We start from the raw sequence: 144,179 nt of genomic DNA on the forward strand, positions 1-144,179 counted from the left end.
TAACTGCACATGCTCTTCTTTTGTATATTGTAGACTAATTTGAGTAGTCCTGGCATTAACTCTTCTTTGAAAGTCTGACAGAATTTTATGCAGAAAACCGTCTGGCCCTGAGCATTGTTATTTTTGGTTGGGAGATTTTAACGATTGTTTCTGTTTCACTAGGGATGATAGCTTTGTTGAAAGTGCTTATCTTGGCTTACCTTTGGTTAGTGTGTGCATCTACAAAATCATACTTTTCTTTTTGATTTTCCAATTCATTGGAGCACAGATTGTTAACGTATGTCCTCTTGATTTCCCCAGTGTCTATTGCTATGTCCCCCTTATTCATCTTTAATTTTGTTAATTTGGACATAGTCTCTCCCTCTACCTATTAGTTAATTTGGATTAAGGTTTATCAGTCTTACTGGTTTTCTCAAAAAATAAATAATTAAAACAAAACAAAAAACAAAAATCAAAAATAAAACCAACTCATTTCATTGACTCCTTACATTGTTTTCTTGGTTTCAGTTTATTGATATTCATCCTGGGTATGGTTTCTTTTTCCTGCTTTTTACTCCTTTGAGTATGATTTAATTTTCTTCTAGAGATTTCAGATGCTGTAAGTTTTTAGTATCACATCTCTCCAAGTTTTTAACGTAGGCACTTAATGCTATGATCTTGCCTCTTATAACCAATATGAATGTGTCCCATAAGTTTGGGTATGTACTGTATTAATTTTCATTCAATTTTAGAAAGTCTTTAACTTCCTTATTGGACCATTTTCATTGAGTAGTGAGTTGTTTTTTGTTTTTTGTTTTTTTTTTTTTTTTTTTTTTTGGTTTTTCGAGACAGAGTTTCTCTGTGGCTTTGGAGCCTGTCCTGGAACTAGCTCTTGTAGACCAGGCTGGCCTCGAACTCACAGAGATCTGTCTGCCTCTGCCTCCCGAGTGCTGGGATTAAAGGCATGCACCACCACCGTCCGGCGTGAGTTGTTTTTTAATAAGTTTTTACACACTCTGGATTTTTTTGGTTGTTTATGGAGGTCAGACAGAATACAGAATGTGATTTAAATTATCTTGAATGTGTTGAGACCGCCTTCATATCTGAGTATGTACTTATGTGTTCAATTTTGGAGAAAATTCTGTGAAGTGAATTGAACATATATTCTTTTTCATTTGTGTAAAGTCTCTATAAATATCTGTTAGGTTCATTTGGTCTATAATGTTTGTTAACTCCAGCATTTCTCTGTTAGTTTTTTGTCTGGATGACCTGTCTATTGGTAAGAGTGGAGTACTGAACTATCATGTCTGAGTATGAATGTGTAATTTAAACTGTAGTAGTAATTCTCTTTTGACTTGGGTGCTCTTATGTTTGGTATATAGATGTTAAGAATTGCAATGGACTCTTGGTAAATTTTTCTTTGATGTGTATATATTGTCCTTGCCTATTTCTTCAGGTTAGTTTTGGTTTGAAGCCTATTTTGCCAAATAATAAAATGCTGTCTTAGTTAGGGTTTCTGTTGCTAGGAAGAGACACCATGACCACAGCAACTCTTTTAAAGAAAATATTTGAGGTTGTAGTAGTTTAAAATTTCAGATATTCAGTCCATTATCTTCATGGTGGGTCAAGGCAACATAAATGCAGACATGGTGCTAGAGCTGCTACATGTTGCAGGCAACAGGAAGTGGTCTGAGGCACTGGGCACTTAGACATACATGAAACCTCAAATCCTGCCATGATAGTGATATTCTTCCTCCAACAAGGCCATATCTACTCCAACAAAGCCACAATGCCTAATAGTACCAACCCCTAGGAGTCTATGGGAGCCAATTACATTCAAACTACCACCAGCACGCTTCTTAGATTTATTTGCTTAGAATAACTTTTTTCTTCATTTTACCCTGAGCAAATACCTAACTTTGATGTTAAGATATGTATTTTAGATGCAACATAAGAACAGGTCTTGTTTTCTTATACAGTCTGCTAGTCTGTGCCTTTTTATTGGGGAATTAAGATCACTGATATTGAGTTACCAGCGAGGACCAATTGTTTATTCCCGTTATTTGTTGTTGCTGTATATAGTGGTGGTGGTATGTGTGTACTTGTGTACATATGAGTTTGGTTGTGTTTCCCCTCTCTTGATTTGCTGCTCAGGGGCTATTATTGTGTTTTTTTGGGTATGATTGAGCTCTCTGTATTGGAGGTTTCCTTCTAGCACCTTTTGTAAGGCTGGCTTTATAGAAAGATATTGTTTAAATTTGGTTTTATCATAGAATGTATTAATGTCTCTATCAGTTGTGATTGAAACTGTTGCTGAGTAGAGTAGTCTAGGTGGGCATCTTTGTTCTCTGAATTTGTAGAACCTGGCCTTTTAGAGACTCCACTCAGATGTCAGATTATTATTCTAAGAGGTCTAATTTTATATGTTCCTTGATCATTTTTCCTTGAAGCTTATGATATTCTTTATTTAGTCTATATATTTACTGGTTTGATTATTAATTGACAAGGGGAATTTCTTTTCTGATTCATTTTATTTGGTTTTTGGTATGCTTCTTGGACATTGATAGGCATCTTCATCTTTATATCAGGTGAATTTCCTCCTATGATGTTCTTGAAAGTATCTTCTGTGACTTTGGACTGGTTCTCTTCTCCTTCCTCAATTCATATTATTCTTGGACTTCTTTTCTCATAGTGTAGAGACTTCTTTAATGTTTTATGCAAGGATACTTTTAGATTTAAGATTTTCTTTGACCAAGGCATCCACTTCTTCCATCGTGTCTCCAATATCATCTCATGTTTTCTGCTGGTGAGGCTTGCCTCTGGGGTTTCTGTCAAGTTCCTACATTTTTCATTTTCATAATTCTTTAATTTTGGGTCTCCTTTATTCATCCTATTTCCACTTTTAGGCCCTAAACTGTTTGTTTCATTTCCATCCACTGTTTGGTTTTTTCATAGATTTCTTCAAGGGATGTATTAATTTCTTCTTTAAATGTCTCTAACATGTTCATAAAAGATATTTTAAAGTCTTTGTCTTGTGTTTCCACCATGTTGTGATATTCAGTGCCTGCTATGATAAAGTTGCTAGACTCTAGCAGAGACATGTTGTCCTATTTGTTGTTGATGGTGTTTTTTAAAGGTTTAGGAAGACGTAATTCTAGTTGCTGATATCTGGTCTTGTCTTCATTTGGTAGATATCTTGTTCCTTGATTTTTGTTGCTTTCTCTGGTTCTTAGGAGTGTTTTAGCTGGTAGAGAATTGTTTTGAGATTCTGCCAGATGTGGCCACTGGGGATTCCATGTAAAAACAGCTTCTAGGTATTGGAAGCTGAAAATTAGGAATTGGTTTGGGCCAGGATAGTGGGGGAAAATGCCAACAGTGACCTTAGAAGATGGGGGAATGAGGGTGTTCCATACAGATCTGCTTAGTCACCTGGTAACTGGGAAAGAGAATATGGAGAGACACCATGGATAGTCTGCTACAGAGAAGGAAACAAAACTGGGTATTAGATTTGGAGGAGAGAAGGAAGAGTGAAGATATCAAGCCAGCATACATGCTTCACTGGCCTACTTACTTCTTTGACATATGTGCTGTCAGGTTACCAGGGAATATTTCTGGAGTTGGAAACTGGGATAAAGAGATAAAAAGTGGGAAGAAGGAAGATCTGCATAATCCACTGGAGATAGGGGTGGGGAGGGAGGTGAGGCTGCTCAGGTAGTCTGTTACAGAGCTGGGGCTGAGACTCAGGGATTAGATTTGGAGGAGAAGAGGATGAGGTTATGATCTGGAGTTAGTCTACCTCCTTCCCTGGCCTGAAGTCTCCATATTATTTTTGAGATAAATTTCTCAAAGTAGAATTTACCACTTTGGCTAGATGCCTGAAGTCTCCATATTATTTTTGAGATAAATTTCTCAAAGTAGAATTTGCCACTTTGGCTAGACTGGCTGACCAGCAAGTTTCAGGTATTTTCTTGTCTGTATTTTCTAGAATCAGATTAATATACACAGCCTCAGTCCCAAGCATGCATGAGGGCTGGATATACAAATTCAGATTTTCATGTTTTATCAGAAAGCACTTTACCCACAAAGCAATTTCCCCTGCCCTACACCTAATTGTAACACAGACATTTTAGTTGCTATGATCAAGGAAACACTAAAGTCCCTTTGTCCAATAGAAATCTAGTGCAATCTTAACTTTAATTTTAAACTTCTTGTAGTGTGAAGCGGCAGGGCTGTGTCCCGCCACCCGGCCACCGGCTAGCTTTACACCCGAAATAATTACATGGAAACTGTATTCTTTTAAACACTGCCTGGCCCATTATCTGTAGCCTCTTATTGGCTAATTCTCACATCTTTCTTTAACCCATATTTAGTAATCTGGGTAGCACCACGAGGTGTGGCTTACCAGGAGAGATCTTAACCTGCGTCCATCTCGGAGAGGAGCAGCATGGAGACTCCTATGGCGACTGCCTGAAGCGTCTCCCCCACTCTACTTCCTTGTTCCCACAATTCTGTTCTGTCTACTCCACCTACCTAATTTTCTGTCTCTTAAAGGGCCAAGGCAGTTTTCTTTATTAATTAACCAATGAAAGAAACATAGACAGATAACTCTCCTCCATCAACTTCTAAACAGGCACATTTTAAATAGCAATGAAAAACTGGAAATTATGTTTTAAAATATATTCTAATGATTCTATGTCTATGGTTCGGAGGGTAAAGCATTTATTATATTAGGGGAAAGACCAGAGTTCAAATCATAGAGTCCATGTAAGTGATGACTGTGTGTGCTTCCTGTCCACAAGTTCAGCTTCAACAGGCAGAGACAGAATCCTAAAGTATTCTTGCTAGCAAAGACAACTCTGTCATCCAGTTCTGAGTTTGATTGTGAGACCAAGTTTCAAAGAATAAATCATAAGAGTGATTAAAGAAGATTCTCAGCATTGGCCTTACACCTCAACAGGCACAGACACAAGTGCATACTCACATGTGTACACATCCACAGGCATACCTACACATGTGAACACATACATGCCCCTCACACAAGCACATACACATGAACGAAAACAAACAAGGATATATTTGTTTAACCCAAAATGTATACTAAATATTACCTTTGCCTCTTGTAATCCATATAAAAGATATTAAGGAGATACCACTGATCACATACCTATCTTACTACATCAATGACACTTTAAATAAGTAAAATGAAAGACAGTCACAGGAAAATTACATTTATTAATGAAATATACTAGGCAAGCTTCTGTTTTTAAAACTTAAATTAAAATCAAGTTAAAATTTATTCCTTTTTGTACAACTCATATGTTACTTGTATAGCTGCTCTTGTGGTTAATGCTATTTTTCCTGAACATTATGCAGATATATTCTTCCTTGACAGTGACACTTAACCTCCTTAAGGGCCACTCCATCCCTCTAAATATGTTAGTCAAAAAAAAAAATCTTCCTTTGTAAGGAAGGCACTGCTGAGTCATTGGAATCTTCAGTTACAGTTCGGTCTGTATTTTTTATTTTCAAAAGAATACATCAGCTCATTCTAATGATTGTGAGCCAGGTTGTTGATTGTATAATCATCCTTCTTGCCATCGTATCAATAATAAACATTTTCTTATAGAAAACATTCACTCTTTAAACAGTTTTATCTTGTCACTGTAAACGTTACCAAGTTTATTCAAGAACCTAGCTTGTTGTATTCTCTATGTTCAGAGTTATTGGCCTCTCACATATTGAAACATCTCTGTAAGTCAGATTATGAGGTCCATCCTTCTCAGGCTTGGCTTGAGCAACCCATGATCACTTGGGAACCTCGTCCTTCTATCATTAAATTGACTCAAAGCATTTGTGCTCCCTGATTTTTATGCACATACTGCTAAGCACCAAAAGAAAAGAGCAATAATTATGCAAAAATAATTATACCATGTCAAAGGTGAATCAACAGTCCCTCTACCTGTCCCCACCCACAGTCCACCTTGCGATATAGCAATGCCTGAAAATCTTCAACACTTTCTTCAAACTCTTTTCTATTCATACCCCATACACACCTTCATTGTCTACCTGGAAAAAAGGAAAATTTATCTTCATAGCTAACAACAAATGCATTAACCAAATACCAGACCATCCAACTTCCTACCTCTACCACACATGAAATTGCCTTCATATACTATATCACCTTTTATGTGTCTGTGCATAAGGTGCCTAGACTGCCTTAGGTATTCAAACCACACTGCTAATGAAATCTTCTAATCCTTTCAAATACTTTTCTCTTTAATGTCTTAATTTCTCCCCTTTGCTTCAGATATATACTATACAACTGTTCCTATTGAATTGTAAACTAAAACCTCCCCCATAAAAGATAAATACAGAATTCTTAATGAAATGACCAGTGTAATTTATCATTAAATTGCTTCTCTTGACTAGAAATTCAATAAAATGTCTTCTGCAAAAAAATAAAACCTCACAACATTTTATTTCCCTCTCTACATTATTTCTTCTTTCACTTCTTCTATATCCTTTGAAAAAGTAGTCTTCCAAAATGTGTGTTCTCTGTATTTTTCCTGGATCCAGTTGCTTCATGTCTACATTCTCCCTGAATTTTTCCCAATGAGGATATCAGCTTTAAGTCTACATACAAAAAGCAGTTCTAAAAATACTGTTCTCAGGCTGCACACATTAGGGACTGGATCAAGCACATTGACCTGGTCTGCAGACACAGAAGTCAGCAGCAATTTATGACATTTATATAGAATATTTGCATGTATACTTAAGTCACCTCTGGATTACTTTCAATATCTAATAAATGCAGTATCAACACAATGTAAATAATTGTGAAGCCATTGTTCAGAGAACAATGAAAAAACCAACTCTATACGTGTTCAACACAAAAGTTTTCTAAAATCATTTTGATATGTGTTTGGTGGAGTCATTAGGAAGACAGGCTGTAACTATGCTACTTGACTTCTGTTCATGATCTGAGTCACCCTGTCCTTACCTTGACATTCCCAGAATATTCTTGAATATTCTGTCATTTCCTTCATTCTCTGTTCACAGACTTTGTTCTCTGATTGCAGGTTAAAAAGTTAAAGAATTTAGTAATATATGTTTGAAAAATATATTTTCTTAGCATTATAATGTGAATAATGGAACCTGTAGTTTTCTTCGGATAAGACATTCAATCTGCTGGCTCAATCAAAAGACATTTGAGAAAGCCAGAAAGGAAATCCTTTGCACAAAAGCTTATCATCTGGTAAATAAAGGTTCTATTCTTCAGATGCATTGGGAGAAAGTTAGGGGAAAATTTTAATAACTATATAATCAAACTATTGCCACCCAATTGTACCATAAAAAATACCAGTCACAAATATAATCATAGAAAATTACCAGATGATTGCAACATTAAGATGCATCAATCATAGATACAATCACAGGAAGGACTACAATCAGTAGCAAAACTTAAAGCAATTACAGCTTTTTAAGGAATTATTATGTAAGGAATTATTTAAGTAGAAATACCATGTTTCTAACTTTTAAATAAATTTAAAAGAATGCATTAGATGAACAAGTGGCTGCCCAGTAACAGCCCATTTCTGTGGTTGTGATGACCTCCTTTCAAATGTCTCTGCCACGTGACCATTAAGCTATCCAAAAGTCAAATCCCAATTTCAAAGAAAATTCATCTTCCATATCTAAAAAATAGTTTATAGTGTTACTAGAGAAATATAATCCTATTAAAATATAGTTCTGAATTCTACAAGGAAATGCTCTCAAAAGCTAAGCCATTTAAATACTGCAATCAGCATTAAAAAGAGGCCATATATCTATTCCAAACTAATATGAGAGATTAATAACATCATACAGAGAAAACAAAAATGTAAATTAAGGGAAAAATTAAATTGTTAGAACTTTAAAAACAAAACATGGAAATCTCACTGCAAATCTATGCTTGAGATGAGCTTTCTTTTTTATTTCTTGCTTTTTATCTTATTCATGGATATAGGTCAATAACAAACTTGAATATGTTTAACTCAAGACACCGTGCACTAACTCCATTTCTACTCAGAATGAAAATTCAACTTTGTGGCAATAACCTAATGCCTCTGGTACATTCTGAACTAGTGACTCAGTGTCAGATATAGTTGCTTTCCTAAAACTCCCAACCCCAATCTTGCACTTGTGGAAAGATGTTCTACCCTGAAAGGGCTTCTATTCTTCCTTTTCCAAGATTTTTCATGAGCCCTGTGCATACACATGTCAATAATAAGTGTTTTCTCCAAACCAGAGAAAATAAAGAAGATATGAAGAGTCTTATTAGGAGTTCCTTCTGTTTGAGTGTTGCTTTCATTGGTTAATGAATAAAGAACTGCCTTGGCCTAGTTGATAAGGCAAAACTTCATTAGGCAGAGAAAACAGAACTGAATGCTGGGAAGAAAGGCAGAGAGAGGGAAGCCATGGATCCTCCACTGGAGATGGACACAGGTTAGAATCTCTGGTAAGCCACTTCCATGTGGCAATACACAGATTAATGGAGATGGGTTAAACTAATATGTAAAAGTTAGCCAATAAGAAGCTAGAGCTAGTGGCCAAGCAGAGTTTTAATTAATACAGCTTCTGTGTTGTTATTTTGGGTGTAAGCTAGCTGGACAGCTGGGAAAAGCAAGGTGTCTCTCTCCTTGTAATAGGTTGAGCTCCAACATGGTCAACTAACTTCATGTACAACCTAATAAGGCTTAAAAAGGAATTCTAGACAAAAAAATAGAGAGTTTAAAACAGCTTTCTTATTGTCTGATGGTGGCCTGCCACAGCTCCTTTAGGAAAGATTTTCCTAACTCAGCAGCCATAGCAGAAAAAAAAGCCACATGGTTTTAAAATGCAGCTTCCTGGGCTGTGCCACCAGTGCAAACTCCAGGTATAAAGCATTTCAATGGCATTTGTGAGCCCAGGTGTTTCTGTGCCCACTAGGGTTGGGAGGAAAGTGGCTGAGATAGTGCCTATGGCTTGGTACTTCCTGTCTGGGCAGGTAGTGGGATCAGATCTACTAGGTATGCACAAGCAGAAGAGCATGGTGGATTTCTGCTGCCATACACAGAGATGTTTCCAGGCTGTTCGGTGTTCTGCATGGCAGAATTGGATGTAACTCAGATAAAAAAGGGTTTATGTGCTGCATGTTCATTCTGAGGGTATAACTGCAGACAACAAATGGCACCCACATGGACACTTGCATTCACATTAGCCTGAGAAAGCTTGAGAAGCAATTCTAGACTTAATAGAGTTAAGAATGGTTTATTGATAGCAGCGTTTTCTCAGGTGGGCTCTGCTTGGAGAGGCAAGCACTCTCATTTAAGAGAGGCTTCTTTGCTGTAGATTTCATGCTCATCGCCGTTGTCCTTGAGCATGAAATCTACAGCATGGATGGGCTCACTGTGAGCCTTTTCAGTTTGGTTGCTCACCTTCCTGGACTTAGGGGGAGCTGGGAGGACCTTGGACTTAACATAGTGAAGGGAACCCTTATGGCTCTTTGGCTTGGAGAGGGGCGGAGTGGGGGTATGGGTGGAAGGGAGGGGAGGGAAGAGGGAGGAGGAGGGGAGGGAAGAGGGAGGAGGAGGGGAGGAGATGGAAATTTAAAAAAAAAATGAGAAAAAAATGTCCAAGATCAAAAAAAAAGAGACAGTAAAAGTAATATATGAGAATATAGACAGACACAGATTAAAGGAGTAAAACTAATAAAAATAAGCCAAATAAACATGGAAAAAAACACACACAAAAAAGAGAGGCTTCCTGGCTCAGCTTTAGCTGTAAAACCTAGCAGCTCTTTTAAGAGGCCCTGCCACAAAACACTTAAATGGTGTTGATGAAAAGCAGACCACATGATTTTTGGTTTTCAGTCATAGAGGAAAAAAGCCACACTTTTTTAAAATGCCAGCTTTCTGGGCTGTCCTGCCAGTGCAAACTCTGATTCTTTCAGGCAGTGGCTCCAGCTACAGAGCATTTGAGTGTGGTTTGTGAGAAGACTGCTGCAGTTTGCTTGCTGGCAGAGACCTTGAAATACCATAGAATTGTGGTGATAAACAGGGCTATAGCCAGTACCTCTGCCATGAGGCTGGAATCTCAGAAAGCTAAGGAATGGGCTGGATCTAGCTATCGAGGCTTTAATCCTACCATATTGCTTAGCAAATTAAAGACTCATGAGGTCAGAAAAAGAGAGAGAGATACAGTAAAGAGAGATTCAAAAACAAAGAAAACCTCTAAATGGTTTACAGAGTGTTAAAACTATTTGCAAGCTTGGGACAGTAAAGAAAAAGGTTAATGTCCTTAAAATAAAAAAGAAAGAGAGTAGTTGGGTGTGGTTTTGCACTTTTAATTCCAACACTTGACAGACAGAGGCAGGCAGACTTCTGTGAGTTCAAGGCATGGTGGCACACACCTTTAATCCCAATGCTTGGGAGGCAGAGGCAGACAGATATCTGTGAATTCAAGATATGATGACACACACCTTTAATCCCAGCACTTGGCAGGCAGAGGCAGATGGATCTCTGAGTTCAAGGACAGCCTGGTCTACAGAGGGAGTTCTAGGACAGCCAAAGATACACAGAGAACCTGTCGCAAAAAGCCAAAAATTAAAAGTAAACATAAAAGAAATAAAGGTTAAAATAAAGCCACGAAAAGATGAAAAATACACAGAGTCTGGATACTGTATGTTATTATGTTCTCTTTGAATTATATGAATGCTGAGGAAGGTGCACAGCTGCTAAAAGATATTTGTTCATAAATGCTGCTGAATTAATCCAAGATAGGCATTTTGAAAATACCTTGACTTTAAAATTGAAAGCAAAAGATATGTTACTTTAGAGAAGATGATTTCCTTTTGCTTCCACAGAAAATGAGAGGCTATAGATTTATTATGAGTTACAAAAAAATCAGTTTTAATCAAGGAAGACCACCTGAAAAATCTCCAGTAGGAACAAATGGCCCAGATGTCAGTGTTCTACATTCATAACAGATTCAAGATGCTGCCTGAGATGATCAAGCCTCACAGGATACTCCAGTCAGGACTTGATCACAACTCTAAATTTTATTTAGATCCCCATAAGATTATCAGTGCCCCCGTACAGCAGGAAGTATCCTGGGAAACTATGCCCACATTCCCCCCCACCCCAAAATGGACTATGGATATTTTCCTTTAAAAAAGGGGGGTGGGGAAGTTGTATGGGATAGTGATCTGTATTCTGTCAATTATATTTTAAATAAACTCTGTTGGCCAGTAACCAGGAAGGAAGTATAAACAGGACAACCAGACAGGAAGTAGAGGAGGGACAATGAGAATAGGACTATTCTGGGAAGAAGGAAGCCCATTCCTCCACAGTTGTGAGCCCACCACAGAAGAAGCAAGATGTGACTGCCTTGCTTAAAAAGGTACCAAGCCATTTGGCTAGCATAGACAAGAATAATAGGCTAATAGAAGTTATAAGAGTTAATAAGAAGCCTGAGCTAATGAGCCAATCCATTTATAGTTAATGTAGACCTCTGTGCGATTTCTTTGGGATTTAATGATTGTGGGAACCGGGCAGGACAGGAAACCTCGGTCAACAGTCTCATCAGTTCAGAAACAATAGGAACTCAAGTTAGATCAGTCTTCCCTGAAACTGTTTGTCACACACACACACACACACACACACACACACACACACACAATACGGAAAATGACATCTTATGCACTTACTTTGGCCATAAATTTCTTGGTAAAGTTAGAACCCTGTGGAAACTTTTAAGGAATTCTAACCTATCAAGATACTTGGTATTGAAAGACTCTACTAAGGAAGAAATATACCCTCCAAGAACCTAGGTCCTAGGCTCTTCACACAAGGGAAAAGGAGAATTGTTTGTGAAAATTTCAAGGCAGAGGAAGCTTTCACAAAACTCTTCCATGTTATACACTTATGACCACTGAAACTGAGGATCACTAGAAAGAAGAATAGACGACAAGAAGAAGTCATGAAAGATTATAAAATCTAGTCATACCTCATGGGTATATATGGAAATATGTGATCAATCTTAAATGAGCAAATTACAATTTTACTTCAATTTTAAATTCTACACTATGGTAAAGAATTCTTTTGTTTCCAAAGGAAATACATGGGAGACATGAAAGACTATTTTTAAGTAGTTTGCTTTGAAAATAAAATATAAAATCCTATGCATTGAAGAAATGAGTTATTAAATGACATGACGCCTGAAACTTGCTAGCTTTGTAGGTCATAGACTTCTAAATGAAAGGGAAAATTCTGCACATTTTCTTCTTTTCCTTGATACAGGCACTATCACTTACTAATGTACTAAAGAAGATTGTTGAATTTTTATGTTAGCATTCATTTTACACCCAACCTTTTGTGAAACCTTGAGTACACCAGGTTTCTCCTGAGATCATTGGTGTACATTATTTCAATCCTCCAACAGTCTCTTGAGAATCAGTGAATTTTTCCTATTTTACAGATTTTGAATCTTAAATTCAGAGAGAAGTTGAACTAATTATTAGAAAAGGTGAAATGCAAATCTAAATCAGTCTTACTCTGTAGCCTGTGGGCTATTTCTGTGCAGTGACTAACTTTAATAAATGATGGAGCTTAAACTTCTTAGCTCTTCACAAAAATGACTCAGCTTTCCAGAGTATATTGCAATATAGTTAAATTTAAGACTGTCAAAGAATCTGAAGCAATTCATCAGTTCTCATAGCTCAGACTGAGCAAAATGAAAGTCTAAGGGATAACTCTATCTTGTGAAAAGCAGAGAACGATGGTGAGTGAATACAGGTGTGAGTTAGGGTTTTTTATGGACTGAAGAAAAGTAGAAAGAGCATGACTGGGACAATGGAAGAAACTGAGCCTAAGATCTGTGAATTAAAAATAGTTTTGTATTGTTAGTAATTTTTTTGTTGTGATTTGTGTACACAATCTTCTTTTCCTCTTGGTGGAGGTTGTTTGTTCATTTCCAGCTGCCCAGACATGAAATGATCACACAGAAACTATATTATTTGCAATACTGTTTGACCAATAGCTTACATGTATTTCTAGCTAAAAGAGCTGAACTAACACATCTCCATTAATCTGTGCATCAGTACAAGGTCATGGCCTACAAGCAAAGTTCTAGCAGGCTCCAGAGGGGCATCTGTCTCCTGTGATGCCTACATGGCTTCTCCCTGACTCTGCCTACTCTCTCTATATATCTTTTCCAACTTGGATATATTTTTTAAGGTTTTGGCCAAAGCAACTTTATTCGTTAACCAATAAAAGTAACACATAGACAGAAGGACTTCCCACACCACTGTCCCAGTACTGAGTGCAGGAATTTCAGGAAAGTGGCAACTTCTTTTTTATTTTAGTTTTTTTTTTAGATTTATTTATATATTTATTTATTTATACAGTACTCTGCCTGTAGGCCAGAAGAGGGCACCAGATTTCATTATAGGTGGTTGTGAGCCACCATGTGATTGCTGGGAATTGAACTCAAGACCTCTGGAAGAGCAGTCAGTGCTCTTAACCACTGAGCCATCTCTCCAGCCCCTTATTTTAGTTTTGAAAAACTATCTTTTTTTCATTTTACATACCAAATCCATTTCTCACTCCCTCCTCTCCTCCTTCTTCCTCTACCTTCCCCACCCCACCCTCCATCGCACCTCCATCCACTCCTCAGAGGGAGTAAGGCTTCCCTTGTGGAGCCAACAAAGTCTATCATATTACCTTCAGGCACAACCAAGGCCCTTCCCACAATATCTAGGTTGAGTAAGGTATACATCCAGACAGAATGGTTTCCAAATGCCAGAACAAGCTGTAGGGATAAATCCTAGACACACAGCCAGTGGCCCCACAGTCTGCCCCAGCCATATAACTGTCACCCACTTTCAGAGTGCCTAATTTGGTACTATTCTGGTTCCCTGGCTGTCAGGCCAGAGTTTAAAAGCTTCCATTAGCTCAGGTAGGCTGTTTCAGTGGATATCCCCACTATGGTATTGACCTATTTGCTCTTAGTCTCACTCCTCCCTCTCTTTAAGTGGACAATGGGAGCTCAGCCCAACACTCTGCTGTGGTTTTCTACATCTTCTTCCATCAGCTGCTGGATGTAGGTTCTATGATAACATTTAAAATAGCCTTCAGTCTAACTACAGGACAAGGCCAATTAGGCAATAACACCTCTATTGCTTAGTGTCTTAGTTGGAATCATCCTTGTGGATTCCTGGAAGTTTCTCTAGTGCTAGTTTCTTGCTTGCCCCATAATGACTCTTTTAGTCAAGATAACTCTTTTCTTGTTCTCCATCTCTTTCCTTCCCCCATCTTAACCATTCCATTCTCCTCCCCACTTTTCCCTTCCTCTTCTCATGCTCTTCCTTCTCCTTCCCCCTTGCTCCCAATTTTGTGAGGCAGTCTTGTCTATTTTCCCTTCCCAGGGGGATCTAATATATTTCTCTTAGGGCTCTCCTTGTTACTTAGTTTCTCTGGGTCATGGACTATAGGCTCTGTATCTTTTGCTTTACAGCTAGTATTCATTCACCTATGAGCGGGTTCATATCATCCTCATCTTTCTGGGTCTGGGTTACCTCACTCAGGATTTTTTTTCTAGTTCCATCAATTTACATGCAAATTTCAAGATGTCATTGTTTTTTACTTTTGAGTAGTACTCCACTATGTAAATGTAACACATTTTTCTTATCCAATCTTCGCAGAGGGGCATCTAAGTTCTTTCAGGGTTGTGTTTATTACAATTAATGCTGCTATGAATGTAGTTGAATTAATGTCCTTGTAGTGTGGTTGTGCATCATTTGGGTATATGCTCAAGAGAGGTATTGATGGGTCCTGCTGTAGGTTGAGTCCCAATTTTCTGAGAAACTGCCCTACTGATTCCCAGAGTGATTCTACAAGTTTACATTCCCACCAGCAATGGAGGAGTGTTCCCCCTACTCCACATCTTCTCCAACATAAGCTATTATTAATGTTTTTGATCTTAGCCATTCTTACTGGTATAAGAAAGCATATCAGAGTTGTATAGATTTGCATTTCCCTGATGGCTAAGGATGTTGAACATTTCCTAAATGTCTTTTGGCCATTTGAAATTCTTCTTTTAAAAATTCTCTGCTTAGATCTATACCCCATTTTTAATTGGATTCTTTAGTATTTTGATGTCTGATTTCTTGAGTTTTTATATATTTTGGAGATCAGTCTTCTGTCTGATGTGGGGTTAGTGAAGATCTTCTCCCATTCAGTAGGCTGCCTTTTATCTTATTCATTGTGTCCTTTGTTTTACAGAAGCTTTTCAGTTTCAGTTTCCCATTTTTATTGTTGTTCTCAGTGTCTGGGCTACTGATGTTATATTTAGGAAGTGGTTTCCTGTGCCTATGCATTGAAGACTACTTCCCACTTTCTCTTCTATCAGGTTCAGTGTGGTCAGATTTATATTCAGGTATTTATTCCTTGTAAACTTGAGTTTTGTGCATAGGGATATATATGTATAGATCTATTTTCATTGTTCTACATGTTGACATCCAGTTAAGCAAGCAACATTTGTTGAAGATGCTTTCTTTATTTCCACTGTATAATTTTAGCTTTTTGTCAAAAATTGGTGTTCATGGGTGTGTGAATTAATATCTAGGTCTTTAATTAGATTCCATTGGTGAATCTGTCTGTTTTTGCCAGTACTGAGATTTTTTTTTTCTGTAGCTCAATAATACAGCTTGATGTCAGGAATAGTGATGCCTCCAAAATTTCCTTTATTATACATGATTGTTTTGGTTATCCTGGGTTTTTTGTTTTTCCATACGAAGTTGAGTATTGTTCTTTCGAGGCTTGTGAAGAATTGTATTAAGATTTTGGTGAGGATTGCATTGAATCTGTAAATTGCTGTTGATAGGATTGCCATTTTTATTATGTTGGTCCTACCTATCCAAGAGCATGGGAAATCTTTTCATTTCCTGACATCTTCTTCAATTTTCTTCTTCAAAGACTTAAAATTCTTGTCGAATAGATCTTTGACATTTTGGCTAGTATTACTCCTAGATATTTTATGTTATTTGTGGCTATTGTGAATGGTTGTTTTTCTGATACCTTTCTCTTCTTTACCATTTGTATATAGGAGGGATATTATTTTTTTTTCAGTTGATCCTGTATCCTGTCACATTACTGAAGGTGTTTATCTGCTTTAGGAGTTTACTGGTAGAGTTTTGGGGATCAATATGTATACTGTCATATCATCTTTGAATAGTGAAAGTTTGACTTTTTCCTTTCCAATTTGTATCCCCTTGATCTCATTTTGGTGTCATTTTGCTCTACCAGAAGTTCAAGAACTATTTTGAATAGATATGGAGACAGTGGACAGCCTTGTGTTGTTCTTGATTTTAGTGGGTTCACTGTAAGCTTCTCTCCATTTAGTTTGGTGTTGGCTGTCGGCTTCTATATGTTGGTTTTATTATGTTTAAATATAGTCCTTGTATCTCTGATCTCCAAGACCTTTATCATGAATGTGTGTTGGATTTTGTCAAATGCTTTTTCAGCACCTAATGAGATGATCATATAGATTTTCTTTCAGTTTATATATATATATATATATATATATATATATATGTTTATTTATATATATATAAAGTGTATTACATTGATAGATTTTTGTATGCTGAATTTTTATATGATGAAACCAACTTGATCATAGTAGATGATTTTTATGTGTTCTTGGATTTGATTTGCCAGTATTTTATTGAGTATTTTTTCATGGTGTTCATGAGATTGTTTTGTACTTCTCTTTCTTGTTTGAGTGCTTTTATGGTTTGAGGCTACAGTTACTCCATAGGTTTGATTATGTTGCTCCTTCATTTTTGTTGAATTCTAGAAAGTCTTTAATTTCTTTCTTTATTTCTTCTTGACCCAGTGGTGATTTAATTGAGCAATGTTACATTTTTATGAGTTTGTAGTCTTTTTGCAATTAGTGTTATTGAATTCTAATTTTAAAACATGGTGATATGATAAGATACAAGAGACTATTCTAATCTTTTGTATTTGTTGAGGTTTGCTTTATTACTGAGAATTTGGTCAATTTTAGGGAAGGTTCCATGAGGTGCTGAGAAGATATATTCTTTGTGTTTGGGTGAAATGTTCTATAGATGTCTGTTAAGTTCATTAGAGTCATGATATCTGTTAGTTCTCTTATTTCTCTCTTATGTTTCTGCCTGGTTGACTTGTCCATTTGAAGAATGTGATGTTGAAGTCTCCCACTATTAGTGTGTGAGATTTTATGTGCAATTTAAGCTTTATTAATGTTTCTTTTACATATGTGGGTGCACTTGTATTTGGAGCATAAATGTTCAAGATTGAGACTTTTTCTTGATGGATTTTTCTTGTAATGAATATGAAGTGTCCTTCTCCATCTCTTCTGATTGATTTTAGTTTGAAGTCTGTTTTCTTATATAATAGGATAATTACACCTGCTTGTTTCTTGGGTTCATTTGATTGGAAAATCCTTTCCCAACCCTTTACTCTGAGGTAATCTGCCTTTGAAGTTGGTTGTGTTTCTTATATAATGCAGAAGAATGAATCCTTCTTTTGTATCTATTCTGTGTCTTTTTATAAGTGAATTGATTCCATTGATATTAAGAGATTTTAATGAAGAGTGATTATTAATTTTTGTTATTTTTGGTGATAGTGTTTTATGTTTCCCTTTGCAGTTTGCTGATGTGAGGTTATCTCTTGCCTGTGGTTTTTGTGGGTGCAATTAACTTTTCTTTCTAGTACTTTCTGTAAAGCTGGATCTGTGAATAGGTATTGTCTAAATTTGGTTTTTATCAAGGAATATAACATTTTCTCCATCGGTGCTGATTGAAAGCTTTGTTGGGTATGGTAGTCTGGGTTTGCATCTGTGGTCTCTTACTGTCCATAGAATCTGCCAAGGACCTTTGTAGTGAGGAGCTTCAGGCAGGCCTGTTTTTCATCCTGCCTGGATCCCACACTGCTAGCTTTACACATGAAATAACAACACACCAATTGTATTCTTTTAAACACTGCCTGGTCCATTAGTTTCTAGCCTCCTTACTCACATCTTGATTAACACATATCTAATAATCTGTGTAGCACCATGAAGTGGTGCCTTACCAGGAAGATTCTAGCATATGTCCATCTTGGGCCAGAGCTTCATCGTGTCTGGCTCAGAGAGGAGAGGCATGGCAATTTATTAACTTCCCTTCTGTTCTGTCTACTCTGCCCACCTAAGGGCTGGCCAATCAAATGGGCCAAGGCAGTTTCTTTATTAACCAATGAAATCAACTCAAACAGAAGACCCTCCCACATCAGACCTTCTCACTTTCATGGTTTCCATTGAGAAGTTGGGTATAATTCTGTTAAGTATGCCTTTATACGTTGCTTTGCATTTTTCCTTTGCAGCTCTTAATATTGTTTCCTTATTCTGTATGTTCTATGTTTTGATTATTATATGGTGTGAGGACTTTTATCTTTGGTCCAATCTATTTGTTATTCTATAAGTTTCTTGTACCTTCATAGGCATATCCTTCTTTAGGCTAGTAAATTTTTCTAATGTGAATTTGTTGAATATATTTTCTGTGTTATTGAGTTAGAGTTCTTCTCCTTCTTTTATCCCTATTAATCTTAGATTTAATTTTTTCATGGTGTTCTAGATTTCCCAGATGTTATGTGTTAAGAATTTGTTGGATTTATCAATTTCTTTGACCAATTAAATTATTTTTTTCTATAGTATCTTCAACATTTGAAACTCTCTCTTCCATCTCTTGTATTCTGTTGTTTATGCTTGCATTGGCAGTTCCTGCTTGCTTACCCAGATTTTTCATTTCCAGAATTCCATTGGTTTGTGTTTTCTTTATTGCCTGTATTTCAGTTTTCAAGACTTACATTGTTTCTTTCACCTGTTTGACTGCCTTTTTTTATTTTCTTGAGTTTGTTAAGAAATTTATTAATTTCTTCCATTTTTTCTTTTCCTCCATTTTTAATGAAAGTTTTCATCTCCTCTTTAAGGATTTCTATTATCATCACAAATGTCATATATTTCTTCTGCTTCTTCTGGGTTAGGATGATCAGGTCTTCCTGTTGTATGACCACTGGGTTCTGGTGTTGCCATGTTGCTTTTTAGGTTGTTGATTGAATTTTTGCATGGCACCTACCTATCTCTTCCTTCAACTGGTGCCAGAGGTGCTTTGCCTCTTGGGTCAATCCTTGTAGTAGCTCTCTGTCTCAGAGAGCTACTGAGATCTCTCTTGTACCACTCTCTTGGTTTTCTCTGGGCAGTTGCACCCAATGCTTCAGAGTTCCTCTGAGGTCACAGGGGATGAGTGGATTTGAGGCAGAGTAGGCCTTGTAGCTTACAGGGTCCAATCGATGGGGATTTGACCCCACCCACAGGAACCTTGCCACCTGGCTGGCAAGTGAAGCTGAAGCAGGTAGGGGAGGATCTCAGAATTTTGCCCTGGTAGGGAGGACCTAAAAAGTAGGGTACCCAGCTGGCTGGCTGATCACTTGCATCTTGGCCCATTGTGTGAAATTGCAGCCTGTTGGCATTTCTTACATATTTTAATTTAAATCTCCAAGAAACTAACAAAAATAAAAATTTCATTGATACTTTAAAAGTTGATCATTTAACACCCTCATTTGAACTCTGGGCATCTGTTCACATGCAATGCCCATAACCTCTACTTCACACACACACACACACACACACACACACACACACACACACCTTCTTGTTTGCTTCGAGAGAATCTAGTTCTTACTTTGTAATTTTGCAGAAATAGAAGAATCAAGCCTAATAGGTGATTGACAGTGGGTACTTCAAGTTCTTAAATCCCAAATTCAAAAGTTAGGTGGAAATTTTTTATTTTAATGAAGATATAATTACATCATTTTCCCCTTCCTTTTCCTCTTTCCAATTGTTCCATGTCCCCTTTCTGATCCATCCCATGTGCCCCACTCACTCCTCCTCAAATTGTTGTTCTCTTTTCTTTATATATTCTTACAGATATAGGCATGAGCATATAAATATAGCCTTGAGGAACTGATATTAGATAACCAACTGTGGGATCATCTCTGAGAGAGATTGATTCTTCCTCTCAGCAATTATAAGTTGCCTAGAGTTCTTTGTCTCAGGTTGGCAATCCTTAAGAATTTCCTCTTCCTAATTAGGATATTGATATCATTATCATTCAGGTCTTATTTAGGCAACCATATTGTTGAGGCATCATAGATGAAGCTTCCCTGTCATTCTAGAAGAAACAATCTCACAGCAGACTTCTTCATCTGTTGGATCTTAAAATTTTTCTGTCCCATCTTCTTCATTATTCACTGAGCCGCAGGTATAGGCGTTGCATTATAGATGTATAAATTGGTTCAGGACATCTCAATATTACCAATCTCAACATGTTAACCAATTCTCTTTTTATATCTGCTACAAAGGGAAGCTTTTTTGATGAGAGGTAAGAGAAACACTTAATGGTGTTGATAAGAATACCTTTTCAAATGTAGTTAGAAATTATGCTTGTCTGCTAAACTGGTTCTCCTCTAAGATCCACAGCTTCACTATCTCCACATAATTAGCTAGTGTTCTAGTATAGAACACAATTTTCCTCTTACTTACTATGCATTAAGTCCAATAGGAGCTGTTGGTTACTGACAAGGTATTTGTGCCATCATTGTATCTTTGGGGTTATTTTGCGTTGCTGTTCATTGCTGTAGTGCATAGGAATCACAGCTGGGTAGGAATATTGATTACTCCTTTTTTTACAACTTGCATTGAATATTCTGTTACTATGAGCACTATACTGCAAGGAGGAGACATTTAGATAAAGTATTATGAGCCCTATATCTGAAGCATGTGGTGTATTCAGCAGTGGAGATATACCTTCAACTTCTGGGATGCAGAAAAAGAGAACAGAAAAGGGAAATAGTTTATTTTGTTTTGAGAGTCTCTTAAATGACTCTGACATCAACTCAAAAATAAGTTTTCTCATGTCTGGTATTAGGATTTTTGTCCGATAACCTATGACTTTTGTGGGGAGCATTTTTAGTCCAAATAGAATAGCTTAGCTTCATTTAAACTATATACATGCATGTATATATATGTATATAAAATACATATATACATATGTATTTTAATTTAAGTAAATATAAAATATGTTGTCTTGAAGCTTTTTCAAAATCCCTAGTATTATTTGTCCCTCCCTCTTCTTCTGTAATCACCTCCCTGACCCTAAAATTGTAAACCTTTATTTTTCCATTCCTTCCTTAATATAAACTTTATGCTGCTATCCCTCTCCTCCCCATAATCTCTTTCATTTTCCTGGTATCTGTGGTTGAAACATGTTTAATATCCACATCTGAAGATTCAGAGCTATATACTGCAGATGAGGAAGAATATGAAGTGTTTGTCTTTCTAGTTCGGGGTTATTGTTGGCAGAGTTTTCTGTCCTGTCCAGTCCCACAGTTTTTCAGTCCCAAAGAAACACACAAAGGGTTACATTAACTATAAGCTGGTTGGCCTATTCTCTCAGGCTTTCTTATTAACTGACTCTTACATCATACATTAACCCATTATTCTTGTCTGTGTTAGCCATGTGGATTGGTACCTTTTATCAGTGAGGTGTTCTCATCTTGTTTCCTCTTGGTCTGGGTGATGATGGCAGACTGAGCATTTCCTCTTCCCATAATTTTCCTGTTCCAGTCATTCCACCTATACTTCCTGACTGGCTACTGGCCAATCAGCATTTCATTAAACCAGTACAACTGACAAATCTTTACAGGGTATAAGACCTCCTCTTTCTTTTCAAAACAAGAACTCTAAATCAAATCTTCTTTATTTAGCTTTTTTCCTGCCATTATCTATAGAAATTTGTAACCAACATTCTAAATAAAAACAAATATCCATCATCCATTTTTTGAGACTGTGGGCATAGTTTTCTATCCTACTTCCTTCTAATTAAGGGAGCTTATAATCTTATTGGGACCTAAAAAAAATAAGATTTCTGTGAGGCTTGATCATCTCAGCCAACAGTCTTAATGCTGGTCTGGATGTAGAACTCAGAAAAAAAAAGCCAACAGAGGTCCTCTGAAATGCTGGATCATCTGGGACATCTGCTTTTTTCAAAAATATTTCAGGGGGTCTTCCTTGGTTAAACTTAATTTTTTTTAACCCAGAAGGAATCCACAGCCTCTCATTTCCATGGAAACAATGCAAAATCTTTTCTCCAAAGTGACATATCTTTTGACTTAAATTTTGAAGTCAAGGCATTTTCAAAATATCATGTTGGATTAGTCCAGCAGCATTTATAATCAAATGTCTTTTAGCAGCTGCTGTTCCTTCCTCAGCATTCAAATAATTCAAAGACAACAAAGTAACATACAGTATCCAGATTCTCTGCTTATTCCTCATTTTTACATGGTTTTATTTAAAACTCTACTTTTATTTTTATTTTTACTTTTTGGTTTTTGAAATAGGGATTCTCTGTGTATCTTTGGCTATCCTGGAACTCATTCTGTTGACTAGGCTGTCTTTGAACTCACAGAGCTCTATAGCATGAGGGCCTGATGGTTGGGGTTTTTGTGCTACCCAATTCTCACAGCCAGCAAGTCCCAAAGAAAATCACACAGAGGTCTCCATAAATTATAAACTGATTGGCCCATTAGCTCAGGCTTCATATTATCTCTTATAACTTATATTAACCCATTATTCTTATCTATATTAGCTACATGCCTCAATACCTTTTTGAGCGGGGCAGGTCACATCCTGCTTCTTCAGTGTCAACAGGACTTCCTCCTTTCCAGAATTCTTCTGTTCTCCTTGCCCCACATCTACTTTCTGTCTGGTTGTCCTGCCTATATTTCCTGCCTGGCTACTGGCCAAACAGCATTTATTTAAAACATAATTGACAGATACAGAATTGTTTCACACCAGAGATCCACCTGCCTCTGCCTCCCAAGTGCTGGGATTAAAGGCATGTGCCACCATACCCAAACATTCTCTTTCTTTTTTTTAAAAAAAGGATTTCATCCTTTTTCTTTTATCTCCCAAACCTACATATATTTTTAAACACACTCTAAACAGTTTAGAGGTTTTTTGCATCTGAATCTATCTTTACTGTATATCTCTCTTTGTCTAACCATATGAGTCTTTAATTTGCTAAGTGATATGGCTAAGATTAAAGCTATGGCTTTGATGGCTGGATCCATTCCTTAGCTTTCTGAGAGTCTAGCTTCATGGTGTAGGTACTGGTGGAAACCTTATTTATTGCCACAACTCTATGGACTGTCAAGGTTCCTGCCACCACCAAGAAGGATGATGTCAGATGATGGAGGAAAGTCATCTATGTGTTACTTTTATTGGTTAATAAAGAAACTGCCTTGGCCCTTTGATAGGACAGAAAATTAGGTAGACAGGGAAGATAGAACAGGATGCTGTAGAAGGCACTGAGTCAGTCGCCATGACTCTCTTCTCTGAGACAGACGCAGGTTAGGATCTTTCCCGGTAAGCCACCACCTCATGGTTCTATACAGATTACTAAATATGGGTTAAAGCAAGATATGAGAATTAGCCAATAAGAGGCTGAAACTAATGGTCCAGGCATTGTTTAAATGAATACAATTTGTGTGTTGTTATTTTGGGTGTAAAGCTAGCCATGCGGGAGCTGGGCGGAAATGCAGCCTGCAGTTCCTTCTACAGTCAGGTATTCCTGAACACCTTTTAAGTGTTTGGTAGTAGGGTCTCTTAAAAGAGCTGTAAGGTTTTTGTAGCTAAAGCTGAGTCAGTAAACCTATCTTAAATGAAATGTACTTGCCTCTGACAAACAGAGCCCACCCAAGAAAATGCTGCTACCAAGAAGCCATGCTTAACTCTGTTCTTTTGTGTCTATAATTGCTTTGCAAGCTCTATTGTGTTATATGTGGTTGAAGTTGTTCACATTGGTGCTGTTTATTGGAGAAGGCTACTTGCTCTTTCGTAGCTACCGAGAACTGAAATAATCACACAGAAATTATATTTATTGCAATACTGTTTGGCCTGTTAGCTTATACCTATTTCTAGCTCACTTTTATATCTTCAATTAACCCATTTCTATTATTTTATATTTTACCATGAGCCTCATGGCCTACCAGCAACATTTTAGCTGCAAGCTTACATCTTTCCCCTCTAGTGGCTACATGATGTCTCCCTGAACCCATTTACTTTCTCCCAGTATTAAGTTTAGTTTTTCCTTCTAGCTCTATTCTGTTAAGCCATTGGTTGAAAGCAGTTTCTATATTTACTAATGGCAATAAAACATACTCACAGCATACAGAGGGGAATCCCACAACACCTCTCCTTTTCTGTCTAAATGAAAAAGAAAGTTTTAATATTAACATAGTAAAATTACATGTACCAAAGCAGGTATCAAGCAAGAATTACAATATTTATAACTACTTTATCTCTTATCATAACTAAGGAAAACTATAAGTATAACTATCTATTCCATCAAAGACTCCAGAAGGATATAATATTACCTATAAACAGGAAGTACATTGCAAGCAATTTCCAAAACTCTAGAATTGACAGAGACATCTTGCTACCTAGACAGTCACCCAAAGTTCTTCTGTAACATTGTGGTGTAACATTGTGGGCACCCATATTCAGCTTACAGGCCCATATCTGGCAGACTTTTTCATGAAACAGGAAATTTCAAAGACAGTTATACCTATATTGGCAGTTTATCAGTCACTTTCTTCTATGTTCTGAGAATGTCTGGCAGCCTTTTTTATGAAACAGGAACCCCAAATGACAGACTCACCTTTAGCCCAATTCAGCAGTCATTTTTCTGTGGGTCCTGCAATACAGCATAACATCAAGCAGTCCAGGCAAGAGCAGTTTCTTGCCCAAATGGCTAACTTCATAAGGAGCATCTTCAGTTCCCATTTTCCTTTAATAAGTTATTGGTGCTTCCAGGAGCAGATGTGTCTCATTATCATAAAAAGTCTAATTGTAAAACATTTTAAATGCCATATCCCATAGGTCTTTGAAAGGTCTGAAGATTACCTATCTAACCAAAATATATCTCTATATATCAATAAAATGTAAGCTAATAGACAGAGCAGTATTGCAAATAATATGGTTTCTGTGTAATTATTTCAAGTCGGGAAATAAATGAGCAACCTCCACCTACAAGTTATCTCATATAATATGATCCTTTCGGGTACATTTATTTAAGTGGAAAGTTTATAATTTTATTTTTCTCTAAATACGAACATTGTTCCATTGTGTATACATGCTGTATTTTCATTATCAATTCATCATCTTTCGAAGGACATTGAGGTTGGTTCCATCTCCTAGCTATTGTGCATAGAGAGTTAATGAACATTGCTAAGCAATTAACAATGGAGTAGCATGTCTAGTCATCTTCAGGATATATGCTGAGGAGTGACATAGCTGTGTCAGATGGTAGAGTTATTTTTAGCTTTCTGATGATTGTTTATACTGCTTTACAAAGTGGCTGCACAAGTTTTACAATCCCACAAACAATGAATATAGGTTCTCTGTCCTCCAAATCCTCACCAGCCTTTGCTGACAGTTGTTTTGTTAATTTTCACCATTCTGACTGCAATAAGATGACATTTCAAAGTTATTTTTAAATTGGATTTCCCTCACTGCTACAGAAGAGAAATACTTTTCAACATATTTCTTAGTCATCTTTATTTCTTCTTTTTAGAACACCCTGTTCAGATCCACAGTCCATTTTTTAACTGGATTATTTGTATTCTTGAAACTTTGTTGTTTTGATTTTTTTATATATTGTGGATTTAATACAATGGAAGATGTAAAGATTGGCTCTCACCGTGTGGGTGTCTTATTCACTTCTTTAATTATTTCATTAGTGAAACACATGTTTTCAGTTTTATGATGTCCCTCTTGTCAATCCTTGTTCTTAATTTATAGCCAATGACATTCTATTTGAAAGACCCTTCACAAACCTATATGTTGTAGGGCATGGACTATTTGTTTTTCTACCTGTTTTAGCATTTCTGGTTGGAAGCTGAGATTTTAGAAATAAGTAAAATGTATTCTCTCTCTGGTGACATTCTTCCCAATGACTACAACATAGATAGAAATTGTGATGAATCATACTGAATATGCCAATATTACTATAAGTTTTACATCCTTTTCTAAGTGTTAAGTTTTGAGTTCTAAAACTTAATTTTTGTTATTTAATATTTATATCAAGTGATTTGTGTTTTGATTGAATTTGCATTTAATATTCATGTCAGCTATAATAAAAATTAATTGAAGTTTTCAAGTAGTAAGGTGTGATGGTACATACCTTTGATCTCAGCATTTCTAAGATGGTAGAATAGAATGATGAGTCTGAAATTATACAGAGGGATAAAGTGAGTTTAAGATATACATAAAACATAAAAAGAAACTCTGTCTCAAAAGAAACAAACCAACAAGTCTCACATATCACTTTTTCCCTTAAAAGCTAAAATATTTAATGATGTAAGAAAAAATTTTGATTTATCTAAAAATAAATCTTGATAGCACTACATATGACTTTATGAAATTTCAAAGAATGGTACATCAAGGGGAAAGTCTCATATGGTAGTATTTTGTTTGTGCTTTAATAAATAAAGTTTACCTGGAGATCAGAGTGTGGACCTAGCCACTATTTAACCATTAATCCCAGCACTCACTTGACAGAGGCAGATGGATCTCTACAAGTTCAACTGACTTGTGAGATTGATTCAGTCTATAAGAGAAGCAGAGCCAAGTGGTGGTGGCTCACACCTTTAATTTCAGTACTTGGGAGTCATATGCCTTTAATCCCTACACTATGGAGGTAGAAACATTAAGGGATATGGCTAGGCAGAGAGGCGTATATAAGGCAGGAGGAGAAAGGAGCTCAGAGCATTCAGTCTGAGGAGTCAATACGGGTAAGAACTACTACCTGGCTTCTCTGCATCTCTGATTTTTTGAACATTAACCCCTATGTCTGACTCTTGGATTTTATTAAGACCACTTAGAATTCATGCGACAGTCCCATGTTGGAAGCAGAAGAAAATTCCTCTCAGTATAGAAAGGGGACAAATAGGAAGTCAGACACCTGTATTTGTCACTTCCTTCCTAAGAAAAATCTGTTATAATTATGAGATAGTAGGAACACAAATTTGAAAATTATATAAAAAAATAACAGGTTGGACTTTAATGTGATAAGGTATGCTACAAACAGTAAGTCACAGATGTTATCCACCCTTGTTAAGGAGAAATGACAAAGCAGTCTATACGTTAACTGCTGTAAACTCTGTCTCTTGTCATTTAGAGCTCCTGATTTGGTTACTTATGCAAAAGTGCTACTTGACCTCTCTGTTTAGCTTTTGGTTTTATTCTGGCTTTAATTATGGGAGGAAGATGTCAGAGGTCTCTGCCCAATGTGTGTCTTCCTCAACCACTCTCCACAATTATTATTTATAACAGCATCTCTTACCAGACTGAACGTCATGAATATGGCTAGCCTAGTTGACCAATGAGCTTTTTAGATCTGCTTATCACTGCCCCCTTCAAGACTGTAAAGTGTAAAATGTTCAGTACTCATTTGTACTTTTTATTGTAGTTTTAGTATAATATTAAAGAGAAAGATTTTAGACTTTTTTTCTTTTTCTTTTTTTTTGATTTTAACTTTATAATTTGTGATGAAGGATTCCCCTCTATGCTATGAATATTTTGGTAAATAAAGGAACTGCTTTGGGCCTATAGCAGAGCTATAGGGGAGCAGAGCTAGGTGGGGAAAACTAAACTAAATGCTAGTAGAAAGTATGTGGAAATAAAGAGAAGCCATGGAGCCACCATCAGAGACAGATGTGCTGAAACTTTGCTGGTAGGCCACAACCTTGTAATGATGCACAGATTAATGGAGATGGGTTAAATTAAGATGTAAGAGTTAGCCAATAAGAATCTAGAGCTAATGGGCCAAACAGTGATTTAAATAGAATAGTTTATATGTGATTATGTTGGGGCTGAGCAGCTGGGAACCAACAAATGGTCTCCTTACAACAAATTGGCACCCATGTGGCCAACTAAAATCCACTTCAAAACCTGAGAGAGCTTGAAATGGAATGCTAGACACAAAAATACAGATTTTAACACAGTTTCTTGTTTGCTGGTGGCATACCACAGCTCCTTTAAGAGCAGTTTTCCTGATTCAGCAGTAGCAGAAAAAAACACTGTGCCATTTTGAAATGTCAGCTTTCGGGGCCATACTGCCAGCATGACTTCTGGCTCTTTTAGGAGACCAAACATTTGAATGGGGTTTGTAGCAATGTGCTATAGCTGTGTGCCTAGAGATGGGGAACTATGCATGTTTCTCAGAGGTGGTGAGCAGCTTCATTATGCTGGACTGTGTGGAGCAAGCAGGCAGGGCCACATATACCCTAGTAATGCTACAGCTTAAATTTTTAATAAATACTTAGTGTTTTAAGAAGCACTCCTTGATAGTAAAGTATTACAGATACACAATAGGACAGATTCAGTCATAAAAGGCCTCTAAATGGGTCACAGTGTTGGATATATGTACATAGGCTTGGAAGAGAGAAGAAAAAGAATATAGACAGGTATTATAAAAGTGTATTTTTTTAAAAAAAGGTAAAGTCTTTAAAGAGACAGAGTACAGACAGTAATATATTAAAATAAGTAAAAAAAAAGCCATGGAAAAATGGAAAATTCACAGAGATCTGGATTGTGTATATTATTGTGCTTTCTTTAAATTTTTTGACTGCAGAGAAACATTTGATTCTAGGGACTGCTAAGCTAAACATAAACACACACACACACATACACACACACACACACACACATACACACACACACACACACACACACACATATATATATATATATATATATATATATATATATATATATATATATATATATAAAATACTTTAAAGGTATCTTGATTTCAAAATATGTTACTTTCGAAAAGAGGTTCTTTTTTTGTTTCCACAGAGGATGAGAACGTGTGGATTGCTTCCAGAATAATATGGTTTGATGGATTAGACCCCTAAAAGGTTGCTTTGGACAGCCCTCAAAAATTACTTTGCCCAATAAACAGTAGAAAGCAGTTTGGAGAAGAACTATGCCCATATTCCCAAATATTATTTGTAAATGTTTCTTAATTTAAGGGTAGATATGCTGTGGAGATTTGCATTGGTATGGATTTTAGTTTATTGATAAAAATTTAAGGACGATTTTGTTATACCATGAATTTGTATTTCTGCTTTTGATTAAGGTATTGTGTTTGTCCAGCTCATTTAAAAATGTAATGTATAATTAAGAAATATAAGTTAGTTGATAATCATCTATAATAGCCAAGCTTGTAGTCATGTTTGTTATGTTTTCTAGATATACAGAGATGTATTTCAGATGGATAGATATTCTGCAAACCTTTCAAAGACTACAGGGTCCCTGATACATGATAGAGTCTGCCAGATATTCTGCAGGATACAGAAGAAAGTGACTGACAAACTGCCAATATAGACAGAACTGTCTTTGAAATTTTCTGCATTGTGGAAAAGTCTGCTGGATGCTATGGGCCTGTAGGCTAAATGTGGATGTCCCAAGGATACAAAAAAACTTTGGGTGACTGGTCTAGATAGCAAGATGTCTCTTTCAATTCTAGAGAAAGCCTGCATGGCACCTTCTGTTAACATAAAAGCTAGTTCTCAGAGTGGGGTCATTCAGAATGCTTACCTTTTTTTTTACTACTTTTTTATTATATTCATTTTATCTCATAATTTTAGACAAAAATAAAACTGAATTATCTATTTTGGGACACATTATTTAAAAGTTAAAGACTGCATTGTAGACCAAACTGGCCTTGACCTCACAGAGATACATCTGCCTGGTTCACCAAATCAGCTAAACTAGGTCCTCTGTGAAAATGCTATGACTGTTATCTTGGTGTTTTGTGGGACTCTTAACAGTGGAAGCAAGCTAAGCAAGTTAATCTCTGACTCTTTCGCCTGCTCTTCAGACTCTACCTCTTATAATGTTGCCTTGTTTGCCTCCATTTTCAGGCATTTACCTTGTCTTGTTATATCTTTCCCTGTCCTGTTTGACTATAGTCTCTTGGAAGCCTACTCATTTCTGAAGAGGAAACAAAGGGGATGTGGATGTAGGAGAGAGGGGAAGTGTGGGGAAGATAGGAAGAGTAGAGGGAAGGACAACTGGTTGAAATATATTGTATGAGAGAATAATTTATTTTCAATAAAAAGAAAATTAAAAAGTAAAAATAAAGTGGAAAACCAATGGAAAAAGTGAAGTCTTTTTTCCCTAGAGAATGCACAAAAAGGATGTAATACATCTGCTGACATAGCCATCATCTGAATAAAATGAGCTTCAAACTACTATGAGAAAAAGAGCTCTTTTGCAGAAAGTAATGTTCAGTTCTCTCTGTTCAAACCCATCGAGTTTGTTGATTCAGAGCAGATTATAAACACTAAGCCAACAAAGCATACTAAGTATTGTCATGGAAAACTAGCATAAAAGGAAAATCATCACAAATAATAAAGATTATTTCTTATTAAATAGTCAAAAGATAATTAATTACATTTAAAATTTTAAAAGAACTCTCCATAGTGAATTAAAGAGACTTAAGCAAAGCATTTTAAAACCTTTGAATTACAACTTCCCAAAATTCAGAACAAAATGAACATGCAATCTAATCATTTAAAAATTATTTTTATACTATGATAAATACTGATATCTTTGAATATACAATAAAAGTTTAAAAATTGTCTTGAAAACTAAATAAAATAGTACCACCAAAAGTAGGGATTAAATTTCAAAGTTAAGGAGACATTTATGAAATAACTGACAAATAATAAAGAATACAGAAAAAAATTCATAGACTCTGACCAAAACAGAAAAGAGAAAAATAAGAGATACATTTACTTAGAGAGATGAAAAGTTGATACTTACTAACACTACATATTTAAAACAACCACATTAAAAATAGGTGAAGGAAAGATGTCTCAATGAATTAAAGCACTGTTCGCTCTTCCAGATGAACAGGTTTAATTCCTAGCACCCATTCAGCAACTCACAACCATCACTGAAGTCCCAAAACCCAACAATCTATTCTAACCTCCAGTTACATCAGTCACTCAAGTGGTATACATAAACAGGAAAAAATGCTCATACACACAAAATAAAAATATTTTTAAGAAAACTTATTCAATACTAACTGGTCAGCAGTTACATACCATACAAATAACATTATACAGACTGAGTACATTTTATTTATATATTTAGAAATATATATACGATGTATATAAACAATAAAAGATGCAAAGGCCAAAAATTTTAGGGAGAACAAGGCAGGAAACATGAACAAGTTTGGAGGATAGAAAGGGAAGGAGAAAAATGAAGTAATTGTATTTTAATTTTAAAAATAAAAATAATAAAAGATTAGCAAATAAAATCTATAAATTACATCATTAAAGTTGTCACCACAATACCTTTAAAATGTGGGTTTATTGTTTTTTGTAGGAAAATTAAAATTGTGTTTTATTGAAAAAGCAACTTGCCCAAAACATATCTTCATAACTAATCAAAGAGAATTCACTTTTATTACATACGTGCTCCTTGTAAAATCTTGATCAGAATTCACAAAACTTCATCAAATATCTAGCTCAATATGATTATGAGCAATGTATGCTTTTGATACCTTTCTGGCTTTCAAAAGAAGAGAATCACAGTAAGTTTGCACCTTCATATAAAGTTTAAGGTAATTTAAAATACCTAGCATAATTAAAAAAAAACATTTTTATTAAATGAAAATCCCAGAGTTAGGCCTGGTACACATTTTTTTCTCTCTGCCTTCCTTCCACAAACATAATAAAACACTATTTGTGAAGACTCTACACACTCTTTTATTTCAAGGACATAGAAAATTAAAGCTGGAACTGAGCTGAAGGTTCCCTCCCTGTTGGTTAGCTTTATTATTATTATTATTATTATTATTATTATTAATTATTAAAAATTTCCATCTCCTCTGCTCCTCCCACTTCCCTCTCCTCCCCTCCACCCATATCCCCATTCTCTCCTTCTCCAGGCCAAAGAGCAGTCAGGGTTCCCTACACTATGGGAAGTCCAAGGTCCTCCCAATTCCCCCCAGGTCCAGGAAGGTGAGCATTCATACTGACAAGGCTCCCACAGAGCCGGTCCATGCAGTAGAATCAAAGCCCAGCTCCATTGTCCTTGGCTTCTCAGTCAGCCTCCACCATCAGCCACATTCAAAGAGTCCGGTTTGATCACATGCTCCATCAGTCCCATTCCAACTGGCCTTGGTGATCTCCCATTAGATTTGTCCCACTGTCTCAGTGGGTGAACGCACCCCTCGCGGTCCTGACTTCCTGGCTCATGTTCTCCCTCCTTCTGCTCCTCATAAGGACCTTGGGACCTCAGTCCAGTGCTCCAATGTGGGTCTCTGTCTCTATCTCCATCCATCATCAGATAAAGGTTCTATGGTGTTATGCAAGATGTGGTTTTTAATGTTTGACTCTAGTCATTGATGCACTAAGCTAATATTGATGTTAGAAAAGCTAATAGTATTAAATATTCTATGCAACCATTATACTACAACAAAGGTAGAACAATTTAAGAACTAATAACAATAAAATGAATTATGAGTTAAGCATTTTCAATCCAAATTATTATGTGAATTTCATATTTTTTAAAGATTAAGCTAAAAGATGTTAAGGAACAGAGACAAGAACCAGGACAAAAGAGCAACTACAAAGAAAGATCTAAAGATACAGCAAGATGAAGTTGGGAGCCACCTTATAGGGGTGATTTCTACAGTGATCCTAGCCACATAAGGTTTGTATGTTCGAGGATAGGAGTGTGAGGATTAGAAAATGTTAAGTAGACGGAACAGAGATAAGAAAGAAACACAAAGATATATGATAGAATTTGGAGGGCAACTCAGAGAATACTGAATGCTGAATTCTGTCTTCTGAGTTCTGAATTCTCAGGTGTTTATTTTCCATACACTTTTATACCCCAATATAAATGGGGGAGAGAAGGCAAAAGACTACTTTAACATGATACAAAGTACATTCAGACAGTTACTGGCCCCAATACTTGAGACATCAAGTCATTATTTCTTGAGAAAAACATTCCGTTTTTTAGGCAGTGAACCTACCCCAGACCAAGTATCCTGAAGGCAGCCACTCCCCAGGTCAAACTTCCTATTTTAAAAGGAGCAGAAATATGCTTGGATTCTCTGACATTTTGTCAGGGTGTAGTTGATCTACCTCTATATACCACCTTAATGTCTAAAACATCAAGTGACTACACCCTAGGTCGCAGTGTGTAGACACAATTGTTGTCAACAAATCTGAGCAAAGCTGAAACTCTCTGACCTTCAGACAATTTGGGATAGGCTCACATTTTTGGGCTTCCACAAGAAAGCTATGCACTTCTAAAATATGTGTCAAAACTTAAATGAAGTTGGATACAGTATCCTAAAAAATGTCTTGGAACTATTACAATAGAAAGCTTACATTCATGATTTCAGTGAAACAGATAGACACAGAGAAACTAATACCCCGATACTAAAGGACTAAGAAGGTTATTTCAAAACCTACTCACCAAAAATCCACCAGTCCAAAGAATTTCATGGTACTTCTTGGATGACTTAAATTACAAGATGATTACAAAACTGCACAAATTGTTCTACAGCACAAAAACTAAGCAATAATTTTTATCATACATGGGTCCTGAACTGAAATACATGTCATAAAAGACCAAGAACAATTTTACTTACTAATATTAGTAGAAAAATTCTAAATTAAAGATTATAGTACTACAAAGATACTTATTCTTGAGTGTTATCTTGATTGCACATGGAGATACCTGGGAAATTAGTGAAGAATCCCTTTGGGAATACCTGTGGGGGATTTTCAAAGACGGTTAGCTTATGACAGCTCTGCTCTGATAAACAACCCAATCTATTGATGAATTCAAAAGGTGAGCAGAATAGGAGGTGGAATAAATGTGGAAGCAGGACCTACTTGAAGAAACTGGATCACTTAGGCCCTACCTTCCAATGGTGTATTTTGTCATCGACTGGGTAGCAACTACCTCCTGTACAGACTTCCCATTGTGGTGTGTCTGTCTTATCATGGGCCTAGAAGAAACTGAGCAAGGAAGCCATTGACTTCCATCTCTGAAACAGACTGCCAATATAAATCTTTCTTCCTATAAGTTAATTTTATCAGGCATTTGAGACAATAAGAAAAAAACCTATTGAACACAATAACTATTTGAAACATTTCCAATAAGCATAAAGATTAAAAAGCCATCTGTAAAATTAATTACAATGATTGATATAAAATGCATGGTAATCTCCATAGGCAATTAAAAGAAAAAAGCCTGTAGTAAAATCTAGTACAAACTTTAATTAAAATATATTTAACAATAAAGCATATACATAAATACATACATGCAATACTACATGCTTAGTCCTAAGTCAGACTTTTAAAGTGAAATAAAGTAAATTCAGAAACAACAGCAGCAAATGTATCATCTTCTCTACTATTTAATGTTGAAAATTTTGCCTATATACTATATATATATATATATGTAATATATATATTACAGTGAAAACTATCACAGGACTATGAATTGGGTAGGGCAAATAGTGTACGTATGTGTGTGTATTAAAAGTGGAACCTTGATATAAATATAAAAAGCAATTCCATACAAAGAACTAGAGAAAATGCAGTTTTATTTCTTTACAATCTACATGGAGAAGCTATAAATCAAAAGGCAGATGTAATTAAACAGAATTTTGAAAACTACTCTTCACCAGTAAAATAAGACAGATGGAACAGAAGTAAAAACACAAAATTATACAGCTAAAATGCTGTTATTGCTAATACTTAAAACACTTTTGAGCAGGAGTATCAAAGTCTAATAAATATGAGCACAAAATTTACATAGACTTCAAAGACAGACAGGTTAAACATAAGATGATGTATAACTTTACTCACGGTTTTACAAAGCAAATCTCATCTGCACTGAGAATCCATGTGTCACTGACTAAATTGGAACAATCTGAAAGCTTAAAAACATTCTGTTGAAGATCGTGGGAAATAAGCTCTCTCCCCAATTACTGTCATGAAAGAAAAATCAACCTAGTTCTGTGGAAAGAAGTTGGCAATACCTAACAAAATTACATATGTGTTTATACTTTACCCTGACCAACCCATATTTAAGTTTTCACAACCACTTCAAAAGAGAATTTTTTAAATCCTTATACCAGAAAAAGAACAAATTTGTATTCCTCAAATATAGGGTACTGTGTAGCTTTAAACAAAATTATGAAGAAAATATATATGAACATATATTGGCTGTTTTCCAGGATATGCTATTACATGAAAATGAAAAGTAAATTCAGTAAAGTATATAAAATGCCTTTTTGAAGGGTTAAAATCATCATACATATACATATATATTTTTCCATACACATATATGCATGATATATTATAGATATAGATTCTTAATTATGAAAAATAGATAAATGCAATAATGAAATAAACTAAAAAGAGGGAGTATATGACAATATAAAAATAGACACAGGATTCCTGTCCAATCATTTGATATAGAAACGCTAATCTTTGTCTAAGCCAATTAAAACAGAAAGTTAACTTAAAAGACACTTTATTAAATAATATAATGATGACATTTCATTACAAAAATGCTAGCCAAATTGTCACAAGCATTCAGGGGTAAGTTTGAGCCCCCCTTTGCTAACCAAATGAGGAACAAGGTGAATAAGAATATATTAATAAAAAAACTAAAGTCCATGTTATTTTTGAATAATAGTAACAATAAAGAAATGGAGAAACTTATCTGCTTGAAATATCAGCTGACAAATGTTGACAACTGAAATAAAAATTATGGCATTTTGTAGTTATTATAATAAAAAATGAGCAACTGTTGCTAAAATACTTGTGGATTTAGGTAAAAGTGAATATTTTTATCCTCACCAGACTGACCAATGGAATCAAACTGAAGACACAAATAGTAATCCATTCACCTATGAATACCTGATTTTTGACAAAGAAGTGGAAATTATACAAATGGTACTGGCATAACTGGATGTCAACCTGTAGAAGAATGCAAATAGATCCATATCTATCCTCATGCATAAAACTCAAGTCCAAATAGATTAAAGATCTCAATATAAATCTGATCACACTGAACCTGATAGAAAAGAAAGTGAGAAGTAGTCTTCAATGCATAGGCACAGGAGACCACTTCCTAAACATAACACCAATAGCACAGTTACTGAGAGCAACAGAAATAAATAGGACCTCCTGAAACTGAGAAGCTTCTGTAAAGCAAAGGAAACAGTCAATAAGACAAAAAGGCAGCCCACTGAATGGGAAAAGATCTTCATCATCCCCACATCAGACAGAGGCCTGATCTCCAGAATATATAAAGAACTCAAGACATCAAAATTCCAAAACATTGAATTAAAAAAATAGGGTACAGAACTAAACAGAGAATTCTCAACAGAAGAAGTTCAAATGGCCAAAAGACACTTAAGGAAATGTTAACATCCTTAGCCATCAGGGAAATTAAAATCAAAAACGACTCTGGGATAACATCTTACACCAGTTAGAATGACTAAGATCAAAACACCAATGATAGCTTATACTGGAGAGGATGCAGAGCAGAGGATGCAGAACACTCCTCCATTGCTGGTGGGAATACAAACTTGTACAACCACTCTGGAAATTGGTATGGTAGTATCTTGGAAAACTGAAAATCAACCTAACTCAGGAACCAGCAATGCAGCTCCTGGACATATACCCAAAAGATGCTCAATCAAATTACCAGGACATTTGTTCAACTATGTTCATAGTAGCATCATTTCTAATAGCCAGAACCTGGAAACAACCTAGATTCCTCTCAACCAAAAAAAAAAAAAATGGATAAAGAAAATGTGGTACATTTACACACTGGAGTACTACTTAGTGGTAAAAAAATGACATCTTGAAAAAATGCATGTAAATGGACAGCACTAGATAAAAACATCCTGAGTGAAGTAACCCAGACCCAGAAAGATGAACATGGTGTGTACTCACACATAAGTGGATACTAGCTGTAAAGCAAAGGATAACAAACCTATAATCCACAACCCTAGGAAGCTAGGCAAAAAGGTGAACCCTAAGAAAAACATATATATTCACCTTGAAAGGGGAAATAGACAAGCTCACCTCACAAAAGTAGGAGCAGGGGGATGGGAGAAGGGAGGAAAAAGGGGGGGAAAGAGGAGGTAGAAGAACTTGAGAGAATGGGATAGTCAAAATGGAGGAAGGACAGAGATGAAGTGCAAGGAAAGAGATATTTTGATTGAGGAAGCCAGTATGGGGCTAGGAAGAAAGCTGGTTCTAGAGAAATTCCCAGGAATCACAATGATGGCCCCAGCTAAGACCCTAAGCAATGGATGAGAGGGTGCCCAAACTGGCCTTGCCCTGGTGTCAGATTGATGAATATCTTAAATGTCACCACAGAACCTTCATCAAGCAACTGACAGAAACAGGCAGAGGCCCACAGCGGAGCACTTGGCTGAGCTCCCAAAATCCAGTTGAAGAGTGGGAAGAGTGAGAATATGAGCAGAGAGGTCAAGACCGTGATGGTGACACACACTGAAACAGTTTACCTGATCCAATGGGAGCCTACCAACTCCAGCCAGACAGGGAAGGAAAAGGACCAATAGCATGGGACCAAGATGGTCCATCTGAATGTGGGTGACAGTTGACAGTTGTGGAGCCATTGGCAGTGTCACCTTGATTTATTCTACTACTTGTACTGACTTTTCAGGAATGCATTCTCTTTGAATGGACACCTTGTTCAGCCTAGATATAGTGGGGAGGGCATTGGACCTTCCCCCAAAGCTGTGTGCCCAGCCCTCTGTGAAGAGTGCATGGAGGTAGGGTGAGGAGGGGAAAGTGAAGTGAATGGGAGAAAAGGAGAGAGTGGGAACTGGAATTGGTATGTAAAATGAAAAATGATAGTTTGTTTTCTTTTTTAAAAAAATAAAATAAGAAAAAAGAATTTAAACAAAAGACAGCCTATGTCAAAAGCTGTATGTCTTAGACCAAAACATAAAAATATTATCTTTAGGCATTAGCAATCCCCTCACCTCTTTCTTGCTTCCCTTACATGACTGATTTGATAGATAAATTGCTCATACCATCTACTGCCTGCTCATCAGAAGTTACTATTAGTACAAAGCATGTGAGAAACAAAACAGAATTGCTTCTGGGGAACTCACAGCAGCACTTTTCCAGCTTTAGAGAGCATTGTTAACACAGTGACACCTGGAACACATAGCAGGGCACAGGACTGGGGTGAGGTGGGAGTGGGGGTGGGGTTAAATAAAAATCACTTTAGTTGTTTACTTCATCATGATAAACTCTCTACTTCCAAGGCGACTCCTAGCTCAAAAAACTATCCAGAAAACATGTGAACCTTTTATTGAGGAACTTTTTGTAAAAGTTATGACTGTTCTGCAAAGACCATGGTTGAGAAGGTAAGAAGAAATGCCTATAGAGTTTTAGCCATAATCTACTCCAGCAGTCGCAGTCGTTTGTCCCACAGGACTCTGACAGAGAGAAGTAAAATGCCCACTAAAAATAGAAAAAGCAGTAGAAACATCATCCATAGATCATCTGACACCCAAGTAGCACACAGGAGCTAGGGATCCTACCTGAGAAAGTGTGTCTGTTTATTCTGGGTTCCTCAGAATCCATACCTTATGGCCTCTAGATATAAGCCCAGTAGACAGAGACACAAAGTTTTAAAATGTCACATATGGTTAGTTTTGTATTACATCTGTGTGTTTCACAATTTCTATTAACTTTGTCATGAAATAATTTGTCTAAGTAGCCTCTACATTTGCAAGAGTATGACCATGAACTTGATCTAAGAAATCTCTGAACTGTCTAATTCTTGCTGCCAAATAATTTTATATGACACAAAGACTTCCCCATTCCTCATCCTGAAATTATTGATTTGCTTGCCAATTTGGCTCCCACAGTTCCCTATATTACTCAACTAGATCATTAGCATATTGTGTAAGTCACTGGTGGATAGTTAAGTAAAGGACTTCACATCAAGTGTCTGTCCATAGTTACCTGATTGTAAGGCCTAGAGAATTCTGTCATTGGCAACAGAAAATAATACAGTATAACATATATGGACAATGGCATCCTCATAGCGTTCTCGGAACAAGTCATGGTCTTCCTTTCTCTTCTTTCTCTTGTGTGGACTCTCAAAGTTTATTTGTTTTATTTCTCTTGCCTGAAAAGAGGTTGTAACAAAGTAGCTATTTCACATAGTTTTGTTAAAATATCCACTTTTCTATAATCTGAAAATATCTCGGAAAAAGAAGGTGTAAATATGTAAAAAATGAACAAAAATAGAAAATGTCATTGTCATACTTCTTTAACCTAGGTTGGTCAGTCTCTCATTCTCTGCACTTTTATCTCTCTCTCTCTCTCTCTCTCTCTCTCTCTCTCTCTCTCTCTCTCTCTCTCTCAATACATATTCACAAATATATATATATATGCTCGTGCTTTTAAGTTTAAGCATCAACACAGAAGGTTGCCTGCATCTCAGGCCAGTAAATTAAGAATTCTACAACCATAATAATAGTGTTGAATAGTTCTGTTATCTTCTCACTAATATAATATGGTTGTTATTTGATTTTTACTTATACTTCTCATTTTATGACAAGATATTTTTTTGTAAAAACAGTCAGAAATATTTTCTTGAAATTGGAAGGAGACAAGGCTTTCTTGCCAAGGAAACATCTTGACCTCAGTTAGTGACTTGTTTGAAACCAAAGAAGTTCTAGTGACCTCTCCACTCTATCAGTATGCACACTGGCTCCATTTCAGCCTTGGAAGGCTGAGTAAAAACAACTCTTTCTTTGTGGATATTAGGTTTTGATCCTGGGTCTCCAAGCAGTCTAGGCAAGCTCTTTAGCACTGAGTTATATATCCCCAGCACTTTTAACATTTTATTTTGAGATGAGGTCTTACTCTGAATTACAGTCAGGATCTTGAACTTGCCATCATCTATTCTCAGACTCCTACGCAGGGAGTATTGGAGTCCTACTCTACGAGGCATAGCAGATTTTGTTTTCCTTGAAGCAGATTCAAGATCATTCAAATTTCTCACAGGATTTGGGATAAAATGTAACCATATGTGTTCTCAAACCAGAAATAATTGAAATATATGATAATTATCTGCTGTAGAAGCATATTCCTCCCCTTCAGCCAATAGCCTTTAAGATACCAGCCCACTTGGGTGTGGTCTCTCATACTGTCAAAGCAGCTGTAAAGTGTGTGCCCGCTCTCTTTCTTCAGGCTCTGCTTCCAGCTGCTAGACTCTGTTCCTGTTCATGCAGAGGACTGTTATCTAGGACAGTGATCTGTGAGTTTCCCCCTAAATAAATAACCTTTTATTGTTCATAATTCTCAATTGGTGTGGGATTATTTTGTGATTTCCATCATCAACTATCCACTACAAGAAATGTTTGTAAACTAAACATTAACCCTTTCTCCAAATGAAATGTTGTCAACGTAACCTTGATTGTGTTGAAAATTCTTGACATCTTGTTTTAGCCCTTCCAAACCCTAAAATTCTAGAACTTGTAGAAATCTGTGTCATTTTCTCACATTTATACAAGGTTCTACAGTGACTCTTCTCTCCCTCTACTTCTTTGATGCCTTTCTAGGGACCTGCTTCTCCTCACAATGCCAAATAGTTTCTGTGACTTCTTAGTAATAGAAGTATCACACAATTGAGTAAGTATGCTATATAAAAGAGAATCAAAGAGGTCTTACATTACAGAAATACCCTAGCATCTCATGGAAGAATCAAGACCATCATTGGGCTGTACCATCAGACAAAGACTTGGACCTATCCACCTAATCTCAGCTTCTCTCCGACTCTGCCGTCCCTCCATTTTCTGCCACCTTGTCTCCCATTATTAATTTATTGCTCTATACAGAGTTCTTGTTCAAAGATCTTGCTTTTTTTGTAGAAAATAATTATCATGCCCTTCTCTTACTGCTGAACACACCCAAATACACATTGATTAAAATGTTTCTTCAGTTACCAGTTCCATTCTGCATTAAAAATAGCTGTGTTTGAAAACAGCCAAAATGACAGGGAGGAAATCTTTCTTTATAGCAGAATCAAAGTCAATCTTTGAAGCTGGATCTTTTTCAAAGAACAATACACAATTATATTTTAAGTTTCTAAGTTGAGAATTATGGCTTTATTAAGGAAATTAAACTGGGCCTGAATCAGGAACCTCCTTTCTGTTCCTTTCCAGTCTTGCAATAACAGTTTGGTCATAACCAAAGGTCTCAATATCAGTTTATATTTTCTTCAGGTTGCTTTCTTTTTTAATCCTTATTCAGCCCCACCATGAGTTTATTGCATATGTTCCTGTTTTGGCTTATGCACAGATCAAGTGAACAAGCTTTCTGCAGCTCTGTTCTATACTAAGGTTTCCCTTAATATGGTTTGCCATAGTGTGGACAATGAAAATCTCTTAAAGGTTTCTGCCACAGTTCAAGCTTTGCTACAGTGACAGCATATAAACATAGAGCCTCTCAAAGGACACTAGGCCATGAGGACTCCTTTGCTAATGGTGAAAGACCCTAAGAGAGAGTGTCTATCGAGGAGTCCTCCACCCAAGAACCAGAACCAATCCACTGGATGCAAAAGCACGAGGCTGTTTATTGGATACACAGGCACCTGTGGATGTTTCAGCAACCAAGTTCTGAGCATGCCAGGCTGAGGGCACATCATGTATTTATAGGGATTTCGGAGTTACATAAGAGGCTGCATAGCAACAAGCATTTCATTGGTTCTCAAATTGGTGGGCTTAGCTCACACTGGGAATGGCCCCATGTCTATTCTCGAATTTCCCTGAAAAACCATAAAGACAGATAAAACACCCTGCAGCAAGTTGACAGTTTAGATAGAATGCCTTGGGGGTGGAGTATTCCCTCTCCTTAGCCAGTGAGTCTGCAACCCATAGATATCCTGTTTTAGCATCAGCTGAGCTGGGAGGCCCAGCTAAATTTCAGCAGAGTTTAACATAATATGTGGGCACGGGGGTCTTTCAAGTATGGGGGGTCTTTCAATGGGAATAATGAACATATCAAAGAGGTTTCACACTGTGTTCAGACTGCTTTCATTCCATCCTGACAACATGAAAACACAGCCAGAAAGTTTCATCAGAACTGGCGTCTTGGGGACTTGGTTTTTGGAATTCCCACCCTGGAGAACTGGGTGAAAGAAATAGATCTCTGATCTTTAGGAACTACTAAGATTGGGGCATTCTGTTATAGCAGCACAGAATAAACAGGGAGTCCTCTATATTCAAACTGTCATATTATTAATGCTATCATGTTTTCCTTTTCTAAAAGGAAAAAAAAATCTTACAATGAGAACCATGAGATTATGGCTAATATATGTCTAACCTCTTATCATATGGGTGTCATAAGTCCTATTGTAAAGTTAAAATAAAATTTTCAATTTGTATATTTAGACATTATTTTATATTAAAATGTAAAAAAATTCTAGACTTTTTTAAGTATTCCAAAGTGGTCAAGTAATGTTTTAAATAGCAAAAGGAAATGGCTTACTTATGTTACTGTCAAGCAAAGGCATGGTCAACCAAAAGACAGTGCTCACTATAAGCACCTGTTTACCTCTGTATAAACTACCTTATGTTTTTAAGCATATATACACATATATACATGTGTGTGTGTGCATACAAGGGCAAAATATATTCATTATAACACTCTGTGAAGGACATTTACTATATGTTTGAGGAGACAAAATACTCAGTGATCTCTGCATTTTCTGGGTTTACTTTGATCACTTGTTGTCATGATAGTGAACATAATCCCAGGTACATAATGTTATTTATTTAATCATCACTAGAGAAATATTCTAAAAGTGTTCATATTCAAGAAATACTGAATAAATCATTAGGGCATGTAGGAAAGCATATTTATGCCAGCATAAATCTAGAATGCCTTTTGCTTTTTTATAAGTGATATTTCAAACTCTCTGGAATGTCTTCTTTGCTGGCAGGAATAAATAAATGTACCTAGGCACTGGAGAAATTGTTATTCTTTTTCTAAAGTTATAAGGAGGAAGGGAAGGCTGGTCCCAGGAGGGACAGTAGTTCCACAAGGGAAAGCCAGTCCCACAAGGGGTAACAGTGGGTGACCTGAGCCTCGGGGGTTCCCCGAACCTTAGCAAGTCCCCTGAGGCTTTGGCTGGTCACCTTGGTGGGTGGAAGACTGCTGCAGGTAAGAAACAGACAGATACAGCAGGCAGAGAGAGAGTTTTATTTAGTGGGCTATGGAGGGAAAAGAAAACAGAAAGAAGTGAAGGGGGAGAAGGGAAAGAGGCAGAGAGAGAGCTAGAGGGTGGGAGAGAGAGAGAACAGAAATTACCCCTTCAGGAAAGAGAAGAGAGAGAGAAAGAGAGAGAGAGAGAGAGAGAGAGAGAGAGAGAGAGAGAGAGAGAGAGACAGAGAGAGAGAGAGAGAGAGAGAGAGAGAGGGAGGGAGGGAGGGAGGGAGGGAGGGAGGGAGGGAGGGAGGGAGAGAGTGCAAGTTAGAGGAGGCAGGATATCTGCTTCCCTCAGCAGAAGGGTAGGGGTTGGGAGAGGGCAGGGCAAGTCTCTTAAAGGAACAGGGTACACTGGTGACAGGCCAGGCAAGCAGATCATAACAGAAAGGAATTAAGAAATTCTATAAAAATATGTGCAACAAATAGGTGACTTTCATATCATGAAAAATTCTCCTGATTAAAGAAAGTACTTATCACATCTATGAATAAATAAAAATTATAAATCAGTATTTTTGTCTTTTTGGGTCTGGGTTACCTTACTCAGGATGTGCCATCCATTTGCATGCCAATTTCAAGATGTCATCATTTTTTACCACTGAGTAGTACTCCACTGTGTAAATGTACCACATTTTCTTTTTCCATTTTTTGGCTGAGGGTCATCTACATTGTTTCCAGATTCTGGCTATTATAAATAATGCTGCTATAAACACAGCTGAGCAAATGTCCTTGTGGTATGAGTGTGCATCCTTTGGGTATATTTTGAAGATACCCAAAGGAATTATTATTATTGTTATTGTTGGGTCTTGAGGTACGTTGAATCCCAATTTTCTGAGATCCTACCATACCAATTTCCAGAGTGACTGTACAAGTTTACACTCCACCATGGAGGTATGTTCCTTTTACTCCACCTCCTCCTCAACATAAGCTATCATCTGTGTTTTTGAACTAAGCCATTCTGACTGGTATAAAATGGTATCTCGGAGTCGTTTTGATTTGCTTTTCCCTATTGGCTAAGGATGTTGAACATTTCCTTAAGTGTCTTTTTGGCCATTTGAAATTCTTCTGTTGAGAATTCTGTTTAGTTTTGAAATTATGATGTCCAGTTTCTTTTCTTTCTTTCTTTCTTTATTTTCTTTTTTCTTTTTTTTTTTTTTTTTTTGATGTCCATTTCTTGAATTCTTTATATGTTTTGGAGATTAGCCCTCTGTTGATGTGGGGTTGGTGAAGATCTTTTCCCATTCAGTAAGCTCCCATTGTGTCTTATTGACTGTGCCCTTTGCCTCACAAAGCTTCTCAGTTTCAGGAGGTCCCATTTATTTATTGTTATACTCATTGTCTGTGCTACTGGTGTTATGTACTCACTCATAATTAGCTATTACATGTAAAGCAAAGTACAACCAGCCTATAGTCCATACCCCAGAGAAGGTAGGTAATGAGAAGAACCCTAAGAGAGACATATGTGGATCTCCTGGGTAAAGGAAAAATAGACAAGCTCTCCTGGAGTGTGGGTGGGAAAAGGGAGGACAGAAGGGAAGAAAGGGTTGGGGGAGATCATAAGGGAATTGGATGGTTGAGATGGAGGGAAGACAGAGAGCAAGAACAAGAAAAGAGATGTCTTGATTAAGGGAGTCATTATAGGGATAGTGAGAAACCTAGAAGTAGGGAAATTTCCAGAAATCCACAAGGATGACTCCAGCTAAGTCCCCAAGCAATAGTGGAGAGGGTACTTGAACTGACCTTCCCCTGTAATCAGACTGATGACTACCTTAATTGTTATCATAGAGCCTTCATATAGTCACTGATGGAAGCAGATGCAGAGATCTGAGGGAGATTCAATAATATGGACAAAGGGGATCAAGACCATGATGGGGATATCCACTGAAACAGCTTACCTGTACTAATGGGAGCTCAGTGACTCTAGACTGACAGCAGGGGAGCCAGCAAGGAACAAAACTAGGCCCTCTAAATGTGGATAACTGTTGTATGGCTAGGACAGTCTGTGGGGCCATTGGCAGTTTGACCATGATTTATCCCTGGTGTTTGAACTGTCCTTTGGGAGTCCATTCTCTTTGGAGGGATATCTTGCTCAGCCTAGATATATTGGGGAGGCCTTTGGTCCTGCCTTAAATAGGTTTGTTAGACTTTATTGACTCTCCACAGGAAGACTTACCCTATTTGAAGAGTGGATGGGGTGTGGGATGGGGCAAAGATGGGAGAGCAGAAGAAGGGGAGAGAGTGGGAATTGGGTTTAGAATGTAAAATGAGAAAAGATTGCTTTTAAAAGTAAATAAATTTAAATAAAAAATCATCATCTTTAATTTCAAATACAATTGAACTATAATAAATGTAGAGATAGAACAGATAATTTGGGTGCAAGAAATATACTAAATGAACAATAAGAATGTGAATAAAATTTATAAGAAAGAGATGACTTAGATACCAAATGATTAAAATCTCAAGAGAAAAAGTAGATGCTGAATGAACTGAGATTACAAAAGAGCAACATCAATATTGCCAACTATAATTATAAAAGAGCGAATGGAAAAACATTTACACATTTTATCATAATTTGTTTTACTAGAAAATGAAGAAAATGTTTAAGTAGAATTGTGGGGGAAAATGAAATGGAAGGAGAGATGCTGGGCCAGGAATGCAGAAAATGGACATTGGTCAAGGTAACTCCTAAGCATGTTACCAGTCAGGTTTCTAGCAGGATACATTGAATAAAGATAACTTTCTATTTTCTAGAAATAAATCCCAATATTACTAAGTAAAATTATTTCATCTGTGGCTGAGGATAATGACTCAACACATTCAAAGTTCTTGTCTAACATTTCAGAGACTCGGGGTTGAAAACCCAGCACAGGAGAAAGAAGAGGAGTAATGGGTGACAGGGAGAGTAAGGGGGGAGCAAGGGAGGCTGGCAGGGGGAGGGAGGGAAAGGGAGGAAAGAAGAAAGGAAGAACAAAGGAAAATAAAAGGCTTTGCAGCTTCATTTGAATTGAATGGGCTAATGTCAATTACTGAATAATTCTTGGACAAGTGAGATAGAAGTATACATAGTTTAACTATATACCAAGCTATATACTAAGCTAAGGTAAGCAGAACCTTAAAAAAATGCCAAAACCCCCCACAATCCTAAACCAGACTGTGGTACACAAAGGACATTGTAAGAAATATATGCTAATAGATGATCAATTCACCAAATTAATAAGAGACTGTTTAGAACGAAGGAGGAGTCCAGCAGAAGAAAAGCTAATATCATTTGTACTTAATGGCTAACGATGGCTAGAATGCATGGCAGGAAGAATAAATCTTATTTGAAACTTTTAAACAAAGGATCAAAGTTATCAGAAAAGTTTGAAAAAAGATTGACAACAAATATGAATTCTACTAAAGACTATGACTTGTAGAGACAAAGGTTGTAGAGAGAAGTGAATGTATACATGTTTATGATTTTAAAATAAAATATCTAGTTGGTATTATTTTATAGAAGATGTACATTGAAGCCAAAATGAAAGCAAATGGAATACACAAAGTGTAGAGAGATATCGACATCCATGTACCTTCTCTTTTCTCATTCTGTGAACTTGATACTCTCTTGATCATCCTGAGGCACCTTCTACATATAAGAAGAACAGCAGTTCTCACAGGAGAAATGCAAGGAGTAAGAATGTATTCATATTTTATCTCTAGAAGGCTGACTTTCTTGGCAAGATTTTGAGTCTTGGAAGTCAGTCCCCCTCCCTTACTTATTATCCTGTGGCTCCTTGTCTTGTTTACCACATGAATGTGCAGGGCTGAAATTTCAAGCTGTGGTTTAGATCTATTCTTAAAAGAATTGCCTTGTTCATTCTTTGGTCGAAGGACTTTTAGGTTTTTTCCAGACTCTGGCTATCACAAACAATGGTGCTAGGAACATAGTTGAGCATGTCTTTGTGGCACGATTGAGCATTCTTTGGATATATACCCAAAAGTGGTATTGCTTGGTCTTGAAGAAGATTGTTTCCGAATTTTCTGAGAAATCGCCACACTGACATCCAAAGGGGGCTGTACCAGCTTGCACTCCCACCAGCAATGGTGGTACATTTACACAATGGAGTACCACATAGCAGAAAAAAAATAACGACATCTTGAAATTTGCAGGCAAATGGATGAAGATAGAAAACATCATATTGAGTGAGGTAACCCAGACCCAGAAAGACAATTATCAGATGTACTCACTCATAAGTGGTTTTTAAACATAAACCAAAGAAAACCAGCCCACAAATCATAATCCCAGAGAACCTAGATTACAATGAGGACCCTAAGAGAGACATACATAGATCTAATCTACATGGGAAGTAGAAAAAGACAAGATCTCCTGAGTAAATTGGGAGCATGGGGACCTTGGGAGAGGGTTAAAGGGGAGGGGAGAGGCACGGAAGGGAGCAAAGAAAAATGTATAGCTCAATAAAATCAATTTTAAAAATTAAGCAAAAAACAAAAGGATTGTCAACTCTTCCACCTAGAACCTAGAATACACAGACAGATGCTTCATGGAGGAAGGGAAACTGCACAAAGGAACCAAAGGCATAAGTGTGTCCCTGCTCACATCACAAAACTTGTAACCAGCCCAGTCCAGTGAGTGCCCCAGACCTCAGCCTGCACTACCCGTGACACATCCAGACTCAGATCAGCCATGTCTGCATACGCAAGCTCTCTCGAGTTGCCCTAGATCTTTGTCCATGCTGCTTCCTCACAACTATGTTCTCCAAGATGCCAACCTTTGTGCTTGCTCACTGAGTGTGGGAAAGGGCATTCTGAATTGGACTCTGATAACTCAGGAATTAAGTCCAGCAGTTGACAAATGACATCTCATAAAGTTAAAACTTGTGCACAAAGAAAGGAAGGAAGGGAGGAAGGAAGGAAGGAAGGAAGGAAGGAAAGAAAGAAAGAAAGAAAGAAAGAAAGAAAGAAAGAAAGAAAGAAAGAAAAGATCAAAGAAAACAATTAGAGGCAGCCCAAAAGGTAGGAGAGAATCTTTGCTGGCTATATATCTAATAGAAGACTAATAACTAAAATATACAAAAAGCTAAAGTAAACAAATGAAGCAATTAAAGAAATGGGCAATGGATTGAACAGCATAGAAATTGTGTAAATGCAATGGACTCACTTGTGAAATTTTAAAAATAAAATTTCAGCTGTGTATAGTGGTGCAGGCCTTTAACCCCAACACTTGGGAGACAGAGGCAGGTGGATAACTGAGTTCAAGGCCAATCTGAACTACAAAGTGAGTTTTAAAACATTCAGAGCTACACAATGAGACCCTGTCTCAAAACAAAACAGGAAATTATTTGAAATTATAAATAATTTCAAATTAATAATTAATAATTTGGGGTTGTCCCTCTGGCCTCCACAGGCACATACATGCAGGTTCACATTTGCAGAGATACACCTACCCATGAACTCATACATACACAAGAAAAAAATGTGTTTATAATTCTCCAAGGAAAGATGTAGTCTTTTGAAATCTCCCTTTTAAAAATGGATCTCTGTGTCTCTGCATCAGAATGAGAATACATAAATAGAGTATGGGGGAGCTAATCCTAGAATGGTTTGCAGTTGCTAGCTCAGCTTCCTTTCAAGTTAGGGAATGCAAGTGAGAAATATTCCCAAGAACAAGCAAGTACCCCAGAGCACTGCTGGGGCAAAAGGGTGGTTTAGCATGCAAGTGAAAGAGGAGAGAATATTCATGATTAAAGGGCAATATTGTCCTAGAGACAAACATATTACTATTTTTCTATCAAATTGAAACAGTCTTATACCAACTTCTAATGACATCTTGCTAGACCTATAGTTTGGTGTATCTTTCAATCCTTTGAGAAGTAGAACATAATTGTAGTAGATGATGATTAGCACATAGACAGTGGCCTGCCTAGTACTAAGCAGGAAAGAAATGTCATACATTTCCTACCGAAGCTCAGGGATCATGAAAAGGAGATTTGAAAGATGGTAAGAAGCAGAGGTGTAGAGTAAAAGAAAACAATGCCTTTCAAACACAACACGGCAGTTGCACATTTGAACTCAAGTAGTTGTAAATACATACTCAAGACCTGCACATAGTAATGTCAGACAAAATAATAGCACATAGGGGTAGATGACCAAAAAGTCACATCACTAACTGAGGGAATACAAATAATTGATAGCTGCTGGGATAAGGAAACTCAGATTTCTTTAATTATGTGATCCCTGGTTGGCCCATTACACTCTTGTGGATGACCAAATACCCAAGAGGATATATGGGCAGTGTAATTTGGAAGAAATGTTCCTCAAATACACAATGGGATTTGATATTAGGTATATGTGTGGTAGGGGATGTGATCAAAGTATAGCATAGCAAATTTTAAAAGAAAACCAAACCAAAAAGAGAGGGAAAAAGTAAAATGCATGGAACAAGAAACATTTTCACTGGGCCTTCTACTGGTAGCCATAGATTTTATGGTCCAGATGGACCATAAATGTCATTGATGTACTAGAACTAAAGTACCTGAGATTTAACTGATAAATATTGATGAACATTTCTACTTTCATTTAAACAGCACTATAAACATATGGTTTTAGCTCTTCTGATAAATACCTCGGTCTTTACTAACCTGTCCTCTATATTAAATATGAAAATTGTTTCCACATAGAATATTTATGAAAATATTATTAAGCTGAATATAATATTCAGTAAGGATATAGAGGTTCATATCCTTATCTTTGTCTGGCTGTTCATTAGCAGTCTGAACCTTAACACAAGAAATGGTCTATACAAGGGTTCTTTATTTTCAAGTGTCTTGTGACACTATTCCTGATTCTACATTGTATGGTGAAGATCGTAAGAAGATAGATTTTCTAGTAATTAATAATAAAACTATGAGTTTCTATGACAATGACATCATAGGAATTCACAATAACAAATACAATATTTTGTTTACATGAGAAAAAAATCTTTATTGAAAGAAATGTGATTTTCTCCCAACTTATACCATTATGGCTCATGACAGTTTGTGGTCAAATTCTTGAGGAGTCTTATTCATTGACAAAAGCCTTGAGTAATTTTAGACCTGTCCATAAACAAATCTGATACCTTGACCTAGAATGTCTCATGGAGGGAACTCTCATTGTCACAGAAGACATGAAGTTCATTACTTCCCGATTGGAAATGTGGTCCAGAGCTCAGAATGCCTTTTTTCTGCATTTCTAAATAAGACCTTCTGGGATGTCTGTCTCAGACACTTCTACTAAGACCTTACAATGGGCAAAAAGAGGTCCTTGCAGTCTTACTTAGCACTATCTCTTAGTATTTCTCTTCTTCTAGCCTTTGCTTCCTGTCTTCATGTTCATAAACTACATGATTCTTTTGTGTAATGTCTCTAAGCAGTGATGTGATTTACTGTCTATGTGTCAATTAATTTGATCCTTAACAAGTGCAATTTTTTCTTGGAAATAAACAATGAAGGTCTTAGCATGTTCTGTAATTTAGTCTCTTGATTATATTTCACATTAAGTAATTAGTGTTGTATTCGTATCAGCTTGATTCTATCAATCAGCTACTATTTAGCACTTTTTTTTATATAAACCTGACCATGCATACTTACATATTCACCTAGTTGCCATATTCTGACTAGTCTTCTACAGATAGAACTTAGAAATTCTATCCTTTGAAATTATGTTAAAAATATATTTCTAAATTATTAAGACTCATGTATAAAGAAACACTTTCTTAACTAATATTTTTCATTTTGAATAAAAGAATGAAATCTAATACATTTCTGTGAAATAGTCTATTCTGTTTATCTAGAGTTTTCTAAATAATGAATTAGATGATATTCAGTTCTTTTATTAATAAAAAATTCAGTCACAATTTTTTTAAAAAAAGGGGGGCAATATTGTTGTCAGTTCTGAGGACTGGGTTTTCAGGGCCTCATGCAAATAGGCAAGCACCCTGGTGCTGAGCTACATCTCTAACCTTGAAGGTTATCTAAGTTTGACAGATTTCTCAAGTGAATTTCCCCTTGGTTTATCTATCTCTATTGAATATTCTATCAAAGCCTTAAGAAATTTCTACAAACTTATTAAAAACTCCTAAATTTTAATACTGTCTCATTCTCGCATAGCTTTAAATCTGATCATTTCTGGCAGGCAAGGATGTTACATCAACGGTTTGATTTTTTTGAGAATGTTTCCTAATCCATTCTCTATTATGTCAGTCTTTATTTAATTTTTAGACTTGGGATTCTCTAGTCTGAAAACAGTCAGATTGGGAACAAATGAGAGAAAGAAGGTGAGGTCTATGGATTCCTAATTCGGGTTCTTCATGATTTGGTCCCAAGAGGTCATTAGCCACTAACTAGACAAGAAAAGTGCATCAAAGAACACCATGGAAACCAGGATTGACAGCTCTTTCCAGAATCACAATTGGCTCCTGCAATCCCATGCTAACTAACAAGCTGAGGGAGGGAAAGAGAGACTGATGATATTAGTGTCTGTGAAATGTTCAGCTACTTGAGGTTCTAAGTTTTATTTCTGCTCATCACTTAGTCTAAGTTACTTTAAGCAGAAAGTAAATACATGACACTTGGCTTTGCACATAAGGAACAGTGTGAGTTAAGGTTTATGAACCAGGCATAATTAATATTAAACCCACGAAAAGATGTCATCCAATTCAAGATGTATGATTTTAAAAGGAGACATCTGAGAGTGCTTTTTATCCAAACAATAACTTTCTAACGATTTTCTTATAGTGCTAATCATTATCTCTTCAGCATTAATTTACGCTGTACTTTCTTTTTTTTTTTCTTTTTTTTCTTTCTCTTTTTGGTTTTTCGAGACAGGGTTTCTCTGTAGCTTTTTTAGAGCCTTTCCTGGAACTAGCTCTTGTAGACCAGGCTGGCCTCGAACTCACAGAGATCCGCCTGCCTCTGCCTCCCGAGTGCTGGGATTAAAGGCGTGCGCCACCACCACCCGGCTGCACTTTCAACCTGTCATCTCAACAGCTTTAACTCATTACTGCCTCAATGTTAAATGGAAAAATACCTGTCGAAAAGTTAGACAGAAAAATATCTTATTTTTGCTACCAAATAATAATTTTATTATGAAAAAATACTACTGATTTGGTTAGCAGTATTTAAGTTTTTGTCAACTTCACTTTTTCATACATTTAGATACATTTTAACAAATAATTTCTGAATAAGGGAATGCAATAAAATTAAATATAAAAACATTTCTCTGGGGTGGTAATATGGATATATATTAGTGTAAACTATTCCAAACCTGTTTATCCGTATTGATATATTCTACTATTTTCTTTCTACATTTTGTAGGAAAATAGAAAGCATGATTTAAATTCAGTTCTACACTTAAGTATAGCCAAGTCTTTATGAAAGTTTAGACCAGAGCTTATCACTGGCTCACACTGTCAAGTATATGCAAGCAAGGAAACAACTTTATAGTGTGCCAAATCCATTCTCAGTAAGCTGCCCTTTTCCCCAGAATTCTTGCTTCCCAGAAGCATAAGAGATTTTCAACCTTTTCTAGGGAAGAAAGACAGTTTAGAAAAGAAAAAGCCTCCTCAACTGAAGACAAGAATGAAAGGTAATTAAAAACAAAACAAAACAAAATTCAACATTAAGAAAGAGTAGGGGCAGTGAGCTTCTGCATATGCATGAAGCTGAACGGCATGTTGTATACTTTGAGAGACAGGGCGTGGCTCCCAGTTGACTGCCATCTAACTCCTGTGACTTCTCACTTTGAGTCCTATTTTCCTACTGTGCTGTCCTCGCTACAAGGACTAGGGCTCCTTGTTTTCCTTTAAAAACTCACCTCTAGGCTTAGTGTTGGTACGTATAAATTAATATCTATTTTATGGCCATGTCTTCATTCTTAGAAATTCATAACGAAGCAAAGCATTTGTAGCCCCTCAGTGTCATTGGTCTATACTATTTCTATTTAATTATTTTTGTCCACTCATAATGGATAAAAGACAAACTTAGGAATACTTTGACAGATGCAATGAGTATTTTATAGGTGATATAAAATAGTTTCTTACAAATCACCAGGACAGAAAATATTTGATTTATCACATATCAAAAGGTCATCATGACCTCTATCTAAATTTTAAAATTAAATATCTGCGTCCAGTGGCAAAGCCCTACTGTCATGACAGTACACAAAAAGACAAAAGCTGATATAGAAACAGACATGCCACTAGGCTCATGACATCCTAATCGTAATATAAGTGATTTGAAAATTAACGAAATATAAGAATATTTTCATTATATAACTTTTGGGCTTATGATTGCCCAAAATTAAAATTGCAATGCCACCATAGTGAACACAAATGCTAGTGGCTTCCTTAAAATGTTTGTATGAACAGGAGGAATAGGAATGAATTACTAAATGAAAAAAATAATTGCTTTCCTCAGAAGTTGCTTTAATTGTTATACTGGAAATTTAAAAGGTCAGACATAAATATTTTCCTCTCTCTAGTACTCCATATATGTCATGTCATAAATTAAACTAAAACTCAGATAATTTTGCTGCAAAAATTTGAAAATGAGCATAGAACTTTCTTGTCTAACTGATAATTTTCTTGTCTACCTAATTATACTGCATTTGGCCTTATGAGAAATGAAGGAGAGAAAATAGATTATTGCTTAATTATTCATAATAAAATCTGCTGCAATTAAATAAGTTATTAATGCAACAATATTCCATTATTGAGAAGTGAATGATTTAATTCACTAGTAGAGTACTTGCTAATATGCACAAGATTCTGGGTTGCTTAATGCCCAGAACACAAAATAAAACTTAATTATTACTAATGTCATGTGTCATGTCATGTATCCCCAAAATGCACAGTCTTCAAGCTTACATTGCACATAAATTCAAAGCCATACCATATGTTTCAGGATTTTGAAAATAGAGTAGTATTTTTATAAAAGATATAAACAAGATAAGATTGAAATACCATAGAGTAACATACTTTTACTAAGTTAAATTTATTTTACTCTACAAATGATTACAATACTTATGCAGAAATATTTGTTATAACTCTTTAGGTAGAAAATGCCACAGAAATGTAAAATAATGTTTTTTGACTAAAGAAGTTATGAAAATAAAGTGAATGTTTTAGTTAAGAATATTGATTTTGCCATGAATTGATCCTTCTCAAATTTGCCTCCCTGTTCCCTCAGCACAAATCATAACTACTCTTCTTGCCTCTAGGCATATCACAATATTTCTACAGTTAGAACATTGTAAGCATTTACAGTTGTATAGTTCCAGACCTTAGACCAGGGACTCTGCCTGTAGATTATGATGTTCACCATATGTGTGCTGAATAAAACATTATTCAAGGCCATTAGGTTTTGTGAAAAATAATGTGATTTTCTTTCCCGGGTACACCAATGTCAGTACATGTCAAGGTTTGCCTTCATTTGACTGGATAGATTTTTAAACTAAACATGAGGTAAACAATGATACTGTCATTGTCAATGTCACTGTTAGGATTTGGCTCTGAGTGGCTACCAAAATTCTCAATGGACAGCTGGTAATTGTTATGGAGAGGTAAGAAGAAATTGAAAATATTGTATGAGCACAGCTGGTTTTATAATTTGATGGCTTTATTTTAAGATGGTGTCAATTAAGAGGCAAGGCTGGTTTGAAGGAAGCAGGTACATTGGTCTGTGTTCTAGAGGTGTTTCTTCTCCTGGTTACTTGCACTTTCTCTCTCTATTATCTCTAAGTCTCTGTCTCTCTCTCTGTCTCTCTCTCGGTCTCTCTCTCTGTCTCTGTCTCTCTGTCTGTCTCTGTCTCTCTCTCTCTCTGTCTCTCTGTCTCTCTCTCTGTCTCTCTGTCTGTCTCTGTCTCTCTGTCTCTCTCTGTGTGTCTGTCTCTGTCTGTCTCTGTCTGTCTCTGTCTGTCTCTGTCTGTCTCTGTCTCTCTCTCTGTCTCTCTCTCTTTCTCTCTGTCTCTCTGTCTCTCTCTCTGTCTCTCTCTCTCTGTCTCTCTCTCTCTCTGTCTCTCTCTCTCTCTCTCTCTCTCTCTCTCTCTCTCTCTCACTCTCTCTCTCTCCTGCCTGCCTGGCATAACTTGTTCAACTTTCTTTTGCCATGTGTTTCTGCAAGGATAATAGGATGATTTTGCCTTACCACAGGTCTAAAACCACTAGAGCTTGTGAAACATGAACTGAAGGTTCTGAGGCAGTGAGCCAGTTCAGTTCTCCATTCCTCAAGCACTTCATTGAGAATTTTGCTGTGAAGATAAGAAGTTAATACAGCGATAATGGTCACCATCATCACCAGAATAAATATTGTGAAAATGTAATTTACTGTACATTTGCCCACTTATTTATCATTTTCCAGCATTCTCTTTATCATTTGCTTCTATGCTGATATGATACAACAATGACCAAAAGGATTTAATTGAGTTGCAGTATATCATCAAAGAAAGTCAAGTTGTGGGAGCATGGAGGCAGGAACTGAAGCAATGAACATGGAGTGAGTGCTCACAGGTTTGTTCTCCATGCTTGCTCATCTTGCTGTCTTATACAGCCCAAGACCATTTGCCCAGAAGTGCATTTCCCCAGTAGTCTGAGCCCTCCAACACCAAACATCAACAAGATGCTTCTACAGGCATGCTTATTAGCCAATCTGATGATAATTTTTCAATTGAACCTTCTTCTTCCCTGATGAATTTACCTTGCCAACTTAACAGAAACTAACCAGTGCACTGTCCCAGACTTGGAGGAAAAACAGATTATATTTATTTTAGATAATCCTGGAAAATTCATAAGTTTATGCATGATCACTTCTCTTGCAAACAAGAAAAACATGAGCATCTAGATATGTATTTAAACTTTTGCTTTATCTCTGATATTGTTTCCCAGTCTTGTAGCATTATTTTATCTTTATGGATCTGGGTTTCCTCGTGCAAGGATTTTTTTTTCTAGTTCCATCCATTTACCTGAAAATTTCATGATGTCATTTTCTTAATAGCTGAGTAGTATTCCAGTGGATAAGTGCACCACATCTTCTTTATCCATTGTTTGGCTCAGGGACATCTAAATTGTTTTCAGTTTCTGGCTGTGATTAATGAAGCCAGTATGAACATAGCTAAGCAAGCACTTGTCTTTGTGTTAGGAAATTGTGTCCTTTGTGTACATGTGTAACAGTGGTATACCTGCATCTTGAGATAGATCAATTCCCAGTTTTCTAAGGATCTGCCACATTGATTTCCATTGTGGCTGTACTCACCAGCAATGGAGGAGTGTTCCCTTGTGCTATATCTTTGCCTAAATGAGTTGTCACATGTGTTGTTGATCTTAGCCATTCTGAAAGGTGAAAGATGGAATAATGAAGTAGTTTTGGTTTGCATTCCCTTGCTGACTAAGGATGTTGAACATTTACTTGTTTCTCAGTAATTTGTGTTTCCTCTATTGAGAATTCTCTGTTTAGATCTGCACTCCATTTTAATTGGATTATTTGTTTTCTTAATATCCAGTTTTTTTGAGTTCTTTATATATTTTAGATATTAGCCCTTTATATGATGTGCAGTTGGTAAAAATATTTCCTCTTCTGTAGGCTCTTATTTTTGTCCTGTGGATGGTGTTCTTTACCATGCAAAAGCTTTTCAGTTTCATGAGATTCCATTTATTAATTGTTGTATTGGTGCCTTCAATAATGGTGTTCTGTTCAGGAAGTTGGTTGTCTCCTGTGCCAATTCAATTGAGGTTAGTGTGTATGTGATGTATATATAGAAAGATATGTGTATACATCCCGGATATATATATATATATATATATATATATATATATATATATATATATATATAAAATTATTTATTGCTTCTTTTGGATTTTTATATCACACACCCAATCCCACTCACCTCCAGTTTCTCCATACCCATGCCTCACCCTGCAGCATCTCCCTCCAAAATAATCTCCCCCAAAATGATTTAAAACAAAATAAAACAACTGAAAAAAACTATCTTGCTCCTCTGTCTTTCCTGTCTCTTGTAGCATGCTTTCTTATAGGTCACCAACCGGCTCCCAAATCATGACATGGAGACTTATTAGTCATGAGTGCTTGGTCTTAGCTTAGGGGCGTTTCTTACTCTTATGACTTAACCTATTTTTACTCATCTACATTTGCCTCAGGGCTTTCTACATTTCTTCTGTTCTGTATGTCTTACCTTTACTGCTTCTCGTGTCTGGCTGACTGTTGGCTGCCTAACATTTGGTTGCAGGCATGCTCTTCTCTTTCTCCCTTGTTCTCCTTCTCTCTCAGCCTAGAATTCTCCTCCTACTTATTCCTGTCTGCCAGCCCCTCCTATCCCTCTCCTCCCTAGCTACTGGCCGTTCAACTTTTTAGTAGACCCAAGTGCCTTAAGCAGGCAAGGTGAAACAAACACAACTCATTTTTACATAATTAAACAAATGTAGCATAAACAGAAGTAACACATATTTACATAGTTAAAGTAATAATCCACAGCATAAACAATTGTAACATTTTTTAAATAGTGAAAATAATATTCCACATAATCTCTCCAGCACCTCTTCATTCATCCTAGTGACACTGGAAGCTGTGGTTTGTAACACAATATACCCTTTTGTTCAATCAGTCCCACCCAAAAATATTCATTGTATTGAGTCATTGATCTCATCCAAGTCATCTGACACACCATAATCACTGGGATTTTTCTGAAACTCCTCTAGGATATCCAGGGGATATCATGGGGATCCTGTGGCTATTGTTCTATAGGACTGGTCCCTTCACATGTTCCAGCAGTTCATACATGAGGTAGATGCTAGGATGGACCAATCCAAGGCTCTCGATGTGGATCTGGGTGGTAGTTTAGCTGGACAGTCCAGGCCACTGGGACCACACCCCTCAAGCAATGGGTGGAACCAGCCCTTTTAGGCCAACACCATTGGGTCCAGCTCTCCTAGACCCATGGTGAGGATTGAGACCATCTCTCTTGAGTGAGGGAACAAGTTTTCCCATGGGGGAGGAAAGACGCCTTCTCTCCTGCCACAGTGCCCATCTAGGGGCAAAGCCCACTGTCCAAAGGCCAGTGAAGCATGGGACTCACTCAATCTGGCTTCCAGATTTCAACATGCATGGTTGCTATGGCCCCGTGGTAACACAGGACATGGATATCAACACAGACAGCAGCTGCAGTGGAACCATGGACCTAGATTTCTCCTCCTATTTATTCTCTCTGCCTGGAGCTCCACCTATCCTTTCTCTGCCTAGTTATTGATCGTTCAGTTCTTTATTTGACAGATGATGTGCTTTAGGTAGGCAAGGTGAAACAAATGAAACACACCTTTACATAATTAAACAAATGCAGCATAAATAAAAGTACACACCTTTACACAGTTAAAGTAATATTTTGCAGCATAAACAAATGTAACATATCTTTGCCCAGTTAAAATATTATTTCACAACACCAACTAGTATGGGGACAGTGCTCAAAGCAGTTTGCTGTGTCATTTTCACACATTTGTCATTATGCTCACTGATTCCTTCCCTACTTTCCTCCCTCACGTATCTACCTTAGCTTTGTTCCCTTCCCACTTCCACTACCTTATCTGATATGTCTCTTTCCTCCTTCTTCCTCCCTCCTCCTTTCCCCTTCTTCTCCCTCTTCTCCCTCTCTCCACCTGTTTTTCCCTCCTCCTCCTTGTCCTCTTTTCCTTTCTAGTTATTGTGTGCTCTGGTGGAATTTTTGCCCACCTCAGAACATTTCCCCCCTTCATTTCTTCTTCCATGCATATAATGAATACATCTTTAAGATTTTCCACTTGGATTGTGTTATGGTTTCTAAACATATTTCTATATGTTCTTCTTTACCACATGGTTTCTGATACCTATATGATCTTGGGAAAGTCACTTAAACTTGCCAGTTCTGGACAATGGAGATGCAGTTTAATGAGTAGTGTGACTTCCTAACGTACATGGTACCAATTGAGCATGGTGAGACAAGCCTGGAACTCCAGCACTCAAGAGATGGGGGCAGAAAGAGCAGAAGTCAAAGGGCATTCTTAGATACACAGCAAGTTTAAAGGTCTCTCTGGGCTACATGAAATCTTGTCTCAAAAAACAATCCAATCTTAAATTTCTATTTTTATGATAAAATATAAAAGCCCCTATCTCATAGGGCTATATGTGAGTTAAATGAATCAATTGATCTAATATATATATAATAGTATATCGTATGTCTTTGAGTACTCTAAGATATAGATTATCATGGTAGTAATAAACCTCTGGTTTGAAATAAATGAATGTTCATAAGAGACTAAAGGGAGCTTAAGTAGTGGCAAGAAATGAAATGAGTGGGCCACAGCTGTGATCAGTCTGGCAATAAAATGTTGCTCATTTGGAATAGAGTAGTATAATGGAAATGGAATAATGAACATAGTGAAGGAAAATGGATTAGCATATTTAGGTTTTGTAGAAACATGAATTTATGAAATTATGAAGGGGAAATGTCAGGTATAGTTTCTAATGTGTGTGTGAGAGAAGAGGAAGTAGAAATCAGTTTAAAGACTGACCAGGAAGACAGCAAGGATGCAGCATAAAGGATCCTGGAATTCAGTTTGCATAAATACATTTGCATGACCTTAATTCATAAAAGGACAAAGGTCAAACAGGTCACTGTGGATGTGGAAAGCATGGATGAGAAACATTCACCAAGAGGGAAGCCTCATCTCTCATTAATCCACATGTGTAATTTACACTTTGCCAACACTGGCCTTGAACATGCCTCATTTTTTGTGTGTGTATTTTCTTTTGATAGTCTTTTCTTCTAGTTGTCCTTCCTGAATCTTCTTTGTAATTCAGATCTTGCTGATGGCTCCAACTGTAATTTCTGATATCCCAGCAGGGTCTCCAATTTTGACACCTGTGTCTTCGTTACCCTCTCAGTACAGTTCATGCGCCACTGTACATAGGCTGGGCAAGGGCCTGGAGATTGAAAGAACACACAAAAGACCTGAGTCATTTGAAAAAAGATCAGTCAAATGCCATTTATTCAACCTTGGGGAAATCCTTAAGTACCTAGATGCTGCATAAGGAATTCCCCCCAGGCAGATGGGAAATTGCCACACCCAAGATGGAGTAAACAATGCCCTACAGCTAAACACAAGGTGGGGCAGAGGGAGCACTAGAACAAACAGAATGTCTCAGCTAGCTGACCAGAAACTGTCCTCAAGATTAACCCCAGAGGTAGGGGTAGACCCATGGGTCCTACACTTTTTCACCTGGATAGAGTACTTATCTTTACCATTCTACTGAGATTATATCTTCTTCAAAAACCTGCTTTACAAGCTAGTCATTCAACAAACTTGGTGGGGTCTTTTTCCTATTCTTTGTCTTCTCTCCTAGTTTGCTGATGCCGTTGAAGTTATGATCATGTAGTAAAGTCAGTGTCAATAAATTATATCTCACTTAGGCATGGCCCATAGTAAAGACTTATACTCTTTTTGTCCCAACTGTCTGTCTCATGTACAAGATGGCCCACCATTAGAATCTCAGGTTCTAGGTGATGTCAGAGCTATTTAATAGTGTTGTCTGAGGTTTTCTGTCTTACCAGGTCCCACAGCCGTTTAACACAAAAGAAATGCACAAAGGTCTACATTAGTTATAAACTGATTGACCCATTAACTCAGGCTTCTTATTAACTCTTATAACTTATATTAGCCCATTATTCTTGGCTATGTTAGCCACATGGCTCAGTACCTTATTCAGTGAGGCAGTCACATCTTGCTTCTTCTGTGGCTGGGTCATGACTGCAGACTAGGACTTCCTTCTTCCCAGAATTATCCTGTTCCCATTGATCTGCCTCTACTTCCTGTCTGGTTGTTCCACCTATACTTCCTGCCTGGATACTGGCCAATTGGCATTTTATTAAAATACAATTGACAGGGTACAAACCATTGTCTCACAGGATTTCCTCCCCCCATATTTTAAGGAACAAGAACTCTGAATCTAATATCCTTTGTTTAGCTTCTCTCCTGACCATTATCCATAAAAACTTGTAACCAAAATTCTAAACAAAGGAAAATATTCATAGTCCATTTTTTGGAATGTGGGCATAGTTTTCCAGGTTATTTCCTGCTGGTTGGGGGCACTAATAATCTTATGGGGACCTAAAGAAAATTTAGAATTTTTATCAACTCATGACTGGAGAATCCTGTGAGGTTTGATCATCTCAGGCAGTAGTCTTAAATCTGTTCTGGATGTAGAACTCAGACATCTGGGCCATTTGCTTCTACCAGAGACTTCTCAGGTGGTCTTCCTTCATCAAAGATGATTTTAATTAACTCAGAATGAATCCACAGCCTCTCATTTCCTGTGGAAACAAAAGCAAAACATCTTCTCCAAAGTAACATACCTTTCGACTCCAATTTTGAAGTCAAGGTATTTTTAAAATACCTTTCTTGGATTAATTCAGCAGCATTAATAAACAAATATCTTTTAGCAGCTGTTCCTCCTTCCTCACCTGTCAAGCAATTCAAAGACAACATAATAACATACAGTATTCAGGCTCTCTGTGTGTTTTCCATCTTTACATGGCTTTATTTTAACCTCTATTTCTTTTATTTTTATTTTTAATATTTTGGTTTTGAGACAGGCTTTCTCTGTGTATTTTTGGCTGTCCTGGAACTCACTCTATAAACCAAGCTGTCATTGAACTCACAGAGATCTGCCTGTCTCTGCCTCCCAAGTGTTGGGATTAAAGGTATGTGCCACCACATCTTGAACTCACTTTCTTTCTTTTTTATTTTAAGAAGTTTAACCTTTTGTTTTCTCTCCCAAGCCTGCATATATATTCAATACACTGTAAAACATTTAGAGGTTTTCTTTGTCTTTGAATATCTCTTTACTGTATATCTCTCTTTTTCTGACCACATGAGTCTTTAATTTGATTGACAATATGTCTAGGATTCAAGCCAAGGCTTTGATGGCTGGATCCAGACCATTCTTTAGCTTTCTGAGATTCTAGCCTCATGGTGGAGGTACTGGCTGTAGCCATGTTTATTGCGATAACTCCATGGCATTTCAAATTCCTTGCCACCAAGCAAGCTGCAGCAGTCTGCTCACAAAGCAAACTCAAATGCTCTATAGCTGGACCTCCTGCCTGAAAGAATCAGAGTTTGCTCTGGCAGGACATCCCAGAAAGCAGGCTTTTTAAAACAGCATGACTTTTTTTCCAGTTTATTTATTTTTTTATTAAAAATTGCCATCTTCTCCCCTCCTCCTCTCCTTTCCCTCCCCTCCCCTCCAGCCATACCCCCATTCCCTTCCTCTCCAAGCCATCTTGTTGAGTCCAGGTCCTCCCAACTCCCTCCAGGTCCAGGAAGGTGAGCAACCAAACTGACAAGGCTCACACAGAGCCCATCCTTGTCGTAGAGACCAAGCCCATTGCCATTGTCCTTGGCTTCTCGGTCAGCCTCCACCATCAGCCACTTTCAGAGAGTCCGATTTGGTCGGATGTTCCATCAATCCCATTCCAACTGGACTTGGTGATCTCCCGTTAATTCTGTCCTGCCGTCTCAGTGGGTGAACGCATCCCTCATTGTTCTGACTTTCTTTCTCATGATCTCTCTCCTGCTCCTCATCAGGACCTTGGGAGCTCAGTCTGGTACTCCAATGTGGGGCTCTGTCTCTATCTCCATCCATTGCCCAGTGAAGGTTCTATGGTGATATGCAACATATTCATGAGTATGGTTATAGAATATGACGTTTTTTGGATCCCTCTCCGCAGCTGCCCAAGGAACTAGCTGTGGGCATCTCCCTGGACACCTGGGAACCCCTCTAGAGTCAAGTCTCTTGACAACCCTCAGATGGCTCACTTAATTAAGATATATGCTTCCCTGCTCCCATGTCCACCCTTCCTATATCCCAAGCATCCCCTTCCCCCAAGCTCTCCCCATCCTCCCCTTCATGCTTTTCTCTCCCATCTCCCCTTGCCCCCATCCCACCCCACCCACAAGTTCCCAATTTATGCCCGGCAATCTTATCTACTTCCAACATCCAGGAGGATAACTGTATGTTTTTATTTGGGTTCACCTTCTTATTGTCTTCTCAAGGATCACGAATTATAGGCTCAATGTCCTTTAATTATGGCTAGAAACCGATTATGAGTGAGTACATCCCATGTTCATCTTTTTGGGTCTGGGTTATCTCACTTAGAATAGTATTTTCTATTTCCATCCATTTGCCTGCAAAATTCAAGATGCCATTGTTTTTTACCGCTGAGTAGTATTCTAATATGTATATATCCCACAGTTTCTTCATCCATTCTTCCACTGAAGGGCATCTAGGTTGTTTCCAGGTTCTGGCTATTACAAATAATGCTGCTATGAACATAGCTGAACAAATGTTTTTGTAGTATCATTGGCCATCTCTTGGGTAAATTCCCAATAGTGGAATTGCTGGGTCCTAGGGTAGGTTGATCCCGAATTTCCTGAGAAACCGCCACACTGTTTTCCAAAGTGGTTGCACAAGTGTGCATTCCCACCAGCAATGGATGAGTGTACCCCTTACCCCACAACCTCTCCAGCAAAGGCTATCATTGGTGTTTTTGATTTTAGCCAATCTGACAGGTGTAAGAGGACAATAATCAACTTTATATGGAAAAACAAGAAACCCAGGATAGCCAAAACAATCTTATACAATAAAGGAACTTCTGGAGGCATTACCATCCCTGACTTCAAACTCTATTACAGAGCTACAGTATTGAAAGCAGCTTGGTATTGGCATAAAAACAGAGAAGTTGACCAATGGAATCGTATAGAAGACCTGGATCTTAACCCACAAATCTATGAACACCTGATTTTTGATAAAGGAGCCAAAAGTCCACAATGGAAGAAAGAGGGCATCTTCAACAAATGGTGCTGGCATAACTGGATGTCAACCTGTAGAAGAATGAAAGTAGATCCATATCTATCACCATGCACAAAACTCAAGTCCAAATGGATTAAAGATCTTAATATTAATTGGAACACACTGAGCCTGATAGAGGAGAAAGTAGAAAGTACTCTACAACATATGGGTACAGGAGACCATTTCCTACATATAACCCCAGCAGCATAGACATTAAGGGCAACATTGAATAAATGGGACCTCCTGAAGCTGAGCAGCTTCTGTAAAGCAAAGGACATTGTCACTAAGACACAAAGGCAGCCTACTGACTGGGAAAAGATCTTCAGCAACCCTGCAACTGACAAAGGTCTGATCTCTAAAATATATAAGGAACTCAAGAGACTAGACTTTAAAATGCTAATTAACCCATTTAAAAATGGGACTCTGAACTGAACAGAGAATTCTCAACAGAAGAAGTTCAAATGGCCAAAAGACACTTAAGGTCATGCTCAACGTCCTTAACAATCAGGGAAATGCAAATCAAAACAACTTTGAGATACCATCTTACAACAGTATGACTTTTTTCCTGCTACAGCTGGAAACCAAAAAAATGTACAGTCAGCTTTTCATCTACACCATTTAAGTGTTTCTTGGCAGGACCTCTTAAAAGAGCTTCAAGGGTTTACAGCTAATGTTGAGTAAGGAAGTCTCTCTTAAATGAGAGCGCTTGCCTCTAGCAAGCAGAGCCCACCCAAGAAAATGCTGCTATTAAGAAGCCATGTTTAACTTTATTCTTTTTTATCTAGAATAACTTCCCAAGCTTTCTCAGGCTTTTAAGTAGATTTAATCAGCCCCATGTTGGTACACCATTTTGTTGTCTGTGGTTTTCTGTCCCACCAGGTCCCACAGCTATTTAACCCCAAAGAAATGCACAAAAGTCTACATTAGTTATAAACTGATTGGACCATTAGCTTGGGTTTCTTAACTCTTACAACTTACATTAGCCCATTATTCTTGTCTGTGTTAGCCACATTGCTCAGTACCTTATTCAGTGAGGTAGTCACATCTTGCTTCTTCTGTGGCTGGGTCACAACTGTAGACTGGGAGTTCCTTCTTCCCAGAATTCTCCTGTTCTCACTGACTTACCTCTACTTCCTGTCTGGTTGTCCCATCAATACTTCCTGCCTAGCTACTGGCCAATCAGCATTTTATTAAAATACAATTGACAGGGCACAAACCACTGTCCCACAGCATAGTAAAAATGTTTGTCCTCACTCTGCAGAGTAAAGGAATAAGGGAAATACTGAACTGTCTTAAACTATTGTTCTCTGGAATCCATTCAAATTATCAAGCCCTGACCTGATATCCTCCCAAATGTCTACTAAGATTGTAGGTTCCCTTCTATGTTCACAAATCCCTAAATCTCCGAATCTATATTTTATATATTGGGTACCAAGCTGATATTTGAACCTGTGTACCACAAGTTAAAATTTCTATTACAAGAAAATTTATGTCTCTCAACTCTTTTTATCCCCAAGTTCTAATAATCTGAGCTAGATCCCAGTTACAATTTTAAAATACAAAATGAGTAAACAGCTCATTCCTTTTATCTAAATATCCACTGATGTTTCTGCATATACTGAGTTGATGTCATAATGTGAACTAATTAAGAGCTGTATATTACAAGTAATTCAGTTCCTTAAGCATTGAGCAATTTCTTCTTGTATTTGCCTTATTTGATTCCATTGGCTAATTTCCACTATCCTCTTGAGTTTTGAGAAATTAATTCTCTTCCAATAGAGCTACTAAATAAACTTTCATTTTTTCATATCTATAAATCCTTTGTATATCTTTATTCCATTACTGCTTTTTTGCTTTCTTCATTAATGTGTTCTTTATTCCTTTCTATTCCAGCCAAAAATGAGCCTTGATTTCTACCTTTTAGGTAAAGCTTACCTTCTGCTTTTAGATTTCCAAAATTATTCCAATTAATAAAAATAGACATCCTACTTATTGGTCATAAATATTGGAAACAAAAAGTACATTATATTTTTCCTGAGCCCTGATGTTTTGCAGTTTTCTGAAACCAGTTTGGCATCCTAAAGTGCCATGAAATAATTAGAGAGATCACAGAAGACTACCCTTCTCCTTGGCTGGGGAACAGAACATGTCAGTGTGCCATATGCTCCCCTACACTTCAATGCAGCCTTCAGAAAACTCATAATTTTCAACTTCTGCGTTTCTAAGCAACCACTCCAATATTTTCAGACTTAAATTGGATGAGGGCCCCAGTGAAAGCATACAAAGAAGAAGAATTCATGGAAATATACCAGGGAAATACCATGGTGTGCTCAGAGGCAAAGGAAAGAAGACAGGTATCCTCAAAGGACATGTGCTTGCAGTGGGCAGGTATTTCTTCACACTATTAGCAAGTGTTGTGTGGTAAATGAAAATGCTTTAAAGATCAACAGTTTTGAAATGAGGCTTTTGCTACATTTCCCAAAGATATTGTAGTGCTAGGGCTCACACTAAAGACCCTGTGCATGTAAGATAGTATTCTGCCACTGAGCACATATATTTGATATTTTTATTGTTTAAGTTTATTATAAGGTTATAAATGACTAAGTGTTTGAGAATAAATGCAAACTTTGGCTCCAGAATCTGAGTAATAGTTCTCAAAAATTCAGTATCCTCAGCACTTAATGTTTGCTTAGTCACTTTCTTATATAGGCAGCTTTGCATTAAAGATACATGAAATGCATGATTCAGAAATATACTTATAATGATGTGAAAAGATATGAAAGTCACAAGTCTTTATTCTGACATTATATTTATCCAATACTAATCATGAAATATTCTGAGAAAACAAAAACAAGCAAGCCAGTGAAAGAACATGGGGTTGGAATTTGAGAGTATGTATTGTGGGGGATGAACATGAAATCTAGGATAAAAATTCAGGTAGCTTTACTGTTTGACCCTAGTTAGATCATTTAAATTATTTCAGCTCTAAAATACTATATAACTAAGCTACTAAGACAAGTAAATGAAAATATGCATAAAGTTCTAAACTACTATCCCATAATCACTACCATATTATAAACTTAGATGTTTCTTCTTTATTTCTGAGCTTTCTTTAGTGAAAATGATGTGAGAGTGTCTCATTTTTCCAGGAAACAAGGAACTCTCTAGCTCTCTGAAAATGCTTGTGTGAAATTCTCCAGCAGCCGAACTTGTCAAGGCACGTGTTAACCAATATTCTCCAACATCTATCAGAGGTTTACTTTCCACTACTATTTATTGCACTCTAGTATATCAAAGGTCTTGAGCCCTTTCTTCCTCTTCTTTCCTCCCTTGGAGACTCTCAAACCACAGTAGTAATCAGACCTATCAAGTGGATGAGTAATGGCCTGAAATGTCACATCTCCGGCTGAGTCTCATACAAAACAATGCTGCCTCCTTATCCTCTGCCAAAATTCTGCTCCACTGCAGGCAGAGTAGGTCTCCAGAGCAGCAGAGTGACACCTCTGGCCTTAAGTGCTTTGCCTCTGGCTCATCTCTTCATGCTTGCAATTGTTTATTAGAAGTGTTCTCCAATGAATGTTGACTTTTCTTTTTATAATCAGCCTCAAGCCAAGAGTTTATTCTTAAAAACAAGAGACTATTTCCTGGGCTTTTACACAGATCATATTCTGTTTAGAGCTTTTCTCTGAGAATTTTATGACTCTATGAATGTCTTGGAAGGAACTGATACATTATAGCTGAATAGTTTTTCTTAATTTCTAATCTTTTACGTAAGTTGTATTTGATCCTATAACTTAGACTGGACAGGTACTATCACACCTCTACATAATGTGATTGAAATTTAAATGACTTACCGGAGGCTACATGGCATGTAAGATCTAACTTGGAACTCTTCTGACAGTTTCGTTTTCTTTCTAAAGCATTACCATGAATGAAACAGTATTTGATCAATAAGAAAATGGTTGTTCCCTAACACACCTTTGTTTTGTGTTTAGTTTCTGCTAATAGCTGACATACTTTGTGGGACCTCAGGCTGTGCACAAAGATTGTACAACTGGATGGCAGCAGGCAAATGTTGACTTCATTTGCTCTCATACCAACTACAGATTATGGGAAATGATTGGGTAGCACAACCTTATAACTATACACTTAGTCATTAAAAACTATGCTCCTGGATCATTACTTCATTAGAAAAAAAACATCGTAATATAGGGAAGTAGACAGAGCAAGATGCATGTCTACTTGATGAATAGAGTCAGGGATAAACTCTAATTCCATTTTATTACATTTATTACATTTGTTTCTATGTTTAATGTGTATGTGTAGGTGCATGTGTACTACAGGACAAGTTGTAGCAATTAGTTTCTTCTTCTACCCCATGGGCTGCAAGCACCAAGATCAGATTGTAACATATGGTCCGGCTTATTGGGACCCAACCATTTAGTCCCAGAGAAATCACACAGAGATCTCCATAAGTTATAAAACTGATTGGCCTATTACCTCAGGCTTCGTATTAACTCTTGCAACATATATTAACCCATTATTCTTATCTATGTTAGCCACATGGCTCAGTACCTTTTTCAGTGGCACAGGTCACATCCTGCTTCTTCAGTGATCTGGAAAGGAGTCAGAGGAATGAGCTTCCTCATTCCCAGCATTCTCCTGTTCTCATCGCCCCGCCTCTACTTCCTGTCTGGTAGACCCACCTATACTTCCTGCCTGGCCAATAAGCATTTATTTAAAACATATTTGACAAAATACAGACAATTCTCCCACACCATCAGATCATCAGGTTTGAGGTTGAGCAATTTTGCCAGCCTTCTTACTCTATCTTGGATGTCAAGGCTGATTTTTATGTACTGAACCTGTTTCTTATTGAGGTTAATTTTTTAAGATAATTTTATATACATACATACACACACACACACACACACACACATATACTACCTAATTCTATAACAGTTTAAGCAGTGCGGCCTAAATCTATAACTTAGAATTGGTTTAATTTTATGATACTGCAATCTACTGCACCAAGAAAATGGTATCTTCCTTATGCAACCTAGAAACTTACATTATAACTAGAATATGCTGAACATCAGCAGGCAACTAAATACAAACACATATTTATAGATAGAAATATGCACATATTTGCATCAGCAAGATGATTCAGTGTATAAAGAACTTGCTTCCAGCCTTGATGGCCTGAGTTTAAGTTCCAGGAAAGATGCAATAAAGAAAACCAACTCCTGAAAATTGTACTCTGACCTCCAAACTCACTCTGTGGCACAGACCAATGCACACAAGTCACCATACATACACTATATGAATAAACGTAATTTAAATATTTTAGAAATAAATATTGATTATATTATCCAGTGTTTCTGATTAGTACTAGAGATATTTTCACATGCAATGCTGAATATTTGAAGTCTGCTGTTAAAATCTCTAAAGAAATAAGTCATAAAATAAGTTACAAGCAAGCTGAACTCTAACCTTGAGGACAGCTGTGGATGTCTGAAAAATTTTAAAAAGCATTTGAAGAGAAGATAAACTTATGTAAATATTTCCTTATATAAATAGAGAAGCTAGAGTAATCAAACAGAAAATCAGAATAAGAAAAGGTTTCTGGGATTGATTCTTCCAATAGAATGCATGACAATTACATAATTATATACTTAACTAATTATACAAAGTAATTGAAATCATTCATTATTTAAAATCATGTAAAAATTAATTGCATTTATTAAGTTTACAAATTAGCAATTATACAAATTTTATTTAAAATTATAGAAAATAGTAATTTGAAGTCTAGAAATTGTCATGAGAGAGAAGACACAAATTCATTTAAGAAAATCTACATAAATGTTAAAAATAAGTGTGATTTAGTGTTTACCAAGATCATTCTTTCATTCTTTTGTTCACCTTGCTCTTGTTGCTCTATATTATAAAAGCTGCACACAAAGAAAGTGAAGCTAAGACATCGGGGCATCATTGGCTTCATAAAAGTCAGACAGCCAATACAAAACAGCCCACCTCACAAGCTGTGTTCCAGAAAGATATGAGCAAGGGAATCCTGAATCCTTTTCCTCTCATACCTATATTCATAGTGCACAATCTCTGGGCAAGCAGGAAGAGTTGAGAAAAGCTAAACCTTTCATATTTTCCCAACACACAATATGGCTAGACATCCCATGATCAGAAAGATAAACCAAGATAAATAAATGATGCCTGTTCCCAACCCAACACACACAAGTGTTATCTACTAAGTTGATTTGATAGCCCTCTTGTACACTATAAGATTTGTAACTCAAATTGGTTTAATAAAATACTGATTGGCCAGGATAGGCCAGCTGGCCAAATTAAGGATGATGGGAAGGAGAAGGTCAAATTGAGGGGTCATCAGCTAAATGCAGAGGGAGTAAGAGGTGAGTATGTCATGAAAATAAAGGTACATCTATGTAGCAGAGCATAAATAAGGAATATGGGTTAACTTAAAATGTAAGCTAGCTAGTAACAAGGCAGAGCTATTAGCCCAACATTTATAATTCATGTTCAGTCATCGAGTTGGTTATTTGGGAATTGGTGGGCTGGAAAGAAATGTCTAATTACATATGGTGTTCCAACGTGTGGACAAAATTTCCACATAAAACCTGGCAAAGCTTAAAAACAGGGTTCTAGATACACTAAAATGGAGACAAGCATGGCTTCTTAGTGCTGTGTGTTCTCAGGTGGGCTGTTAGTTGTTGGTGAACAAAGGCATGCTACCTTTAAGAGACAGCTTCCTGACTCAGCATTAGGGACAAAACAGGTGGCTCTTTTGAGAGGTCTTACTACCAAACACTTAAATGAGTTTTTGGGCAGTTGGTGACACACTACTCAGTGGCAGCATAAACCCAAAAACTTCCTAGAGTTGGAATGGTAAACATGGCTCCCAGAACTCCTGGGTAATAAATCTAGCCTTGAGAGACCAAGAAGCATGGTAGAGTTAGTTGCCAAAACTGTCACATTGATTCCAGCCATGCCTCCTAGCAATTAAAGACTCATGTGGTTAGCAAAAGATAGAGCTACATAGTAAGGACAGAGTCAGTCAAAAAGAAACCTCTAAGTGATTTACAGTATGTTAAAAAATATATGTAGGCATAGGAGAAACAAAAGGGGTTTTTTAAAAAGCCCCTAAAAAAGAAATTGAGTAATAAAAATATAGTAAGTCATGTAAAGATGGAAAATACACAGAGAGTCTGGATAATTTATGCTATTGTGTTATCTTTTAATTTTCTGACTACTAATGAACAAATGATAACTGCTAAGAGACATTTGATTATAAAAGCTGATAGACTGAACCAATTTATGTATTTTGAAAATATCTTCACTTCAAAATTTAAGTTAAAAGATATGTTACTTTAGGAAAGTGGTTCTGCTTTTATTTCCATAGGAAATGAGAGGTTCTAGATTTATTCAGGGTTAAGAAACATCAGGTTTGATAGAGGAAGATCCCCTGAAATATCTCCAATGGGAGCAGATAGTTCATGTGATCCAATATCTCAGAGTGCCTCTGCTGCACCTTCCTCTGAGTTCTACATCCAGAATAGCCTCAAGACTGCTGACTAAGATGATCCAGCCTCACAAAATACTCCATTCAAGCCTGGATCACAATCCTAAATTTTCTCAGGGTACCCCAAAGATTACCAGTGTCCCCAATCAACAGGGAGTAGTCTAGAGAACTATGTACACATTCACAAAAGAAAATTATGAGTGTTGGTCATTATTTAGGGGGTTCAGTTACAGGTTGCTATAGATAATGATCAGGAAATAAGCCAACAAAGATGTTTGTTCAGAACATTTAAAAATGTTATACAGAATTAAGAAAAACAGATTAAAAGTCATCTATAATAGCAAACTTAGAGTAATGTTAATTAAGTTTTCAAGGTCATACTGAGATATATTTCAGATAGATATGCAATCTTCAAACACTTCAAAGACCTGCAGAATATGGCATTTGAAATGTTTTAAGAACTTAGACTTTTCTCCACAGTGAGACATATCTGCTTCTGGCAGCACCAATTACTGCAAAGAGATGATGGCCATCAAAGAAACTCCATATGGAGCTATTTTCTTAAGGCAAACATGTAGTCATGTGGGCAAAGAAACTGCCCTTGACTCGATTGATGACAGTTATTTTCCAAGCTGGACCAGCAGGATACAAGAAAGACAACTGCCAAACTTTGCCAAAAAAACTGTATAACAGTCCTTCAAAGTTCCCAAATACACAGAAGGCTTATACACCAGAGTTGGATGTCCCAACATTTTAGAGGAACTCTGGGTAACTGGCAACTCGAGGTTCCTGTCATTAGATAAAATTTTACCCTTCTGGGGTCTTTCATGAAGATAAAGATTATATAGTTTTCTTTAGTTATGATAAAAAAGATAAATTAGAAATAAAAACTTTGGACTCACAAAAATAGGCAATAGAGTATTTTCTCTAACATTGCCAAATACAAATAGACTGGATATTGTAACTGTAATTCTTACTTGATAATTGTTTTTGTTGTGTATAGTCTTATTATGTTAAAGTAAAAAGCTTTTTTAAAATTAGATAAGAATGGGAAAATACTGTGCAATAATCCTCTTGTACACCATAAAGATTTGCTTGTCACTTGAATTGGTTTAATAAAATACTGATTGGCCAGTAGCCAGGCAGGAAGGGAAACTAAATTAAGGATGATGGGAAGGAGAGAGTCAGAATGAAGGGTCAGTAGCCAGAGGCAGAGGGAGCAAGAGATGAACATGCCATGCTAATAAATTACATCTATGTGGCAAAACATGAATAATAAATATGGGTTAATTTAAAATGTAAGAGTTAGCTAGTAACAAACCTGAGGTATTAGTCCAGGATTTATAATTCATATTCAGTCTCTGAGCTGGTTATTTGGAAATTGGCAGGTGGGAGAGAAATGTCTTATTATACTAGGTAGTCTAGAACTGTCATTTCAGGAAACACCAAGTATTCCCCACATCTGGCACAGTGATAGTGTTTCTGCCCAGAAAGAAAGGTGAGCTTTAAAGATGAGTTTCTCCTCAGTTTTACCTCTGGAGGTTGAACAATAAAGAATGTCATACATAAGAATGTTGAAAAGAAAACAGTGTGTGCTTCTCTATATAGCAATTACAAAATGAATGTTGATAACTCTACAAAAGCAAAATTACAGATATTCCAAATGTTTGATAGGGTAGAACAAGAAACCTCCAATGAGAGTCCTCCTGTAAGCAGAGTCACTTCCAGTCATCCTGAAGGTTTTAGTCATGGCTTCTTATCCTGAGTATCAGCCATAAATGCAAGAAAGAGAGGAAGATAAGCCTCCCCTTCACATTCTGGATACGGCTTAAAGTAACATATTTCCATTTTCTATGTGACTTAGCCAACACTCATAGAAGGGTCATCTATTTATCCATCACAAGACGTACTGAACTCACAGTTCCACTAATTGACAAAAACAACATTTTTGTTAAGCAAACAGGGTAGTTCTCCCCTCCCCATAGATGTGCAAACCTTACTGACACTTGGTAAGAACCAAGATATAACTGCTCAATTCACTCCCTCATAATCAGTAGAGATCATAATCATCCTCTGAGCTACTATCTTATCTCTACATCTTCCATCTTACTTCTCCACATTCAGTTCTCCTAGCCTGAATTCTCTGTATAAAGAGAAACACCTTCTACACAGTCCTAGACATGCATACTGTGGCTGTTCATTATAACCATCGCAATAATCCCTTCTTCCTTTTTACAAAAGTTTTTTTCCATATTTATTGAATTAAAATATAATGACATTATTTTTTCTCCTTCCCACCCCTCCTGTCTCCTCTGTGCTGCCTCCTTCCCCATCCAATCCCTTGCATCCTCCCAAATTTACAGCCTCCTCTTCTTTAACCATCATTACATATAGGTGGAAATAAATATATATCTATATACAAATTGCTGGATCCACACAGTGTTGTCTGTATCCCCCGGCTTTTAGGGCTGGCCTCGTCCGAAAAAGACCATGTACCCTCTCTCAGCACGTGTTCATTGCCTGCAGCTCTGCGTCTAAAAGTAAGCCCGAAAACTCTCTTTTTATCTAAATCTGGTGTTTCTGTTTACTTTCATGTTTTTGTTGTAGTTGCTGCTGTGCTTAAACCCAACTGAACATTAAGCATAAAAATATTTTAATATCATTCAGAAACAATACATAAGAATCTAAAATTCAAGACATAAAGTAGCTGTCCCAAAGACTTGAGAGGATGTATCTCTTAGGAAAAGTCAGTGGTGAAATATCCAGCCCACTATATTTAGGCCTTAAAAACTCCCCTCAAGTTACTCAGTAAAGGCTACAAGCCACAACATTATACAGTAATGGCTCAGCCATCCTTTCATGAGCCACTTATCAAAACCAAGGAATCTGGCTAAACAAAAAGGCAAGGTTTTTGGCATTATTGCTCTGTGAATAGAGTGGCTGTCCTTTGCTGTAGGTTTTTCACTATAGCTAACTCTCTTCCTGTTACATATTTGGGGATTTATTATCACAGTGCAGAACTGGTTAGTGAGAACAGTTTCCCCCTGCCAGACCTTGTTCCTCTATCCTAGCTAAATGCAGAGATCTGCCTTCCTGCAATTATCTTTATCAGCAGGCATTTGGTCAGTATTTAGGCAAGAGCATTTCATTTAAGATATTCACAGATCTCCAAGGACATAGAATTACTATCTGCCCAAGCTGCTGCTCTGGTTTTATGCCACAACGCCCACGATCACAACGGTTGATGACAGCATAGCCCGGGACTGACAATTAGAGGCCTGGGTCTCTTCTTTGTTTAGATCAGTAAGTCTAACTCCAGACCTAGGCCCATAGAAACTGCAGTGTCTGGTGTTTGTGCTACCTGGTCAAGAGCCATCAGCTTCTCCCTGACTGTTTACATAGGTTGCTTGGTTACCTGACTCTATGCATACTGGGAGTAAAGAAGTGGTGTGCTTATTTAAAATATAATCCGTGTGAACTCTACAACATGGACGGGCTCACTGTGAGCCTTGTCAGTTTGGTTTCTCACCTTCCTGGACTTAGGGGGAGCTGGGAGGACCTTGGACTTAACATAGTGAAGGGAACCCTGATGGCTCTTTGTCTTGGAGAGGGGTGGAGTGGGGGTATGGGTGGAAGGGAGGGGAGGGAAAGGGGAGGAGATGGAAATCTTTAATAAAAAAAATGGGATAAAAACAAACAAACAAACAAATAATTCAATAAAAATGGAGTACAGACAAAAAAATATATAATCCGTGCCGTCTTCATAACATTATCGAAAATAAACCCTTTAGCTTTTTACTAACCACCTAAAAATATAGTGTAGCTCACTAAACTTCCCCTTTAGAATTCCCTGATGATTTAATTCCTTTCTTAATTAACTTTCTCCACTGAGAACTCACTAACCACTCCCATGAATCAATCAATCAATCTCTCTCTCTCTCTCTCTCTCTCTCTCTCTCTCTCTTTCTCTCTCTTTGTGTGTGTGTGTGTGTGTGTGTGTGTGTGTGTGTGTGTGTGTGTGTGTGTGTGTGTGAAAACTCTTATCTGATTTTCCATGGGGCACAAGATTTCTGGCCCTGAAATCTAGGACTGGGGAGTTACTCTTTTAAAAATATATATGACTGGAGACGTTTATAGTGGGTAGAACAAGGGACAGTATAGAATGATGCAGAAGAAAGAGCAAGAGTAAACAAGGGAGAATAGATAGAAATGAGAAAGAGGAGAAGGAAGAAGAATAAATATGGATAGATTGTTCCTGTTGTGAGTAGGTTTCTTACCCCTCAAATCTTTACCCTCAGATTTCTAGCCCCCCTTCAGCTATCCATGGAGTCTTTAATTGAATCCTGAAGGTGAGTCATAAAGACAAGAACTTTTAAGGCTTCCTATAAGAAAAGAATACAATTGAGGTGATTCCATTGCTTAAGGAGAACTTTAATCAATACATAACTATAACCAGAGGCTTCTCTTATGTTTGGAAGATAAAAAAAAATCAACAGCAACACCAAAAATCCTCATTATGAACACCATTGTCTGTCCCATGTTGGGGGATAGTAGAAAATTTTACAGAGTTTGTTAAGCCAAATCACTAAATAGGCAAATTAACCAAAACCCAAACAGGTTCCTTGGGAGAATCAGTATTCAGTGTTAATATAGAATATAGTATAAGGTGCCAGGGAAATGACAAAGTATCAGAAGGTAAGCAAAAAAAACAGGAAAATGTGACCCTCTTCTTGGAACAAAGATTAACTGCCAGAACTTGCCTTTGAGGGGCCCTTGAGGAGGATTAGGAGGCAAAGACTTTTAAATCACTTAGGTAAATAAGAACTCAAGGAAAATGCATTTAAAGGATTTTTGATGAGAGTTACCAGATGGAGAATAGCAATTAAATGATGAGATGCTAAAAAGCAGAAAGAAATTAGAAGCTGAAGCAGTAAGAGAAGTAGAAGCCCACTAGAAGGACTCACCCAGAAGGAGGGAGTCACAGCAATGATGGAGTCTGCAGAATAGACAAAAAAATGACAACAATCTCAGAGAAATGTGAGATGCAGAAAGCACACCAACACATATGCAGATGAAATTTTTTAAGAGACTAAGAAATTGTCAAAGAGATAAGGGTTTAAAAACATTAAAAACTTGATGAAGAACATCCTATATTGAAGAACTTTCATGAATTCCAAGGAATCAGCATTCAAGGAGAGTCATAGAGAAACATGGCAGCTCAACTGTTCCAAGACAAACCCAGAAAAGTCTTAAGAAGAGGAAGAAATAAACCATACATATACATGAACTCAAGCAAAATTAGGATCTTTTTCTCTTGATCAAAAAAAATCATTAAATTTTCAATTCCAGAGAAGAAGGGTAGTATCTTGAAAACTTAAATAATTTTCTAAGTAATAGACTTCCTCATAGCATCTTCAAGGCTACATGTCATTGTGCTTGCTTTTATACATTTCCTGGGCACACTTTCTCACCATTTATTCCCCCACATCCTCCAGAGCAGATTTCTTTTTTTTTTCCTTTTTTTTTTTTCAGTGAACATATATTGCCATCTTTATTTGTTTTTTTTTCTTTCTTTTTTTTTTTCCTCATGGTTTATTTTTTTTATATTTAAAAATTTCCATCTCCTTCCCTCCTCCTCCCCCCTCCCTCCGCTCCTCCTCCCCCTTCCCTCCCCTCCTTATCCCCCTTCCCTCTCCTCCCCTCCACCCATACCTCCCCTCCCTCCCTCTCAAGGCCAAGGAGCCATCAGGGTTCCCCACTCTATGCTAAGACCAAGGTCCTCCCAACTCCCCCCAGGTCCAGGAAGGTGATCGACCAAGCTGAGAAGGCTCCCACAGAGCCCGTCCATGTAGAAGAATCAGAGCCCAGAGCCATTGTCCTTTGCTTCTCAGTCAGCCCCTGCTGTTGGCCACATTCAGAGAGACAGGTTTGGTCGCATGATCCATCAGTCCCATTCCAACTGGAGTTGGTGATCTCCCATTAGTTCTGTCCCACCGTCTCCATGAGTGAACGCACCCCTCTCGTTCCTGACTTTCTCCCTCATGTTCTCGCTCCTTCTGCTCCTCATCAGGACCTTGGGAGCTCAGTCCGGTGCTCCAATGTGGGGCTCTGTCATTTTCTTCACCTATCGTCAGGTGGAGGTTCTATGGTGATATGCAAGAAATTCATCAGTATGGCTATAGGAACTGGCCTTTTCAGGCTCCCTCTCCTCAGCTGCCCAAGGAACTAACTGGGGGCGTCTCCCTGGAAACCTGGGAACCCCTCTAGGGTCAAGTCTCTTGACAACCCTCAGGTAGCTCCTTAAATTAAGATATATGCTTCCCTGCTCCCATATCCACCCTTCCAATATCCCAAGCACCCCATTCCTCCGAGCTCCCCCCGTTCTCCCCTTCACACTTTTCTCTCCCCATCTTCCCTTGGCCCAGTCTTGCCCAACCCTCAAGTTCCCAATTTTGCCTGGCAATCGTGTCTACTTCCAATATCCAGGAGGATTACTATATCTTTTTTTGGGAGTTCACCTTCTTATTATCTTCTCAAGGATCCCAAATTTATAGGCTCGATGTCCTTTAATTATGGCTAGAAACCGATTATGAGTGAGTACATCCCATATTCATCTTTTTGGGTCTGGGTTACCTCACTCAGAATAGTGTTTTCTATTTCCATCCATTTGCTTGCAAATTTCAAGATGTCATTGTTTTTTACCGCTGAGTAGTATTCTAGCATGTATATATTCCACAGTTTCTTCATCCATTCTTCCACTGAAGGGCATCTAGGTTGTTTCCAGGATCTGGCTATTACAAATAATGCTGCTATGAACATAGATGAGCATATGCTTTTGTTGTATGATTGGGCATCTCTTGGGTAGATTCCCAATAGTGGAATTGCTGGGTCCTGGGGTAGGTTGATCCCGAATTTCCTGAGAAACCGCCACACTGCTTTCCAAAGTGGTTGCACAAGCTTGCATTCCCACCAGCAATGGATGAGTGTACCCCTTACCCCACAACCTCTCTAGCAAAGGTTATTATTGGTGTTTTGGATTTTAGCCAATCTGACAGGTGTAAGATGATATCTCAAAGTTGTTTTGATTTGCATTTCCCTGATAGCTAGGGAGGTTGAGCATGACCTGAAGTGTCTTTTGGCCATTCGAACTTCTTCTGTTGAGAATTCTCTGTTCAGTTCAGCGCCCCATTTTTTAATTGGGTTAATTGGCATTTTACCATCTAGTCTCTTGAGTTCCTTATATATTTTAGAGATCAGACCTTTGTCAGTTGCAGGGTTGGTGAAGATCTTTTCCCAGTCAGTAGGCTGCCTTTGTGTCTTAGTGACAATGTCCTTTGCTTTACAGAAGCTGCTCAACTTCAGGAGGTCCCATTTATTCAATGTTGCCCTTAAAGTCTGTGCAGCTGGGGTTATGCGTAGGAAACGGTTCCCTGTGCCCATTTGTTGTAGAGTACTTCCCACTTTCTCCTCTATCAAGCTCAATGTGTTCAAATTAATATTGAGGTCTTTAATCCATTTGGACTTGAGTTTTGTGCATGGTAATAGATATGGATCTACTTTCATTCTTCTACAGGTTGACATCCAGTTATGCCAGCACCATTTGTTGAAGATGCCCTCTTTCTTCCATTGTGTACTTTTGGCTCCTTTATCAAAAATCAGGTGTTCATAGTTTTGTGGTTTAAGATCCGGGTCTTCTATACGATTCCATTGGTCAACTTCTCTGTTTTTATGCCAATACCAAGCTGTTTTCAATACTGTAGCTTTGTAATAGAGTTTGAAGTCAGGGATGGTAATGCCTCCAGAAGAACCTTTATTGTATAAGACTTTTTTGGCTATCCTGGGTTTCTTTTTTTTCCATATAAAGTTGATTATTGTCCTCTCAATCTCTGTGAAGAATTTTAATGGGACCTTGATTGGGATTGCATTGAATCTATAGATTGCTTTTGGTAGAATTGCCATTTTTACTATGTTGATCCTCCCAATCCACGAGCAGGGGAGATCCTTCCATTTTCTGGTATCCTCTTCAATTTCTTTCTTCAAAGACTTAAAGTTCTTGTCCAATAAATCCTTCACTTCCTTGGTTAGAGACACTCCCAGATATCTTATGCTATTTGTGGCTATTGTGAAAGGTGATACTTCTCTGATTTCCCTCTCTGCTTCCTTATCCTTTGTGTATAGGAGGGCGACTGATTTTTTGGAGTTGATCTTGTAACCTGCCACGTTACTGAAGGAGTTTATCAGCTGTAGGAGTTATTTGGTGGAGTTTTTGGGGTCGCTTATGTATACTATCATATCATCTGCAAATAATGAAAGTTTAACTTCTTCCTTTCCAAATTGAATCCCCTTGATTCCCTTATGTTGTATTATTGCTATTGCTAGAAATTCAAGCACTATATTGAAGAGATAAGGAGAGAGTGGACAGCCTTGTCGTGTTCCTGAATTTAGTGGGATAGCCTTGAGTTTCTCTCCGTTTAATTTGATGTTAGCTGTCAGCTTGCTGTAAATAGCTTTTATTATATTTAGGAATGACCCTTGTATCCCTAATCTCTCCAAGACCTTTATCATAAAAGGGTGCTGAATTTTGTCAAATGCTTTTTCAGCATCTAATGAGATGACCATATAGTTTTTTTCCTTCAGTTTATTTATATGATGGATTACATTGATAGATTTTCGTATGTTGAACCAGCCCTGCATCTCTGGGATGAAGCCTACTTGATCGTAATGGATAATTTTTCTAATGTGTTCTTGGATTCAGTTTGCCAGTATTTTATTGAGAATTTTTGCATCAATGTTCATGAGTGAGATTGGCCTGTAATTCTCTTTCTTGGTTGAGTCTTTGTGTGGTTTAGGTATCAGGGTAACTGTAGCTTCATAGAAGGAATTTGACAGTGACTCTTGTGTTTCTATATTATGAAATACCTTAAGGAGTATAGGTATTAGGTCTTCTTGGAAGTTCTGGTAGAACTCTGCATTGAAACCATCTGGTCCTGGGCTCTTTTTGGTAGGGAGGTTTCTGATAACAGTTTCTAATTCTTCGCGACTAACAGGACGATTTAGAGCATTTACCTGGTCCTGGTTTAACTTTGGTATATGGTATTTATCTAAAAAACTGTCCATTTCTTTTACATTTTCCAATTTTGTGGCATACAGGCTTTTGTAGTAAGATCTAATGATTTTCTGAATTTCCTCTGTGTCTGTGGTTATGTCCCCCTTTTCATTTCTGATCTTATTAATATGCGTGTTTTCCCTCTGCCGTTTGATTAGTTTGGCTAAGGGTTTGTCAATCTTGTTGATTTTCTCCAAGAACCAGCTTCTTGTTTCATTGATTCTTTGGATTGTTTTCTGTGTTTCTATTTTGTTGATTTCTGCCCTCAGTTTGATTATTTCTAGTCTTCTACTTCTCCTAGGTGAGTCTGCTTCTTTTTTTTCCAGAGCTTTCAGGTGTGCTGTTAAGTCACCAATGAGTGCTTTCTCCGTTTTCTTTAAGTGGGCACTTAATGCTATGAACTTTCCTCTTAGCACTGCTTTCATTGTGTCCCATAGGTTTGAGTATGTTGTGTCTTTGTTTTCATTAAATTCAAGAAAGACTTTAATTTCTTTCTTTATTTCTTCCTTGACCCAGGTGTGGGTCAGTAGTTGACTGTTCAGTTTCCATGAGTTTGTGGGCTTTCTGGGGGTAGCATTGTTGTTGAATTCTAATTTTAATCCATGGTGATTCGATAAGACACAGGTGGTTACTAATATTTTTTTGTAACTGTGGAAGTTTGCTTTGTTACCAAGTATATGGTCAATTTTCGAAAAGGTTCCATGAGCCGCAGAGAAGAAGGTATATTCTTTCCTATTTGGGTGGAATGTTCTATAGATGTCTATTAAGTCCATTTGGTTCATTACCTCCATTAAGTCTTTCAATTTTCTGTTAGGTTTCTGTCTGATTGACCTGTCCATTGGTGAGAGAGGAGTGTTGAAGTCTCCAACTATTAGTGTGTGTGGTTTGATGGCTGCCTTGAGTTCTAGAAGTGTTTCTTTTACATAAGTGGGAGCTTTTATATTAGGGGCATAGATATTCAGGATTGAGACTTCATTCTGATGGATTTTTCCTGTTATGAGTATAAAGTGTCCCTTTCCGTCTCTTCGGATTGATTTTAGTTTGAAGTCAACTTTGTTGGAAATTAGTATGGCCACACCCGCTTGTTTCTTAGGGCCATTTGCTTGATAAACCTTTTCCCAACCCTTTACTCTGAGTAGGTGTCTGTCTTTGTGGTTGAGGTGTGTTTCTTGTAAATAGCAAAATGTTAGATTCTGTTTTCGTATCCAGTCTCTTAGCCTGTGCCTTTTTATAGGTGAATTGAGTCCATTGATATTAAGTGATATTAATGACCAGTGGTTGTTAACTTCAGTCATTTTTAGTAGTAGAGTTTGTGTGTTTCCCTTCTTCTAGTTGTGCTGGTGGAGGGTTGCTAGATGCCTGCGTTATTGTGGGCGTTGTTGGACTCCTTGGTTTGTGATTTTCCTTCTATTACTTTCTGCAAGGCTGGATTTGTGGCTGCGTATTGTTTAAATCTGTTTTTGTCCTGGAATATCTTGTTTTCTCCATCAATGGTGAATGCAAGCTTTGCTGGGTATAATAGTCTTGGCTTGCATCCATGTTCCCTTAGTGTCTGTAGCACATCTATCCAAGCTCTTCTGGCTTTCATGGTTTCCATTGAGAAATCAGGTGTAATTCTGATAGGTTTCCCTTTATATGTTACTTGACCTTTTTCCTTTGCAGCTCTTAATATCCGTTCTTTATTCTGTATGTTTTGTGTTTTGATTATTATATGGCGTGGGGATGCTTTCTTTTGATCCAGTCTATTTGGTGTTCTGTAGGCTTCTTGTACCTTCATAGGAACATCCTTCTTTAGGTTGGGGAAGTTTTCTTCTATAATTTTGTTGAATATGTTTTCTGCGCCTTTGAGTTGTAATTCTTCTCCTTCTTCTACCCCAATTATTCTTAGGTTTGGTCTTTTCATGGTGTCCCAGATTTCCTGAATGTTTTGTGTTAAGAATTTGTTAGATTTGTTTAGTTCTTTAATCTGTGAGTTTATTTCCTCTATAGTATCTTCAGAGTCCGAGATTCTTTCTTCCATCTCTTGTATTCGGTTGGAAATACTTGTCTCTGAAGTTTCTGTTCGTTTACTCAGAGTTTCCATTTCCAGTCGTCCCTCAGATTGTGTTTTCTTCAATACCTCCATTTCATTTATCAGGTCTTGTACTGCTTCCCTTACCTGTTTGATTGCTTTTTCTTGTTTTTCTTGTTTTTCTTGGGTATCTTTGAGAGATTTATTTATTTCGTCTACCTTTTTGTTTGTCATCTCCATTTCTTTATGACAGTTTTTTTACCTCCTGTTTAAGGTCCTCTATTATTTTCATAAAGTACTGTTTAAGGTCAGTTCCTTCTATATCTTCTGGGGTAGGGTGTTCAATTCTTGTTGTTTCGGGATGTCTGGCTTGTGGTGATGTCATGTTGCCTTTCATGTTGTTGGAGGAGCTCCTGCATTGGCGCCTGCCCATCTCTTCCTTCAAAAGGAGCCCGGAGGCGTTTGGCGTCCTAGACCAATCTTTGCTGTGACTGAAACTGGTTGGATCTCCCCAGTGCCAGAGGAGGACCTATTCCTTGTGTCACAATCTGAAGAAGCCCGCACTCCCTTGCAGGAATCCTCAGACCTGCCTGGAGGCCAGAGTCTGACTCCTCTGGGTGGATGGCCTTAGAACAGGAGCAAGACACCTGAGAATACTAGGGAAAGCTTGGGAGACACAGGGACGCCGAGAAACCGACACAAGCCTGCAGAGGGAAGTGGGGATAGGGGGTCTGTGCTCTCTTCCAGGGCAAGAGAGCAGATTTCTTCTTAGAAACTATGATGGCTAGAAAGCAGTGAGCAACTATCCCAACTGCAAAAAGAAAAAAGTTTAACTGAGAATTTTACACCCAGAAAAAATATCATTCAAGACTGTGTGTTTACATATATACATGCATACATACATACATATATACATACAAACATATATATATATATGTAAGAAACAAAAAATTTTGACAGCAAGCCTACTTTATAGAAAGCATAAATGAAATTTCTCATGTAGAAACAAATGTAACCATCCTGGACTAGTTAAAAGAATATTCCACAACAGAACACAGCCTGATAAGCCCTTGATCTTCTCCCAGTGTGAGCTTGTCTTGTACTTATGACAATGATGTTATAAAATAACCATTCTTTCTTTCTTTATTATTATTTATTTATCTATTTTTGGTTTTTTTGAGCCACTAAGTTTGCAATAAAATGATATAGTAGGAACAGTTTGGAACCTGAACATTACCCACAAAGTAACGGTGAGATGAGGATATTTATGGTGAAGTGTATCGAAGATTTGAAATCCCAATCCCTCTCAAACTCCTTTAAAAACGTAATATCTCTCTCTCTCTCTCTCTCTCTCTCTCTCTCTCTCTCTCTCTCTCTCTCTTCCACCAACTCCCCATCGCCCCCTCTCTCTCTCTTCTTTTCTCTGTCTTCTCTTTCACCACTCCTGTCCCCAGAGGCCTGTCACCTCCTCCCTTTCCCTCTTTTTACTTTTCCCCTGATAAAAACCCCTCCACCTGAAAAAAAAAATAAACCTGGAAGGGGGTGCTTCTTAACCACTCTATGAAGCCCATTTTACTCGAATATCAATGTCAGATGGAGGTATCACCAGAAAAAAAAATGTAACTGAAGGCCAGTATTTTCCATGAATAAAGCTGAAACTCCCTTTCCCAATATACTAACCAGAAATCTCAGCATCATATAAATATGAGGTACCCAGCACACCTTTGATCCTGGCACTCGGGAAACAGAGGCAAATTTATCTTTGTAAGTTCAAGGCCATCCTGGTTCAACAGCAAATTCTAGGCCAGTCAAAACTACACAGTGAGACCTCATCTCATAAATGAAAGAATGAGATACTTACTCAGCACAGTGAAGCTTCTTGGTAATTCAAGGGCTAGACAACACAGGAAAATTGCTCACATTATTGTTAAAAGGATTTAAAAAAAAAAAAAAGCAGTCTTCTCAGTTGAGGTAAAAAGCACCTTTAGCAAAACCCCATACCCTTATGTTATAAATAATGGGAACTATTATAATACCCAAATACAAATATTATAATGATACCCAAATAAGAAATGGGAAGAAAATTTAATGTTGTATATTGGATCTATGAAAATCTCACACATCAGATGATCAAAGACTCCTGTTTCCTTCAAGAAACAAAGCAAAGGTAATTGATACTGCTCTTCAAGTTCTGGTTAGATAAAGTGAGTTAATAAGGAAAAGAGCTAAGCATGGCTGGGAGCAGAGAATATAGAAAAATTGCATTTTTTTCTGAGCACCTAAAATTGCCAGCCTATTCAATAACAAGTTTACCAAATTTTACACAGTCAGCTTAGGTCAGCAGTTACCTTTCAGTCAATTAATTTTTCTGTGACTGGCCGAATTCATCTGCAGGGCTTTCTTTGTTGTATGTCTTTGGGGAAATAACATCTCCTGTTTTGGAAAGTTGGGGTATTTTACTTCTCTCGGGTGTAAAGGTTTTATTAACAGGACAAGATTCTCTCTCCCAGAACCAGTGCTTATTATTTGTTTTTTCCTAATAAGGATGCCCCCAAAAAGCAATAAACTAAACAAACACAACCCACAGGCTAAAAATGGCAAACTTACATCTTTCTACGCACTCTAGGCAACAGATCTCGAGGAAACTAGTTTTAATAACAATTCCTAAAATTTTACAATATGTAGCTCTACCTAAAGATACCTTCAGAGCAGGCACATATTTTTATATGCATAAAATATATGTGGTTCATTTGTATCTCCATCATAGACATAAATTTCCCCATTGCTTCATGAATTTTTATCCCCACAAGATTTTCAACTCTCTTCCCTAGAGCTACCCAGAACTTCCAGACCCTTCTACAGTTTTGGGAGCCTATTTTTTCATGGATATAAATAGTAAAGGTGTATCTTTTTACACGACACATTTTCTAAATTATTACACTTATTTACTGTCTTTGAAACAGAAGCACCTTTATCTGCATTTTCTGATTTACTACATTTATCTCTCTGGGATATTTTTCTTTATTAGGTATTGTTTTCTCATCAAAACGCAATAATGAAATGAATATATAGTGGATTCTCAACTTTAAAATATTTAGAAATACCCACATATTGAAATTCTCTAGACACTTCTGGGTGGTTAGCCTACATTACATCCAGAAGTAAATACCCCATTGAATTGTATTTATTTCTTATTATTTTATATATACTTAAGTTTTGTTAGAGAATTTTTATTGGTTTAGCATTGTTTGAGTATTTATTGAAATTAAAAATAATATTCAACTATAATTTTCTAACATTTCTTTTCATTGCCAGTGTGTGAAACTAGTTTATTCATTTTCACTATTTTATATACTTTCTACCTTAGATATATGACGCCGTTTAGACATTTGGTTTGGATAATTGGGTCTATTTTCTGCTAGTATGTAAATACCACTGTGAATATTTTTGTTCACGTGTTTTTATTCCTATGTCATTAGATCTCTGGATATATAAAAAGAATGTTAAATGGTATTTTTGCCTTGTATTAGCAAGGCAAAGTCACATTTAAGTATCGACATTCCAATTGAGGTTCACATCCTGATCAATCTTTTGAATTCAAAGACTTTCAAAATGCATCTGAATTGATAAGTTTATACTAATAATAATCTTAATGATTTTACTAGAGTTTCCATTTACAGATGAAGTTGAATATTTTATTTTTATTAAACATTTTTATTTAAAAAATATTTCAGCACTCATCTTCTTTAGCCAGCCAGCAGGCAAACTTCCTGCAGGTAGGCTGCTCCAGCACCCCTACCCCTTCCACTGGACCCTGCAAGTTACAAGTCCCTCCCCCAAACCCTCATATTACATGCCCTGAAACCCCACCCATACAGTGGGACACCTCACTCTCAAGACCCTCCACACTGGGGCAAACCCCAGGCCCCTCCCCCACCTGCTTCAGCTTCTCTAGCCAGCCTGCAAGTGAGCGAGCTTCCTGCAAGTAAGCTGCTCCAACACCCTCACCTTATCCATCAGACCCAGTAAACTACAAGTCCAACACTGCCCCCAAACCTTCCTACCCCTTTTCCCCCATTGCAACCTCAGAGCAACTCTGTAACACAAGATACAACTACTCAGAGAGGACCAAGAGAGGAACTCTGAAGCACCAGCTGTGACTGCACAGAGTGAACCTGGAAAGCAGACAAAGAGAGCAGGCAAAAGAGTGGGCCAAAAGGGACCTCCGTGGCTCCCAGAGACGCAGACAGTGACAGTACAGAGCAGACAGAGAAGAGTTCCCAGAGAGACAGACAGCCTCTGCAAGGATTGAAACAAAAGGCAAAGACACTGTCAACACCAATTGCAGGAAGAGATGGGTAGGCACTAATGCAAGAATTCATTCAACAACCTAAAAAGCAACATAGTAACACCTGAACCCAGTGGTCATAGAACAGGACGACTTAATCATCCTAACCCAGAAGAAACAGAGAAAAAAAAGATTTTAAAGGTAACTTTATGGGGATAGAGGAGAACTTTAAATAGGAAATAAGAAAAGATTTTCTTAAGGAAATGGAGGAAAAGACAAACAAAAAAGGGAAGAAATTAATAAATCTCTCAAAGAAACCAAGAAAAAAATAATCAAACAGGTGAAGCAAACAGTTCAAAAAGTTCAAGACTTGACTGAAATAGAGGCAATAAAGTAAACGCAAACTGAGGGTATTTTAGATATGAAAAATCTAGGTAAATCAACAGGAATTACAGAGGCAAGCATAACCAACAGACTACAAGAGATGGAAGAGAGAAACTCAGGTGCTAAAGATACTATAGAGTAAGTAGATTCTTTGGAAAAAAAATATTAAATACAACAAATTCTTAACACAAAACATACAAGAAAATATGTGGCATCATGTAAAGACCAAACCTAAGAATAATAGGGGTAGAAGGAGAAGAATTCCATCTCAAAGACACAGAAAATATATTCAACAAAATCGTAGGAGAAAACTTTCCCAGACTAAAGAAGGATATCCATATGATAATACAAAAAGCTTGCAGAACACCAGATGGACTGAACAAAAGAAATGTATCCTCACCATATAATAATCAAAATGCAAAGCATACAGTATAAAGAAAGAATATTAAGAGCTACAAAGAAAAAAGATCAAGTAACATATGAAGGTAGACCTAACAGAATTATACCTGATATCTCAATGGAAAACATGAAAGCAAGAAGGTTCTAGACAGATGTGATGTGGCCACTAAAAGACCACAGATGCAAGGACAGACTACTATACCCAGAAAAGCTTTCAATCACCATCAATGGAGAAATCAAGACACTCCATGACAAAACCCGATTTAAAAAATACCTCCACAAATCCAGCCATACAGAAAGTACTAGAAAGAAAACTCCAAGCCAAGGAAGCTAACTACACCCACAAAAACATAGGCAACAGATAGCCTCACACCAGCAAACCCCAAAAAAGGGAAACACACAAACAATACCACTGAAAAATAACAAGAATTTAACAATTCCTGGTCATTAATATCTCTTAATATCAGTGGACTCAATTCACCTATAAAATGATACAGGCTAAGAAAATGAATATGAAAGCAGGATTCATCCTTCTGCTATATACAATAAACACACCTCAACATCAAAGAGAGATATTACCTCAGATTAAAGGGTTGGGAAAAGATTTTCCCTAAGAAACAAGCAGGTGTAGCTATCCTAATATCTAACATAATAGACTCCAAACTAAAATCAGCAAGGCAGTCACATTTTACTTGTTTTGTGTCTGGCCTCCTCTCTGTTTGGGTGATGACTGCAAACTGAAACTTCCTTCTTCCCAGAATTCTCATTGCCCCACTTCTACTTCCTGCCTTGTCACCCTACCTATACTTTCTGCCTACTACTAGCCAATCACCATTTATTTAAAATACAAGTGACAGGGTACAAACCAGTGTCCCACAGCAAAAATTCTCAACAAAAAAATTTCAAACGGCTGATAGACACTTAAGAAAATGTTCAACATCCTTAGCCATCAGGGAAATGCAAATCAAAATGACTCTGATATACCATTTTATACTAGTCAGAATGGCTAACATCAAGATTACTAAAGACAGCTTATGCTTGAGAGGATGTGGAGTAAGAGGAACACTCCTTTATTGCTAGTTGGAAGGCAAACTTGTACAACCACTCTAGAAACCAGTATGACAGTTTCTCAGAAAATTGGCATCAACCTACCTCAGGACCCAGAAATACCACTCTTGGGCATGTACCTAAATAATGCTCAATCATATTACAAGAACATTTGTTCAATTGTGTTTATAGCAGCATTATTCCTAATACCCAGAAACTGGAAACAACCTAGATGACCCTCAGCCAAAGAATGGATAAAGAAAATGTGGCACATTGCACAATGGAGTACTACTCAGCAGTAAAAAATAATGACATCTTGAAATTTATATGCAAATGGATGGAACTAGAAAAAAAGACACTAGTCTTTTTTTTTTCTAGTCTGGGTGGCATAAACCAGACCCAGAAAGATGAACATGGAATGGTTCACTCATAAGTGGATTCTAGCTGTAAAGCAAAGGATAACAAGCCTATAGTCCATGAACCTAGAGAAAATAAGTAATAAATTGAACCCTAAAAAAAAAAAACAATAAATAGTCCCACCTGGAAAGGTAAAATAGACAAAATCGGGAGCAAGGGGATGGTAGGAGAGTAGAAATGGCAGAAGGAGAAGAAGAGGAAAGCAGGGAAGTGGGAGGAGAACTTGAGGGAATATGATATTCAAGATGGAGGAAGGACAGAGATGGAGAGAAAGGAAAGAGATAATTTGATTGAGGGAGCCATTATGAGGGTAGCAAGAAACCTAGCAATAGAGAAAGTTCCAGGAACCCACAAGGATGACCCCAGTTAAGACCCTATAGAGGAGAGGGTACCATATCGTAAATGTCACCACACTGAGCTAGTGCCATCATCACCACACTTAGTAAATATGAATAAATTCAGATTCCAACAATACCCAGAGATAGCAGAGAGGTCAGAAATTCACACAAGAGCTTGAGGCCTATGTTAGCTTTTTGCGGTGAATCCACTACAAAAGTAAGTCCTGTAATTCCATTATAAAAAAAAACTAAAACTAACATTGCTTTTATATTTAGCTGTCTATTTACTTGTTACACTGGTATATGCCTCATACTAAAATGCTTTAAGTTCCTTTGACTAGTTTGTGGTCTGAGGGGTTATGTCTGTGGCTGGAATTTGATTCTAGAGCCCCAGACATTTCAGGCAAGTGCTTCACTGATAGAAGCATAACTGATTAATAATAATTAATAATTAATTAGTTCTATTTTCTTTAGAGGGTAAAATATATTAACAGTCTTGGGCATGTACCCTAATAGAATCAGGTAAAAATTTTTCACTTACATATTTAGAGGAGAATGTTTGAGTCACATAAGAAGTGCATGAAGACTTAACTATGTCCCCTAGTACTCATCATAGTGACTCAACAACTTGAGCCATTCACAGAGAATGAAGAATCCTATTCTCTAAATATATTAGAATATAAAAATTCCTTAAACCCCATGTTAAAATTCTTCTTTTAAAACTTTTTTGAGGTAAGTTCTTTCCATAAATTCCTGGCTATTATGGAACTTACTACATAACCCAGATAGACCTACAGACCACAAAGCTCTGCCTGCCTCTACCATCAGAGTGCTGGGATTAAAAGTATATGCGACCATGCCCAGCCATATTGAGATACCTTGTTCTTCTTTACCACACCTGATTTAGACACTCTTATGTATTTTAATTCAGGTGTAGGTTATTAATATATTCATTATCAAGGAGCAAACATAAAATTTGAAAAAGAAGAGAAAGAATATCTACTTGGGTTATGGTAATATTATTTTTAATGCTTGAAATATATTAATAATAAAGCATTCAGGAAAATTGTAACCATCACAATCTTTATTTCTTAATTAGCTAGAAATGTAACTCAGTGCTCTTTCCTGGCATGTATGAGGTTCTGGCACTACGAACAAATAACAAAATATACAACTTTTAGACCAAGGCATGTACCTAAATGGTAGAATTTATGCTTAATAAACGAGACTTGGGTAACAACAACAAATATTTTTCTGTGATTTTTTTTAGTTATATAAGAACTTCATATGATGTATTTTGTTCATATTTACCCCATACTTCCCAAACACATCCCCATTTCCTACCCACCCAACTTTGTGTCCTCTTTTTAACTTAAACTCATAAAATACAATTTACATTGACCATGTTATCTTTTTGTTGTTGCTATTGTCTTCGCTTTTTTTCCCTTTTATTAAATAGGTTGTTTCTCATACAGTATATTCTGATTACAATTTTTCCTCCTCAACTACTCCCAGTTTCTCCACTCTTTTCTTCCCCTCCACATCCATTTCTTTTCTGCCTTTCATTAGAAAAGAACAGACATCTAAGAGGAAACAACAAAACATGACAAAATAATGTATAATAAGATAAAACAAAACCCATTACATTGAAGTTAGACAAAACAAACCAATAGAAGGAAAAGAACCCCAAGAGAAGATACAAGAATCAGAGACTGACTCTTTCACATGCTAAGAAGTCCCCCAAAAAATACTAAAATGAAAAATATAGTAAATACACAGAGGACCTAGTGCAAGCCCATGCAAGCCCTGTGTAGTCAGAGGGTGCTCGTACGTTCCCAGTCACCCAAACCAAAAATAACCACACAGAAACTGAATTAATTAAAACACTGCTTGGCCAATCACCTAAGCTTATTGCCAGCTAGCTCTGTATCTTAAATTAACCCATTTCTATTATTTTATATTTTACCACAAGGCTCATGGTTTGTCAGCAAGGCTATGGGCATAGGACTCCTCCAGAGGCTACATGGAATCGCTTTGACTCTGCCTTCTTTCTCTGTACATCTCTGTTCAGATTTCCCACTTGGCTTTACTCTGTTAAGACATTGGCCAAATTTAAGATGTAAGAGCTATCTAGGAATACTCTAGAGCCATTTGTCAAGGAGTGTTGCAATTAGTATAGTTTTCTATATTAACCAATATAGAAAACAGCTTCTTTATTAACCAATGCCAATAAAAAAGCATAGAGAAAGAAATCACATATCACCTCCCATTTTCTCAGTCAGTAGAACATGAGACTCTTAATCTCAGGGTCATGGGTTTATGCCATTTTGTAGGAAGAGACTACTCATTTGTTTCCCAACCACCAAAACCCAAAATATTCACACTGAAACTATACTAATTGCAACACTCCTTGACAAATGGCTCTAGAGTATTCCTAGATAGCTCTTACATCTTAAATTAACCCATTTATATTCATCTGTGTATTGCCATGTGGTTGTGGCCTACTGGTAAGATTCCATCTGACACCCTGCATCTGTCTCCTGTGGAAGCTACATAGCATATTTCCAACTCCCACCTTTTTGATCTTCTACATCTCTGTTTGGATTTCCTGACTGGCTTTACTCTGTTAAGCCATTGGCCAAAAGCATTTTCTTTATTAACCAATGGCAATAAAACATATTCACAGCATACAGAGGGGAATTCCACATCAACCCTGTGCTTTGAGTTCTTATTAGTTTTGCTCAGTTAACTTAAAAGGCCTTGTTCTCCTTTTCTGGCTCTTAGATATTTTTTCATCTTCTCTTCAGTGGGATTCTCTCAGGTCCTGAGGAGAGGGATTTGACAGAGCTATTCTATTTAGTGCTGAATGTTCCAAGCTCTCTCTCTCTCTCTCTCTCTCTCTCTCTCTCTCTCTCTCTCTCTCTCTCTCTCTGCGTGTGTGTGTGCTTGTGTATGTGTGTGTGTCTGAGAGAGAGAGAGAGAAAGAAAGACAGAGAGAGAGAGAGAGAGAGAGAGAGAGAAAGACAGAGAGAGAGAAAGAAAGAGAGAGAGAGAGATCTGGCTGTGGATCTCTGTATTTTTCCCATCTGCTGCAGGAAGAAGCTCCTTGATGCTAATATTGATCTTATAAGGCACTAGTCTATGAATACTTCAGAGTATCATTAGTAGTAAATTTAGTTTTGCTTTTTTGGTGTTATTTTTGCATTTGTTTGTATTTGGTGGGTGACCAAGAACCAGAGACCAGAGATCCTGGACAATATTTTTAATTGGATACATATTATCACTCTTCTAAATATCCATCTACAGAGTTCTTTGTTTGTACCTGAAGCATTTTTTTTATTCTTTGAAAAATTATTACATGCATATAATATCTACTTCTCACTCTCTTTTCCAACTCCCATAGAAATATTTTTATACTTTAATTTCTTCTCTTTGTCTGCATAATAAAGCACCATATTTCATACAAGAATCTAAATATTAAAATGGAAATTTGTATGTTCTGAAGCTTTAAAACTTTTCAGATTTCCATTCACAGACAGAGACAACACTTCACAAAATACTGAGACTCTCTGGGTTTTTTTGTGGCTCATGCTGGACTGCATGCCAAGTCCAATATCACATTTATCATATGATTAAAACAATATACAAACCCAATTTATCATGAAATTTCCTATCTCCATTATGAGGTAGCTATGTGAGAATTGTGTTCAATCGCTTGGTTTTATAAATATATGTACCAGGTCATATTCTTTTACAAAACTATTGAGAAGAAACTTTGAGCAATTATTTACTTAAACAAAACCTCAGTCTGAACCTCACATTCACTAGGTCTTAGAAGCACTCATAATCTTGGTTTTGATGTGTCCTAGCTGGCTGATGATGCTTTCTATAATAGACCTCCTAGTGTTTTGGTTGTGACACTAACCATACCCTCATTAAAGGAATCTGCAAGCCCAAGGAGTCTCTGCCTGGCTGATTTCTCCCAACTGGGTATTTTTCACCAGGTCTCAACCATTAGCATTCTGTGTCTGTAGTGGTGTGGGGTTCCCTACTATCTGCAGGAATTTCCCAGTAATGACCTAAAAGCTATCTGTCTCTCATACATTCAGATTTTTTTTTAACAATTGGTCGTAACTTTTCTTTATCTCAGAATTTTATGTCCTATACTTCTGACTTTATGTATAGATATAAATTTGTAGTTTTACATATATTCATATAATATTTTTAGAAATATGAATAAACCATGAATACATTTACATATCTCTACAAGAAAGTTGAATTCAAATGAGCTTATGTTATGTATTTATAAACTCCCTCTATCATATCTTGGCAAGATCATTAAAACACTTTTTAAAGACCCCTAAAGATGCAGAATTTATTATCATAGCTAATGTTCATAGTAAACTCAACTCCTTCTCCGTGTACCATTTATTCAATTGTTCTACATTTTCCTTCCAGAAATACACACAATATATTTAACCCAACATACTACCAACCTAATATTTTTATAGAGCAACTCTTTCATGTGCATTTTGTTTCCAGACAAATGACAAATTTTGACTCAAAATATTCCAAAAATCCCACAAGTCCCCAATTACTGAGCCAATAATGATATGAGAATGTTTGTAAAAAAAATATAATATTGCCAACAGGATTGTTTCTAGAACCTAAAGTGTGTATCTAGAAGCTGTTGGATTAAGGAAGACAAAAAAGGAAGAAGACAGTTTGTTAAAAAACATTAGAAAAAAAATTAAGTCTGACAAAGTCAAATCCTTACAAAGAAGAAAAACTTGAAAAACAACACTAATTGAGTGACACAATATTTTACAATGGTTGTGACTTTTTAAATTTGTCTTAAAAGTGAAGAGAAATGTTGTATAACTCCTTTGATTAACAAGAGTCCTGAGAAATACCTATCTAGAAGCTGTGACAGACTTTGCCTCAAAATAATTCCTCAAATTATTGTTTATCTGAGAGAATATGTAACAGAAAGGTGAATATTATTTGGTCTTATACCTCCTGAGGACACAATTTAATAACATAAAAACATGAGATGAGCCGGGTGGTGGTGGCGCATGCCTTTAATCCCAGCACTCGGGAGGCAGAGGCAGACGGATCTCTGTGAGTTCGAGGCCAGCCTGGTCTACAAGAGCTAGTTCCAGGACAGGCTCCAAAGCCACAGAGAAACTCTGTCTCGAAAAACAAAAACAAAAACAAACAAACAAAAAAAAAACATGAGATGTGAGTTGATATCATAACTACAAAATAAACACATCAGTGGGGTAGATATAAGTATAAGATGAGTAGTTTGCATCAATGGGGTAGATATAATGAGAAATAATCACATCAATCCAAGTTATGTTTATGTTGAAGAGTCCTTCAAGCACACAGATACAGAGGTAAGTTGCATCTTCTGTTTGCACTTAGAGTGGCATCTCAAGAACATGGTATGAGATAACCGCTAACACAGCTTTAGGAATCACACCAGTAGAGGTTTAAAACATATGTTGACCTAAATACTCATTGCTCAGTAACTTCATTCATTCAAACTTTCATTTACTATCTCCATGAACCCAAAGATGCTTCTGACCTCCCTGAAAACCATGCAGTGTAAATGAAGGTTACATATATTAATAAAGTCAGCTTCCCCAGAACATGGAAATCATGTCTGTTCCCATACGCTTTACTGAAAAGTTATTCACAGTAGGACAGATTTTTTTTATACTGTAGCTGTTACAAATTAAAGGCTAAATTTCGTATTTATGAAGATTTGCAGTTGACTTTTAGTATCAAAATGGAAAGTAAGGAGGGGAAGAAACTAGAGAGGGAAAGAATGATGGGAGGGAAAGGAGAGCAGGGGAGTAGAGGGAGAGAAGAGGGGAAGGGAAATTCTGGTGCTCAAGGGAACTCTGCCCTGTGCACTGTAAAGGACAGGCAATTATATTCTTGCAGGTACTACATTACTTGCCCATTCTATTATCTCAAAATCAAAAGTCCTGAAGAGTGAAGAGTAGATCTTCACTGGGGTGGCATTTTCATAGTTATGGGGAACATCTTCAGCCCGATAGCAATAAGACAAAGTTGATTTACTACATGCATATTAAAGCTTTACAGAATTTGTTTCAAAAATTTGGTAAATTCACCTATCACCAACTGATAACTACTTGCAAATGAAAATTTAGCTTTCTCTAGGGAAGTCTCAATGGGAAAACAAACCACTCTTAAGGGTAGGCTTCAGGCCCAGCCATAGATGTCAAAAGAAAAGAACTTAATAGCATCATTGGAGGTTCATTGTCTCATAATGTCATGTCACTTCTCTAGAAAAACATTTATCTTATTTTGTTTTATTTGTATATTTTGTTTTTTATCATGCAGGTTCTCCACATATATGTTATAGAATCCAGCTTTCTGTTTTTATGTGATTCCTGACTGTCAGCAAGTGGGACTCTGCTTTAAAATATATTTCTTATACCTTTTCCTGAGCTCTTTTCCTTCTGTCTGTTTGTACTGTCCAATTTTATTCTGTTAGTCTTGTTTTGTCTTATAACCTTTTACTTGATTGTTATCCCTTAGAAGCCTGTTTGTTTTTTAATGAGAGGCAAAAAGAGGGTAGATCCCAATGGGAGGGGAGGTGGGGGACTGTGAGGAGTAGAGAAGTGAAATTGTAATCATGATATATTGGATAAGAAAAAATCTATTTAAATATTAAAATGGAAAAAATAAAAATGTCTTCAATGTTGGGTTTATTTCTTCCATGACTTCTTATCCCTTAAAGCAATTAAGATAAAAATTAGCCATCTTCCTACTTAGAGTAGTTGCCCGATGAATTATAAATGAAACATGAGTGCCCTATGTGATGTATACTGCTTTATTTCCACCAAACCCCTTGAGGCAGCTCTTCCTTCAGTGACAGCCATGTGGGCCTGGCACATCCTATGTGATTCCTTCCTCAGGCTTCTCTGGAATCTTCTGAAAGGACATAGTCCATTAAGACAGCAGAAAAAAGCTCCTTAAATACAGCCTTGTCAGGAAAACATACATGCTAGTGAGTAAACACCTCGAAAGCCTTTCTCTGTTGATACAAACATTCAGAGGCTCCTTTCACAGGGCCCTAGAAGAGGACAACAGGATGGAGCCTAGATGCCTCAGGGAAATCCCTCTCAGTTGTCTATTCCCAGCTACCTTCGCAATTGCTCCTGTCTAGTTCTGATCATTCCCTCACTATAATATTCCGCTCACCTTCCAACAAGTTATTATTAAATCCAAGCTTAAGGGTGTGATTTTGACAGAACTCAAACTGTGACAAGAATCCCACTAAATGAAAATTGTACTTACTTCATTTCTATGTCAGCTCAGAGCCAACTTTTATAAGCTGAGTGGTTATTGCACCATTTGGTATTTCTACATGTCAATAATGCTAATCTGTTTTCAGACTTATGATTTTCTGTTCTTACAACAGAATCATGAAATAATATGCAGATAATTATATGTATATATACATATATATATGACAATATTCAACATGATGTTTGGTTCTTATCATCATTGAAAGGGTAATCTTTTCAAATGGCATCTATTTAATTGCCCCATTATGAAAAGAGATTCATTATTAATGACACTCAAATAATTCCTGATTTCAAAAGAAATACAGCTGGGCGGTGGTGGCGCACGCCTTTAATCCCAGCACTCGGGAGGCAGAGGCAGGCGGATCTCTGAGTTCGAGGCCAGCCTGGTCTACAAGAGCTAGTTCCAGGACAGGCTCTAGAAACTACAGGGAAACTCTGTCTCGAAAAACCAAAAAAAAAAAAAGAAAAAGAAATACATCTCAATAATAACAAAAGATTTTTATTTAATACTAGCAATGTGGCCTTCTCATCTCTCCTCCACTTTTATTAGCAATCAGTGAAGCTCACCCAATATTTTTCTCAATATTTATTCAACAAAACAGATATTTCTTGAAAAATACATTTTCTTTTCTGCCTGTAAAATTGACAGTCGCTACACTGGTGAATTGTTAATAAAATGAATGCTATATCTCCCTTTCAGATGACAGGTCTCTGTGGTTTGCTGCTTGTTAGTTTTGTTCATTCTGACTTAAAATGCAAGATCTATTTTCCCTAGTGTTATGTGTTTTTTCTTTCTTAGTAAGCTGGAAGAAGATAAACAGAACATTCCGATTTACAAGGAGCAAGTGAGATGTCCTTCAACCCTCTATGAATTTCTACAACACTCTTTGTGAACTCCTCAAATCTTGGGATTATAAAAGATCCTAATGCACAGTTTAAGACATGTTTTAGCTTTTTGTCTGAGAGTTGTAAAATACATAAATTTATATTTTGGGTTACAGAAAAAATATCATTAAAGTATCTTTAATTGTTGATGTTGAAATGAGAACAAGAATAATAGCATATTGAGAGAATTTTTAACAAATCAAGTTTGTGGAATTTTTCTCTCCTATCACCCATTAATATATTCAGGACAACTGTATGGTCTAATATGGCAGGCACTGACTTAGAGGCCAGAGTTAGCAGAAATTATTAACTCTGCCCTTATAGTCAATTACCTCCATCTACTTAGATAAAAAACACAAACAAGATCATATTTTAATGTGGAAGATATTTTAAAGTGAGGTCTCAAAGTAACAGAGGCAAACACAGTGTGCAACCAAGGATACTTTGAACTTCTAATTCTCCTGCCTCCACGTCCTTATGTGGTGTTGGGGATACAACTCAGGGAACCAATGCATGTTGGTCAAGTATTCCACCCACTGAGCTACATTCACAGATAGAAAGCATTTTAGTGGGGGAGGTATTCTCATGTGGATGTAGGAACATAAATAAGAATCCATTTCTCTCATAAAAATTTCACAGGGGAGATGATTCTTGACAGATGTGAGGCAGATAACGATGAAAGGCAGGCACTCCAGGCATGTGCAAAGACAACAATAGATACACAATTTTAATTCATTTTGCTCAAATGGCAATTAAATAGATGCCATTTGAAAAGATTACCCTTTCAATGATGATAAGAACCAAACATCATGTTGAATATTGTCATATATATATGTCTTACTCTCACTCCAACTTCTGATCGTAACTGGAAAGCACATTCCTGCCAATGACACAGCGTTTGAAGCCAAACGGCACCAATTCCACAACAGAGAAAAGAATGAGATGGGAAAAGGTGTCCTGTAATTTTTATTAATTTGAATTTCTGCAATAACTAATGAAGTCAGTCACCTTTTCCCATGCCTATTGAACCATTCTATATTTGTCTTGAGAAAATGTGTGTGAGTTTTTTGTCCCACTTCATAACCGGTAATTGACCATCATTCTGTCAAGCTGTGTTTCTTCCTTTATTTTCTGCCCTCAGTGTGCTTGAACATGGTCTCACCCAAGAGCCCAGGTGAACTTTGACTCACAATCCCCCTGTCTCATCTTCTCAAGTGCTGCAACTGTAGTCTGTGTCACCAAATCTAGCTACACATTGTATTTTTATAGATTTTTGATTAGTGAATTTCTAATCAAATGTACCTGTATGTGAAATATAATGCCATTTGTGAGAATTTTTTTCATTTCATAGATTATTTTTTAATTTTCTTATTTTTTCTGTGCAATGCAGAAGTCTTCCATCTTGATATAATTCCTTGTGTTCATTTTTGTTGCTTGAGCTTTTGTGACACCAAATACTGCAGAATGTTAATACCAAATATCTTTTCTCCTGGTTCATTGTTTCTTTCTTTGATTGGTTGGTTGATTTTATTTTAGCTTTGTCATTTCAGGTTCTATATTTAAGTATTAACCTTGAGTTGATTTTGTGGGTGTGCATTTAGGGTTTAACATAAAGGTCCAGTTTTCTTAACTCTAGATATTAATTTTCCCAACCCCATTTATTAAAAATATGATATGTATTATAACTTTTGGTGGCCTTATTGAAAATTAGTTGACTTTCTATGTTTTGTTTTATTTGTGGACTCTCTTTGTACCATACTATGAACAGTTTGCCACTTTTAATTTCCAATATGTGAATATACGATATCTTCCCATTTCGGTGTGCCCATCAATCTATGTACTGACTATAACATATCCAAAGAGGATGACATCAGTCTTCTTTAGAAATGCATGTCCTCTTATGTTTAATTACACTATTCACATGATCCAAGAAATGGAAATAACAGAAATTTCCATCAGAGAGAAATTGAATAAAGAAAATCACACACACACACACACACACACACACACACACACACACACATCCCAATGTTATTCAGTCATTAAAAAGAGAATCCTCCCATTAATACAAATGCATTTGCAGGACACTCTACTAAAAAGATACGTTCGGCATGAAAAGGAAATGAGTATGTGATTTTACCCACATGTATAATTTCAAAAGAGTCAAAAATATAAAACAGAGTAGAAGAATAATTTCTGAGAGTGAGAAGAGGGAGGAGATGAGAAGCCATAAATGAGGGAGTGCATACTGTAGCTGTGCACGGTGAGTAAGTAGATAGAATTACAACACTTGAGCTACAGTTAATTCTGCATTGTACTTAGAAAATGTCCTTTAAAAGTAGATTTTTAGAACTTCCAGTACATACAGAGGTCACTATGAAAGATAATAGGCAGGATAATTTGCTTCAATATGGTATATTAGCACATGATTTGCAGATAAATATCAAAACATTATGTTGCATCATACAAATACTGAATAAGATTTAGAAGTTGAAAAGATTTTTTTGAAACCTGAAATTTAAAAGATTTTAGGGGCTGTAGAGATGGCTCTTTAGTTAAGTTGCTTGTTGTTCCTGCAGAGAACCAGTTTTGTTCCCAGCACTCATGTTCAGAAGCTGGTAATCACCTGTGACTCCCATCCAGGAGTATATGATGCCCTCTTCTGGCCTATGCTGGCACAATCATGCATGTGCATATACATACTCACATGGAGACACATACACATAAGTAATACTTTAAAAATAAATCTAAAAGAAATTTTAACTTGAACATGGTAAATGGTAAAATAATGCAAACAAAACCTGAAGGCAGCTGGGAGAGAAAACCTGGGTATGAAAGAGAGAACTGAGCATATGCTCACTGCTTCCCTTAATCACATCTGAGAACCCAAGACCAGGAAGCAAGCTCAACACAACAGACTCCACAAGATAGCTTTTATCCCTTAAGTTTCCTTGGTGTAGAAGAGGTAATAAATAAAACCAGAGCTCTCATTTTATAATCATATCACAAAAACAGATTGACCCAGCAGTTTGTACAGCCTGTGTTTTTCCTGTGAGCAAAACTGCATATGAGGCTGTTTCAAGCGCGTGCGAACAGCCTCAAATGGCACGATAACCACGGGGTGATTTTAACCTTGGCTCCAGTTTGGAGACCGAAATACGTGAGATGTGAGTTAAACCTCCAGCTCCCATTCCAGCCAGTTATATTAGCTCTGGGTTTCTAAAATAAAAACCGTAATAACAATAATAAAGTTTATGCTCCTGGAATAAATGAGATAGTAAGCAGAGCTAAAGGAAAAACAGAGTTCTGTGTAACAGGCACTCTGCCTCCAACTTCTCTGCTCGTAGGTTCACAGAATGAAGAGATTGGCAAGAAGTTCTGGACATTAACGAAGAACTTACTCCTAGGACCTGTCTTCTAGAAGGAAGGACAGCAAGCATCCCTCCATCCACTTGACTGCAGTTGCCTCACAGCCATCCTTCCAACGGAGCTGTAACCATTGGGGTTTCAAGTTTGTAATGTGCACAGCATTTCTAAGTCCAAAGAGAGGATGAAAATGGGGCACAGTTATTTCTCTCGGTCAAAAACTAGGGCGAGAATATTGAAAGAGAAGAGCCGTTCTATGCAGGCGTGTTAACCTGCGTATGAGAGGGTAAAATTACTGAAAGACAACAGTTTCCTAAACACTTTGAAAATCACCTCTTCCATTGCAATATCTTTGTTTCTTCCTTAAATTCTACAAAATATGGCCGGGCGGTGGTGGCGCACGCCTTTAATCCCAGCACTCGGGAGGCAGAGGCAGGCGGATCTCTGTGAGTTCGAGGCCAGCCTGGTCTACAAGAGCTAGGTCCAGGACAGGCTCTAAAAAAGCTGCAGAGAAACCCTGTCTTGAAAAACCAAAAAAAAAAAAAAATTCTACAAAATATGGACATTTCATTTCTCTGAGTATTTTGATACAATCCCGGTTGTCCTACCCTAGAATCTGAGTATACAACAATGCCCCCATATCATCTGTCCCAATCTTGTTCTGATCAGAAAAAAAATGAAATAATATTTACATAATTAATATCAAAGTACACACATGATTTGCTTTAACAGCAGTAAATTAGAAGTGCAAAGGGCCATGGGAGTGTACGACAATGACAGTGAAAACTAGCATTTAACAATCCAACCCATAATAAGACATGATTGCCTGCTGGGGAGCCCCACCTACCAGAGCCGTGAGGTCACTGACTGTGGAAACCTGTTGCTCCTTCTGTAATTTCTCTCATGAGTCACTTCATCTCTTCCCTATGATCCTCATTTCTTCCCTAATAACAGCCCTGGGTGTTTATTCTCACTACTTGTGTGTTTATCTCATGAAAATAAATAAAAAATTTATTCCATCTACTGGGCACACATATATCTGTGGGTGGTCAGAAGGATGACTTCTACTATCTGTATAATTTCAATGAATAGAAATAACACCAGGATATTTTACATTACTCAGACTGACTTAGGATCCTTAGTCACAAAGATAGCCTTTTACATAGGCAAGCTAGCTTTAGACCAGAGCAAATTCAAAGCAGGCTGGTTGCACCTGGAGACAAATATCTGGTCAACCCTAGAGACAAATATGTCAAGTTATTTTCTGGGTGTTGTTTTACTGATTCAAGGTCAGAGTTTGAAGCAACTTTAGCCTGAATGTGCTTCCCAACCTCAAGGTTCAGCCAATTGTTTACTGTCGGAAAATTCTCACCAACTTAGCACTGCGTGCATGGGTCAATGTGACATCCCTAGCCTATGAAAAACTACGTGACTGACCTTAGGTTGTGAGTATGGGTTGGGCCTGAAAATGTAACTTATAATTGTGCAGAGTTTTGCTGAGACAGAGGGCAGAGCAGGGGAGCAGAGGCAGAGTGAAGAGCAACGATGAATGGGCACCAGCAGCCGGGCAGAGAGAGAAGGAGAGAGCAAGAGGGATTTTTTTTTTTAAGATGAAGAGAAAGTTGCCATCAGAAAGCGTATGTTCTTTTTATTTTTCCCACAGATTAAAAGTGTCTATTAAATAGATAAGAATTTTCCTAAGCTTTTATCACATCCTTAGATTTTTCTCACAGACCCTGGTGCTGACTGGAGGCAAGTCCCCCAAGTCATCTCTACAGAAGATTTATCAAAAAAGACATAACTAGATGCAGAAGTTCCACTAGATAGAAGTACATACTAAGACCAGTAAGAACATAGGATCTTTTATTCTTTCTTCCTTCTAGCATTAGTAATGACAAGTAATAAAATGACCATGGACAATTTGAAGAAAACTAGGAATTTAAAATATGTAAATCACACATAAAAAGTCTTCCCCAGAGAACAGCATATCTGTTGGTTATCCAATAGCAAATGGTCAGCCCTGAAAACATATCTCTAAGTAACATTATACATGCTGATTAGGTTGTATTTAAGTATTTAAGAATCTATATATTCATAGTCATGTATTTACATAATATATTTGCTTTTATATGTACATTCATATATTACATAATAACAATTAATTAAAAAGCCATAAATTAAAAAAGAGCAATAAGTGATGTATTGGAGGCCTGAGAGAAAGGAAAAGGAAATGGGAATTTATGTAAGTATATTATAATCTCAAAAAATAAGAAAATACTTTTTAAATTGTACACCAAAATGTTTATTATTGTAGTGATTTTAATACTAAAGCTTAAATAAAAATATTTTCAGAATTCAAATAATTGTATTCTAAGATTATACTAAGGATGTATATTGTAGATATCAGTCAAGTATTACTTTACAATACATATTTTAAAGGTGAATTTACCTAGGTTTTCTTGGGATTTAGTCCATAAACACAAAGACTGGTTTCTTCACATACATATGATTTAGGTAATAGAAGATATAGAGTGGAAAAATGATTATAAAATTTATATACATATGGACTTTCATTGTAATTTCTTCTTTATATTTTTAATCTTAGAATGCACAAGGAAAAATATTTACTGCTCCCTGCAAACACAGGCGGCTGAGATCCCTGTCAGACAAAGCATTATCACAGTGGACTTATTCCCCAAGCCAACACTGCAAACTTAGCTACAATGCTTAAAAGCACATACTCATCCATTAATTCATATTCCTTTGGCAAAATAAACATCTGATAACTGTAGATCAAAATGTTAATTTTTCTTGCCCTAAGTATAAATCCACTGTATAGACAGATACATATTTTCTTAACTTTTCATTTGAATCTATCATCTCTGCCCCACAGTTATACCGTGTTGACTGATAAATCAATTGGGATATTTAGTGATCAGTCCTTATCACAATTATAATCTAAGAAATATGGCATCTAGACTAAAGTTCTGCAATAGTTCATTGTGTTGAAAATTTAAACAGAGCATTTTCTTAGAAAAAATTAATAACAACTGCTTAGAAATTAAAGGTTTAGAAACCTCTTTACTGTGTCAGTATGGGTTGGGTACTAAACTGAGTATAACCTAGCATAAAACTGTAACTATAGAGGTAGGTTAGAAGTCAGATAATAATAACAGAGGTTTTATGCACCTGGTATATATTTGCAGTAAATATATCACATATATTTAAGCATGTATAAGAGGGAACTGAAGGCATGATTCAACAGTCAAGAGCACCTCTTGCTCTGGCATAGGACCTGGGTACAATTCCCAGCACACACGTAGGAATTCCCAACTATCCATAACTCCAGTTCTAGGAGGCCACTTCCTAATGCTCTTCTTCTGACCTCTATGGCCACCGAGTACACACATCATGCACATTCATACATGCAGAAAAACATTCATATAAGATAAAATGAATAAATCTAATTTAAAACAATAGCATTAACATTTTCTAGGCTATACTATGAACTAAACCAAATTAGAATTTCTTTCTAGATAGTACAACTCTTTCTCTCTTTTTGGCAAATTTAATTCACGAAAATCTGTGAGGCCCTATAAAAAAAATCACTGTTATTTCTTACAAAGAAATGCCCATTTTATAAATCCTCTCTAAGTAGCAAGTATTAGACTAAGATCAAATAACCCTAATGTTACACAGAATGGACTTTGGAATGCAACAGAAACCTCTGCTTAAGAAACAAATTTAGACAAAATATATTCATTTTACATCAACTTGATTATCTTATCCTTGTCCAAATAAACTGAATTTGTTGATGTGTTTGTGACAGTGTGTTTTTTAAAAAATATAAATAGTACTTGACTCAGTGGCCAAGAAAGCCATTGTTTCACCACATCGTGGGACACTATCAAATCCCTGGAGGTGAGTACCTTAATGAAACAAACTCAAAGGAAAAATGCATCCCTGTTTGGCATTGTTTTCTGCATCAGTGCCTGAGCAGAAATATACCATTGTTTGCCCTATGACTGTGGTACATACAATGGCCTCTTGTTTCTCAGACTTCAGACTCACAGGTGCAACAATAGTCCAGGATTTCCAGAATTCACACAACAATGACTTCATAGCCACCAGGAATAGGTGAGCAGCTCCTCAGGAAAAACAAGTGCACATTTTTCCAATGTTTCTGACCCAAATACCTACTATTTAAGCTCAAGAAGTATGTTCAGAGGAATCATGAGTTGAACAAAGAATGCAAAAGGGATTGAGTTGGATAAATGAGCAAATAATGCCTTCCATATCATAAATTCAAACACTTGGTCACTGGTTGGGAATTTTACATTAAACATCTGAGGTCCAGATGAATATGATGATATCCTTAAAAGAACAAATGTGGACATATTTACTACAGGCACTATGACTGAAGAGAAAAAGGGAACATTCTTTGTTCTCCCACATCCTCCTGCCCCCTTCACCATCAGAAGCAAGAGGAAAACAGCATACAGCAAGCAACTGTCATGAGCTCTAGACTTTACTGTTCACATTTAACTCTCCCTATTGCTTTGGGTGGTGAGGAAGCAAATTTCCAACTCCAGGTTTTGACCTTGACCTTCCCAAGTCCTGTCTCAGCACTCTAATAGAATAGAATGTGGCTTCTTGGAGGCTCATTACACCCAGGGCTACAAGAGCCCTTGATGCTTCATTCAAAAAGAATGGAAATAGCACTTGTCCTCCAACAAGAAATGCACTTTCTTGCTTCTAACCTCTGATAAACTTACTTTCTCTTGCTGTATTCTCTATATTATAGAACACTACATCTCTGATGAGGTAATGACTTCCATTGTAAAGTTATGCAAATGAATTCCAAGCATGCTGTCATATGGTGAAAGGCAAAATGATGACAATTTATTCTGCTTGTTCTAGAGTAAACATTGGTAAACTAATTACATGGCACACCTTCACACACTTCACACAGTGTCTGTAAATGCAGAAGAGTCTCTGATTACTGGTTTTGTCTTTATTTCTATTTGATAAATTATGTATAATTACAGCTCAATTAGGTAACACCTTTAGCATTAAAGAAAAATAAGCCATGTAATAAGGTGTAATTTCTGGTAACAGAAAAATTCTCATGATGGTAAATAAAGAAATCATATGATAACTCTGAAATTCATTAGTATAATTTGGTTTGTGTGGGGATATTTTAAAGGCAGATTTTCTGATATAGAACTATATTCAAACTATCAACTCTGAAATCCCTAATGAAATAAAGTAATTCATCTTTCATGCACATATATTTAGTTAAAGATTGAAAAACCTACTGAAAGAAACTACTCATACAATGTAGCCTGAGAAATTTCAAAAATTACTTACCTACTTACCCTCAGTAATTAAGGCAAAAATTAATTAAATCAACTTTATAACTAGTTAATCACAATTAAACAATAAATTTGAAACATTCATTTGAAAAATTAAATGTAACTACCAAGTTACATTTAAGCAGGAATTTTCTATATCTCTCTTCATTCCACTCAAATATTAAAGAACTTTCATGCATTTTACATTCAAGGTTGAGACATTCTGAACTGCTTGCAGCCAAACCTGTTTGTTTAATAATATTTTAATATTAAACTTTATAAAATTAAGTAATAGTATTAAAACTATAAAATAATGTCAGTAACTAATATTCACATTCACTACTATATTCTTACATTCTGTTATACAAATCCCTGCAAAGAGCAGAGAAACCTGCCTAATATGGCAATGGGGACATCAGTTGCTACCAGGTGGGAACAAAGAGGGGAGGGAGGGAAGGACAACTCTGAGTCTTTGTCCAAGTTGCTTCCTATGTGCTCCTCTATTTCTTTCTCTTAATCCTCTGTAAATGAAGATGCTAACTTGATGTGGAATTCCCCTCTGTATGCTGTGAATATCATTGGTTAATAAAGAAACTGTCTTAGGCCTGTGATAGGGTAGAGTAGTGCTAGGCAGAGGAAAACTAAACTGAATTCTGGGAGAAAGGAGAAGGAGTTTAGAGAAGTCCAAGACCCCCACAAAAGGTTGCCATAAACACCCCCAAAATTACTTCCCCCAACAAAAAGCAGGAAGCAGTTTGGAGAGAACTATACCCCAGTTCCATAAATGATTGTTATAAGTGTTTCTTTACATTTAAAGGGGGGTATGCTATAGAGATTTGCATTGATGTAGATTTTGGTTTATTGATAAAAAATTAAGGTCAATTTTGTGATACTATGCATATGTATATTTCTGTTCTTGATTAAGGTATTGTGTTTGTGCAGCTCATTTGAAAATGTAATGTATAATTGGGAAATAGAGGTTAATAGATAATCATCTATAATAGTCAAGATTATAGTCATGTTAGTTCTCTCCAAACTGCTTCCTGCCATGGCCACTTGTATTCTATGCCTTCGCAAGTCAAGGGCTGTGCCATGAATCAGGCATCCACTTGAATCCTTATGCTGGTCTCTGAAGAGCTGTTATGACTGATAACAAATCACAGAAAGCCATTTTCAGTGTCCACCTGTCTTACTTCCACCAGCAATGACTTTCGACAAATTCTAGATACTGTTGTCTACAAGAACTTCTCAGCTCTAAACATTTAATTCAGACACCATCCTGTTAAGAATGATGGTACATGCTTATAATCCAAGCAGTCAGAGGCAGGAGAATCACAAAGAGTAAGGCCAGCTTGAGCTATAGAGTGAAACCCATTCTCAGAAAAACCAAGTGTATTTAAAGTAGGATGTGTCAGGCCCCTTGTCTGGTCTCCAGAAATAAATAATAATACAAAACAAATAAAACATTCAGGCATCTTTCTTCTTGACCTCCATCTCATTTCTGAACCACTTTCACTACATCTATTTTCTTACCAATTTTGGACTAGGAATTCACCAGGCTCCCTCCTTTCTTCCTACCTATTAACCCCTTCATTTAGCAGTACTCAAAGAAAATAATACGATAGGGAAGAATGGAAGTGCTTATTTGAACAAGACACCAACAGAAGTGTCACCAGTTACTGCGCAGAGTCTAAAAGGAAGATGAAAAAGTCAGAAGAATAAACGCAAAAGTGAACCTCAGTTTTTTCATCTCTCATCCCGTCACAGTCGAACTCTTTCATAAAAGAAGCTGAAGAAATCAGCCTCATTTATCAACACACTTCATATTGATAAACTGCCCAGTCAAGGAAGCATTTCTGTGAAATAAAGGGTGAAGGTAGGACTCCTTGAACTGGAGAGAAATATCCATGATAAGAATTAAAAACACAGAAGTAATGTGAGAAAAAAATAAGTACCACATCTTCTCACTCTTTTGTGGAAAGCAATAGATCAGTCTTGGGAAAAAACATCTGGAACAGAATGCTTGCCACTAGAAGGTAGGAAGAGTAACAGGTGAGAAGAGGTTCTGAGAGACACAAAACCACTAGCAGGGAGAGGGAACTGCTTTGTTTTCTATACCTCAGAAAGGTAACTATAGATTTAAACAATAAATAAAATATTTCAAAGTGAAATAGAAGATGAGCTTCCCAACACATGATAATGATTTCTGTTTGAAAAATGAGCAGACATAAATGTTGATCCAAATTACTATAATGTACCCCCATGGAATTGTACAAATATTATATATTTTAATTAAATGTATTTTTCAATAAGAGCTATTATGATGTCAAAGAAATCCCCTAAATGCTGACGTAGTTTTTCCTCTTCATGGGCTGAGCTGCCTAAGAGTGAGAGGCCTTCAAACCATCCACGTCTGGGTTGCCCACTTCTGCGGCTCTTGTAAGAGGCTTCCTGTATGGAGTGTTCGTGACTTCATCTCTCGCTCTCTCTCTTGAATCTGCTATAGCCTGAGAAATCCACTCTATCACGCAGGTGATTACAATTTTATGTTTATAAACTTCAGTCTAAGGCAATTGAGAAAAGCGTCGGCTTCTACTCTATTCTATCACAGCTGCCCTTTTACCCGATGGCAGTAGCTGGCTTGGGGAACAGAGCCGGAAAACCCAGAGGTGTTCGTGGGTTTCTCGTCCTGTCTCCAATGCATCCTTTCACTCCTAGGAAACCGGCTTTATGCTACAGAAGCGCCAGGGGAGGTATGGGTGGAGGGGAGGGGAGGGAAGAGGGAGAAGGAGGGGAGAGAAAGGGGAGAAGGAGGGGAGGGAGGGGGGAGGAGGAGGGAAGGAGATGGTAATTTTTAAATATAAAAAAAAATAAACCATGAGAAAAAAAAAAAAAAAAAAGAAAAAAAAAAAGAAAAAAAAAAAAAAAAAAAAAGAAAGAAAGAAAAAAAAAAAAAAAAAAAAAAAAAAAAAAAAAAAAAAAAAACAGAAGCGCCACCCGGCTTCTGCATTACGCCGCGGGGTTTGCTACTTGCACGTTATTATGGTGATAGAAAAGAAAAGCTTGGCAGTGTGCTAGGGAACTACAGCTTTACACTTGGGGGACATGCTCTGATTCTGGCTGGCCTTTACCTGTTCAAAAATAAGAACATTATCTTACAGGCATGCTTATTAAATTCATCTCAAGCACCAAATATATTAACCATTTTCTAAATTCTATATTTGCCACCATAGAGGTCATCTCTCACAGAGCTCATAAAAATATACTTAGGTCCCAAAGAAAGTGCTAATTATATCACATTCCTCTTTTCATAGAGGGATTATAGAGGGTCTGTTGCTCGTATTTATATATTAATCTTCATCTCAGCCCACACCATTCAGGCTCCAACTCCCATCTTTCAATTTGACTACTAAATATGGGAACTGTTCAACACTCCAAACTAAACCTCAATTTTTTTCACTTTTTTGTCTCTGCCCAAATAACTTTATTCAGCACTCCTGATTTCATTTTATCTAGTCATTGAACACAGTCAAATGTTTTATCTAATTCTTCTGAGTTCAGATGTGGATCGACATATTTATCTATTAATATCTACCATCCTGCCACAAAACCACAACCTCCCCCACCACCATTTCTCTCTCTCCCTCCCTCCCTCTCTCTCTCTCTCTCTCTCTCTCTGTCTCTCTCTCTCTCTCCCTCCCTCCCTCCCTCTCTCCCTCTGTTTGAATTTCATGTAGCAGTGGATGATCTCAAAACTCCATGCTATCCAAGGATGCCAAATTCTACTATCTCCTCCGAAGTTATGAGATTAGAGGTGTGTGCCTCCACACCAGGCCACCAGACTTTTCCATTTTTCTTTATTTTATTTTTGGAACTAACTTTCAGCAATTTGGAAAGGATGTCCAAGATATTGAAGCCAGAGCTTTGTTCATGCTAGGCCAGCACTCAACCAATAATGCATCTCCCATACCTCTTCTGCTTAAGACAAGTTCAAGCGAAATTGGCCAGACTGGCTTTGAAGTCAACTGCGTCCCAGATAACTCTTGAACATACCCTTCTGGAATTAAGGGGAAAAACCACTAGAATCCTTGCCAATTTTTAACTTATAACATCCTATTCTACAAATACACATACTATAAATAATGAATGATATTCTTATGTGTCTGCCATTCAGAAAATATGACAGTCAAATTTCCCACGAGTTGCTAAGGAAATGACATGACAGAGCAGCTATCCAACAGGAGCAGGCTTTCCAACCAAGGTCCTCACCATCACTCTTACCCACTGCCTCACTTGCTCAACTAACTTCTTATCAACTCTTGTTGTCTCTGTTTGCTAAATGTATCTTGACCCCTAACTCTTCCCCAAGCCATTCTTCCTGGACAAGCCTATTCTAAGTTATCACATGTCAGTACCTAAGCCCCCATAACAGGAGCTTCTTAGATGTTCTGATTTTCATTCTTCTTCCTCTTTGGATTATTCTGAGGCCTTCAAACTGACTTCTTCATGAAACAAATCCAATCCGATCTCCAAAGTGGCGATCTTCCAAAGCATTGTCATTAGGATGATTGCATGGCCCTTGTGTTGTTCTATTCTTGAGCATGCCTACGAGCCATATTCCACTGCTCAGCCTTCGCACTGCTTGTTTCCTGTGCCTGGCACACAACTGATCCCTACCCACCAGCCTTACTTTTGCCTAACATTTTCATTATTTCCTCATTCTGCCTTCATAGTTTACAGTACACACTTTTCTAGAAGCAATGCCTGATACTACCTACTCAGCAAATTACAAACTGCAAGTCATGAACCACTAAGTGTCATGAAATCAAGGCTATGTCCATAATTAGTTATTTTATAATTGTGTGATAGATAGAATGTCATGATCTGGCATTTAATTGGAATGAAATTGAATTGAATCAAATCAAGTATAATACAATATAAAAATGCATTATATAATAATGTTGTCTGAGGACATGCAGCTAAGTTTTAGGAAAAAATAGTACTTTTATAAGTGTATGTATGTGTATTAGAGATGAAGTACATTTTCTCCCTTTGTCTTATTCAAAAATGAGTATGAAAACACAAGTTGGAAAAAAACCATTTAAACAATATGCACCATTTGTTCCTTCTCACGAGCACTGCATGGTCTTTTAGTAAAATCAAGTCACTTAGATATTTTCTGAATACCTAACTCAGAAGTATTTGTCTTAAAAAAATTAGGGAAATAGACTTAAGTTAAGGCTCAGCATCCATCAAACGATGATTGGCCTTGAGTTTAACATTCTTTTTCACAACTTTCTCTTTCCTCCTCTTGGTTTGTAAATGACACTTTCTATTCACTGGATTACATATATTGTCACAATACTAAACACGGTAGCTATCAAGAGCATTTAATAAATACAGTCCCTTCTTCTTCTCTATTCTTTGTCTTCCCCAAATCCCAGATACAGTTTCCTACTATATAAAGAAGTTTCTTGAGTTTCTTGCCTTGATCTCATGCAGAGGCTTCTCTGGACTAGAACTCATATAACTATAACATGGCGTAATAGAAGGAAATTTTACCGAATCATGATTTTTCTTTCAATTTATTTTTCCTGAGTCATTTTTCTTAGTTTACTCACTTATACTTGAGCAAACTATCTGTTTGGACGATTCTCAGTAATGTTAGGATGCACATCGAAATATTCCAAGTCAGATTTGAAAACTGGGAATTAAAACTGTGCTATTGAATTGGTTTATTAGTCAATATAGAATGCTTTCAACCTCTATCAAAGTGTGTCCATACAGAGAGCAAATGTCTGGCTCAAGATCAAATTATAGTTTCATCAAAGCATAAAATATCCGGAGTTAATAATAAAGATTCAACTGTCCAGGCCCCACTCCACTGTTTTCCTCCATGTCACCTCAAGATGCCCGAGTCTATCATCATCATGTCTAACGTGTTGGATATAGCGGATGTTCCACTGAAGAAATGAATAAATAAGGTAATCAGTGCTCAAACCACTCAAAGGAAGTTATAAGGCAAGAAATACTCAAATAATAATAAAGGTCTCATTATTTAAATGCAAACAATTACAATTAACACAAAATTAGTTTAAGAGTGAGATTCTCCATTGCATACCTGCACCCACTGAGTTTACATCTCTTAGTGTGGAAGACCTCTACAGGTAATTTAAAAGGTATTCTAATTTGACTAATTCCCCAGTTGCCCTAGAAGTCATTGCTCAAGCACTTGTTGTATGCCTTTGAAGTTACTTTTTTGTCTTATAAATGAACTGGTTTTGCACCAAGATTTCCCTCTCTTTCTGACTGTCCAAAAGGAAATTGTAACTGGACACAGTAGCTTTGAGAGTGGCAACTTTAAAGGCATCCCTTCAGATTATACTAGTCTCATTGTTTAACAACTTTATCTATATGCTTATTTCATACTATATAAAATGTTTTTAAAATCTGTCAACAATGTTCAGTATTTTCTTTATTTCAAACAGTGTTAAGTTGCTCTTGAACATGGTCACATATTATAAAAATTTGTTTTAACAAATTTAAGAAAAAAATTTTAAGTTCCCTTATAATTTAAAGTGTTTTACTTTCATATGATTTTCAGAATCAGTTATTACCATCATAGACATATTCTTTCTTAACAATGACTTATTCCTAAACAATATATCCTAGACTTAATTTTCAAGCCCACTGCTGATGTCTGACCTGTGAGCTGAATCCAGAATTCAAACACATGCAAACAGGAGGTGCAGCTTGAGTTTGGTGTTATTTTCAGTTGTCTTTTAAGCCATTGTCACTATTTATCCACACCTGTCTCACCTTCCAGGCATACTTGAATGGAAGTCTCTGGGTTATACTTTCTAGTGGAGATCAGAGTGCCATGAACTCATAATTTCAGAGAGAAAACTGACCAAATTCCCACTGAAGTTTGTTTTCCAATCCTACATATAAAATGTTCACCGAAATTTTGCTTAATTTGTGAAATATTGTATCTGATTACAAAATATATTACACACATTATTTTAGCTTGTTAAAATTTTATTTAAATGCTTTTATGAAAACTAAGCTAATAAAAAGCATATTTTAATGACTTTGGTCACAATCTTCACTTGGAGATAAAAATCATATCTCTCAAGTTTGCCTTAAGAAAACATTTTTTTAAAATTTACATCCAAGTGACATTTTGTTTCCCAACCTTCTATTGAATGGCTTGGATTGTCTCTTCTTGGATTCATCTGCTCTGCATGACCTTTGCCCCAAACACACATTCTCATCTAGTCCCTGTATGTCAATGATTAAGAACTGTTAAAATCAAAGACAAAAATACTGCATGGTCTGAATTTATAGCCATGGAATGGACATCATGCTGGATCCAGTAAGCATACTGGAAAGCGTGGTTGGAATAATATTTCTTTTTATGGCACTGTGATATACCCGTGACTATAGAAACTGCTCTGACTACATGTGTCAGTAACACTTAAAACCATCACAATAAAAAAGTTTCATCCTAGATTTCCAAGAGTCACTTTCTCATCTTCATCACTGATGACATGTTTTGGTGTTGTGCCTAGATCATATCATATATGTCATTTTAATTTCTAGTTTTCAGCAGCATGGAAATGTGTGTATTTTAAATTAATTATATTTCAATTAATTTTGATTTGTGGCTTTATTTCAATCACAGTGAATTTAGGAAAACTAATTAACTGCAGACAAGACACAAAAACATAATTACGAGAAAGGTCCATATCTAAGATCACATAAGAAAAGAAATGTCATTTGTCGTTTTAATTTACTATTCCCTTGTCACTTGACTATGGCATGGTATCGTTCTGACATCTGGAAGAAAGATGCTGTGAATAATGAATGTCAAGATTTCTTCTAAATACAACTTTATTTTCCAAACATATAATAACAAAAATGCAGGTATCATGTAATTTGTTCTTCTTTTCACACCATAAGCTTTGCTTAGAAACACACATCAGCTGAACCTAGTATCTGTTGCCTAGCAACCACCTGACTATTGTATGCTTTAGATGACCTGGATATATATCTGATTGTTGACCCTTATAAAACTGAGTTAATTAAATACTTAGAAGTTATTAGTCTTTCTCCATAAAGCAATATTGGAGTTGAATTTAATTTCAATGTTGGATAACTGAAAGAGGTCCATTTACTTATGAACAAAATTGAATAATTGGAAACAAATATGGTAGTTTTAAAAATAACAACGTAGCAGCCTCATCTAGTAAGCTTAAGAAAAAGGTACACATTCCTATAAATACAGCTAGATCTTGTACCTTCATCGTCTAATATATACACAGGCATATTCTGTCACATTCTCAACATCACAATAATCATAAAAATAAGGACATAGTTCACTTTTGTCATCGACAGATTTTAGCAGTGCTTAAAACAGAAATTGTGAAGCTAAACAAGATTCGGGCAAACATGGTAAGCTCTAATGTAAACATACAACAATAAAATTAAAACTACATCTGCTGAAAGTAGTGATACTTCCAGAAAACTTATTTACTGGATATATTATGTAAACATTCACAAATGAAGGGTAAAAGTTTTCAGCAGACAGAGACAAAAATCTTTACAAAAAGGAATGTTTAAATACATATTTCATTGCTTCTTGGCGCTAAAGCAATCTTATATTTTATTGCACGGTCTTGCATTGTTTCTTAAAGTGTCAGTTTCCACTCCTCAGAACCAAGTGCTGAAGATCCTCCTAAAGGCAATTCATAAACAGAGGACTTTGTTCTTTATCCCACTGGTTAACCTACTAAGAAACTTGATATTGGTTAAAGTGAGAGGATATATATGGGGATAGGAATATATGCGTGTGTCTTTGTATGTATATGTGTGCTAAGAACATATGAATAGAAAAATCACTAGGGCACTCCAATATTTAAATTGTTTTCATTTCTTTTTTAATCATTAGAAAATTATATATATATATATGTATATATATATATATATCATATGATATGATATGATTTTACCCAATCTACTTTCCCTGGAACTCTAAATTCTTTACTCCCTCCACATCAGTTTCATGCGCTCTTTTTTTTCCCTTAACCCACTGAACCCATTTAGTGCTTCCAGTATTTGGGTAGATGTAGAAACTTCATAGATTATTGGCAACCTACCAGGGGCAGCATCCCTGAAGAAAATTTACTTTTCCCTGCAAATAGCCATTAACTGCTAATAACCCCTTAGCTTTAGGGAGGAATTTCAGAGACTTGATGCCCATTCATGCTGAACTTCAGGCTAACTTAATCTAAGTCTAGTACATTCACCCACAGTGTCTGAGAGTTGATAGATGCAACAGCCTTATCATGTCTGGAAAACACTTTGTTTATCAACATTTTGATTAAGAATATCTTTCTACTACAGTTAAATTTATCATAAAGATAAACTTAATCTTGCATTCTAAATCGGACCAAATTATAAATTATAAATAGACTAATTATTTACAATATTCAAAATAGCCCTACTATGTCCAAATAAAAATTGATTTTATAGAGGTAAAATATAACAAGATAGCTTGTAAGTGTTCCTGTGAGTATCTAGAACATCTGTTTTAAATGGTGAAATCAACTACTTCCATTGAATTAATTTATATAATTATGCAAACATTTCAATCAATATTTATAAAAAACATTTAAATATATTTAAAATATGTTTAAAATATTATTAGAATTCTTTTAACAAAATAAATTATAATAGTTACCAACAAATAGAGTAAAAATTAAGATGACCCATATATTTTAAGGTTTTTACATTAATGGAAAAAGAAAGCATGGAATTTAAAAGCAAATTATAAATCTGAATATATGTTGGTATTTTTATTGTAAATTAGAAGGGAATATTGTCAACCATGGAGGAGAAAGAATGCAGAAGTAGCAATGAAGGCGAAAGGACTGCTGATACAATAGGGTGAAAGTGAGTTGGGGACTGGAAAGGAAGGGACATCTCTAGAATATTGGTAGAAAGACACCGTTTGTATTAAAACTGAGATGTAATAATGAGTGCATTACCTCACTTTATAAAAGGCAGTGAATAGTGGCTGAGATGCTGTGATGGTTCAGATCATTGCCTACACTAGACGTGGACTCGCCTTTTATATATGTCTCTGGGAACAATTCGAGAGAGGTGTAACTGAGGAGGGAGATACACCATGAAGGTGGTTAATACCCACCAGTGTCTGGGACATATACTGAATAAAGAGGGGAGAGGCACATCAAGCACCCTGCTCTTTGTTGCCGGTTTCCCTAAATGTGAAGTGTCCCAGGGCAAGCTCCTGCCCTGCCTTTCCATGATGGACTGTGACCTTTCCACCACGAGCCACAATTAATCCTTCTTTATTTAGATATTTTGTTGTTGTTTCCTTGTTGTTGTTTAGCTTTTGTTAAGTTTAGTTTCTTATCACTACAACAACAACAACAACAACAAAATACCTGATACAGACTGGTATCAATACACAAAGTAAATTTTACCTCTGCGCTTTCTCTGTATTTGCATGTTGCTAGCCAGTTCTTGCATGGTTTCATGCACATCAGGTAATTGCTATAGTACTGAAACATATGCTTAGCATTCTATTTGTTTGTTTGTATTAATGGACCGAAAGTGTCTATATTCAAGACTGACCCCAAAGCTAATCCATGCTAAGTATATTCGATCACTGGACTTCTACTCCAACTCCTTATGTGTAAGTTTTTATTGAGAAGGAAGTTGTTTCTCTTTTCTGGTTCTCATTCTATTACCATAACAACTTTACTATTTTGTATTCCAAATATCATAGTGTTTGTGGACATTCTTCTGGCATTCTTTATATATTAATTTATATATTAAATTATGAAAATAATGCTCAATCTGTGAATAAAGGATTGCTAGAATATAAATGTTATTTTAACAAATATAGAATTCAATGCTGTCACAGAACACTGAGGTTAAAAAACAAAAACAAAACAAAAAGAAAACAAAGACGAAGAAAAGACAAGCAAGCCATCTGATCATCAACCTCCAGCAATCCACAAAGTACTAAGTATAAGTATACCAGGAAAGACCTCTTCAGAAGCAGTGATGCTGAGTTCCAGCTCCATCCTGGTACCCATGGCCATCTGCGTGTAGAGGCGATAGAATGGAGCCCAGAGCAACTAAATCAAGAATCTTCGCTGTTTAGTTGTCCTGGCCACACTCTGTGCAAATTCAAAGACCAAAAGAATAGCATGCTTATTCCGGAGATGATATGGAGAAACAAATTACCTTTTTAATAGACACAGGGTAAATTCTGGGTGTGTTAAAATTGTACAGTTTTGTGCCTAGTGGATTTTCATAACAGATAAACCCAGAAGCGAGTATAGAATTTGAAACATCATAGCTGTATAGATTGGGACAACGTTGCTATTTTATGGGACTAGATTTCTCTCAGCTGAGCAAAGCAATGCCATATATATATATATATATATATATATATATATATATATATATATATATATATAAAGGTGTGCTGGTTATTTTTATCAACTTGACACTAACCATGGTGGAAAAAGGAAAACTTAGTTCAAGAATTACCTACATCAGATTGGCCTGTGGGGCATTTTCTTGATTAATGATTGATGTAGCAAGACTCAGTCCACTGTGGGTGGTGTTACCCCATGCATGTATTGGCGGGGTCCTGGGTTGTAAGAAAAATAAGCTAAGCTACCAGGAAGCACAGTTCCTCTGCAGGGTTCCTGTTTTGGCTTCCCTCGACGGTGGACTCTTAACCTGTAAGCCAACAAGGTCTTCCCTCTGCAAAGGTGGTTTGGGTCATCATGCTTATCACAGCAACAAGAAGAAAATTAGGACGAAAAAAATAAAATTGTGTATGTAAAACACAGAGCATATACCTAGCATAGCAGAAGCCCTTAAAAAGGGGGAGGTGAGGACATGTGACCAGGTACTGAAGGACATTTGCAGACATTCTGATACTATAAAAACAAGAAATATAGTTTAATTTTACAGCAACTTGGTATGTCAACTCATCTATGCTCTGTTAAAATCTTTGGAAAGACAGTTACCTCACACACAAAATGAGCATCATGTGACTCAAGTCATTTTTATACCACATCACGATTCACCTACCTAGCAGTTCGGAACCATATTTGTCTAAGGTGGCTTTCTAACACGCTGTGTGTCAGGCAGTAACTAAGGACAAAGACATCCAGCACTGGCTTCCTAATCTGAGAGAGTTTTATTCAGAAACGTCTTTTCCTTTCATATGCTACTTTCTAATTTGAAACAGCTAAATTGAACATCCTTTTCCCTGATGAAGTGCAACAAAGAGAATTCTAACAAGGTAGCCACAGCTTTAATCAGCATACACTATTCAAACCCTGAACTGAGCAGGTTTATTGTATAAATCCTAGAGGAAAGTTAATCAAACCAGAATGCTGAATATTGTTACATATATATCCAATGGTAATTGGTCAGGAGTAAATGTTGGCTTTACACAAGCAATCAAGCCAAAATAATTATATTGTTTAATGTTAGTAAGAATTCAAGCAAAAGGTTAATGGAACAGCTCATGCATCCAATGAACACTTATTGAACACCTTCTAAGTGCCAAAGCATAACTCCTGGGTTTAGCAATTACAAGGGCAAGAAGGAACAAGACAAACAGAAGTTGGGTATAGAATCTTACATAGGGATAAGCAGGTAGGCACATGCTCAGAACTTGGGGTTTGTGTAAAATATCTGGAGCAAGGGTGCATTCATAATGCAACATAATGTAGGAAAGAATGATAGTTCCCTGCCCACATCAATGAACTATTTTTTTGTTTCAGAATTATATATGGGTGTTTCTGTAGTCTGTATAAGATATACACTTGAACTGTGGACTAACTAACGTCTATTGGCCTCCCTTCTGTGATGACTGTGGTCCAGTGACTAAAACAGTCAAGTAAGGAAGCATCTCTGAATGAGTGTTTTCTAGTTGAATAAGTTTCCTCATTTGTTTGAACTTACATTTATACTGACCATTACGCCATCAGCTGATCTACTTGATACATTTCATTTTGCGCTGGCATATCACCCATACCTCCAGCTTGATACTGTAGAGCATGAGACTTCGCTGTGTCTATAATCACATAAGTCATATCTTTTTATAACAATCATCTTCCTGCATGCATGCTCATACATATACACTATTGATACTATTTGTCTGAAGTTTTCTAACTAATAAAAAGGACAAATAACACAGATGGAGTAGAAAGATGTGTCCCAAGCAATATTATGACTAAGATATCTAGAAAATGGAAAAGATCTAGTGGAGAAATAGTAAAGAATTATGGTGTAGAAAGGCAGACATGGAAGTGGTAGAAGGAACTGAAGCCAGGTGAAGGTATCCTGAATGTCTGAATATATTCTACTGCTAAACAGAATACTACAGGCTAAGTGGTTTATAAGTAAAATATATCTTTCAAAATAATGGTGGCTGCAAAGTCCAAGAGAAGTTACATCTATTGGGGACCTTCTTGCTGCATTATAACAGGGCCATGGGCATCACATAATCATCATAAGAAAGCATGTGAGCGAAAGACTGAGGACTGAACGAAGGGACACAGAATGTCAACATCAACCACTTCTGAGATAATTGTATGAGTCTATGCATAAGTGTTCAGCCCTCGTGTCCTCACTTCCTCTTAAATGTCCCACATCTCCAAGCCACTGCACTGAAAATTCAATTTCAATAACAGAAAACTGTGTTTTTTTCTTTAGTTTTAAGGCACAGAGGATTGATTCATGCAATTGCTTTTATGAATGTGCCATGATATAAATAACTCTCTACCTGACATTGCATCTAGGGATGTAAAATCAAAGAAAACAAATGCGGTAGGTTGGGTCTTAAGTGTCCCCAAGAGATCTATGTACTTAAGGACAAAATAAACCTTTCTTTGTACTTTGAAAGCTACTGACAGTAGCAGAACCTGACCTAGAGTGCAGCCATGCAGGTTAATGTCAGCCACGTCTCAGAGACAAAATGTGGCAAGCTCTTTGAAACCTACCTCACACCACCATGTACTTCAGATGTTAAACATGGAGCTATAGTGTCAGGTTTTGGTGTGGTTTTGTCCAAGCCTCCCTTACTATTCTCCTATTCCCAACATTTGGAAAGTGAAATTTATGCTCATGCCTCTGTACCTTTAAATCATTTAATTCTCATTTCTATTGTTCAGTGGCCTGTAAATGAGTTTTCTTTAAACTTTAGAGAAGACCTTGGAGTTGAACTTTTGATCAGTATTGGGACAGTTGACTTTGGTAACACTTGGAGAAAAACTAAATGCATGTTGAACTGTGAGATGGGTGTAAGTCTTTGGAACCAGGAACAAATATGGGTTATGTTTTAAGCATACTCCAAAGGTCCATGTGCTAAATGTGTGAACAGCCTGTGAACGATTGGAAAGTGGGAGTGGGACATCTTCATGGGACAAGGCCTTGTGGGAGAAATCTTGTCAAGGCATGGTATTAGAAGGGGATGTTAGAATACTGGGTCCTTTCATTCTCGTTTCTTGGTCTTCATGACTGTGCACTACCATCATGACACTATGCCTCACCACTGTCCCAGAAACAACCTAGTGACTATGGACCAAAGTATCTGAAACTGTCATTAAAATGACACTTTGCACCTTTAAGTTTATCTGAAGCATTTTGTCACATCAGTGCAACACTAAATAGTAGACTCTAAATTGCATCGATGGCTTTAACAATGGGTACAGACAAAAGTGGTGTCAGTTAAGGAGGCAGGATTCCAAGCACAGTGACGCTTGAGAACACTGCTCATAAAGAAGACATTGGATTATTTCAAATGAGAAAAAAACTGTGAGAGGGGTGTCTTCTTTTGTTAATATTGAATGGAGAGAAAATAATGAGTTTATAACAAAACTTAAAATGTCTAGAGCAATGAACATGAAGCAGAATTTAGGAACAGATTCTAGAAAGAATCCTGTAAGGGTTACAGATAAAATATCTCTAGAACACTAAAGCCATAATACTTAGGCACAAAGAGTTCCTCACTCACCTTCAAGGACACTTCCATAAGGTTCGCATATGTTAAACTACTAAAGTATGTAGAAGGATCGGCAGTGGAACATATGTCTGCTTCCACAGTTGAACTGATAACACATTGATGACCAGATGACTTAGGCAGAGACATGAGGTGTTTTGAAAGAACAGTTCAAAGTACTGATGTCAGAAGTCAAGAGTAATTATTATGACACACGTTGCTTTAAGCAAATGCTGAAGAATGGTACCAAATAGCATTTATTTTCAAAGAAAACACCAATCTGCTATTTTTGCATCACTGAAAGGCAGAACAAATGAATGTTTATTCCATTGCCCTCAAAATGTATTTGAAAATTCAACTAGCCACTTGTATTGAAACATCACTGCAACTTTATCTCAAGGTAAAATCTAAAGTTCTCATTTAAAAGCACTTCATATCATTCACAAAATAAGTTTTCATCTTGAGAGTAATCATACAGTAAATTTCATGCATCATATTGCATTCAATTATTGTTAAATTGGCTGAACATCAGTATGTACTATTAATATAATGGATCAGTCAAAAGGCCAGATAGTGAAGCTAAAAATAACAATGTAACAATTCATTACAGACTGCATAACACTATACAAAATTCTTTTTGAATTCTATTGAAATAGTCAAGTACACTCTATATTCTTTCTATCCAGTTTTTTTATGTTGTACAGTGCTCTTTGTTTTCCTTCATTTTAATCTGACTCCTGAGGACCCTACAAAAGCTAGTCCATCCATAAAAATACTCTCAGTATATATTAGATGAGAGAAATAAATATGTTTTCTACTTAAAAACAAAGAACTTTGTAGAAAACAGAATTATGAAAGATGTGGAAATGTAAAAGCAATAATTTTATACTGACTAATGTTTGTTGAGTGGCACTATACAACAGATGCTGTCAAATACTTGATATTTAAAAGAAATTCCTGAATAATAACATAGAGTGACACAGAATAACAATCAGACACATAAAGAAAATAACATTTTCAGAATGTCAACGCTGCTCTTTTGTACTTTTTGCTGAAGTTATCTTTGGATTCTAGAATAGTTCTGTTTACACACACACACACGACCACTGTGTTTTTCCTTAATTGTGTTGCTTTCTTATCAGTGCTTTGTAGCTTTGTGAGGATGGGGAGAGATTGGTCCTATGATAGCTCAAAGTCACAGTTTTGGGAAAGCTATCAAGAGACAGAATTAAAAGACAAAATTTAATTTTTAATTTACTTTTAAAATTTTTTTACTTTAATTATGTGTGTGTGTGTGTGTGTGTGTGTGTGTGTGTGCGTGCGCGTGCGTGTGAGTGTGTGCACATCATTGCAGGTGCCCAAAGAAGCCAGAGACATTGTAGCTTGAGTTCTATTCAAGACTAGTCTATGAGCATAAACACTGAGCTATCTCTCCAGCTCCCTTGAGTTTGAATTTTTATAATATGACAACTACTTCATAAGTGATGTCTCATTAGTAAAAGAAAAGAAAGCAGTTTGTGTCTGACGTAGTTAATGGATGCCCAAATGAAAGACTGCTGAGGAATGCTCAATGGTTAGAAATGAGGCACTGTTCCTTTGAACAGAGGAGCAAAATACTCACAGGATATTGGGCAGGAAACCATAAGTAGAATAAAAGCACCATGAACACATGCACATGATTAGCCAGTTTCCTTTTGGTTTGCTTGTTTACTATTTTTTTCTTTTATTGAAAATAGAATTTTTTTATCATACCTCCCTTTCCTTCCATGCCCATTCCCTTTCTGTCTCCCATTGTGAAAAAAAAAAGCAAGCTTCTAAAGCAAACTAATAAAATACCATATAAAGAATAAAACAAAAACAAACACATTGAAACTGGACAAATCAAACCAGCTGAAGCAAAAGTGGCTGATGTGGGAGGCCAGACATTTGGCAATGTATCTCCATTAAGCCTAAAAATGCCTAAAAATGAAAGAGGGCTTTTAGACCCACAAAAACAGGAGCCAAGCACAGCTTCTTGGTAGTCTCATTTTTTCCAGGTGGGCTCTGTTTCCTGCTTGTGAGCAGGAGCACTGTGGCTCCTTTATGAAAAAGATACATATATATTTCTGCTCTTGTTTAAGGTATTGTGTCTGTGTAGCTCATTTAAAAATGTAATGTATAAGCTGGGCAGTGATGAAACGTGCCTTTAATCCCAGTACTCAGGAGGCAGAGGTAGGTAGATCTCTGTGAGTTTGAGGCCAGCTTAGTCTACAAGAGCTAGTTCCAGGACAGGCTCCAAAGGTACAGAGAAACCCTGTCTCTAAACACCAAAAAAAGAAAAAATGTAATGTACAATTAAGAAATGCAGGTTAATAGATAATCATATATAATAGTCAAGCTTGTAGTCATGTTAGTTATGTTTTCTAGGTATACAGAGAAATATTTCATATGGACAGGTATTCCTCAAACCTTTCAAAGACTGACATAATATGGCATTTAAAATGTTTTAAAAACTTAGGATTTTCATGACAATGAGACACATCTGCTCCTGAAAGCACCAAGCTACTTCAAGAGGATGATGGACATCAAAGAGGCCCCTTATGGAGTTGGTTACCCATTTGGTCAAGAAACTGCTGTTGCCTGGACTGCTTTTTGGTATATTATATGAACTGGACATTCAGGACCCACAGAAAAATGACTGATGAACTTGCCTAAAGTTGAGACAGTCCTTCAGGGTTCCTGCTTCATAAAACAGTCTGCCAGACATTCTGCAGGACACAGAAGAAAGTGACTGACAAACTGCCAATATAGGTAGAACTGTCTTTGAAATTTCCTGCTTCATGGAAAAATCTGCCAGATACTATGGGCCTGTAGGCTAAAGATGGATTTCCCAATGATACAGAAGAACTTTGAGTGACTGTCCAGGCAGCGAGATGTCTCTGTCATTTCTAGAGTTTTGGAAGTTGCTTACAATGTACTTCCTGTTAACTTAGGTAATGTTATAGCCTTTGACAGTCTTTGATGGCGTTGAATAATAGATAGTTATAATTATAGTTTTTGTTAGTTATAATAAAAAATAAGGTAGATTTAATATTGTAGCTGTAATTCTTACTTGATACCTGTTTCCTTATATGCGATTTTACTATATTAAAGTTAAAATCTTCCTTTTATTTAGATAGAAAAGGAGAGGTGATGTTGGAGTCCCCTCTTTATGCTGTGAATACTATTACTTAATAAAGAAGCTGCTTTAGGCCCATTGCAACACAGAATAGAGTGAGGCAGAAATTCCAAGCAAATATAGAAAGAGAAAGTAGGTGGAGTCAGGGAGAATGATGTATCCACTGCAGGAGACAGACACTGAATGCTGGATGAACCTTACTGGTAGGCCACAACCACGTGGTGATACACTGATTAATAGAAAAGGGTTAATTTAAGATATTAGAGTTATCCAGGAATATAACTAAGAGTATTTACCAAGCAATGTTGTAGTTAATAGTTTCTGTATGATTATTTCATGTCTGTGTGACCTGGGACAAACAAGCAGCTTCCCATACAAGAGCCCAAGAGATAGAACAAGAAACAGAGACCCACTCATTTGCACACACAGGAATTCTATGAAAACACAAAACTGGAAAACATACTTTGTGCACATAGGACCTAGTGCAGACACATACATTCTGCTTGGTTCTCTGCTAGTTCATATGAGTTTTGTTCACGTCGATTTAGAGGACCTTGCTCTCTTGGTTCTTACACTTTTTTCTACCTCCTCTTCCGCATGATTCCAGAGGAGAAAGATTTGATGGAGACATCCTATATAGAACTAGCCACATTCAAAATGAGTAAAAAATGTTATATTAGGAAACACTTCAATAAAATCTTCCCAGGATTTTTAATAATCTGGGTTTAGTTTGAATGTAATGTATAAATAAAGATAGCGTTTCTACAGTCGACCAAATAAATAGTTGGTAGCTGGAATAGATAGAATTTTATTTTTTTAATGGTAAATCAAACCATGTCTTACCCTGGGATGTGAACATACAATATAATTCCAGGTTCTGGTAAACAGATCCATCAGAAGGTCATTATTCAAATTCTGTTCTTGGAGATGAAGAAAAAACTCAACCCTGAAGCTCAATGTGTTTTTAAAATATCTTTCTAGAGAAGACTTTGCTATATCACACTTAATGTCATTCAGTTTTAAGGACACTCAGTGCTATGAAAATAAAGGCTACAACACACAGACACTGTATATGGAAGTGGTAATGTAAGCACCAGCGCTGGAGAGAAGGCTGTCATTAGTGACAGATAAGCGGGTCTGGAACTTTTGATAGGCGGAGGTATGACATTGAAAGGATAAATAGAAAAACATGGACACTCTAATGACTCATCATTCTTTCATTTCAAAGGGATGGGGAATAAATTACACCTCTAAACTGTGCCTCTCGCACTAAACAAAGTAGGGTTGCATTTGTGTTTAATTTTAGAGAAATAGAATTTGACAGAGCAAACAATGAGGTGAGAAATGGTGCTTGACTCTTATCTGCCCAAATCTTGAGCAAAGTAATAAAGAAAAATCAAAACATAGGGTTGAGCTGATGTTCTCATTAATTTGTTAGTAAATATTAAAATTATATCCATTTGCCTGCTACTCATGACACATTTATTTGATTTTTAAAGGTCATTAAATTGTAATGTACTCTGTCATTAGTCCATTAATTTCTCTGAAATCAGAGAAGTGTAATTTAGCTATCCTTAAAGTAATAATCTTACTGAATACTAAAGACTTTTTAAATTTTAAATAATATACATATTTTGACAAAAAAAATCTTTTTTCATTTTTTTCTCCTTTATTCTTTTTTCTTTAAAAAATCACAAAAATAAAAATATTTAAAACAAAATAGACTTTAAACAACCACACCTATCTGCATGGGCCTGCATACATTTTATGTAATGAATGGATATTCATCCCAACTCTCTAATTTAAATGCTGCACATATTTCTCCCCCATCAGCTATTTCAAATACCTAGAGTATTTGCTGATTTTTGAGGACTAGATCTCTTGATATGGTGCCTTTTACTGAGTGACATACTGAGCATACATCTTCCAAACACACAAAGATGTCAAAGAATGTGACATGATCAAATCAAAGCTTAATATCCTTCTGACAATTTCAAAAATTTAAACTCAATGGAATTTAAGGTATCATGTGTAACCTTGTGATCTACAGTACATTCTTTTCTGTCTATTTTTATTATGATAATTTTCAGGTACATACAAATGTAGAGAAAACAGCACAGTAAATATCAATTTTATATACTACTTATTAATAATTATTATTCTAAGCTTATCCTTCAAAGACATGTGACCTTAAAAAAGAAACTATGAGCTATGCTGTAAAAATTCATTACTGAATTTTATAACATAATTTTAATTTTTGAATTAAATAAAAAACCATATACCTGAATTAATAAATGAAAATTTTATGTACACACAAGATACACATGTATATATGTATATACATATACATATATTCTACTTTTTCTCTTAGCATTCATTTGCATTGCAGGACTAATTCCTTCATTTTCTTGCTAGCTTCCAACATCTAAGGCCACTTTTAGCTTTTAAACATCTTTTCATATTCTCAAATTACTTTGAGGCAGGATCAAGGCCCTCTCCTTCATATCTAGGCTGAGCATGTTATCCTTTCAAAGAGAATGGGCTCCAAAATGTCAGTTCATTCCAATTCATTCATTAGAGATAAGTTCTGTTCCCACTGCCAGTGGCCACAGCATTGTAGAAAAAAGTGGGATACAATGCTTGAGAAACAAAACTTGAAGTTGTCTCTGACCTCTACATATGTTTACACACAAATCTACAATGCTTTGCCCTCACACACACAAACACACACACACACACACACACACACACACACACACACACACGACTTTTTTCATATGACTTCAAAGTATTAAAGATACTATTAGAGAAAGGTAATGGAGCTAAAGGACAGGAAAAGGTGAAGAAGGTGAAAGAGTAGCTGAAAAATGGCATAGAAAAGTATATGTACTATGGAAACATCACAGGGAAATATATTACTATGTAGATAAGATACAGTAATAATGATAATAAAACATGACTTATTTTAAAAAGAGCAGTCATAAGAATGACAGTAAATTTTTATTGACCATGCTGTCAGGTTATCTAATCTTCTGGAGTCACATTATTATTTCAGAAGATGTAGGCTGACTTACAGTTTGATTTCCTTTCTGTTTCCAATGTTCCATGGTCATTGGTGATCCATGGTAATATTCTTGTGGTAATCACTGAGGACAGTCCTTCAGGTGTATTTGAATCCAGAAGTTTACTTAATTCTTAATTTCCTGGATGCCTAGGTAAACTTCTGGGTAAGATACAGTTTACCTTGCTCCTTCATAAAGCTATCTTGCTGTTACTTGTGTACAGTAACTAGATAAATAGCACAGAAGAAACTAAACACTAGGCATTAGCCTTCAGAAGAAAACCCCACAAATTAAAAGACAGATGGAATATGTGTACTCTGAAGAACAAAGAGAACAAAGAATGAAGACAAACTATAGGAGCCTCATAGAAATGGTGAGCACCATCGCAAATGCCATCAGATAGTTAAGTCAAATGCAGATGACAAAAACAAGGAACAGAAAATAACTTTTAAGATATGATTATCTGAAGAATGGAAAAAGAAAATGTAGTAAAATCACATAATGGAGTATCATTGGTTAAAAAAATCTTAAAATTTGCAGGCAAGTGGATGGATATAGAAAAAAAAAACCTTCCTGAGTGAAATAAACCAGACAGAGAGAAATAAATATGTTATGTACTCACTCATAAGTAGATATTAGACCTAAAGAAAAGGATAACCAGCCTACAATCAACAACCCCTGAAAAATAAGGTAATATGGACGACCCTAAGAGAGACATGTATATATGTCCCTGGGAAGGAGAAATAGGTAAGATTTCCTGAGTAAAGTGGGAGCATGAAGGAAGGGGAGAAGGAAGGATAACATGAAGAAAATGATGGTTGAGTTGGGGGAGATCAGAGAGAAAAAGCAAAGAAAAAATATCTTGATAGAGAGAGCTATTATGGGGTAAGGAAGAAATCTGGTGCTAGGGAACCTCCCAGGAACCCACAAGGATGATGCCAGCTAAGACTTCTAGCAATAGTGGAGAGGGTTCCTGAACTGGCCTTCCCCTGTAATCAGATAGATGACCACCCTAATTGTCATCATAAAACCTTTAACCAGTAACTGATGACAACAGATGCAGAGATCCACTGCTAAGCACTGGACTGAGTTCCTGTAGCTCAGTTGAAAAGAGGGAGGGGGGATTATATGAGCAAAGGGGTCAAGACAATGATGGAAAAACCATACAGACAGCTGACCTGAGCTAGTGCATTGATAGCTGGCAACCTGTGTAGGACTGAACTAGGCCCTCTGAATGTGGTTAACTGTTGCATTGCTTGGGCAGTCTGTGGGGCTACAGGCAGTCGGACCAGGATTTATCCCAGTGCATGAACTGGCTTTTTAGAGCCCATTCCCTGTGAAGGGATACCTTCCTCAGCCTTGATACGGTGGGGGAGGGGGGAAGAAGTTTGGTCCTGCCTCAACTTGATAAGTCAGATTTTTTTTAACTCCCCAAGGGAGGCCTTATAGTTTCTGAGGTGAGGATGTGAGTGGATGAGCAAAAGGTGGAGGGAGCAGGAAAAGGGAAGGGAGGGGGAACTGTGGGTGGTATGTAAAAAGAAAATGATCTTTTAATAAAAAATTTAAAATAAAGATATGATCACTGCACATTTCTAAATTTTATCTTTAAAAATTTAAAACAATCCAAAATTTCAGAAACCCCCAAAGATTTTATATTTAAAAAATGACAATCTGACACTTTCTTACTAAAAATGATGAGAACTAAAGGCAAATAGAAATCTTGAAAGCATCCCTCTGGGAACTACAGTGGCTCTAATGTTAGGGCAAACTTTTGTCAGAAGGCAATGAATGGCACTCCCAAAATGCTGGCAAAGCCTCACAGTTATGAATCTTGCATCTATAAAGTTATCTTTCAAACATTAAGGAAATATAAATGCAATCACAGACAAAAGAGAAAGGAAGATTTCTTGTGAGTAATCAGCTTTACACACACACACACACACACACACACACACACACACACACACACAATATGAAGGAAGAACTGGGGGAATTGTCAATGAATAAAGTATTTGCTGCTCAAAAGTGAAAAGCACGGTTGGGATGCTCCCCACCTGTGTGAAATTCAGGCATGGAACATATGTGACCACACCACAGAGGGAAGGGTTACTTTACTGGGGCATGCTGCCTCAAAATAAGGTATGAAATAACAAAGCAATATGCCCAATGTTGACATCCACAAACCCCTCAATGAGGGCAACCTGCAAACACAAGTGCACACATGCACATATACAATGTACACACAGAGACAGACATACACACATTAACACACACACACCACTCTAAGAAAAGCAAGTTATTTCAATCGGTACTATTCAAGCTATATAAAGAACAAAGAAGAGGCAGTGGAGAGATGGCTTAGCAGTTAAGAATACTTGCTTCAGGGGATCTGATGGCATCTTCTAGCCTCAAGGGACATCCACATACATTCACACAGAACTAATACACACATTTAAATAAGTAAAATCATAAAGACAAAATAAAATGTAATAATGAAACAATTATTACCAATATTTTTAAAAAGAAAAGAATGGAATAAAAATATCAGTGTCATCTTAAGAACAATCATAAATGTTTCTTCTTTTTTTGACTAATTTAAAAAGAAATTTCACAAAATAATATAAAATATAATTGTATCATCGGTTCTATAAAACATGGAAATATAGCATTTTAAAACAAAGGGCATGCCTGTAAATATTATGAAGAAGCTAATTTAAAATATTTTTAATGGATATATCATTTATGGTGGATAAAGCCAATCACAGAAGTCAAGTATTAGTAAACAAAAATCCCAGTGCCAGATATAGGACATTTCCATAGGAGTTGTTGACCAGGAATCTTTCTAGAGGCCTGGAAACCATTCAGCCATTGTCATTGGTTGCCCACCATAATTGAGTGGTAAGACCCTGTTGTGGAAAACATCATACTCTTCATTTTCAAAATTGAAAAAAATGATGTTGAAACTAGGCTGAAATTTCCTCCCTGCTGGAAGGCTTTTCTAGTGCTAGAAGTTGCTATTCAAGCAGTTATGAAGAAAAGTCAGCAACACTTTTTCTCAGCTTTAGACTCTACAATGCTATACGACCAGTTTTCCAGATAAGAGGTGCTCAGTAATGTAATAGTGGAACACCAGTTAATTACAAGGTAACCAATTAATTTCTGGTTGGTCCTGAATCCACTCCATAAGTGGTAGTTTATGCCTGATACCATTCACCTGGTTAAAGGATCATGATTTAGAGTCCATAAACAATAGGAGCAAACCTACTACATTTTCTTTTCAAAAGAGTATTCGTCAATCTCTTTAAGATTTGCCCATACCTATAACATGCCATAGACTAATACTATCCTTAGTCTTGGTCAGGAAGTTTCTGTATCTAGTGAATGACAGTTAATATAAAGACTCATGACTGGTCAAGGTGTTAAGAACAAGTGACTTTTGAGTGTTCAGCATTAAACAAGGCACTCACATCACCCCCATCATGATGCAGGGAAGAGCTCAGAGAGAGACAGAAAGAATTTGAGTCAAATACAGGGAGGAAGGCCATGAAATGCTGTCTTATTGGGATGATGTTGCCATGGAACTCATGAACTCACAATAGTTGACTGCATCAGACTTTCATGAGACTGAACTAGCAAACATTCAGTCATAGAAAGGGGAGGGGCTCATGGGACCCCATCTTACTCAAGCGTGGTAATGCAAATTTAGGGTTGTTAGAGTAGGGAAAGTCGTTGTCTTCAGTATTGTGCACACCTTCGATTTACACATTCTCTTATTGATAGCATCATGCTCATACCTACATGTGCAGTCCTGGTTAAACCCACTGTGTTTCAAAGAAAAAGCAAACTAAAACATAAAAGACATGTGTTGTGGGAGGGGAGCACCACTTGTTGATTCCCAGCTGCTTGGCCCTGAAATAATCACATAGAAACTGTATTAATTAAATTGCTGCTTGGCTCATTATATCTAGCTTCTTACTGGCTAACACATACATATTAATTTAACCCATTTCTATTAATCTGTGTATCATCACATGGCTGTGGTTTACCAGCTAAAGTTTCTACATCTGTCTCTGGCAGGGCTACAAGGCATCTCTCTGACTCCACACTTCTTTTTCCCAGCATTCAGCCTAGCTTTCCCTGCCTACCTAAGTTCTGCCCTGCTATAGATCCAAAACAGTTTCTTCATTCATTAATGGTAATCACAGCATACACAGGGAAATCCCATATCACCTCCCCTTTTCTGTTTAAATAAAATAGGTTTTAACTTTAACATAGTAAATTTTCATATAACAAAAGTTATCAAGCAAGAATTATAGCTACAATTTTTTATATCTATTTTATCTTTCATCATATCTAAGGGAAATTATAACTATCACTATAAATTCTTCAACTCCATCAAAGACTTCACAAGGATATAATATTACCTAAGTAAACAATAAGTTTATTTTAAGCAACTTCTAAAACTCTAGAATTGACAGAGACATCTTGCTACCTAGACAGTCACCTGAAGTTCTTCTGTACCATTGGGGCATCCAATCTTCAGCCCACAGGCCCACAGTATCCAGCAAACTTTCTCCATGAAGCAGGAAATTTCAAACACAATTCCACCTATACTGACAGCTTGTCCATCACATTTTTCTGTGTCCTGCAGAATGTTTGGCAGACTCTTTCATGTAGCAGGAACCCCAAATGATTGTCTCACCTTTAAGCAAGGTTAGCAGTCATTTCTCTGTGGGTCCTGCATGTCCAGTTAAGCAGTCCAGGCAAGAGTAGTTTCTTGCCCAAATGGCTAACCAACTCTATAAGGACCCTCTTCAATGCCTATTTTCCTCTTGAAGTAATTGGTGTAGCCAGGCAGATGTATCTCATTATCATGAAAAGTCCTAAGTTATTAAAACATTTTAAATGTCATATTCTGTAGTCTTTGAAAAGTTTGAAGAATGCCTATTCATCTGAAATACATCTCTGTACATCTAGAAAATCCAAATAACATGACTATAAGCTTGACTATTACAGATGACTATCTATTAAACTTCATTTTTCAATTATACATTTTAAATGAGCTGGACAAAAAAACCTTAATTATGATCAGAAATACATATACAGAGTATAACAAAATTGACCGTAAATTTCTATCAATAAAGCAAAATTCATTCCAAAGCAAATTATTCATCTCTATACTATATCCCCTGTAAATGTAAATAAATAATTGTAAACAATATTTGGAAATATGAACATAGTTCTGTCCATACTGCTTCCTGCTGTTTGGGGGCACTGTTAATCAGATCTTTCATGGTGTATCCTGTGTGCTAGGTTCATCTCGGTCAGCAGTTGAGCAAAGTAATTTTTTGAAGGTGTTCACCATGATGTTTCAGGTGGTCATACTCTACCAAACCATATTAGCCTGGAATGAATCCACAGGTTCTCATCCTCTATGAAAATAAAAAAAAGAACCTCTTTTCCAAAGCAATATATCCTTAGACCCAAATTTTGAAGTCAAGATACCTTTATAATATACATGCTGGTTTAACTTAGCAACCCATACAATGAACTGTTTCTCTGTACTTAGCTCTTCACAGTCAAAAATTTCAAAGAAAACACAATAGTATACATGATCCAGACTTTGTGTATATTCCATCTTTATGTGACTTCTTTTATGTGACTTATTTTTTTACTCCTTTTCAACTATGACTGTTTGTACTCTGTCCTCTTTAATGACTTTGTGTTTTTAAAGCATTAACTTTATTTTATGACTCTCTATACTCTCTTTTCTCTTCCAAGCCTACATACATTTATCCAACACTGTGACCCAAAGAGGTCTTTTATGTCTGAATCTGTCCTACTATGTATCTGTAATTCTTTACTGTCCAGGAGCACTTCTCAAAATACTAACCACTTATTAAAAACTTAAGTTGCATCATTGCTAGGGGAAATATGGCAGTGTCTGCTTGCCCCACCCAGTCCAGCAAATGGGAGCTGCTTGCTGCCTTTGAGAGTCATGCATACCACCCCATTCACAGTCATGTAGCCCGGCCATATTGCCATTAAGGAAGCTGCAGCAGTCTCCTCACAAACCCCATCCAAATGCTCCATCTCCCAAGAGAGCCAGAGGTCATGCTGGCAGCAAGGTCCAGAAAGCCAGCATTTCAAAGGAGTAGCAGCTGAATCAGGAAAACCTCTTTCTTTTTTATTATTTTTATTGAGCTTCACATTTTTCTCTGGGTCTTCAAACCTCTCCCAAGGTCCCCATGCTCCCAATTTACTCAGGAGATCTTGTCTTTTTCTACTTCCCATGTAGATTAGGTTTATGAATATCTCTCTTAGGGGCCTCATTGTTGTCTAGGTTCTCTGGGATTGGGATTGTGGGCTGTTTTTCTTTGCTTTATGTTTAAAAACCACTTATGAGTGAGTACATGTGATAATAAATCTCTCTTAAAGGAGCTGTGCCACACTGCCAGCAAATAGCAAGAATCTATGTTAAACTCTGTATTTTTGTGTCTAGAATTACTTTTTGAACTTTCTCAGGTTTTACATAGATTTTAGTCCACCACATTAGCATGCCAATTTGTTGGAGAAGGGGGGGGGTTGCTGTTTGTTGGTTCTTGGCTGCTCACCCCCGCAAAATCACACAGAAACTGTATTAATTAAATCAATGCTTGACCCATTAGCTCAAGCTTCTTATTGGCTAACTCATATATATTAATTTAACCCATCTCTATTAATCTGTGTGTTGCCACATTGCTGTGGCTTACCATCTAAAGCTCCTGCATCTGTTTCTGGCAGGGCTACAAGGCATCTCTCTGACTCTACACTCCTTTCTCCCAGCATTCAGCCTAGTTTTCCCTGCCTACCTAAGTTCTGCCCTGCTATAGGTCCAAAACAGTTTCTTTATTCATTAATGGTAATCATAGCATACAGAGGGAAATCCCAGATCAGACATGCAAGTGGGAAGTTAGGTAGAAAGAGGGTTTATTTGTAGCTGGAAAGAAGATAAAAGAATGTAGAGGGATGGAGGTAAACAGAAACCATTATATACATCTATCAAATTGTAAGGAAACATATTTAAGTGAAAATAAATAATAATGCAAAGGACACATGTTGGAATGATGTTTTAACAGAGTAATGAGATGACAGCTCAGATCTATAGAGGAAAATGAGGAAAATTAAACAGGGTAATACTTTTCAGATTACAGACTGTGTAGCTATGCCTTTTAACTCATCTTTCTCTTAGCTTTTTTAAATCAGTGAGTTATAACACATTTATGCATAACTTATATAATAATAGTACTGAAATCTTTGTATAAAAATGAGTCATAAGAGATATAGGATAAGTCCCTGAACAACCTATAATACAGGAGTATTATTACAGGAATTAGAAAGATTACACTAAAATACTCATCTAATAAGAAAAGAAGAGAGAAAAACTAAAATGTCTCAGAGATAAAATCTGATATATTAAAAATGCATTAAATGTGAATACATAAAAATTTAATCAAAATGCAAATATATTTTCAGATAGCATGATCTTATATACAGAAAATTCTAAAGGATCCATAAAAATACTAGAACTAACAAAACATGCAACAAGTTTATAGAGCACAGATCAAAATTCATGTTTTATTATTAGTTACTAGCAACAGACAGCTCAAAATAAAATGTAGAGAATATATTCATTGAAAATAAAAATAAAGTATTTAGAAATAAAGTAAATTTCAAAACTTATAGCCTTTAAAGTATAAAACATAGTTTAAAGAAATGGAACATGGTATAAACAGACAATTGTTTTTAATAATTTTAAAGTTGACTTAATATTATTAAATATGTATTTGCCAAAATTTGATCTTGGACATAATACTCACCAAAATGCCAGGTGATGGATTTTGTAGAAACTGACAAGGTGATTCTAAAATTCAGATAAGACACTCAGAGAATTTCAAAAATGGGTAAAGGTCAGGCTTCAAAATTTCATTATTTTCTACAAAGCTTCAAATGCAAAAGCACTAGACTGTCAAAAGGTAGAAATACAAATAAACAGAAAAGATTCTATCTTCAGAAATAAATCAGAAATAAGCTCTCATATTTGTATCATTTATTATTTTTAAAGTCTGTCAAAACAATTCACTGGCTCTTTAGAGCAAATAATACTCAGATCACTGCATAGGCATTTTCACAAGAATGATCTTACACCATATACAAAAGCCAGATAACTAAAGACTGCAGAGATGGATCAACGATGAAAACACTTTCTGCATAAGCATTGTAGCCTGTTCTGTGTGCTCCCATCACCTGCCCAACACAGACAGAGAGACATGAACGTGTTGATTGATGATGAGGCTGCAGGCACGTGGAATCAGACAAATCACTAATGGCACTAGCTTATTTGGGGATTGATGAAAATATTTTAAATGTAGATCATAGTGAACATGGTTGCACAACTGTAGCTATGTTTAAATATATGGAATTGCATACTTCAAATAACTGAATTGTTTGATATGTGAGTTACAACTTCTTAAAATTATTTCCAGGTAGTCTACCTAAAACTTATGTTCAGTAACTGTCTAAGAAAACCATGGGAGTTGCAGCAGGGTAACAACCAGTGTTCAGATGTCAGCCCACCAGAGGAATGATTCTCTAATGGTGGAGAATCCCATCTGGGTAAGGCCTATGGAACCACCAACTCAGGAAGCTGTAGCTCATTACAGTAATTTTGCATGTGCAAAAGCACCTATGGTTTCTCCCCACTACCTGCATTGTAGTGGGAAATCTCATGTGATGTGTTTATGACATGTAATAATTGCATCTCAATCTTATGGGCACATATATCTGTGGCTGGCCAGGAAGATGGCTTCTTATTAACCTATATAGTTTGATATATAGAAAATATACTAGGATATGCTTCAAAACCAGATTATTGTTAGACACTTAAAAGCCTGCTTTGTTTCTTTTACTCGGATTAACACAAAAAATAACAATTTCTCTCTAGTCTAAGACTAGCGGCACACAATTAGCTCATTTTACCTCAGAGCAAGTTCAAATGAGACTGAATGTTTCTATATAGAGATCATAAGTTAAAAACTTTACAGATATGGTCGAGATCAGAGTTTCAGAATGTCTACCAATCTTATTAGCACAAAGTAACCTAACAAAATCAGGCAATTCTTCATTTGCCAAGTCTGACTGAGAAGACCTGACTCTCTGTGCAGATCACTCTGTAGCTTGTCTCAGCAGGCACTGTGCCCCTGCCTCTGATCACAGTCTTACATCTAGAACCTTGAAACCTTTTACTGCATGGTAAATGGCTCTATGCCTTATCATTTATGAAAGGAATATGCTATGACCAATAAGATGTAACTCTTGTAACTTTTTTCTTATTGCCTCAAGTTTCCTGTAAAAAAATGTATTTAAGCTAGGTGAACAAAGAAGTGCTGTAGTATAATGCTCTTGCCCCCTGTAAAGATTTGTCACTCATATCAGTTTAATAAAATGCTGATTGGTCAGTAGTTGGGGAGGAATTATAGGCGGGGCCACCAGACTAGGAAAATTTGGGAAGAGGAAAGTTTCAGTCTGCAGTCACCACCTAGACGTGGAGGAAGCAAGATGAGAATGCCTCACTGAGTAAGGTACCAAGCCCCTAAACATAGACAGAATTATGGGTTAATTTAAGTTGTAAGAGCTAGTTAATAATAAACCTGAGCTAATAAACCAACCAGTTTATACTCAATATAAGCATCTTGTGTGTTTTGTTTGGACTGAATGGCTGTGGGACCAGGAAGACATAAATCTCTAACTATAAAAAAAAGCAAGAGAGAATTGAAACCAAGGAGAATGAGAAAGAATTAGAACTTAGGATGAAATTAGAGGACAGAAAAATAGATAAATAAAGAATATGACCCAAGCAGCACGTGTGTGAATTTATTCTATACCACTCAGATAAAAAACCTTAAGCTCAGTTTCACTATGCTGCAAAGCTTTTGACAAACCCTTGAGGATAGTCTTGAGAGCTGGTTTTTCGGGGCTACTACTAGGTAACATGTATACATATGTTTTTTAATGCTCATTATTTTCATTACTTTGTATCTTCCTGAGTTTGGTAGAACTGCCAGGCAAATATGAAACAGAAGTAGTCATGACACCCTTGCCTTGTTTCTCATTTCAAAAAGAAGTTTCTAGCATATATTCATTATGAATCGAGTGTGCCACAACATAGTAACTAATGGGAACATTCAGATGATTTATTGCATCCTCCTTAAAAGAAGTTGCAGACAAACCATGAGTCCTGGAGAATGTCTTCCTCTTCAAATGCCTTTAGTGTTTACCTGTTTCTTTTGTGTTCTACAATTATTTATGATTGAACAACCTTTCAAGAGTAAATGGAATGTCCATTGTGACATTCTGTCCACACTGCACAGAATGTACTATTTTATCTTGAAATACCCAAACTGGTTGTTAGGCATGTACCACATAACAGGCTTAAACAGTCATTTCATAATTATCTACTTATACCTTATGTGTCTTCTTCAAATAGATGATATTCTCTGATTAAGTTTCCGGAAATACTGAACTATATTTATTTGCATTTCCATAAAATTTTATGCATTGTGAGCCTGCAATAAATACTGGCCACATCATACTGTGATCCCTTCAAGCTTTAATAATATCACTCCTTCTACATTAGAAATCGTCCACTGTTGTCCTTGCTTGGATGTCTTAAGGGAATATTAATCATTAACACTGGATGAGTCAGGAATTGAGAATAGAAGATTCAACTGCATTTGTTAATTACAGATGCAATGTTCATACAAAATGTCCCAGGCGATGTGGCCAGGGTACCAGTCTGTCTAGGATTAAGAAAACCCTTACATTCATTGTTTTTGTTTCTGTTTATTTGCTTCCAGCTTGGCTGTAGTTATTTATTGAGGACCTGCTTCATCTGCAACTTTTGTGTAACTACAGAATTAAATCAATATAGAAAACCTGCTCTTAAGGCCGGCGTTCCTCATTTCAGAGGAGAACAAAGAAAAATAATTAATCATCTCCAAGGTTTCTATCTTGAACCCATACTCCTACTGTAGCCAACTGTGGTCTGCCTACTGGCCAGCTGATTGGTGAGTGCTGTTCCACATTCTTCTCACAGCCTTGACTTCACATACTATCAACTAGTTGGTGAGCAATTGTCATTCCTTTGGGCTGCTAAGTTTAAATTTCCAGGCTTTATCAATAAAAATTATGGAGTCAGATCTGCTTCAAGTCTGCTGCTGTCATCATAAAAGTGTGAATAACATCTTTAGATCAAACAGTACATAAAAGAAACTTTAGCAATAAAAATTAATAGTGTATCCTTCACTACCTTATGGTCTGCTGCTTATTGAATTAGTCCAGTTGCTGAGTATAAAAACATAAAGCCTACTAAAAAAACATAAAAATGCACTTGTTTATGATCTTCCAATACCAGGAGAGAAATCAAATCTGTAATTTGAAAACCATTTCTCAAGAATAAAATGGAGTAAAGAATAAAGAAAAAACAATTTACTTTTACTCTATAGGATATGTCAAGCCTTCATGAATAAGACAAAGAAACCCCTACCATGTATAGTTTTTCAAGGTGAAAGAAAATCCTTGTCATATTCCAACAGTAGAAGGAAATAAAGAGGAAGATTAATGACTCTGGTGTAGGACGAAAAACTTGAAGCCTAAACAATCTTGCATCACACAGAAAGCACGTGAATCTATTATCACTGCATTTTAATTGTCATTTTCTCATTTCTTAACTGTGGGAAGTCTTTAAATGTGCAAATGCTTTTAAGATTAAAGCAGAATTAAAGAAACTGTGAGTTGTATAAATATGAGCCATCTCTCAATGCTCGAGCACATGTAAATCTTTTGACTTCCTGACTGCAATCCTCCAGCAATCCTGAATCAACATCGTTTGCACTCTGCACTGTTCAGTCACAAGTAGGTGTAGAGCTTCAAGTTGAATAAACTAAATGTCAGTGCTGCTCAGAAAGCCTGCTCTGAGAGTTTGCTTGGATTACTGTTCTGATCCGTTAGCCACATAGCCAAGCAGGATTACATGCTCACCTGGAGTCGTTCACTAACAGATTCTTGGCTTTGTTCCATTTGTTGGTGGTTGTTTTTTGGTTTGCTGTGTCTGAGACAAGGTCTCGGGTGAAAAGGTTGGCTGGGTGTTCACTGTGTAATGAATCTGCAGCTCCTCCTGCTTCTACCTAGTCAAGTGTTGTGCGTAGAGCTACACAAAACCTAACAAACTTGTACCTATTACAACTCGTTCCTTTTTAACCTTAGATTTATAGTTTTGGTAAACAATGAATGGTTTTCTCTCTAAATTATGCTTCAAGATAATTTAATAATAATCTAATTTGACCATTAGTTTCTTCTAATAGTAAAATTATAGTGGTTTTAGGAAAGAGTTCTTATCCAGTTCCAAATTAAGGGAACACTAGCTCCCCATGAATCCCCATGATCCAAAGGTATTAGATTTCTCCCATTTAACTGATCAGATGCTTATGCTGGCATGCTAACTCCTCCAAACAGTCATGAAGAGACCCAGTCTCAAAGCAACTTTGTAGTCTCCAAGGTTCAACTGGGGTGTGGTGTGTGGGATGATACACAGAGAATCAAGAATCAAAGGTCAGTGGAAGTGGCATCCAGAGCTTAAGTTATCCTGGCTAAAATTCAGCCACAGAATTACAAATACGGGGGACATTAAATGTGCTCTATAGCAAACATTGAATTTATAAAGTCACATATTATAGGATAACTGTAGAACAGTAAGTTTCTGGTACATTCCCAGTTTCCTGCTGAATCCTTGGAACCCTATATATACTAATATCTTCCAGTGTTCAAGTACTTTATATAAAATGGTAGTGTGGTGATTGCCAGGTGATGGTGGCACATGCCTTTAGTCCCAGCACTCGAGAAGCAGAGTCAGGCAGATTTTTGTGAGTTGGGGGCCAGCCTGGTCTACAAGAGCTAATTCTAGGACAGGCTCCAAAACTACAGAGAAACCCTATCTAAAAAAACGAATAACAAAACAAAACAAAAAAATGATAGTGTTTGCATATGATCAAAGCACACGCTTCTGTGAACTTTAAGCCATCTCTGGTTGACTTGTTTACCTAACGCAATGTAGAAGCTGTGTTACACTCTGTGTTATTTAGAGAATAATGACATGAATTAAAAATAAGTATATATTTGGTACAGATGCAATTTTTCTGGGTATTTTAAGTTGTAGCTGGTTGTATATATTGATAAAGATCCACTGGAGAGGGAACGCTGACTCTACTAGCAGTAAATAATTGGAACATGACATTGAAAATCAATGTACTTATAATAAAGTTAAACATACATAGAAATGCCGGGCGGTGGTGGCACACGCCTTTAATCCCAGCAGTCAGGAGGCAGAGGCAGACGGATCTCTGTGAGTTCGAGGCCAGCCTGGTCTACAAGAGCTAGTTCCAGGACAGGCTCCAAAGCCACAGAGAAACCCTGTCTCGGAAAAAAAAAAAACCAAAAAAGCCATACATAGAAATACATTGAAGAAAATCTGCAAAAGGTCTTTATGAGACATATATAACTCTGAGGCTGGGGAGAGGGTTCATTAGGCAAAAGACACAAATATAAGAATCTGACATCAGATGCCAAGAACCCACATAAAAATGGGCACAGGAGTGCATGCACCTATCACCCCAGCATTCTTGTGAGTAAAGGGAGGTGAGGACAAGCATTTCTTTAGAAGCTCACAAGTCAGCTCACTTGCCATATGATCTAAAAGGCCACACTAACACTCAAGGTTGTTTTCTGATCTCTCTGTATAAATCATAGTATGTTGTGGAATACATATGAAAGTGAATACAATCACACAGAGACGCATGCATGCACACACAGGAAGATGACAAGGAAGAGAGAGGGAGATTCAAAGAACACCAACAAAAAATTCAAGGAGGTCCTATATAACAAAAATCAGACAGGTTCATAAATCCTATTACTTTATATGATAAAACACTTATCATATCATTTATCAAACACTTATCAAGTAGATTCATAGAATTAATGGGATGTTAATGAAAGTTATAGTTTAATTATAATAAATTAAAATATGCTAGTTCTATATTTGGGGGACATAAAATAATTGAAAATATCAAAAACATTTTAAAAGAAAAAAGTCAAAGTTAAAATGCTCACACATTTAATTTGAAGACTTTGTACAAATCTACACTAATCATTGGAAGATGTTACACTGTGTAGAACCCTGAAGATAGATCCTCTGATCTACATTGTTCTGTTAGCTCTACTTTGTGTATCATATCAAAAAAAAAACCTGCTAAAGTCAACATAATCCAGGGCTCAGTTTATGTGCATATATATCCATGTGTGTTCATTTACACTTGTGTGATACATCAAACCCTGATCACCTACTACATTTCCAGAAGATTCTAGAATGCAATAGTAGGTATTTCATAATAGACATTTAATACAGGAAATTTTACTCAAATTCCCTTATTTATAAGATCGTTAAACAGAAGCTTGAGGCAGAGTGTCTTCAAGTTTCCTGGCCTGAGCCTTTTTAAATGCAATTTGGCAATCCCTGGCCATGACAACAGCTTTTCCTCTCTGCTCTACTAAAAGATGGCTAACAGCTAGGACTTGAAACTTCTATGTTTCTTACATATTTTTGAAACCAAAATCTTTGGGCTTTGGATATAGTTGAGTCACTAAAGTCCTTTTCACTTCCATCTCAAGTGTATTTTCATTGCTAAGTTTGGCTGTTGAGTCACCTCCAAGCCAGTAGTGTCTCTCACTTCAATTTTACGCCTACTCTGCATCTCCCATCCCACTTGAACACAATGAAGTTGATCATTCTAGACTAGGGAAGATCTTAAGAAATTGGTCACTGCATAGCATGCGGTGATGGCTAGTGGAGACATGCTCACCCAAGTGTATAAAGAGAAGCACAGGGATTCCAAATGTTTGCACATTATCTCCCGTGAAAGAGGCACTTGGTAATTGGAATACATTTTTTCTATTGGTTTTAACTGATCTTAAAAGAGAATGTTTGAATGCTGAGAGATATTTAATATATTCAACCCAGAAAGGACAATCAGAATCAGCTTCAAAAATACATCCAGCAATGATCTAATGAGCTGCTGGAGACCCAAGTGCTTCTTTCATCAACGTCAGCACTAATTTCCTCATTTGCATGATTTGTGTGGTTTCATTTAAACCTTTTTATTTCCCATAGATACCAACATTCCCTCTCAACTTCTAACTTTTGCAGTATTATTTCACACATATAAATATCATGGCTTTTAAATTTTTTAAATTTATTTTATGTGAAAAGTATTTTGGCCTGTGTACCACATTTATGTCTGCAAAGATAAGAAGACATTGGACCCCCTGGAACTGGACTCACCAATGATTGTGAGCTACGATGTGAATAATGACAGCAAGACCTAGGTCTTCTGCAAGAGCAATAAGGGCTCTTAACTGCTGAGCCATCTCTCTACAGCTCCATCATAGTTTCTGAAAAGTAGATTCAAACAAACTAACATACAAACATGAATACATATAATATATGCATATCAAATGAAGTTTAAAAACACAAAATAGTACCATGATATTTTAAAATAGGCATCCCTTCAAATCCAAACAGTAGAAGCTGCTTTTATAGCTTTACTTTGTCAAGATAAATTAGAACAACTAAAATCTCCCTTTACAATTCAAAGTATCTAAAAGTCAAACCACAGAAATATGACTCTAAACCAGTTAGTCTATCCTGCAGTTTAATAATTCCCAAAGGAAATTAGAAAGACAATTACTTGGGTAATATAAATCCCTGCAAAAAAAAAATCAAAACAGCTCATCTCAAGACAGGGAAACAATAATAATCAGTGTAGAGCAGGATTCAAGAGCCCCCTTTTGGTTCCCTTTCATAGGTTTCTGGAACTGAAATTAGGCCAAGCAGCCATGATAGCCATGGAATGTTAGCTCTTTAGCCAGGAATGATTATTTTT

The sequence above is a fragment of the Arvicola amphibius genome, chromosome 11, assembly GCF_903992535.2.
Source record: "Arvicola amphibius chromosome 11, mArvAmp1.2, whole genome shotgun sequence".
Taxonomy (NCBI): domain Eukaryota; kingdom Metazoa; phylum Chordata; class Mammalia; order Rodentia; family Cricetidae; genus Arvicola; species Arvicola amphibius.